This window comes from Podarcis liolepis (assembly GCF_965112155.1).
Source record: "Podarcis liolepis genome assembly, chromosome: 10".
NCBI classification, from domain to species: Eukaryota; Metazoa; Chordata; class Lepidosauria; order Squamata; family Lacertidae; genus Podarcis; species Podarcis liolepis.
Window position 1 is genome coordinate 40,672,489 of NC_139562.1, and position 121,896 is coordinate 40,794,384.

General features: G+C 43.1%; 3 protein-coding genes across 11 annotated transcripts in view; 1 reads left to right on the forward strand and 2 right to left on the reverse strand.

The window, feature by feature from the left end:
• Window positions 1–29,042, reverse strand: part of ACSS3 (acyl-CoA synthetase short chain family member 3) — a 79,781-nt gene extending 50,739 nt beyond the window's left edge. For 6 of the 7 annotated variants that reach the window (XM_083463092.1, XM_083463095.1, XM_083463094.1 and 3 more), the window contains exons 1-9: window positions 28,473–29,042; window positions 23,177–23,321; window positions 15,214–15,402; window positions 9,813–9,947; window positions 9,344–9,484; window positions 7,349–7,429; window positions 6,661–6,756; window positions 4,731–4,882; window positions 1,960–2,063 (exon numbers count right to left, since the gene is read on the reverse strand). In XM_083463092.1, coding sequence (XP_083319218.1) covers window positions 1,960–2,063; window positions 4,731–4,882; window positions 6,661–6,756; window positions 7,349–7,429; window positions 9,344–9,484; window positions 9,813–9,947; window positions 15,214–15,402; window positions 23,177–23,321; window positions 28,473–28,804 — 1,375 coding nt within the window. In that variant the 5' untranslated portion in view covers window positions 28,805–29,042. The remainder of the gene's footprint in view (window positions 1–1,959; window positions 2,064–4,730; window positions 4,883–6,660; window positions 6,757–7,348; window positions 7,430–9,343; window positions 9,485–9,812; window positions 9,948–15,213; window positions 15,403–23,176; window positions 23,322–28,472) is intronic. The other variant, XM_083463097.1, reaches the window with a different exon arrangement.
• A 31,557-nt stretch (window positions 29,043–60,599) lies between these two features.
• Window positions 60,600–97,586, forward strand: LIN7A (lin-7 homolog A, crumbs cell polarity complex component). 3 transcript variants are annotated; one of them, XM_083463116.1, is made up of 8 exons: window positions 60,606–60,725; window positions 71,719–71,837; window positions 86,465–86,536; window positions 90,011–90,220; window positions 91,123–91,329; window positions 92,422–93,557; window positions 93,598–94,706; window positions 95,180–97,586. In XM_083463116.1, exons 1-5 carry the CDS (start codon window positions 60,680–60,682, stop codon window positions 91,327–91,329), a joined length of 654 nt encoding a protein of 217 aa, XP_083319242.1. In that variant the 5' UTR covers window positions 60,606–60,679; the 3' UTR covers window positions 92,422–93,557; window positions 93,598–94,706; window positions 95,180–97,586. The 3 variants fall into 3 exon arrangements, with proteins under 3 accessions (XP_083319244.1, XP_083319242.1, XP_083319243.1); XM_083463118.1 differs by having other exon boundaries at window positions 60,600–60,725; window positions 92,422–94,706; XM_083463117.1 differs by lacking the exon at window positions 71,719–71,837 and having other exon boundaries at window positions 60,661–60,725; window positions 92,422–94,706.
• A 12,415-nt stretch (window positions 97,587–110,001) lies between these two features.
• MYF5 (myogenic factor 5) lies at window positions 110,002–121,333 on the reverse strand. The gene is made up of 3 exons (XM_083463113.1): window positions 120,603–121,333; window positions 114,954–115,029; window positions 110,002–113,878 (listed from the first exon to the last, which is right to left on the reverse strand). The coding sequence occupies exons 1-3, from the start codon at window positions 121,152–121,154 to the stop codon at window positions 113,679–113,681; spliced, it is 828 nt and encodes a 275-aa protein (XP_083319239.1). The 5' UTR covers window positions 121,155–121,333; the 3' UTR covers window positions 110,002–113,678.
• Window positions 121,334–121,896: the final 563 nt, after the last annotated feature.

Below are 121,896 nucleotides of genomic sequence, written 5' to 3' on the forward strand. Positions count from 1 at the left end.
GTGTGCAGACCACTTGGAGAAATGGGTTCTTTTTATTTATTTATTTATTTATTTATTTGCTTCCATCCAATATATCATCACCAGAAGGAGAGGAGGGATCAGGACTAGGAGGCAAAACTGAAAGTTGGAATTGTTTGGCGAGATCCTGGGAAGGCTCTTCTGCCTCAGTAGAGGAAAAGAGATCAAACTGCTGAATTTTCAGGACAGGAGGAAAATGAACTGGGCCCAGCTGCTGCAGGCTGATTGGCACTGAGAAATCCAGAAAGGTGCATTAGCTGAAAAGCAACTCCTGCTGAGCAAAGGGCTGAAGCTGTTTTCTGTTGTGGTGACCCACTTTCAGAATTCTCTCCCCAAGGAAGCATTCCTGGCACCTACTTTTATGTCTTCTTGTCACTGAGTGAATATATTTTTTATTTCCCCAACCTTTAATCATCTGAAGAGGCATTATGAGGAATGTTGACAGTTTTTCCTGTGCGTTCTTTTCCTTTGTGTATTGAAGGATGAGAGACAGAGGAATATACAGAGCCCAGTCAGTGTAGCAGTAACAAGACTTTGAACCAACAGCAGGTGGGAGAGAATTTAAAGCACCAGGAAGCAATGGGAATGTGAGGTCTATCTACTGAGGTAATATATTTGTTAAACATTTTAGGATAATTAATTCGGATCCAGATTTCACCTGCAGGCAGACCAGTTTGGCAAGTGAATGGGAATACCCACCTTTCTATCACCTGGTTTCACCATGAAGTCAGGTGAAGTATCTTCATTTCCTTGTGTGGTTTTTATTTCAAATCAGGTGGGAAAAGAAAGTGGGATTTGCAGCATCAGCTAATTGGTGGCTGCTTCAAATCCTGCTTTCTTTGCCCACAGGGGCAACAGAAGAAATAAAGAAAGCCCTGCAAGCGAAGTTCTAATCAGTTGGTCGGTGATTCCAGCAAGCCCCATTTGGGGCTGCATTCACTTTATTAATAAGTAGAATGATGCATGTCTTTTTTCCAGTAAAAGAATAGTCAAATACCGTATTTTTCGTCCCATAGGACGCTCCGTCCCATAGGACGCACCTAGTTTTTTGGGGGGAAATAAAGGGAAAAAAAACCAGGTCGGGGAAGCCGAACCAGGTCGAGGAACAGTGGGATGGCGGCGCTGCGCCTCCCTGCTGTCCCCCGAGCTTGTGGAGCTGGCCGATGTCTGCCCGGCGCGCGGGGCGCTCTGCTTCAGGTTGCCCCGCGCGCCGGGCGGCAGGCTGCTATCCGCAGCGTGGGGAGCCCTGCGGGGAACTCCTGCAGGGCTCCCCACCTGCGGATGTCTGTCCGGCGCACGGGGCGCTCTGCTTCAGGGCGCCTCTCGTGCCGGGCGGCAGGCTGCTATCCGCAGTCTAGACAGCCCTGCGGGACCTCCCGCAGGGCTGCGTAGGCTGCGGATGCGTTCCCCAAGCGCCGGGCGCTCTGCTTTCAGCGCGCCCGGCGCTCCGGGAAGCAGGCTGCTATCCGCAGCCTAGACAGCCCTGCGGGACCTCCCACAGGGCTGCCTAGGCTGCGGATGTCTTCCTGAAGCCTGGAGAGCAAGAGGGGTCGGTGCGCACTGACCCCTCTCGCTCTCCAAGCTTCAGCGAAAGCCTGCATTCGCCCCATAGGACGCACCCAGATTTCCCCTTCATTTTTGGAGGGGAAAAAGTGCGTCCTATAGGGCGAAAAATACTGTCATTCCCAGTTCCAAAATAAACCAAATAGCTCAGTTTTGTGAGAACAGAAACTAGAAAAATAGTAAGAGGGGCCCCAAATGAAATTAGGAAGAGAATAAGTTAAACCACCGCCATGGGAGTCTATGGCCAAATGAGGAATGAATCCCAACTATTCTCAGCTGCAATAAGAAATTCACAGAAGAGCAAAAAGCTCTACATATCAATTGGCTTGAAAACAAAAACTTTATTCGGAAAGGTGGCTATAAATGCACAGAACTCACCAGTTTGCCACCAGTGATCCAAAACCGGAACCTTGAAGATTTTCTTGCACCATTCTAACGTATCCACATCACAGCGTTCACCAGCTACAAAGAGTGTTCGGAACCTGTTTCAAATAAAGATTATTTTCAGCATGTCTCCGCAATATAAAAAAGATAAGCACGCTAAGGCAAGTGTTGTGTGCGAGCTTTGAAGAATAAGCTATGGGCTTTCCCTGTTGATGAAGCTGATTTAACAGACGGCTGAAGGGAGCTCTGAGGTGACTAGCATGCGCTGCAGTTAGCAGAAATAGCTGCAACACTTCTTAGCTGAGAAAAATCCATGGTAAAGTGGGTTCTCTTCCAGGGGCACGACTGAGACAGGGCATTTTTTCTGCTTGAAGTGAAACAGCAACTTAGCAACCGCCTCCCCAAGAGCACAGAACCAAGACTGGCCAAGTTAATTTGGTGAAGGAAGCAGAAAATCCCCCAAACTCCTCTCTGTGAGAGTAAAAACACAGCAAATAAAAATTTGCTACCCTTTCAGGACACTCAATATCAGCTGCCTGAGTTGACTGCCCTACTCTTCCTAATGGTAGAGTCAGCCCTACCCAGGAAATCATTGCAGTACCAAATTCATTGTAAAAGGAGGATCTCCCCAGTGCAGGCTCTGAGAGGGGTAGAGAAAGAAGCATACAATAGGGAGGTTTCCACAAACTCTTCGTGGTAGAATCCTGGGAGCTAAGCAGTAAATAAATAGGACCATTGACAGATATATGAGAAATGACAATGGCATGCGTCTTACAAATGGCAAAAGACACTTGCAAATTATAAGGAGGGAGACACATAGGAAACCTGTCCATAAAATGGCAGAATAAAACAGAGAATATGTTATGTCAGCAACTGAACAGCTACAGATGAATTATGCAGAGGCGCTCCCATAAATATTTATTTTTTGTTTGTAGAACAATGCATACTAGGTTTAATGTGATAAAAGGCATGTTCAAACCTATGCAAGCCGATCTCTTCTCTCCTTGCTACAGCATTTTGGCCTCTTCAGCACTTTATTTATAAGACAGGGCCACCTCATTGGCACTTTGGAAGCTACACAAAATCCTACCTCCACTCTGGTAAACAGAGATGCTGAGGAATCATTACTATTTAAGCAGTAAACAGTACAGTCATAAATAACATAGCTAGAATTCCCAGAATATCTTCGTCAGATTGTAGTATCTGTAATAAGTAAATTCCACAACAAAGATTCATAACTAAAAACAGCTGGCCTGTGATGCCTTAAACCAGGTGGGGAAACTATGGCCCTCCAGATGTTACTGGACTAAAGATCCCATGATCCCTGACTGTTGACCATGCTGGCTGGGGCTGAGGGGAGCTGGAGTCCAGCATCTGGAGGGCTAGCAACTCCCCACCCTTGCCTTAAAGGGTAACAAAATTTCTGGTATGAGGGCTAGTAGTTTGGGGTAAGTGTAATATTGGTGAATATCTAAATAATGTGTTAACAAGGATTTATTTAGCCGAGGTTTTGTGCATGTACATTCAACACACTTTCACTTTATTGTTTGGAAATTACAGCTGAATCATTTTCCCCCTCAGGCTTTAATTGTCTGAGGACTGCAGGGTTTCTCATCTGAACATTTTTGTAAAAAACAGATGGTGAGTCATCATATGCAGCCCTATCCAGTGTGTGTTTATATGGGGGAGGGGAGATAAAAGGGATTTCATTGTAAAATAATAGGATATTTTAATTTTTAAGAACAAGCCTGAGATATATTCCATTCTGAACCCACCTCTGGGGCTGCCAAACTACCAATTTTGATCATTTGTCACTGCAAAAGCTCAAAAGGTCAAAACAGATTAGGCTCGGATGGCTGGTTACATCTTTCTCTTTCTTATAACAAAAATTTTATGGTATGCCACTGTATTCTGCTCTGGTCAGACCTCACCTGGAGTACTGTGTCCAGTTCTGGGCACCACAGTTCAAGAAGGACACTGACAAACTGGAACGTGTCCAGAGGAGGGCAACCAAAATGGTCAAAGGCCTGGAAACGATGCCTTATGAGGAACGGCTAAGGGAGCTGGGCATGTTTAGCCTGGAGAAGAGGAGGTTAAGGGGTGATATGATAGCCATGTTCAAATATATAAAAGGATGTAATATAGAGGAGGGAGAAAGGTTGTTTTCTGCTGCTCCAGAGAAGCGGACACGGAGCAATGGATCCAAACTACAAGAAAGAAGATTCCACCTAAACATTAGGAAGAACAAGGCGTGTGGTGGAGTCTCCTTCTTTAGAGGTCTTTAAGCAGAGGCTTGACAACCATATGTCAGGAGTGCTCTGATGGTGTTTCCTGCTTGGTGGTCTCTTCCAACTCTATGATTCTATGATTCTATGTATTATTGTATTGGAAAGTCTTTATCTCCAAACTAGAATTTGAAGCCGACTTCATGTCATGATTTCCAGTTCTGCTTTGTCAGCAAACCATGGTCTGTGCAAATCATAGTTCGACCTATTAATATGTCACAGTACATGATGGGTTGCTCAAACTAGTAATGGAGAAAAGGAGGAAGCTGGTGCATTCTGAGGGAGAAAGGAGGGGGAATGAAAGCTTGAAACACTGCAATGATGGTTTGACCATTTGTATGTACCTATGGCCATAGTATATATGCACACACAAAACCTATTTGTTATAGCATCTTTACAGCTGGCTGAACTCGAGATATACACTTGGGGCTTATTTCCGATAGTGAGTAAAAACAAGCTTCTGGCTTAATCTAAACTCACCTTGTCAGGCTGTGCTGTTTCCCCAAGTTAGCCTCAGGGTCCTGTTGACGGATTGCCCTAATTGCAGTTGGTGCAGTAAACAAGGCTACGACTCCATGCTCTGCGAGCACACGGAAAAAAGCTCCAGCGTCTGGCGTTCCCACAGGCTTCCCCTACAAAGAGATTTGGGAGGTGTTTTTAAAGTTGTCATTGGGTAAAAGTGTTCCATGAGTCTTCTGCGATTTGAGTCCTGAATGTAACAGTAGTTATCAACTTGTCAGCAGTGTATTCAAGCAACTGGTAAATTGCCTTTATACAACTAGAAGGAAAGCATCCATTTGCTGCTCCATTAAGGGCTCAGTTCCATCTTATGGTGCGCTCAGAAGTGCACTACGTTCAGATAGGAAATGTGTCTGAGATTTCAATTTCTTGGCTGTGTTAGCACCAATGTTTTCTTATTTATTCACTTACATTTCTGTTCTCCAAGACACTTAAAGGGGTGTATATAGCTGCAACACCATCAACACCATTTTATCCTCACAAGGAGTTGTCTCTGAATTGTTCTGGTATGTGACAAGTAAAACTAATCCTCCCTTGGCTATCTATACACAGTACTTCGAAAACAAAGGAAAGCAACAAGGAATTAATATGGGATTAAACAGCCTGACCCACCGGGTTTTGCTGTCTTACAGGAGTAGATCCTTAACAAGCTGTGACTTCCTACATCTCTGAACTCCGCTAGGAGGCTAACAAACATAATTAGCTAGATGCAACATTCACTTTGCGGTCTGAACATACAGGAAAGCACCTGTTCAGACCACTGGCAGGACTTTGTAGAAAGCTCTGAAAGTTGGGTTGATTCCCCATCCCTCATCCATACACAGTAAAACAGCACATATGGGATGAAGAGCTTCCACACCAAATTTCTTCCAGATATCTAGAAATAAAGAAGCTATTTTGCCTCAATAAGTCTCCTGTTGTAAGGATGGAAGGAAGGATGTGAAACTGGACAGAATGCACACTTGAAAGAACAACTGTTGCAGGCAAGCAGCTTCCTGTTCACTACACTCCTGCATATTGGAGCTTAATGTACTCAATCACCGGGCTGTAGGAGGAAAAAGACAACCAGGGGAAAAGATCACTGAACACCCATCCCAAAGGTTTCATCAACCCTGGCTTAAAGATCAAAAACACGGTACTTCACAAATATGGATGTGAAGTCCAATGTAGCCTCCTTAGATGAAGCCAGGAATGTAAGTTCAAAAACGAGCCAATGCACCGACATTAGACATTTCCTGCACATTGTATGCATGGGTTTTTTTAAAGCAAATAGCAGGAATGAATGCTCCAGCTGAGACTGCAACTCCATAGTGGAGATGGTTGGTGGAGGTGGTTTTAATTCTTTGCCACCTGCTGTGGTCAAAATCCTGATAGCCCACATGCGCCCACTATTGGAAAAAGCTCCTATTCGTGCCAAAGAGTTAAAGCCTCCTACCACTCAAGACTTGATTCCAGGTTGGCTCTCAGTATGTACAGTTTAAACAAACCTCAGTTTCCCAGCTTTGAATGCAACGGGAAACTGTGGTTTTAGTTATAACCAGAAGCAAAGATTTCCATTCTCCTCCTCTATCACACAGAAGAGGAAAGGTCCTCAGGCTCACTGACTGTCATAGTGGGAGGCTATGGCTTTCCACTGCTTCCTGATCCAGGACAGTAGGTGACTTTCCAAGTTCTGCCTCCTTTGGATGGGCAGAGCTTCCCTGGCCATTTAAGAACCAGCTCAGTCCACACACGAGGCTGCAGAAGAACAGTCATGTCAAATCTATGCTAAATTTACATAACAGTAAAACATGCATTGGTGTTCTGTTTTTTGTTTTCCCCCCAGAATTCTCCAAGAGCTTATTTAGCCTATAAAAGTAATTAAATAACAGACATTAGAATAAGCAGTCACCTCGTATAAAACCGTTGTATTCCCGTGCAAGAGAGGTCCGTAACAGATATAAGAATGGCCAACCACCCAGCCTAAATCAGATGCTGCCCACCAAACCTAAAAGAAAGAAAGATTTTATTTTTTAAGTATAAGCACAGTTTTTCATAAGCATGAACTAGGTGAGACTGTCCCTGAGGTTGGTCCAGAAGCTGCAGCAAGTGCAAAATGCTGCAGCATGACTGCTAATTGCATCGGAATATTGCTACCATATGACACCACCCTGGAAAGACTCACACTGCCTATCAGTTAGCTACCAGATGAAGTGGGAGGTGCTGGCACTGGTGTTCAAAGCCCTATACAGCCTGGAACCAGGAGAGCTAAAATATTGTCTCACACTTTATATACCCAGCTGGTCACTGCACTACAGGGAAGGCCTTCTACAGAAACCACGTAGGATTCAGGCCTTTAGTGTGGTGGCACCTACCCTTCTGTAACACACCAGACATGATCTCTGTTATCTTTTTGGCACCTACTAAATGCCTTCCTGTCCCAACAAGCCTTTTAAGTGGAGATTTTAAATTCCAGTCTGAATCTTTCTGCAGTGTGCTTGAAATTGTTTTTAAATATGCTTTTTTAAAATTGTTAAATCACTTTGGTATATTTCACAGGAAACAATTTATAAAATGAAAAATAAATCAATAGAAGTTACCTCTTTAGATTTAAGGCCGTATACAGCTGACATGGTCCAGTTTAACATAACGGCATAGCCACCTGTTGGTCGAACAACACCCTAAGTGAGAAGCAATGTGAAATTAAGATCGTTTGTAAATAAATTATGCCCTGAAACTTCATCCCATAAGGAAAATTACTGTTTCCATAATTTAACTTTCTGAAGCAATTGGCAACCCTCGCCTTAGCTCCTAGGAGCCCTTCAGAATAGCAGAAATAGCCTTTACTTTTAGACTTTATCTCTGCAACGAGGAGGTGTGGACTGCTGTTCTTTTAAAATAAAAGCAACTGCTCTTTGCAATTTGGTTTATATCCTATATATTGTGCTGAAACCAGATAGCTGCACTGCAGTAACCTAAGGCTCCTGGCCCTAACGAACTTACAAAGAACATTACAAGATTTATGTTGAACCTCAGGTAACTGAATAAAAACTAGGAGTTTTCAGTCCAAATACTACAGAGAACATACACGCCCAGATACTGATGTTTTCAGAAGAGTTCTGCTTGAACCCTTCCAGATCTCACAGTCCAGATGTGAGAACAGCAGAGGCTGGAAAATCCACGCATCTGACTTGTCATGGTCTCCACTTGGGATTTCTTAGAGAGAGGAAAACTCACTACCTGCCTTTCCTTAGAACACTGTCCCTAGTTTTCCTGGTTTTGTGTTACGGTACTTGACAGGATATGGCTTTGGAGACTACAGGGAGCACAATTAGCCAGATACATAGCAGAGTGTCTTGCACATCTAAGTTGGCACTGCTTCATTCATGGGATACGGACACATTTATTTTCTCAGTAGGCTAAGGTCTTCCCTCAGAGGTAGGCACAGAGGAAAGAGACCGTTTTGTCTATGGCATCTCTCTCGTAGTCCTCTTCCCAGCAAGGTTTTCCTGGCACTTATGCGCAGGTTTTTCTCTTTTTTCTTTTCAAAGGTGCCAGGCAAAAGCACCCCCCTACTCCCCAAGCTTTTAGTCTCGGATGTATTTTTTCCATCCGCTGTGTTTACTTTCAGAAATGCCTTCCACTGTTTATGGTGTTCCTATTAGTTACAGTAAACCTTAGTGGGGGATTTTGAATCAAAGGGCAGTATAGAAATGGCTTAAATAAAATAAATAAAACTATCTGCCCCCCACCCCCGATCCCTGCATGAGATGGTGAGAAGCCTCGCCAGCCACTTGGGCGAGTCATTTGCAAATACAGCTGCTGATGCTTCTTGTTAACTAAGGCTTAAGGTGGGGGACTCTCCTCAGCCTGAGCGCCACATCTGGGGAGAATCCCAAGGGCCAGACAGGAGGGCCAGGAGGGCTGCACTACACTCCTGGGCCTGACGTTCCTCACACCTAATCTCAGGCCATTCTCCATCTCTCCTCATGGACCATTTGCTAGCAATCCCTTTCCTCATCTAGTCTATTCAAGTTAGCTATATGTTGCTACAAACTTTCCTCTTGCTTCTTGTTTATGTTTGAGAAGCTATCTTTTGATGTTGCTTCTTCCCACTCGCTATTCCATATATTTCATGTGGTTTATTTCATCTGCTTCATCGATTTCATCCAAATGCCATGACGACACAGGAGCTTATTTCTTTGATCTTATCCTGATCCAGCACAACACAGGACCCCCCCAAAAAAAGAAAAAGCTGTGTGGTGTCATCTAGGGAGAATCAAGAGAATCTGAAGATCAGAGACACAGTGGAGCTACCTAGGATCTTCAAGGTGAACTGCTGCAAGGTGCAGCAGCAGGCTGGGAATACTTCGGTTGGGAAGAAAAATCCCAGTGGCTCAAATATTCACTGACAACACCGCTTCAGACGTTAAAAGTGATGTTGGAGTAATGAAATACGATTAAAGTCAGCTCCAACAACACTAATCTTTTATGAGTGCTAAGCTCTGGGAAAACATTTTCAGCCTTTTAATTAAATTCTCCCTCATGTGGAATAGAGCATAATTTGGTCACAGATACTGAAAGGCCGGGCTTACCTTGGGGGTGCCAGTTGTTCCTGATGTATACAGAATATAAAGTGGATGGTCCGAAAGGACAGGGACACAGTCACATGGCTTTGCTTTCGCCATTTCTTCATGCCAGTCCAGGTCACGCCCTGGTTTAAGAGCAACATCTCCCTGCGTGTCAAGAGACAGAGCACTGCAACCATTTAAACTGGATTTAACAACAACAAGAAAGGCTCAGAAATAATTAGCTGTTCCTTGTGGAGCACCAAATATATGCCTGATTTCTCTACCACATGACTTTTAGCAGCTGTACTGAAACTTACAAAATTATAAGCTTTAAACAAGTAAAGCAATAGAGGTTTTGCCACAGAGAAAAATAAATGTTACTTAAGTATCGTAAAAATGAAATGTTCCAATTAAATATTCAGGGAAATTATGAAGTCAGAAAGGGAAGGGAATAGTCCAAGAAAGTGTGTCAAAGTATTTGCTGTAACTCTACCATGTTAGGGCGGCTATAAACCAGAACTTTGTCAGGTTGGTGCTCTATCATCTCCAACGCTTTCTCTAAAAGTGGTATGTATTCGACTTTTCTTCCAGGTTCTATTCCAAAAGTTGCCGTTACAACCAGTTTGGGCTAAAAGAAGAGAGAGAGCTTTATCAGTTAAAATATTATTTTCGAAACGGGCAATATCATCACGGGTCTTTGGGTTGTTTCACAAGTTACTTTGAGATTAGGCTAGGGAATGTGGAGCCCCGCCTGCAATTCCTGTAAATAACCATATTCCAGTCAGATCCCTAAGCTGTTCCTGAGAGCTGGGATCCAATACAAACAACACCTCCCTTAAAGGTAAAGGTAAAGGGACCCCTGACAGTTAAGTCCAGTCGCGAACAACTCTGGGGTTGCGGCACTCATCCTACAACTCCCATGATCCCTAGCTAGCAGGACCAGTGGTCAGGGGTGATGGGAATCGTAGTCTCAAAACATCTGGAGGGTCGAGGTTGAGGAATCCTGCTTTACAGGCCAAGGGAGCCGCTGTTTGTCCGCACCGCAGACAGTTTTTCCGGATCATGTGGCCAGCATGACTAAGCCGCTTCTAGTGCAATGGAACACCAAAACCAGAGCAGCGCAGGGAAACACCATTTACTTTCCCGCCAGAGCAGTACCTATTAATCTACTTGCACTTTTGGGGTGCTTTTGAACTGCTAGGTTGGCAGGAGCTGGGACCGAGCAACAGGAGCTCACCCCATTGTGGGGATTCGAACCAGCAACCTTCTGATCAGCAAGCCCAAGGCTTAGTGGTTTAGACCACAGTGCCACCCATGTCCCTCTCTTACCCAGTCCTAAAACCACAAGCTCACCACTAATACACGGATACACCACACTTCACACTGCTTCTTCTATCTATCTATACTCTGGTTTCTCTTCAGATCGTATAAATCTTTCGCCTATCTATCAAATGTGAAAACCTGATATACCATTTATGTGTAGACATTTCTTTCTTGTTAAGAGAATAAATTATTTTACATGGACACCAGGCGACTTTTAAAATGAAAGTTCAGCATGCATTTCCTTGAAAACATTTCCTTGAACTGGGAAGGAGGAGGGAAGCTTTAAAATATATTTGTTTTATGACCTACGTAAATACATATAAAGAAAATATATTTGTTTTATAACCTATGTAAATACATATAAAAGAAAATATATTTGTTTTATAACCTCTGCCCCACGTAAATATGTTTCTGAAGTGTTCGTGCTATGAAAGATGTACAAATAACCTGTGATGACTAAAGAGGCTGCTAAGAAAAAGAAAGAGAAATAGATGGGAGAAGTTTTGTACTTTCTCTTTCTCTCTCTTTTTAACCACTCATGAAACATTACAAAGAAGGGTCAAGACTGAACCTCACCACCTAGTGGATTTCCTTGAAATAGCGGGTTTGGAACAGGGTGAGGTGAGCTGCCATCTTGGTTCCTCAGTGTCTTCAATCCATTCCCCCCAAGTGGCCAGCTGTCGGCTGCACTTGTGGGGAAAGAGTGCTTGACCTACTTTCTGGAGAAGGGGCAAGTGAGCAAATTCCCATTAGAAACAGAAGGGCATGATGACAAGTGAGGAGCAGTTTGCTTGACCACTGTGTGCCTGACACTTTCCTTTACTGGCAGCAAGCAGAGACTGCACGTCTTTGAAGACTGGAGAATGTGTCATTTTGTCAAATTGGAACACATTCCAAGCCCTCACACATATTTTTTTCCCACAGAAATACAATGAGAAACTGTCTGCCTATTTTTTCCAAAACTTTTCCAATTTGAAAATAAAAAATTATCATGTATTCCCTGTTTATAGAAAAAGGTAATCAACATTATTGGTGGAGCGGTTCCAAGTACTTGCATTTTATTGCCAAAATTTTATTATCCCCATCAACTGGAAAATTTCAAGGATTCTTTTAAACACTATACCTTTTTTATTTTTTTAAAAAAAACCTATTAAAGGGAGGCATTTCTTAACCACAGTCACATAAAACTAAAGACACATGACAGCCTGTTCAGTGTATAGCAACAGATAAAAGAAAAACCTACACTTCAATTCCACATCTTTAATCACTGTTCGCCTTTTAGACTTCCAATAACCTGACAAGACTAACAATGATCTAGGGTGGGCTTTTGTGATATTCCCACAGCTATTTAAAATTCAAGATAAACCACCGGAAAACTGATATGATGCGTGTGCTACTCTGGAGCAGAATGGGAAAATAATTATTTTTATTAGCAAGAGTGAATGTGTGCTCACCTCTTTAAAACGAGCACCGTGACTAAAGAATTTGAACAAATAATTATGAACAAGGAAAGAAAGAGGCAGCAGAAATAGTGTAAATGAAGTCCTGCAACTGACGCTGAGGAGATTTATTCTCCTGCAATGCCTGAAAGGAGGTTCGTTTCCCTTCATTCCTCTACTTACACTGGTATCACTTGCAAACACCATATCAGTAAGAGAAGAGCAAGAATTAGCCAGAGCAAAGTCAGCCATAAGATGGCAAGCGTTGACTGAAAAGCAGTCACTTGTAAGGGAGCTCTTTCTTGTTAATATTGCAATAGCTGAACCACACTGTGAAAGGTAGACAGTATGGGGGAACATCCATTATGGCACCTGAAGATGTTCTAATGCAGCCATGACCATCAGATGTTTTGGACTACGACTCCTACCGTCCCTGGCCATTGGCCAATCTGGTTGGGGCTGATGGGAGTTTTAGTCAACAACATCTGAAAGGCACCATGTTGGCTACCCCTGCTCTTGAGTGGAGCCACATCTAGCATGTCTGATGACTTTCTGAATGTATTAGGTGCAGGGATGCCAACAGGATTTCCTGGGCCCAGTACACTATAGGTAGACCAGGGGCCCTCCCCATTCCCCATCCCGTAAGGTAAAGGACCCCTGGATGGTTAAGTCCAGTCAAAGGTGACTATGGGGTTGCGGCACTCATCTTGCTTTTGGGCCGAGGGAGCTGACGTTTGTCCACAGAAAGCTTTCTGGGTCATGTGGCCAGCATGACTAAACCGCTTCTGGCACAATGGAACACTGTGGTGGAAACCAGAGCACATAGAAATGCCATTTACCTTCCCGCCTATTTATCTACTTGCACTGACTTGCTTTTGAAACTGCTAGGTAGGAGATGGGACAGAGCAACGGGAGCTCACTCCATTGTGGGGATTCGAACCACCAACCTTCTGGTTGGCAAGCCCAAGAGGCTCAGTGGTTTAGACCACAGCGCCACCCACGTCCTTCCCCCATCCCCTATCCCCACGCATCTATTGATGACTGCTGCCTATGTACATATACAGTGGTACCTCGAGTTACAAATGCCTCAGGTTACAAACGCTTCAGGTTACAAACTCTGCTAACCTGGAAGAGTTACCTCACATTGAGAATTTTGCCCCAGGATAAGAATGGAAATCGTGTGCCAGCAGCACAGCTGCAGCAAAAGGCCCCATTAGCGAAAGCACGTCTCTAGTTAAGAACAGTTTCAGGTTAAGAACGGACCTCCAGAACAAATTAAGTTCGTAACTAGAGGTACCACTGTATTAACTTAACCTATCCTATCTCACAGAGCTGTTGCACATATAAAAAGAGGACAGGGTAAATATTACAACCTTGAACTCCTGAGTGAAAAAGCAAGTATATGCCACACTCTGCAAAGTTGCACTATGGAACACATCCCCACAGGCTATAGTGCAATGGCCACCAGCTTGGGTGGCTTTAGAAGAAGGTGAGACAAGTTCATGGATGAGGCAGGCAGTGGCAACTAGACACTCCGGCTATTGTCTGCCCACAGAGCTGCTTCTGAATAGCTTCTGTGTATCTGAAGAAGTGTGCTTGCACACGAAAGCTCATACCAAGAACTAACTTAGTTGGTCTTTAAGGTGCTACTGGAAGGAATTTTTTTGTTCTGAATAGCAGTTGCTGGAAACCTTAGGAGGCGAGACAGCTATTGCATTCAGGTCCTGGGGCCTGACCCAAGAAGGCCCTTCTTTTGGATTACCATTCACAGATTATGTAAATAAAGCCAGAAAAGCAGCTTTCTACAGTGTTTCAGTGTCCTGATGTTTACAGCAAAATACCTAAACAAACAAACAAAATGTCGATCCTAATACTACACCAAAAAAACCCCCAAACCCTCAAATAATGTGCAGTTTCACAGCTTTAGTGTCTGAACGACCAACTCTCACCCTAGCCTACTTCACAGGGCTGGTGTGAAGATAAAAGTACAGAGCCTTGAGCTCCTGGGAATAAAACTGCGAGACAAATATACAACAAGCAACAAGTATATGCAATTTCACAGCTTGCAGGCCATTTTGCCCACCTTGATCAACACAAAAGTACCCTGGTGTTGAAGTACAGTCTTACAGAAATGTTAACATGCTACAGCTGTAAGGTGTTTGTGAATTCACCTTGTATTTTATATTTTTGTTTATGGTTAACGGTGTATTAATAAATAATAGCCCTGTGATGACAAGCCGACCAGCAGTGGGGACATGGAAACTTGGGAGGGGGGAGAATTGCAAGAGCACCATTTTTCCAAGTAGGAAGGAAGCCTTGTTTATTTCAAGGAAATTACTTCTGAGTAAAGCATACCAAAGCCAGCCAATTGTGTTTTACTCTATAAAGGCACCACAGTTGGGAAGTGAATGAAATAATTTGGACACAGCAGAAATTGCTAAACAAACATACCCCAGTTATCTTCCTACGTCCAGCATCAGGCTAGCAGCCAGGAGCCTCTCCTGATTTTTCTGCTGCTCTGGGAGGGCTCTCCCAAGTCCCAGGTGAAACTGCTCAGCATTTCTTGCTCTGATCACTTAGCAACAGAGATTAAGTGTCCTTACTAATGGTGCTGCCTGCTGAGTGCTGAAGCATTAGAGCTGCCCCCATGTTTTGTCTTCCAAGTTTCTTCAGAAATATCCAATTGACTTTATTTCTTTTTTTAATGAAAACTAAGAGGCAGGGGTCCCTGCTGACCTAGGGTCCTAAATCCTGCCACTTCTACCCACCTGTCAGCAGTCCTGATTAGAAATGCCAGCTCCTTAGGAAAAGGTCAGTTCTGAGGCTGAAAACACTGTCATTAGAGCAATTCATATCCTGCTTAATAGCAAAAAAGTCTATAAAAGCTACCAAGCCTCAAAAAACCTCTGACTGGCCTGACTGCAAAAAATGAAAATAAAAATCACAATATCATCATCATCATGAAATAAAAATAAAAATAGTATTTTCATTTACAAGGCTTCCCTTCCACGGTTGACTAGTGAGTAGCACAGCAGTGGGGCAGATGATGTGCAAGGTTACTTGCCAGCTTTCATTTATTACAAGACCCGTTTCACTTCACCTCTCCCATACTTGAGCAAAATTAATTGTTACCTTGGCATGATCAATGCGACTTGAAAGCTCTTTTGAAGCAAATCCGCCGAAAATGAGACTATGTATAGCTCCTATTCTTGCACACGCCAGCATTGTGAACATCGTCTGTGGAATCATTGGCATGTAGATGACAACACGGTCTCCCTTCTTCACACCATGGCTCCTCATGACACCAGCTAGCTTGGAAACCTGAGCAGGCAACAGTTTATGGAGGTTACTCACATAGCACTAGCACCAGATTCCAGGGGGGCTTCAACACAATGGTGCCGATGGAACCCCATTCCCCTATGTGCTTTATCCCCTTAATGTAGCCACACTTTGTTCTTCTTCTGCCATTGCTGTCACAGCAACAGCACCACTTACCAACCTGCAAACTGCGCCAGTGAGTGATGTTTTAGCAGCAGGTAGGCAGCGGTGACACTTTGGAATGAAAGACAAACCAGAGGTGCTGGCTGCCATTTCATTTCCCCAAGATGTAATGCCTCTGGACCCACAGATCCATGGATTCTAGAGATTTGCATTTTGGGTGAATTAAAATGGCAGGTGACCACCACCAATGGAAGCTTGCTTGGTTCCTATTCTAAAGTGGCGCCACTGCCCACCCACAGCTAAACTGGCTGCCCAAGGCTTTGGTGAGGAGAATGAGGGGACTCCTTAGCCACAGAGGCCCTTGGTCAGTGCCTAACTGCTGGCGTAAGGCCTGTATTCACATGATGTGTTCTATGAGAGTGAGAGTATAAGAGCACGAGACTCTTAATCTCAGGGTCATGGGCTGGTATCCCACATTGGGGAAAATATTCCTCCATTTCAGGGACTTCGACTAGATGTTCCACATGATCCCTTCCAACTCTATGACTCTGTGACTGTTCTTTTATTAAAACAACCAGAATGTGGCTATCCCCCTAAAACAATTTATGGAAAAACATTCAAGATCAATAACGTTTCACTCTTAAGAGAAGACAATGCTGCATAAATCTACCACAAGCAATTAGTAAAGCATGCTAATTGAGTGTATACCACTTGAAACGACACGATCAAAAACTGAGGCAAGGTATGGGAGGAAACGAAGATTTGCATCAGTTAACTTGGGATAAACAAGAAATTAAAAGTTGGTATTCCTTTATTCCGTAAAGACAAACCACAACCAAAAGTAAGCTCTAATCAAAATGCTATTTGTAAAAGGTGCTTTAGAAACACACGAATAAATTTCACTCATGAGCTACTCCATTTTATTAGAAATGTGTGCCGTATAACATTTAATTATCATGTTTGGCAAGTTGCACTTTTTAGCAAGTAAGATAAAGCTATATTAAATAAACCCAGATAGGCATGTGCCCCGAATACAAGGTCTGCCTCTCATAATATTTATGAGACTATATCAAATCCTGCCAACGTCACATGAGCCCCTCATTTCAAACTAGTTACTTGGCTCCATGTTTCCCACCCCCAATTTCATACTAGTTCTAGCCAAATAAATCTAATAGGACAATAAGTGCACCCTTTCTGAAATCAAGCCATTTGGGTGTCATGCTAAATCATAGTTTAGCATGATAAGAATGAGCCAAACCAAGAGAGATACAGGGAAAGGCTGTGGCTCAGTGGCAAAGAATCTGCTTTTCATGCAAAAAAATCCTGGGTTCAATCCTCACCATCTCCAGTTAAAGCGGCCCCTTGCCTGAAACCCTGGAGAGCTGCTGCCAGTCAATGTAGACAATACTGAGTTAGGGAGACAGAGGGTCTGACTGTGTAAAGCAGCTTCTCCTCCTCCTAAATATCAAGGTGCAGGAAATTAAATTTCAATTAAACGGTATACATGTGGCAGGTATCAATGCAGCCACTAGGATCACAGTTAATGTGAACCGTGGTTCATAAACCATTTGGTGGAAGCTAAGCAAGCCAAGGGACGCAGGTGGCGCTGTGGGTAAAAGCCTCAACGCCTAGGGTTTGCCGATCGAAAGGTCGGCGGTTCGAATCCCCGCAGCGGGGTGCGCTCCCGTTGCTCGGTCCCAGCGCCTGCCAACCTAGCAGTTCGAAAGCACCTCCGGGTGCAAGTAGATAGATAGGGACCGCTTACTGGCGGGAAGGTAAACGGCGTTTCCGTGTGCTGCACTGGCTCGCCAGATGCAGCTTCGTCACGCTGGCCACGTGACCCGGAAGTGTCTGCGGACAGCGCTGGCCCCCGGCCTCTAGAGTGAGATGAGTGCACAACCCTAGAATCTGTCAAGACTGGCCCATACGGGCAGGGGTACCTTTACCTTTAAGCAAGCCAAAGTAAGTTGTAACAGGCATATGCAAAGAATCGTCCTCAAAGGAAGTAAATTAATTGTGATTATAACCTCCCATCTAGTTGGAAGATTCAAAAAGCAGGTGTTGTTCAGCTAAAGCAGGAAAGCTTTGCAGATCAGGATGCTGAAAGTGAGAGGCAGGGTGCTAATGGAGTTCTGGAAAATGCAAGGGGTAGCACTTTTGCTGTGAAAATCTAGTCTGCAACAACCATTTCTGACTCCAGCCTAATTATGCGTTTTCTTGCTTCCTATGCAGCTTTTTTCCAACTGAGTTGTGATCTGTAAGAAATGCACTCTGGCAAAAAAAAAAAGTGTTGCTGTTGTTGTTGTTTTTAAGACTATAGTGCTTCTTATACAGAATATGATTGTTGTCATTATAGGGGAAGGCCCGTGAGTAAAGGAGATGCAAGAAATTTTGGATGGACAGCAGCCCAATTGGAAGTTGACATATATGCATATCAGTTTTGAAAAGAGCACATGTGGTAACATGGCTATATTTGCAGCTTTCCTGCTTTTTTTGTGCGGCTCAGTGTGCACTGACCCATTATTTTAGCTCCAGTTTGTGTCTCAAAACACTGAGGAGAAGAGTCTCAATAACTGGGGGGGGGGGGGAGTAGAGGTTTCAGGGTGAAAGGCCTGAAGCCCAATCCATAGCTCTGCAGCTTTTGTCACTGGCGTAACAGAAACGCTACATAGAAGAAATGATAGCATTTCTGAAATACTGATTCTGTCAGGCACATGTTTCCTCGGGTATAGCAAACTGGTGATCCAGTGGTGCCTTGTGCTTATGTTACAAGCCATCAGAACAGGCCCATTCAATTACGGGAGGCGGCAATTTTGCACACGTTCAGGAAGAGGGTGGAACAGAATAGGGGGGGGCCTAACAGGATGGGGCGGGTTTAAGTGCACTCCGCTGACAAGCATGGTGAGACTAGTTTGATTAAATTGTATAATTTGACATTGGAACAATTGGCATTAATAATTGTATTCATTGGTTAAAAATGGTATTGTTATAATGAGGCTGCTATTGGAATGATACATATTGGAAAATCAATAGAAATGTATTTTTTTTAAAAAAGAAAAAGTGGTTTCTATAGGCTGAAAATGTGTATTTTATTTATGTTGAAAAGGAGATCAGGAAAAAGAGAGAAGAAATAAAAGGATTTCCTCCCCCAGAAAGGTTTGTTGTTTAAAAAGGGTATTTTAAAACACACTTTTGTCGAGTAATGCTATTTAACGTGATCTCTTGCTCTCTTTTTGTAACAGTTCAGGTAATTTTCAACACACAAAAGAGTTGACGCAATGGCATGCTTTGACAACTAACCTTTAAATCCTTTCTTGGCTGCCAATCCCTAAGGATCATGTAATTACAAAGGAAAAGGCTTCCTCATGTCACCGTACTAACTTAGGAAGTGCTGCAGTCAATTTGCAGCTGTAAGACATCTCTTTCCACAAAACCTAAATTAGTAATAAATAAATAAATAAATACATAAACATTCTATGCAGCTCAGAATGCTGTAGACAGCTGAAGTAAACAAGACAGCTGTTGTTTTAAATGAATAATACCAGCACAATTTCAGAGCTGAGCATAACCTGAAATGAAATTGTATAGACTGACTAGCATATTTTATAAATAATCCACCCCTTTACATTATGCTGGTCAAAGATTTTTCATAACAACGAAGAAGAGAAGACCAAAACAAGCCGTCTAACTTTAATTTACTGGCTGATTTACGATTTCTTCATTTCACTTTCCGTTAGCGAAGTGGCACCTGAGACAGTACTGAACATCTTCATCGTGACAGAGCAATGCTATGGTGGTGGGGGGGGGAGATATTTGTTACAAAGCTGCTGCCTCTCCCTAAACCTTGCTGGATCACTGTAGCAGGGCAAGAGGTGAGGGTGTTTTTTTCTTATGCCTTTACTTTTTTTATGGAAAAAAAGTCAGTGGGAGGGAACTGAGGACAGTGAAACCTTGGTTCTCAAACTTAATCCATTCCGGAAGTCCGTTCCAAAACCAAAGCGTCCCAAAACCAAGGCGTGCTTTCCCATAGAAAGTAATGCAAAATGGATTAATTCAGACTTTTAAAAACAACCCCTAAACAGCAATTTAACATGAATTTTACCATCTAACGAGACCATTGATCCATAAAATGAAAGCAATAAACAATGTACTGCAGTCACACAATCAATCAGTCAGTAGCTGAACTGGGTTCCACACAGTCACAAAAACAAAACAAAAAGAGCCACAAAAATGCAAAATAAATAGCAAAAACAGACAGACCTCAGAGTAACACTCAAAACAGAAGTGTGGCACTCAAAACGGAGCATGTTCGGCTTCTGAGAAAAGTTTGCAAACCGGAACACTTACTTCCGGGTTTGCAGTGTTTGGGTTCCAAGTTGTTTGAGTACCAAGGCATTTGAGAACCAAGGTACCACTGTACTGGATGGCTCCTTTGGGCGAGTGTTGGGAGAATGAGGGAGCACAGAATCCTGTGGATCTTTGAATATCCCTGGAACGTGCCTTGATTCACTCCCAGAATGCCATTCACTCCACAACAGCTGGCAAAACACTACCAGTGGGACATCCATGTCATTGAGCGGTCTTCCTGGGGGTTTTCAGCAGTGCAGGTGTCATCCTGCCAGATGAGCTCCCTCTCTACCAGCAGAACAGCACTTACGCTGCACCCAATGGCCCTTCAGGTAGCCTTTAGCCAGCTTTAAGATTGTACCGCAATTATTGTTTAAAATATTAATATTAATAATTGCAATTAAAACTGAGGCAACAAAATACCCATGAAAACCAGTAGGCTACAAAGAATCAACTCAAATCATCAAAACCCATCACTGAATGCCCTTATTATCAGGTTTTAAGCAACCTTAAAAAGTGACAGGTGAATGGTGGATAAAATGACCATCCCAAAGCACAGGTATCTCCAAAAAGAAGGTACAAAGGAAGGTGCCTTATACCGAATCAGACAATTGGTTCATCTAGCTCAGTATAGATGGCTGGCATTGGCTGTCCAGGGCTTCAGTCTGGGTCATCTCCCACCCTGACTGAATCTGGAACCTTGTGCTCTCAACCCAGATGTTTTGCCACTATGCTAGGGCCCTTCCATTAAGTTCTTGCCCTCACAATATTTTATTTTTGTAAAAACCCAGGACACAGAGCAGTGTGCCCTCTATGGATCTAGGCTTAGGCAGTACCTCTTCTCACTCCCTAATAAGGTATTCCCAACCTCCAGATCATGTAAGGCTGAATTAGCACTGTTGAATACAAATTCATATGCAAATATGAGAGTGACGAAATAGCAAATAGCTATGGAATATAGGTTTCGTTACACTGCCTCAAATCCAGCACTGCACCAAACAGGTTTTTGCTAAGGTTTCGTCTGAGGGTTGTATGCAATGATGGGAGCACAGAGCTTATCTCAAAAGGCCATTCTTCTCCTCTTCCCACTCACCACCACCACCCCCCCCCAAAAAAAAATCTGCTCCAGAGTTCTCCCAACCCTCTGGAATTGAATTTGAAAGCACTTGGAGAGCTGGAGGGGGTAGGAGAGGAAGTTCAACTGTGTCCACAATGTATGAGCAGAACAGCAGATAACTTATTGTAGGGGTTTGCACCAGATGACCCTTGCAATTCTGATTTTATCATAAGCCTATACTTTTTCTATTGATCAACGAACAGGAGCCAGAAAATATTGTTTGAAGAGAGTTTGCACTCCAGTTTTCCGCTGTCTGTGATATGTTTTGTCTGACAAACTAAGCACACTGCCACTGCTCCACCAAGAGGTCACTGCCGCAGGAAAGTACAGAGCTGGTGGGAAATGAAAGCCAACAAGCAGCTCTGAACCGCGATTCACCTTTACATTTGGCTTGATGACAAAACTGAATCGCTCTCAGAGTGCAAGGATTACCTAGAGCAAGTGTGCTGAAGAAAATAAATGATACAATAATGACTCGGACAGATTGCAATACAAGTTGTGCTATCAGAAATGTGCAATTGAACATTTGCCAGAGCCGCAGCTACTTCTATAACTCTTGGCCTCTTTCTTTAAAATAGTTTTTACTTAGTTGCGTAGGACAAAGCGTATACAATTGTATCAATATATCAGAAAGACAAGCCTAGGGCAAATTTAACTGCCTGAGCAGAAGCTGTGCAAGCAAATTTGCTTTGGGAAGCTAAGGCCAGGATCAGTGGCGTAGTGTGGGGGGTGCAGGGGGGGCCGGCCGCACCGGGTGCAACATCTGGGGGTTAGGGTTAAGGGGCGCAAATCCACGTGTTAGGGGGTGCAAATCCACGGGTTAGGGGGCACAAATTACTTGCCTTGCCCCGGGTGCTGACAACCCACGCTACGCCACTGGCCAGGATCCAAACATCTAGTTTAGATGGATCACAGATTCACAGGGTCTGTCTAGTTCAACCCACTGCAATGCATGAGTCACAGTTAAAGGCTCAGGCGTGCTTATTTCCCCACATAGTTTCTCCCCATACCATGTCACAAATCTCTTTTGATTTGACTCTCATGCATTGCATGATGGGAAGGAGCATAAAACCTTCAAGAAAAGAAAACCAAAAGCCTTCTTGGGTGCACACAACTGGTTCTGGGGTTCTCTGCATCCGATTGGAAACATGTCTCAACTGAAGCAAGTTTGTCAAGCGGTTTCATACACGGAGTGGAAATATTTTCATAATATGTTTTTAATTTGCTTGTCATATCCTGGAATCATAGCTGGAAGGGACCATGAGGGTCATCTACAGTATTACAACCCCGTGCAATGCAGGAATCCTGCCCACAGCCAATCCTAGGTGGATCACAGGGTGGTTTACAATATAAAAACACAAAAATACACAACACAGTAACAAACAAATCCAATAAACCTACCCGCCCGCCCAGTTTAAGCAACAGATTGCTTAATTAGCAATGTCCTGGGAAAAGAGGAATATTTTTGCCTAGAACCTAAAGATAGGTAACCAAGGCACCAGGTGAGCCTCCCTGTAATATATGTAAAGTTTACATAAAAAGGGATAAAGCTTTCAAGGACAGACTATTCCATCAAGCCTAGGCATATGCACACACAGAAAGCAGAACCCAGCTTTCTGGTTTGATCTGCATACATATGGCTGTTCTGTATAACATACAAACATCATTTGTCCTATAGAAACCTTTGTGTACAAGCTAGGTTTATGCTTTAGTGACCCGTCAGTGTAAACCAATTACAAAAATCTCTTCTTGTGTGCTTAAACTCGATCAACTTAATTAATGATAATCTCCTACCAGTCCTTTCAATTGTTGACTAATCATATGTCGTACAGTTGGAGTCCATGTACACTCATACATTAAATGGAAAGGCGATATGGTTGTTCTGTTTGCTGAATTAGATGAACCAGGGCAGCAGATGATTAAGAAATAGCAGAAAGACAAGAGGTTTGTTGCTAGAACAAGATTAGTTATCAACATCAGTTGATGTTATCAGTTAACATCTTGGAAGTCTGCTTGTGTTCCACAATCATGTAGTATATAAATTTTATGAAATATATATATATATATGCAGCAAGGTAAATGAACAGAAAAAAGTGTTTCCTGTATTTGCAGTTTTACAACCATGTTATAATAATTTTGTTCAATTTCATTTGGCTGTCTTGCTCGCCAAAAAAAATCCATTAAACACACCTGTTCAAGAAGTTCTTTGTAAGTTATAAACTCTTTAGCATTTGTTACAGGACTGTCATGGATGATAGCAATCTGGTCCCCTTGTCCATTCTTGACATGGCGATCTATAGCATTATAACAAATATTCAGCTCTCCCCCAACAAACCTAGAGAGGAAAGAAGAATGAAAACCGCTGGGTTAAAAAAATAAATCTTGCCAAACGAGAATTAGTACCTTGTTCTTTGCCTCAGGCAGCAAAATACTATGTGCCAACCCTACCACTAACCACCCAACCTCTTGACCTTCCTTCCCAACATTCCTTGCATTACTTTATAGTATATGTATGGCGTTGCAAACTAGCCAGAAACAAAATGTCCTAATACATTTATGGGACCTTAGCAGGTTTCTGACCTGCAGAAATCAGCAAATGAAGCTTTGCATGGCATGGAGATAAGGATTATCGCAATAGCCTATATAGATATGTCTATATCTATTTTAGAACCTGAGCAAAGAAAGCCACAGTATTAATCATAATCTTGTTGTACATGCCATTTTTTGCACAAAACTTCCTTGTTAACTATTATGGTTTCTAGAATATAATGACTCCGCCTAAGAATATATAGATGCTGATTTTACAACATCCAAGTCATTATCTTCTTCTCACACGATTAAAAACATCATTATCCCTGTAGGTATGATGCTATGTGTACATACAGAGCAGTTCTTCTGAATCTCTTTATCTTCCAGAATAAATTATAAGTTTTTCCCATCTCTTAAGGCCAGTATACACAATACCATTGTTGTACACTTAAAAATCACATGCATGTGGATGTATGTAAACCATGGAATGGCAGTTAGCAATTCTTTGATCGAGGCAGCAGTATTTTTTTCAGCCTTGTGAACTCAGCAATTGCAGACAATATTACCTGAATATGTGCATCTATCAACATTCTGAAGAATGGGGAAACTACAGAGATATGTAATATCAACAGCTAAAGTATTGTGTGGATCACCTCTTAATGAAAATATATATTTTTTGTCAGGTCATAATACCAAGCAAAATGACCAGCAGGCTATAAGAACATAGCCATTCCAAACCAAGTCCTTCCAGTAAGGACAAAGTTCCACTGTAGTTTGAATATTAGTTCAAGTTAAACATTGTGCAGTTCTGTCCTTGACCACATTCGGTAAGGTCAAAACATTAGGACAGTTCTTTTTATCAGCTATGGCATGTCCAGAAATGGATGTAAGATGGACTAGAATTCATCTGCACTGGCCAGTTTTCAGGAATCTCATATGCACTGAAATGTGCACCTGAATACTACTAGTGCCTGCAAATTAGCCTCTGCCAATTCCTCACCCCACTCACAGAAGCCCACATGATAGGAATAACCTGCCCAACTGGAGGTATAACATCAGTGCAGGATTCTCCTGCGTCACATCATTCCTAATTTGAGAAGCTATCTCCATACAGTATCCCCAATGCACTAAAGTGGATGGGAAGTACAAATGTCTCTGTACTACCCTTGAAATGGCAGCGGGGGCAATACAAGATGGAGTTACAGTGGTACCTCTGGTTAAGTACTTAATTCATTCCGGAGGTCCGTTCTTAACCTGAAACTGTTCTTAACCTGAAGCACCACTTTAGCTAATGGGGCCTCCTGCTGCTGCCGCGCCTCCGGAGCACAATTTCTGTTCTCAACCTGAAGCAAAGTTCTTAACCTGAAGCACTATTCTGGGTTAGCGGAGTCTGTAACCTGAAGCATATGTAACCTGAAGTGTATGTAACCTGAGGTACCACTGTATATAGAAACTTATCTGCAGTGCTCTGAAGATAATTTTACCATTGCTTGCTGCTGCAGATCCTACAACATTAACTTAAGAACCAGTTTAGGTATTTCTTACCCCGCCCCCTTGCAAATCACAAGATGTGGCTCATGTTGCATGGGGAGTGGTGGGAGATTCTGGACAGACAAGAGGAAGTGCTTCACCCACAGCACACAGTTCAACAATGGAATTTACAATGACTTGGCTATATTTTTGATAATGGTTGCTCATCAGGTGATTAGTAAACACTGGGAAACTGGCCTAGGGTTAACATTATCCAGGTGGTACATAAGGATCTGGCAAACTGCTTTAGCTGAAACGTTAACAGGAAGACTGAAGGATATGAAAGGTTAAAAATATGACTTTGAAACAGTTTGGTTTTATTTCATTTTTATGAGACTTTTATTAAAGTTAATCATAGTATAATAAGATATAGAAAACTAATCTAAATTTTAAAAAATGCAAATAGAATAATAGAATACGGAGTCCTCTCTTAAAGGTGGTTCTTGACCCTTACTATCCACAGAAGGTAGTAGCCCTTCCAGCTTTCACCTGGAATCTTTCCTTCCTCCTCCCAGCCTCTCACCCTGGGAGACCAAAATTTCCCTGCCTCCCATTCCAGCTCTTCCCTCAACTACAGTGATGAACACCAATTTAGATGGGTTTATAATGGCAGTAATGTGCTATCTCCATGATGAGAGGCCGTATGTCTCTTAATATCAGTTGCTATGAAACTGAAGAAGGAGAGGCCTACTGCCCTCATGTTGTTCTTGTAGAGGCAACTAATTGGCTGGCAACTGTGGGAAACAGGATCTTAGTTGAAAGAGGCCTTTTTTGTAATTCAACAGGTTAGTAATAATATATTTCTGGCAGTGGTGTTGGAATACAAATGCTCCTTTTCTGTGCACATCAGACGGTGCTTATAAATATTATACAGCATTGTAATGAGTAACAAACAAATCCCAGGTGCATAATCCAATGGCTGTGCTTGTGACATTTCTAGCACACATTAAAAACAAAACAGAACACCCAAGTCCAACAGAATAATCTTCATGGATCTTTAAAAAAAATCTAAATGTCTGCAAAGTCCAACAGTTCTTTTTTCATAAAAACAATCCAAGAGGCTCACAACACAGCAAAACCAGTAATTATAGATAAAGCCTAAATCTGGCAACAGACAGGAAGGGTTTTGGTTTTTTCCTTAACCTGGTGTGTGTGTTCATGCATGCATGTGTAAAAGAGATGAAGAAATCTATAAGCAAGCGATGCTATGCAGCAAGAACTAGCTAATGTGATCTGCACAGAAACAACAGAATTAGGAAGCATCATTGTTTTAAACAAAAGCAAACACCACGATCCAGAAGGAATTGTCAGCTGGTATAGTAGCGCAACACTTCAGGCCATTTTTTGGCACAAAGAGGACAGATCAGTGTGATTTTTTCATTCTAAGCACTAGCAGGGCTTTTGTTGCACTGCCCACTGTGATCCAAGCCAATTTTGCTTGTGTTCCTTTTACCCACAAGAATTCTTAAGTACACACTCAGTATCATATTGCAGAACTAGCTGGAACATATCCAAGGGAAAGCATATTATTGTTCAGAGGTGCTTTCCTTTCACAAGAGATTAAAGGAAAATAAATACAGAAGAAAAAGGATAATCTTACATAAATCATACGAGATAGTTCTCTGTTTAAGTACCTGATAGTATATATTAGTAGTGGTTTATGGAACGCAGGAAACTGAGTTTATTGTCTACAGTGACTAGCAGTAGTGAGGGTTTCAGACAGGGGACATTCCCAGCTCTACCTGAAGATATTGAGGATTCAACCTGGGATCGATCTACTGCATGAAAAACAGAAGCTCTACCACTACATGGGAATATATATATATATATATATGGGGTTCAAGACAGCCTACGAGCCATGTTCTGTAGTCTCAGATACACATGGGCCAGCCAAAATCTGACAAGTCACTCCTGCTCTTAAATTGTCCAAGCAAAATGGCATATCTTAACCCGGCACCAAAATGAGAAAAAATGATGAACTCAGTCAGTGAAGCATGAGACTCTTAATATCATGGTCATAGGTTTGAGCTCCACGTTGGGCAAAAAATTCCTGAGGTGCAGGGGGGATTGGACTAGATGATTCCTGTGGAATCATCTAGTCCAACTCTACAATTCCGTGATTCTAAGGCGAGGGTATTACACAGCCAGAACACCACTGCAGAAAAGGCTCACTCCGGTGCCACCACATAGCAATTTCCCTGGGTGATGGAAATCTGCTTGAGTGTCATCAAGATACTCACTCCAAATTCTCTGTTGACCCCCACTCAGTGGCCTCATAGAGCTGTTACAGAGCATAGGGGGACAAGATGGAACCCCATAACACAAGCACCACAGGCCCAAGCAGAAATCCTCCCGTGTCACTTCTGAAATTAACCCTATGGGTAGAAGCAGAACCATCACGTCAACATGCTCTCAACTCCCATCCCACTCCCATCCAGGCAGGTACAATGGTTGATGCTGCCAAAAGCTGCTGGGAGATCGAGGAGAATCAAGAGGGTCACACTCCCCCTGTCCCTCTCCCATCCAAGGACATCCATCAGGGTGACCAAAATTGTAACAGGGCCAAAACCGGGCCTAAATCCAGATTGCATGGGTCCTGATAATCAGATTCCTCCAACTGCACCTGGAAATGAACCGGCCCCACCATCTCAATCACCTGGTCCAAAGAGGCATATTATTATTTTTTTTACAAGATATTTATTGAAAGTTTTTTTACGATATAACAAAAAATGAAAAATAAACATACAAAATAAAAAACAATTAAAAACACACATTAATTTTCAATAACATAACTTCCGTACACTTATTTCCTCAGACCTCCTCACACCTCCCCTCCTTGTATTCCAATTCAGTTTGTTTGTTCAGCAAATCCTTACCATTAAACTTTTACCCATCTGTGAATCTTTTTTTTTTTCATATCTCCTAAATCATTACAGCTGGAAACCACTTAGTTTCTATCCAACATCCTTCTAACATTCATTACCAAAGAGGCATATTAACAGCCAGGTGATAGTCATTATAATCTCCTCTGTTCAAAGGGGACTTTTTAAGGAGCGTCTGGGTCAGTGTGGTGGGCACCCCTCTTTCCTGGCGGTAAGCATTTGCTGTCTCTAGGACCCACCCAGCAAATCCCTTCTAGCTAGCACTTAATAGGATGAGCAAGAGTTGGTTGCCCAAAGCCTTGCTAGCTTTATTTCAATGTGCCTTTTGCAGCAGTTTGCTAGGCAAAACTTCAACAGGTGACGCACTTTCTCCCAGAAACGGGAGGTGAAATGATGCACAGAACAGGAGAGTTGGAAGGCGTCTCATGGGTCCTCTAATCCAACCCAGCACCGATGCAGGAAACCCGCGACTACAACACAGCACCGGCTGAGTTTCTGCCTGCCCCTGAGGGGCAGCCCAGCGAGGGTTTGGTCCAGCCACTCACCAGGAGGTGCTATAGGGATCTCTCCTCTGCATGGTTTGAGCCCAGGGCTTGTGCCAGTCGATGCCCTGAGCCGCTTCAGCCCAGTGTTTCTCGGGCTCCTCCACCGACGCCCTGAAAACCGCCTCATAGTCGCCTCCAGGAGCTGCTGGCCGCGAGGACAACGAGCGGCTGAGCGGGAGAAGGAGCCGGGCTGCAGGCGGGCGCCTCGTCCAGCAACTCGGGAAAGCGAGCGGAGGGACGCGCCGGAGTCCCACCTGCGGAGCCCAGAGAAGGCCTCGCGCGCTGCGAGCAACTTGGTGCAGCCAGACTCTCCGGCACTGCTGGGCGCTCATGGTTCCCTGGCCGCCCCGAGGCGAAATTGCAAAAAGAACCCCCAAACTCGAGCGCCCTGACCTACACACTTGTGGAGCCGGGGAATCTTATTAATTCCCTTTTCACAAAGTCAGCAGGAAGAGCTGAGCTGGATTCAGGACCAAAGATTAGGACCTGCTCCTCCTTCCACCCACTTTGGTGTTTACAAACGACCAGTTTGCAAGAGCTCCAGTCCGGGCTTTGGTGTCGGCTCCCAAGCCCGCACTTTGTTTTGTAGCGAGGAGGCCCTCTGGGATTTGCTTAGGTTGCATAATATCGCCCACCGACCTCTGGGGCTCAGGATACTCTGCCAACTTTCCTTCTTTTATTACTGCTCCAAGTTTGCTAAGTGCCTGGAAGTAAATGGACGCGGTTTAGGATAGGGCCCTGCTTCTCCCTCACTTCGTAGATCCAGGAATTCGCCTTTCCTTCTTCAAGATCCTTTTTAAAATCATGGCAATCTGCTCTCAGAGGCAACGGCGTATTTAAAACTCGCCCAGCAATACAACATTTCTTTCCTGATTTGTTTCATTCTCTACAAACGGCAGTTTTCCATTACCTTGAAAACAATTTTCATTCCTGTCCAATTCCAACAAGTGCACTTCATTTTAAAATAATAAGCTATATTAAAACCGTATTCCATCATTAAAAAAAACCCTATTACAATTTATCTCCATTATCAACCTTTATCGAGGGAGAATTAGAGAGGATTAGGTTGATATGGAGACACCACAACAGGGGCATATATTTTATCCAGACAAGGGATGCATTTGACATTTTGAATAAAATTAGATTTGCCAGATAAAGGCATTTCAGACACACCAGTTTCAGAGAGATCTCACCATGGAGGGATTCCATGAACTCACCAAGGACTCTCACTGTGTGTGAGAAGATGTGTGGATCCACTCACAGAGAAGGATGTTACTATTATATTTCCTAATTTAGGAGTGCACCAAGCCAAAGAAGTCATAAAGGACTGGGAGATAAACAGTGCCAGATAAACAGTACCTTTAGAGGCACTAAGCAATGCTGTTATTAATAATAATAACTATATTTATTTATTTATTTATCCATCCATCCATCCCACCCATCTGGCTGGGTTTTCCCAGCCACTCTGGGTGGCTCCCAACAGAATATGAAAAACATGATAAAACATTGAACATTAAAAATGTCCCTAAACAGGGCTGCCTTTAATTCAATGCGGACTAGTACCAACCCTAAAATAAAAATTTGAAATAAAACAGATTTGTTGCAACACATGACAGGATCTGATTTCCTCACATTGTTCCTGTTATGTAGTGTAGTTTCACCCTGGGCCAACAGGGGGATACTGTATATAGTTTTCACTCAGGTCTGTAGATAGTTTTCACTCAGGTCCGCGCCAGTTATTTTAGGCGGGAACTCTGGGCTGTTGTGGTTACAATGTTGACAGCCGGCTGCCTATAAATACAGGCCGGCTGAGCTGTTCGCAGTCAGTTCTATTCCAGCTTACCATAATAAAGAGCTACTTGAAGAAATCGCTGTGCCGGCTGCTATGTCAACCCACGACTTAACACTGGCGACGAAGGTGGGATAGATGGACATCAGAGCACAGCCAGATGCGGCCAGCCTCTGAACTGAGCTGAATCACTGAGCTGAATCACAGAGCGAAATCACTGAGCGAAATCACTGGGCAGAACCAATTCAGAGCTGACTGTTCTGGCTAGAGCACTGTGTTCCATCCATCGCCCTTCACGCCGGCATCGGAATCATGGCTTCACTTGTGCCTCTACCGCCGTTTGCGCCAGCCTCTGAATCATGGGACTCCTACCTCGCTCGGTTCGACTGCTACCTCCAAACCAACGAGCTGACAGCAGTATCAAAGGATCGGAAGCGGGGCCTATTCCTCAGCCTCTGTGGGCCTGAGGTGTTTGAGACGGCCCGAGCGTTGGTTGCGCCTGAAGCAGTCCAGGCAACACCATGGGACACGATCCAAGAGAAGCTCCGCAACCACTACGCACCAAAGCCGTCCAAGATTGCTGCCCGCCATGCGTTCTACCACCGGAACCAGGCAGAGGGGGAGTCAATCAACAACTACACCACCGCCCTGCGACAGGCTGCAATGCACTGTGAGTTCCGAGACTTAGACGATGCCCTGATGGATCGAATCGTCTGCGGGGTCCGGGACATCCATCTGCAACGGCGTCTCCTAGCCAAGCCAGACCTCACGCTACAGAAAGCCATTGAGGAGGCTGTGGCCTCAGAAGCTGCTGAACGCTCCGCCCAGGAGATCCGCAAGTCCAGCAGCCCGCGTCTTGCTAGGGAGCCAGTTCCGGTGCATCATGAAGAGGCCAGCAGTGAGGAGGTATCCTCCAGTGAAGACGATGACGTGCACCAGACAAAGCGGGAGCGCAGGAAGTTCCAACAGAAGTCCAAGGGCCAACCGGAATGTGCTGGCTGCGGAGGCAACCATTCCCGTGCCAAGTGTCGATTCAGAGACGCCATCTGTAGGAAGTGTTCCAGAAGGGGCCACATCGCTAAGGTCTGCCGATCGGCTCCGTCTGACACCCCCCCTTCATCGACTCGCAAGTCCAAGTCTTCACTCCAGTCTGCCAAGGAAAGTTGTTTCGCTCTCACCAACTGCCGCTGCCCGTCTGGAACCACGATTGGCCAAACCGACTCGCCTACGCGACGCAAGCTGAACGTCACGGTGCTCATTGAAGGAGCTCCATGTGACATGGAGATCGACACCGGGTCTGCCCTGTCCATCGTGTCATGGAGCACCATCAAAAGACTGGTACCCAGAGTGTCCAAAAGGCAACTCGACTCTCACCGCGTACACCTGAGAGACTACCAGGGAAACGACATTCCCGTGGTAGGCGTTGGCCGGTTCCGGATCGCCTTCAAGGATTTTTCGGGCCTGCTCCGGTTGGTGGTGGTCGAAGGTCAGCGGCCAAGCCTCCTAGGGCTAGACTGGTTTGATGCCCTCGGCCTGGAAGTCACCGGCATCAACTGCATCTCTAACGCAGAGACTGAGGGTCTGGTCAAAGACTTTGCCGAGGTTTTTGACAGCACCTTGGGCCAATATACAGGTACGCCCATCTCCTTTAGCCTTGATCCACAAGTCGCCCCCATCAAGCTAAAGCCACGCCGGGTTCCCTTTGCTCTCAAGTCTAAGGTGGACGAACAACTGGACAAACTGATCGCCCAAGGAGTTTTGGAGCCGGTTGACCACGCAAAGTGGGAAACCCCCATCGTCACGCCTGTCAAGCCAGATGGGTCGGTGAGAATCTGGGCTGACTACAAGTGCACGATCAACAAGGCACTTCAGCAGCACGCTTATCCGGTTCCTGTTGTCCAACACCTGCTGCATTCCCTGGGTGAGGGTAAGGTCTTCGCTAAGCTGGACCTTGCCCAAGCCTATCAACAACTGCCAGTCGATGATGCCACTGCTGAAGCCCAGACGATCGTCACCCACCGGGGGGCATTCCGTTGCCGCCGGTTGCAGTTCGGGGTGAGTGTGGCTCCTGGCATCTTCCAAAGCCTTATGGAGCGTCTCCTGCAAGGGCTTCCGGGCGTGGTACCATATTTTGATGACGTCTTGGTGTCTGCAGACTCACACCAGCAGCTGTTCGAGCGCCTCCGTGCCGTGCTGACCAGGTTCCAGGAGGCCGGGCTCAAGGTAAAGAGGGAGAAGTGCCAGATCGCCGTTCCACAGGTAGAGTTCCTGGGCTATCTTATCGATGCCTCCGGTCTTCATCCAACCACATCCAAGATCCGCGCTATCCAGCAGGCCCCCACCCCAAAGAACAAAACGGAGTTGCAGGCATTCCTGGGGCTGCTGAACTTTTATAACATGTTCCTGCCCCACAAAGCCACAGTGGCTGAGCCTCTTCACCGACTCCTTAGCACTAAGACGCCTTGGGCCTGGGGTCATCGGGAGACGGCGGCCTTCAACGCGGTCAAGGCTCTCCTTTCTTCAGACAGTGTGCTGGTACAGTACAGTGAATCCAGGCCGCTGGTCCTTGCCTGCGACGCCTCACCTTTTGGCATCGGTGCTGTCCTTAGTCACCGTTTTCCAGATGGAAGAGAAGCACCGCTCGCCTACTTTTCCAGGACACTATCTCCGACGGAACGGAATTACAGCCAGCTCGACAAGGAGGCATTGGCACTTGTGGCTGGAGTGAAGAGGTTCCATGAATACCTCTATGGCAGGACTTTTGACCTCATCACTGACCACAAGCCACTCCTGGGCCTCCTCGCCGGTGATCGTCCAACTCCACCGGTCCTCTCACCACGCATGCTGCGCTGGACTGTTTTCCTGGCTGCCTACCACTACCGGCTCATCCATCGCCCGGGGAAATCGATGGGCCATGCCGACGCCCTCAGCCGTTGCCCTCTTCCAGCATTTGTGGAAGACCCGGCTCCAGCTTCATCGCTCCTTCTGATTGAGGATCTTCCGGCAGCGCCTGTATCGGCTGCCACTGTGGCCTCCGCATCTGCCCAGGATCGCACCATCAGCCGGGTGCTCAACTGGGTGTGGAGGGGGTGGCCACAAGGGCCTTTTGCATCGGAGTTCCAGCCCTTCGCAACCAGACAACATGAACTCTCAGCTCATCGCGGCTGTCTGCTGTGGGGAGACCGCGTCGTGATTCCCCAGGGACTCCGTCAGCGCGTCCTGGAGGCTCTGCACGTTGGCCACCCGGGAATTGTCAAAATGAAGGCGTTGGCTCGGTGTTACGTCTGGTGGCCGAATATGGACGATGCCATCACTGCCTGGGTGTCCGCCTGTCAAGCGTGCCAGGAGTCGAGGCCTGCACCACCGGCAGCTAAGGGACACACCTGGGAGACGCCAAAGACACCCTGGTCGAGGGTGCACATCGATCTGGCTGGCCCCTTTCACGGCCGGACCTTTATGGTAGTGGTGGACGCCTATTCCAAATGGCTGGAGGTCGCCCTGATGCCCTCCACCACTACCGAAGCTGTCATCCGGGTGCTGCGAGGCCTGTTTGCAACGCATGGGTGTCCTGATGTCCTTGTCTCTGACAACGGACCGCAGTTCACGTCAGGCACGTTTGAGCGGTATCTTTTGGGACTGGGCATCCGCCATGCCCTAACGGCACCCTTTCATCCATCCAGCAACGGGCAAGCGGAAAGAATGGTGCGCTCGACAAAAGAGGCACTGGCGCGCCTGGACCGGGGAGACTGGCATGAGCGGGTCGCCGAATACTTGTTCGTGCAACACATCACCCCTCATGCGACCACAGGGAGGAGTCCTGCTGAACTGCTTATGGGCCGCCGCCTCAGGTCACCGCTCGACCGGCTACACCCAGACTTTGCCGTGGCTAAACCCCCAGGCTGTGCCAACGCACCACGGTCATTTGTCCCAGGAAACCAGGTCTTTGCCCGGAACTATGTGGGGGACATCCCTTGGGTGCCAGCCACAGTAGTGGGAGTCACTGGACCTCGCTCGTACCAGGTGGCACTCGAAGACGGACGCTTGTGGCGACGGCACATAGACCAGCTTAGGCGCAGGGTTGGGGACTTGGGCACTACCGAGGTGCCCCCAACTGCGCTTGCGGCTCCAGAAGAGACACGTACAGATGGCGAGGCCCCACCTACACCTCCCTCGCAAACTGCCAGCGTGGAGCCGAACCAAGCCGTTTCAGAACAGACTCAGACCACTCCACTTGCGGAGGCTCCACCCACAGCAGCGGATCCAGGGGAGTTGGTTCCAACGCCACCTAGGGTCGCACCACAGCCTCAGCGAGAACTGTGTGGCCCTCCGGACTTGGCTACCAGTCCCAGGCGGTCTGGCAGAGTTTCCAAGCGCCCAACTTATTTAAAGGACTATGTTGTTGGACAGGTATCACTGTTGGTCTAAGTATGGGAAATGTAACCGATATGCTTTTGTGCCTAATTGAACCATTACGCGTAGTGCTGTATATAAGGAAACCATTACGATTGTAACTAACGCCTTATCTCGGTGGGGAGGGGTGTTATGTAGTGTAGTTTCACCCTGGGCCAACAGGGGGATACTGTATATAGTTTTCACTCAGGTCTGTAGATAGTTTTCACTCAGGTCCGCGCCAGTTATTTTAGGCGGGAACTCTGGGCTGTTGTGGTTACAATGTTGACAGCCGGCTGCCTATAAATACAGGCCGGCTGAGCTGTTCGCAGTCAGTTCTATTCCAGCTTACCATAATAAAGAACTACTTGAAGAAATCGCTGTGCCGGCTGCTATGTCAACCCACGACTTAACAGTTCCCATCTACATCTGTAGAATGCCTTGTGGTTTATGCTGGGATAATTAATAAGAGAACAGAAAAATGGGGGAAGAGTATGGAGTGTAAGGAAGTTTTAACAAAGTTCTGATTGTTCCCATGAAAACTACGTCAATGCTCTTTTTAAATATCAAATGTCAAATTCTTTCCCTCCCCCCCCCCATTTATTTATTTTTTTACTGGTGCCCTAAAGCACATGCTTAGCCTGGCTATTGGGTAATGCAGCAGGGGAGATAAACTTTCACCAATGTGCTGTACCTTTGCAAAGGAGCACTGACCCCAGGGGTAGTCTTTTCGAGACTCACATTTCTCCATGGAGTATTCCAGGAAGGTAGAAGCATTTCATAACAAGTCCCCAACTGTGACAATCGGCAGGAAAACTTTTCGAACAGACAAGGTTGCTATGGGAACACCTAAATAAAAACCTGAAAGAACACTGCTGATATGGGTGCTGCTGCACCTTAACCCTTAATGCCCTGTTGCAGGATCAACTGGTGCGTGGTGCTTAATATGAGTGGCTAATAAGCAAAAGTAATTCACTGTGTGTTGCTACAGTACAACGGTGTACATGTCTACTCAGAAGTTAAGTCTCTTTGTGGATAAGAAGGCTTCCTCGCTGGTAAGTGGGCACAGGGTGGCAGCCTAGGGTTGGCATTTGGGAAACAGGGTTCTTGTGCCATTAGAGCTAGGGGCCAGGCAGAAATTCAACAGGTTATGCCTTTTCTAGTTTGGGAATACAATTATGGGTGAAGTTTCCCCATGACTCTAAAAGGTAAAGGTAAAGGACCCCTGACAGTTAAGTGCAGTCGCAGACGACTCTAGGGCTGCAGCACTCATCTTGCTTTACAGACCAAGGGAGCTGGCGTTTGTCCGCAGACAGTTTTTCTGGGTCATGTGGCCAGCATGACTAAGCTGCTTCTGGCGCAACGGAATACCGAAACCAGAGCAGTGCACAGAAATGCTGTTTACCTTCCCGCCACAGCGGTACCTATTTATCTACTTGCACTTTTGGCATGCTTTCGAGCTGCTAGGTTGGCAGGAGCTGAGACTGAGCAACGGGAGTTCATTCCATCGCGGGGATTCAAACCGCTGAACACTCACAGGTAAGTGGGCACAGGATGGCAGCCTATGGCTGGCCTTTGGGAAACAGGGTTCTTGTTCCCGTAGAGCTAGGGGCCAGGCAGAAATTTAACAGGTTATGCCTTTTCTAGTATGGGAATACAATTATGGGTAAAGTTTCCCCATGATTCTACTCTCTGTTATTTATTTGTTTACAAAAACATTTATATACCGCTATTTATTTTTAAAAAAATCAGAGCAGTTTGCAACAATTATATGTAAAACCGTACAATAAAAAACATATAAAAATGTTAAAACCAGAAATCAGCTAACTATTGTGGAAAGATGTATTCTTCACTGTCCATATAAGCCTGATGGAATACAAAAGCTTTCAGCAGGCATGCAAAAGTTGAAACAGAAGGTGCCTGTTGAATCTCTGTTGGCAGAATATTCCACAATACTGGGCCTAGTCTGTGTTATGCCCTGCCCACCAAATTCTCCCATTGCTGCAAAAAGGTTGGCAATTCCTGGAGTGGACAGTAATGAAGCAAGAAGAAAACTGACCCGATAGTAGTATTGTGTGTTCCAGCCACAGTGAGGTGCGCACTTCAATCTGTGGCCTTTCACTAAAGTAAAACATTCCTAAAAATTAAAGGTATAATTCAATGCAATTTAGTTATGGCACTCGGAGTCTACTGATAAGGGCATGGAGAACGCCGTTTTGACAGCTCTAGTAGCATTTTGCTACAATGCATACCAAAAAGTCCATATCACCAAACTGTCGACAACATACATCAACCAGTGGTTGCTGGTGCCCATTGGGACTGGTGGGGTGGAAGCCAAGTAATTATAGTTTTGTCCCCATTCTCCACTCTGTTGTTTTTGATAAGGACAACGCTGAGGCCAAGGTGGAAGAAGCAGACAACCAGGGCTGTATGTAAGATAGCAGGGTGGGCTTTGAAAGAATCAAGACTGAGCTTGGCAAAGCAGTGCTCCTTTTCCCTAATGAACTGGCCTCCACTGACACCAACCAGAGCCATTTCTACTAAATTCACTCATATCTGAATGTCAGATCTCTCCCACACATAGCTCTCCCTTCTAGCAAATCTTCATCCACTGGACGGCAATAAAAAATCAACGCATAACCAGCGTCCTCTTTAAGTGATCCCCATCTTTCTTTTTCAGGTGATCACAGCATGGTGCTCGGAAGGCTGTAGCTGTCTCAAGTCGTTTGAGTAATAGCAAACTTAAAGGCAGCAAAATGCAAAGCAACAAAACGTATTTCACAAGCCAATTTGTTTGTTTATTGGATTTATACACTGCCTTCCTGACAATGCACTCAAGGCGGTTTATAATTTAAACACAAAAAAACAACAACGCCATTATATAAAACAAAGACTGACAGAGTCTTCTCATTTTATCTAGCTGTTCCCTGACCTGGGCTCCCTTGCTTATGCCTTCCCTCAGGGCATGCAGGTCTTTAGCAGCCCCCAGCAAAGGTGGGAGAGGAACTGCCTCAATTTTGAGGCATTTTTGTTATGTTCTGACTCAAAGATATGCTTGATGATTAGTTATGAATGAAACCCTGAGCATGTATGTTCCATTATTGCTAAATATATTATTGCTAAATGAATAAACTAATCAAAGGAAGTAGTAATTACAATACTACACATAGTAAAGCAAATTAAACTGGAATTTGGGTCTGTTTCCGGAAATCAGTGAAGTACACACAACATTAAAAGCAGCAAAGCACACTGTTATTTATTTTCTACCATATGTTTAAATGTGTCTGCTTATTACTTCTTTTCCAGTAATGTTCAAATTTACAGATGTGATATGTGCGGGTTTTCTTTCCCCTGAATTCTTTAGGAGGAAACTATGTTTCTCTACAATAAAATTGGTATGGGTGTGTAATGAAGAAACATTCCACGAACTCATTTGAACCTGCAAATGAGTTTGTATAATGTGAATTAATACCACTACACATCATTTCCAATGGCAATTAATTGACAGTATGCTTCTGGGATCTTCTTGGACCTCACATCTATCTGAAAAACAGCAATATTTGCTCCAGTTGTAAATGTTTGTAAATGGAAAGAGTCTACAGCCAGGAGAACCATTGATTGGAAGTACAACAGAAAACACTAAGCATGCTCAGTTGTCACACCTGTATCAATAACTCAAAGATGAATTTGAGAATCACTGGATTGGACTGTATGAAGAATGCACACCTGTAAACCTTATCTAGGTCAAAATGACAGGAGGTTTTTTGTTTTTCTAAATTAAGAGCACAAGCCTGCCAAACATTGAACACATTTCAAACAAATTGCACTTCCTTGTTTCAGATCTGTGCTTCAAGCTCAGCAAATTGGCCACGGATGGTCTGGCTCTGAGCAGCTTGGAAGTCTATCCCCACAGTATTAGCACATTGCCAGAGGCAGTATTAGGCTCGTACAACTGGTGCAGCCACACTGGGCCCCATGCTGCAGGGGGCACCAAAACAATGCTGTAGAATGGAGTTCGAGAGGCAGGGGTGCCTATTTTAGTGTCACAAAGGGAGCTGCTAAAATTTGAGAACCCCCAGTCTGCCACTGACATTGCCAATCCTCAGTTTAAACCAATATGTCACTTGTGTGATTCATACAGATGTGATAAATACAAGCTTTCATCCTTCGGTTCTGTTAGATTCTAAATAATATTGAATAATCTTTTTACTAGAGGCTGTTTAATTCCAAATCAATGTACAGGCAGTTTAAAGCATCATATGTCATACATGGTTTGGAAAAGTGGGTGGGAGTAGAAGATGGGTTTGGTGGACAGCCAAAAAAGAAGCATGTAATAAAGCACTGAAGTTATTTCTGGGATTGAGGAGTAGCATCAAGGTAAAGGGGCTGGTCAGTGAATGTCCCAAAAGGGAGACTGGGATAGGCCTGGCCTTGGTTGGGTGGGAACTGTTCAGTCTTCCTTTGCCCTTGGTTGTGCTTCTCTAAGTCGAGGGGTCCTCTGCAGTGGTCATTCCATTATATAATCCCCATACTATGAATCTCACACATGTTTTATGGGCAATACTATATCATGAGCATTGCAGAATGCACTCTTTTGCGTAATTATAACTGGGGGGGGGTACTTTTAAAAAATGCAGTCTAGAAGTTTTTGGTTTGTATTAGATTTTAATCTAGAGATTTTTTTTATTTGTATATTTAAACTATTATTTCTATTGATTATTTCATGTTTTATGGGCAATAAGCAAGTTTTGTAGCATTTGTTGTTTCACTTTTCCAGCAATCCATTTAGTTTAATCAATATAGCTCCACTCCCTTGCCCATCTGCTTCTCCCCCTACCATTCTGTTCAATTCTGGACAGTTTAGAGAGAAATGGGTATTATATGGTGATTCTATTGGTTCATATGGCTCCTGTTTCTTTTAATGTTTCCGTAACTTGCTTCAAACCAATTAAAATTGCAAATGAAAAGCTTGGGTTATTCATGTGATTAAAAAGAAACATGGAAGTTTCATTCCTAGATAGATAGATGATAGATGATAGATAGACAGATAGATAGATAGATAGATAGATGATAGATAGATGACCCTTTGGGAAGAATTTCACACAAATATATCATAACCCTCAACACTTTTCTCATGAGGGAGTTGAGGGGCCGTGCGGCTTAGCCATGTGGCCATTATCAGCATGCCTGGTGTTCCCTCACAATCTAGGGCTTGCCAGTCACAAGGTCGGTGGTTCAAATCCCTGCGACAGGGTGAGCTCTCGTTGCTCGGTCCCTGCTCCTGCCAACCTAGCAGTTCGAAAGCACATCAAAGTGCAAGTAGATAAATAGGTACTGTTCTGGTGGGAAGGTAAACAGTGTTTCCGTGTGCTGGTGTGGTTCGCCAGAAGCGGCTTAGTCATGCTGGCCACATGACCCAGAAGCTGTATGCTGGCTCCCTAGGCCAGTAAAGCGAGATGAGCGCTGCAACCCCAGAGTCATCCGTGACTGGACCTAATGGTCAGGGGTCATTTACTTTTACCTAGGACACATGCACCCTTCATATAGAGGAGCTCTATATATGTACATCAATGTAGGGCCCTTTCTCAATGTCCGAAAACATGGACAATGGAGAGACATGGTTGCCTGCGTGGCAGGGGACAGGCCAGGCTTGTACAGCCTTCCAGCTCTTCATGGATTCTTCACATATGTGAGGAACGTTGTCTTTTCTCTTTCATAGGTTTCTGAATCTGGAAATATGCTGATAGATCACAGAAATTTCAGTCCCTGAAGCAGCAAGGCAGCTTGCAAGCAGAGGAAACAAATGTTATCCAAGTTGGGATAAGGTGACTTGAGGGGCCAATAGGCCCCTGTCAATATAACTGTTGACTTTGGATTAGCTCCGCTTTCTGAGAAACTTGTTGCTCTGTTCAGCTGAACTGCTTGAAGTGCTACTTAGCTACCAGCCTGCCCTGGCAATCCAATTTCTCCTCTTTTCTGAATCTTTGGGGCTAGGCTGCAATAAATACTCAACACGATGAGCAAGTACAGCTTATGCAATAATTAAAGAAACTGTTTTTCAAAGACTGTTTGTTCTTTTTAGTGCTTTTTCATTATCTCTGACTTTGCTATCTCTAATAATGGTTATTTGCATATTTATCCCAGCATTCTGCTTACTCTTTAGATTATTCATGCCTGAGAAAATACTCTGAAGCAGAAAGGGAAAGTTTAATGAGTTTCAAGGGGACATGTCCAGTGTGTGTGTGTGTGTGTGTGTGTGTGTGTGTGTGAAATATAAAAACAAATGTCTGAATAGTTACCACAAAATATTTGCCAAAACTCTGCTTTTCAGCTTATTATATGTTCTCTCCGTAATGTGATTTTAGGATAGAGCAGAGACTATACTATCCTATACTGTAATTTCTGTAAATGCACCCAGATAGACTCTGGAAAATAAAAACATGTTATAACAAAACAAAATAAGACTGAATTCCTAACTGCACCTACCTGGGAGTAAGCCCCACTGAGTTCAATAGGACTTCCTTGTGAGTAGACATGGTGAGGATAACACTATAGGTGATACTTTTGGCAGTGCAAACTTACGCATATTTACTATGAAGGATAATCCATTATATTCAATGAACCTTTCTCTCAGAAATAAAACCCAGTGGCACTTATTTTTGAGTATACATATTGTGTGTTTTAGGATAGGGGGCAGTTTGACAGCATGATGCCTGAGTCCCTTGTGATTCTTGGGCTCTGGATCCAAAAAGTGTTGAAATCTAATTGAGGATTCCATTGTTGAATTAGCCAAGCAAGAGTCCTAAGTACCACCTAAGTGCGGTGGTTAGGAAAACAAAGACAGTGACTTTGTGCCAGAAGACAAATGGGTGGACCTCCCTTCCTCACCCAGTGAGAGGGATCATCGCCAGAGTTGAGTGTATGTGAGCTGGGATAGAGGCAGGCGGCTGGCAGCGGCTGGGGAGTGAGAGCCATGCTTGATTTCTGATTGATTTCCAAGGCCGTGGCTATGGAAGAAGCAAGGGGGTGTTAATGCTGTGAGCCGGTCCATCTTAGGCTTTGCAGAATGAACTATTTGCCATTAACTATTATAACAGAAATTACCAAGTTTGAACATTCTGCATTTGCATTAGGTTACCTTTCAGAGTTTTTGCATGAGGATATGTTTAAAGAATACAACAGGGAAATTCGTGAATGACAAATTTAGAGAACACAATAGACAAATCCATGAATTAATCTCCTGCCCCTGGTTTATAGAATTTTAAAAGAAAAAAGGGGAATAAATCAGTGTCTTTATCTAGTATGGATTTACTGTAATACTAACTAGAGTATTAATGGCACAGAAAAGTTTAAAATGTACCACACATGGCAAAAGAAAGCATCTTTTCAACCACCATGAATTATTGAAGGCTTCCACTTTAAGATGAGAGTCCACCTACACATTCTTAAATATTTGGCTTAATTTATTGCTATTTAATATTCAAGAGCTCAGTGGCACAGCACATACTTTGCATGCAAAATGTTCAAAGTTCAGTTCCTTACAACTCCAGTTACAAGGATCTCATGTAGCAAGGCTAGGAAAGTCCTCTGAGGCTTTGAAGAGCCACTGCTGGGCGCAGTAAACCAAGGAATGTGCTTGGCCTCACAAGATATGGTGTGTTTTTTTGTAGTTGGCAGGCAGGTATCAGCAATATGGCTGCCCCTGTTCTGTCGAACAGCATTCCTGTTGAGATATGGCAAGTGCCCGCACTCCAGAAACAGTTGAAGACAACTTTGTTCTAATGAGCTTTTTCAACAAGATAATTGGGTCTTTACCACGTCAGGATTTCAGTCTTGTTTAAAAGGTATTATTTTGTGTTTTCAACTGTGTTTAATTACAACAACAACAACAACAACAACAACAACAACAACAACAACAACAACAATAATAATAATAATAATAATAATTTTATTATTTCTAGACCACCCATCTGGGTTTCCCCAACCACTCCGGGCGCTCACAACAATATATTAAAAGCACATTAAAACATCAAGCATTAAAAACTTCCCTAAATAGGACTACCTTCAGATATCTTCTAAAAGTCAGATAGTTATTTTATTTCCTTGACATCTGACGGGAGGGCATTCCACAGGAAGAGTGCCACTACCTCTGTAATAATAATAATAATAATATAATAATAATAATAATATTTCAAGAACATATATCCTCTGTCACTTGAAAGAGTGCAATTCCAGAAATCAGTTTCTTTAAAATATATAACTTCTCCTTTTAGTTCTAATGTGACTGCTGTTAAATTAGCGTGATATATATGTGATTACATCCTTAACAAGCCCATGTCCTGCTGCTTACTAATCTCTCTGGTTGTTTGATTCAGTCAACCATGTTTTAGGCATGTTCCCCCACCCTTTGCTTTATGTGACATATTGCCTGATGAATAGTTCTGGAGAACTCAAACACTTGCCACTTGGGTGGTATTTTGGTTGGTCCTAATAAAAGTATTGCCGAAGTGGATTTGGACATTTTTTACTGTGTGTTTTTGTTCTATCAGTTTGTTTTGGGGTTTTTTAGCTGTTCTTATTTTTATCTGCAAGCTGCCTCAACTCCCTGTCAGGAAAGAACGTAGGTATAATTTAACAACAACAATCTGTATATTCTATTCAATCCCTTTATTTATTTCATGAAATCATTTATTAGATCCCAGTTTATTTGCATTTTTAAAACAATAAAATTTGGAGATGCCGTATGCTTCCATAGTTTAGAAAAGTGTACCTGCTATATTGCTGTTCCTGTGTCATTCTTTTCAATAAATACCAAAATCAAATTGCTTGCTGCTTAAAATTCTTCAGTGAATGGCGTAATTATGATTTTAATGCTGTGCTGTATGAAATGTCTGATGGTTTTGTTTTTTTAAGGAGCTGTACTTTCTTTAATTCGAAAGGCATCTTTCAAGATCTGAAAGGATGGCAGCAATTAAAAAGAAAATACTATGGGGACAAGCCTGCAGTGCGTGGAGGAAAAGATTGTTATTTGTTATTTACTTACAAAATTTCTGTGCCGCCCTTCATCCAAGGATCACAGGGTGGTTTGCAATATTAAAAAAAAGACTACATAACAAAAGAAAACAATAACCCCTCCCCCCACAGTTTTAAAGGCCATGGATTGTTTAATTAGCCAAAGGCCTGGGAGAAAAAGAATATTTTTGCCTGGCGCCTAAAGACATGTAACCAAGGTGCCAAGCGAGCCTCCCTCTTTAATATCTGTGAAGCTTTACATAAACTACAGTCACACCATGGATCCCAAATGCCTTGGTACTTGAACGTTTTGGCTCCTGAACATCACAAACCCAGAAGTGAGTGTTCCGGTTTGCGAATGTGCTTTGGAACCCAAACATCCAATGAGGCTTCCGGGGCTTCTGATTGGCTGCAGGAGCTTCCTGGAGCCAATCAGAAGCTGCACTTTGGTTTTCGAATGTTTTGGAAGTTGAACAGACTTCTGGAGCAGATTCTGTTCAACTTCAAAGGTACGACTGTATATGTAAAAAGGGAGCAAGCTTTCAAGGACAGATTATTCCATCAAGCGTAGGTTTATGCTTCATTGACTAGTCAATGTGCTTAAACTTGTGTGCTTAAACTTGTGTGCTTAAACTTCATCAGGTTAATTAATGATGATCTCCTAGCAGCCCTTTCAATTGTTGCCATACAGTTGGTGTCTATGTACACTTGTATATTAAATGGAAAGGCGATATGGTGGTTCTGGTTGCTGAATTAAGTGAACCAGGATAGCAGATGATTAAGAAATAGCAGAAAGAAAAAGAAGTTTGTTGCTAGAACAAGATTAATTATCAACATCAGTGGATGTTATCAGATGTTGAAGCACATATGGAGTAGGAGACACCAAACCACCAGCAGCTGCCGACTGACACTGGTGTAATTACATGTAAATGCAAGCAGGTCTTGAATTCCTTGACTTTTTTGCACCTTGCATAGTCCATTAATGAAACTACCAAACTACTTAATTGCTTCAGGAGCAGATTTGACAGCAGGGATTGGAGGACTTATTTCAGCCTGAACAGTTTCCATGAACAGCGCTCCATTGATTTTTGAGCATACTTTGTTAAAGCAAATTGTAGTTTTAACTGTAGCACTGACACTGGTGGTGGCTGGAGAGGAATCTGTGGCATGCAACACCTTCCACCAGCTACTTGCCATCGTGGACAAACAATCTGGCCGCAGATATGTATGTGCTTTGGCAACCTCTAGATTAGACTGCTCAATGTGCTGTATGAAGGGCTGCCTTTGAAGGCTTCTCAGAATTGGTTCAAAATGTTGTTGCTAGGTTACTAGCTGGGAGCCACTATTTAAATAGCTGTGATGGCTGCCATTCCACTTTTTGGATTCAGATTACCCACTGCTGCCACCTTCCCTGACCCAAGCTATATCTCTGGGCTTTGGGGAGGGGGGAAAGGTAAGGCAGCAATTCACAGATCCTCCTTCTGACAAGAGTTATGCTTGCCTTGAGCCTGCTCATGGGATTCAAAGCACACAGCTCACAACTCTTCTAGATATGAGCACTCTTACGCCTCTCTCCTTTTTATGCTTTTTCATTGCTGAGAGGAGTGCAGCTGAGCTATAGTCACACTCTGGCAGCAGTTGCCAAGGCGGTGCCTTCTACGTAGATATACCGTATTTTTCTGTGTATAAGACGCCCCCCCATGTATAAGACAGCCCCTATTTTGGGGACTCTAAATAGAGCTAATCGCACATTGGCGAAGCCACCAATCGACTGCACACTCGCTGAAAGCAAGCACCAATCGTTCGCCCAATTGCCGCAGCAGCCAATAGCCAGCAGACCTTGCAGCATCCACCAATCATCCGGCTTGTGGCAGCCACCAATCGCCCATCCCACCTCTCCACTATCCATGTATAAGACAACCCCAAATTTTTAGCATAATATTTTAATAAAATGACCTAGTCTTATACTCGGAAAAATACGGTACTTGAGCTGCAAGTCCCATCATCCCTGACTACACACTAGCCAGCAAGCCCACTGACTTATCACTATAATCAACTCTGCATCTGGATTGAGTTTGAAAATATTCACCTCCATCCACTCCACCGCTGGTGGCCGGCATGGATTTTGAGACCTCAGAGCCCCATCTGGAAAAGAAGAAATAAAACTGCGTTTCGTCAGCTTGCTGACAGAGTATAAAAGTGAAAAGCCTTGGCATTCTGAAGTACACCACAGAACAATAATATATTATTATTTTCCTTGTCTATCATTTCAAGCCACATAGGTATACCCAAGAGGCAAGAAGATTAATGCTTTCATCTTCTTATTTAGTAGACTGGACTGGCTCTATTATAATCATGTTAGTAGTAATCATGTTAGTAGGAAGACAGAGTATGGATTCCACGAGCGGCTCCCACTCAATATATGATTATCTCAAAAGCAAGTTAACATTTGAAAGTGACTTGTAGCCTCTTCCCCAAACAAAAATTACTGTACCGCCGCTTCTGAGGTAATGCAGAAAACATTATTCACCTGCGGTTATTTCAAAGCAAAACACAGAGAAAATATAATTTTAGTAAGCTGGCACTGACCCAGAGGTTGAACCAAAACAAGCCGCAAACATTCAGAGACAGAAGCAGAAATCAAAGTATGATTGTAATTAAAATGGGGTTTTTTATGTAGCCTTCATTCGAATGTACTTTATGAATACCATTTTTCTGAACAACTGCAGACCCAATTTAAAGATGGAAAGAAGAAATTGCATCCTTTGAGGTGCTGCAAGCAGAATGAAATGGTTTTGCAAACACCGGTATTAAGACATTTGTGTAAGTCTCAGAAATGAGCCCAGCTGAACAAAAGTAGACATTTAATGCACTTTATTCTTGTTTAATTCATAGAATCATAGAGTTATAGAGCTGGAATGGGCCCCAAGGGTCGCCTAGTCCAAACCCCTGTAATGCAGGAATCACAACCAGATCATGCATGACAGGTGACCATCCACTCTCTGCTTAAAAACCTCCAGGATATAAATATAAATATAAGCAGGATATAAATTGCATCATTAAGACTGCAATCTGATACCTACTTGCCAAAGAGTAAGCCCCACTGAATTCAATGGGCCACACTTCTGATGAAGTGGTGTTGTATAGAATTGTGCTGCAAGGCTGCAATCATATACAGTCATACCTTGGGTTACAGACACTTCAGGTTGCGTTTTTTCAGGTTACGGACCACTAAAACCCGGAAGTACCAGAATGGGTTACTTCTGGGTTTTGGCAATCGTGCATGCGCAGAAGCGCCGAATCGCAACCAGCACATGTGCAGACGCAGGTTGCGAACACTGTGGGTTGTGAATGTGCATTCCACACGGATCACGTTCGCAACCTGATTGTCCACTGTATACACTTACCTGGCAGTGAGTCCCACTACTGCTTATTTCTGAGCAGATATACATAGGATTGCACTGTAAATAATCTGTTGGCTATAGATGAAGAGTGTTTAACGTACAGACACTGTGGCAAAATATGCTAATCTTCTGAAATTATTTGCATATAATGTGATTTGTATAAGCAATTATTATGTCTTCTGGTTTGTTTAATTAAATGAAACTGTTTCCACCATGAAATATCCTCAAACGTCTGCATGTACTGAGATACTACAGCATCTATCATAACTGATTAATCCATCCATTTAAACAGCGAATCTCTATAATCCATTGATAACCCTACTATGCTGGCTGTTAAACTAACTCTTTAGTCTGGAGTTGAGATCCCATGTATAGTTAACAGAATCAATTCGCCTACTAGTAATTTGAATCTTATGGTAGATATGGGTAGCCACTCAGCCTAAAGTACAGTGCCACACTGGAAAGTGATGCCCAGATTTTCCCACTGTGCCTATTTCACAAAACATAAACCAAAGCTTTTATTTTTGATGATCCTCACAGCTTTCTTTTCTGTCTCCAAATTCTAGTAACACAATGAGTCACATTAAGCTTAAATGAACAACTACAATGGAGCCAACTACCCTCTGTGTCTGATTTTAAATGACTGTTTTGTTGGAAATTTAATGAAGCTTATATTTGGGAAACTGAACCTGCGCTCTGAAATGAATGAGAAGACCTTCAGCCTGGAGTTAATGGGGGAAAAGATGATTGCTTCTCCAAGAAACAATGCCGCTGTCAAGATTGCTATTAATGTGTACATACTTTTAAGACTCTCTTCATACATAGAGATTCATATGAAGAGTGTGGGCAGATGTGGAACAGGAAGAAGAATGGGACTTGTTAGTCAGTGTGAACATATTCCTTTCAATTAATCATAGCAACCCTTCAAAGCTCTTAAGGGAAATCATTAGAGTTGCACTTTCATATTCCTTCCTGCAAAAAAAAATTAAAATTAAAAAACCTACACTACAATATGTCTTTAGAAAGTAACCATGTACTGGTTACCAAAAAGTTTTGTCTGATGTGTTCCAAAAGAATAGCTCTTTTGAAATATTTAGCAGGTTATGTTGAAGTTAATTAATCCTGTTTGATGTAGGCCAGGGACTGAAGGCACATGGAGCCACATTCTCACTGAAGCTAAGCAGGTCTGGGTCTGGTCAGTACCTGGATGGATGAGTGACTAGGAACCACATGCATACTTCATTGAGTTCCATGCTACTTAAGCTGACAAATGTGCACAGAGACAAAAGTGATGCCACTGGTGATTTCCAAAGCGCAAGGTTGAAAATGTGGGTCATCCTTAGGTTAGATCAGCACCATGCTCTAGTTACAAAATACTGCTGAAGACTATTGAGTGCTGCTGCTTTATCTAGGATTATTCTCCACTGGAATTATGGAATCTTAGGTAGACAATGCACATTAGCCTTCCCAAGACTAAATCTGTGCTGTACAGAAAAGCAAATGTGTGCAACAAAAAAATCCTTTTGAGTGCCTCCAGACTATCACTACTATGGAGGAGGGATTCTGCATCCCAGAAAATTAGTTTGTACAGTTAAAGTGGATTTGAGCACTCTGTTATCCCGTTGATGCCCCCCGTCAGGCACACCGGATTCTGAACTTTTATTTAAATACTTTTAAATAAGTCTTTAGCCCTCCTAGAAAGAAAATAATGAAGTAAAGTAAGCAATTTCTGTGAAATGAGCCAGCTTGGCTGCTCCTGCCTGCCAGGTTTTTAGCCAATAAGTGAAGTCAGAGCAGTGATTGATAAGTGAGTTGTTTGGATACCAGATGATAGGAATATTTAGAGTCCTAAAGAGCTGCTATTTCCCCCTCCACTTTTCCTGCTTCTGTCCTATTCCCAGTTCTTTGAATCTCCTTAATTTGCCTTTGCAACTTTACTATGGTGGGTTCATCTTAGATCAGGTAGTCCTTAGAAGTTATTTTCTACAAATTCTATTATTAGAAGAAAGTCCCTTTGTGTAAGCCCAGTATTTGGTTTAAGATGGCACTAGAGAAAACTTGGAGTTTGTGTCTATAACAGCTGCATGGCAGGCAGAAATTAAAGTATGAAAATATAGTTATGGACAAAGCTTCACCACAATTGCACTGTCTAATTTTGTGCTATGCCATGCCCCCATGGCAGCCACTTTGTGATTTACATCCATGACAAGTATGACTCCAGCTATTTTTATTTATTACAGATCATTATTGTGAAGCTTAGTTTGTAGTATATCATAGAATCATAGAGTTGGAAGGGACCCTGAGGGTCATCTAGTCCAACCCCCTGCAAGGCAGGAATCTGCAGTTGTCCCATACGGGGATCAAACCTGCAACCTTGGCATTACCAGCACCACGCTCTAACCAAGTGGGTTGATATGCAGGCTGATATTTGTTTTATTATTTATTTGGGGGCAGGGGGTTTTATATGATAGAGTGTACTGCTTAGATGTTCCATATTAAGGAGTGCAGAGATATGTTAAATAAATAAAAGTAAGTAGATCATATTCTGCAATGCAGGGAAGTTACATGGTAGATGAGATAATGAGGAGAAAGTTCCCCATAGGCAGAAAATTTTAAAATCACTGCTCTGCACGATGCCCCAAATATGTCTTCGTCTTTTAAACTGAACATGGGAAATAAAGCCTTGACAGCGAGTTTGGCGCTTCCAAAAAAGGAAAACCTGATGCTTTTCATGTCTATTTATTGTATAAGCTTTCTGTCGCTCTGCTTCTAGTTAGCATGCCATGTATATTTACAGAATAAAAGAGGAGGAGGCTGACTGACAAAACAATTCTATAGAGTCCAGTTAAGTTCAACATATGCCCTGAGTTGAATAAGGCTACCAAACTGGAAGAGGTTTCATAACTGTGTCTCATGATTTGAGCATATTTTTTCTTTTTGCAATGGTATGTCTACTCTGATTAATGCTATATATGTGTGTGTATTTACCAAAGTATAGCTTAAACTTTTTTGGTACATGAGCTCTGTCCTAGCTTATGCCAACCTAGCAGTTCGAAAGCACGCCAGTGCAAGTTGATAAATAGGTACCACTGCAGTGGGAAGGCAAATGGCATTTCCGTGCGTTCTGGCACTCGTCGTGGTGTTCTGTTGTACCAGAAGCAGTTTAGTCATGCTTGTCACATGACCCGGAAAGCTGTCTGTGGACAAATCCCAGCTCCCTCAGCCTAAAGCAAGATGAACACTGCAACTCCATAGTCACCTTTGACTGGTCTTAACCATCCTTTTACTACCAGGAAAATCTCTGCTGGACAGCACAATAAAGATGCAGTGGAGGCAGCAAAGTATACCTTCTTTGCTAGGTAGGCTTGATGATGAGGCCTCACTTGTATTTGATTGCATTCAAGTGGAGTTTTCCTCCACCGGCATTCGAGCTTGCTTCTTCGCCCTAAGCTCTGGAGTATACTAGGGAGCCAAACAGGCTCTACAAAGTGGGAGACGGCACTCAGGAGCAATCATGTCAATGGCCCAAGCCACTTGGGTGTTCCAAAAGTCAGCCAGGGCTTTGACAGGAGCACCAGTATTATCAGCTGGAAAATCCCCCAGAGCTGTCTGAAAACCCATTGGATACATCAGCCTCTGAGGGCAGACTATCCTATTAGGTCTTCCACCTCCACAGAGTAGAAAATATGCTGAAAGCCTAAATCTCAACAGGAAGTGATCTGATCGTGACAAGGGACTGGTGTTAATATCCCCCACTTTCTAGAGTACTAGCAGTGCAACTTTGAGCTTGCAGCAAGAAATTATGCTTACATAATGCAAATATGGAGACATATATGGGGATGGGGGAAAGTATATTCCCAACCTTTCACTTAAAATAGAGGAAATAAACAGAATCATGTCAATAAAAAGAATCTCAACCACTTCCCAGGAGGAAGTAAGGCAGTCAAAAAGAGATAGTGACAAAAAATGGCACCCATACATTTTTTAAATGGAAGGAACTTAAACTGTTTAATCCACAAAGTGTGATAGTTCAGAATATCCATAAAGCTTTCTTTATAACGTACTCAGTTTCTCCTCCTTGAAATGGAGAACTGAAAATGTTTATAGCGTTATATTGACCCTTCTATTCTCCTAACAACGCAGACAATAAACTATAGTTAGGTTAGACTGTATGCAGACCTCAGTTTCCTGTACTGCTGAACAGGAAACAGTGAAAAGGTACAAAGTAATGTTGCCAAAGAGGTACCAACTAGAAGGGTTTTGTGTTGCAGTCACTGCTGTGGACCATGTGCCTGCACGGGGATGCCTTGTGGGTTTTGGGTGCACCAATTTAGGACACCCAACACCTGCCTTAGAAGGTGGGAATTGAAAACCATGAGAAGAGCCAGTTGAACACAATATATGCCAAGCTTCCTGGAAACCTCAAGCAAGGAAATATTGTGCTGTTTGTGAGAAGGAGATACTTTGTGTGCATGTGAATCACTGGCTAACCAGTTAGAACCAAAAGAACTACAGTTCATTAGAAGGCGGCTATGGGGTCATCCACCCTCCCACCATGGATTTGAAGGAACCCAGGGGTTCTCGTGCCTTCAGAACACACCCAGTGAGCTCTTCACTCAGATGAATTTATAACCTTCTCATCCTCAGAGCCTGTCAGCAACTGGGAACTTCTGCACCCTGGGGTCACCCAGCACCCACCCAGGCTCAGCTGCAACTGGCTACACCAGCCATTCTGGTTACCTGCTCCTGAGGAGCCTGGTTCTTCTGAGCCTTGAGGCATGCACTCTATTGGCAGGTAGCTGCCTCTTTCTGCACCTCCTGACACTGGCATTCCCCTCTCTAATTTTGCAGGTGAGACAGCTGCTGCAGGTAAGTCAGCAATCCTATCCACAGGTCCCTTCTAGTCCTCTGCTGCAGATGGGCATATCATAGCTTCTCCTGCTCTGCTGGAGATATCTAATGAGTCAGGAGGCCCCATTGGGCCTTCAAAGTTCAGTGTCTTCATCTCCTCTGATGGAAGCATGGCACCAAGTGGATTCTGGCCCATTCTGAGAAGCTTATGCCTACATACATTCATTAGCCTTCAAGGTGTCATAAGACTCAAATCATTCCTTCAAGCATATGGATCTCACTGGTGTGTTTGCACATGAGTTTACATCAGGGCTGCTAATTCCCCACAGCTTAATAGTCTGATCTGTCTGGCATATGAGAAAGGCCCCTCACAGCCTGCTGATCAACACCTATTGTCCACTTCTGTATGTCAGTCACCCTACTAACTTATGGAATCTTCCATTGTGAAAATGGATATTGAAATGGTATGCTAAATAGTCACTGGAGATAGATTGCTCAAAGCATTGTATACGTATGAATAGGCATCTCTGCTTGTAGGATGGGATATTTGCGGGGGAGGGAATTAGACCTACTGATGACATTTTAAGATGAATAACAAAAAGAATAAGGAGGTGTGAAGAACAATAAGAGATGGGATAATAGGTGTAATTTTGTCCATAGCCAACCAAGCAGATTGTTCTGCCAGTCACTTAAGAAGAGCAGCAATCAGCTTAGATGCTGCCATGATTACAGGCAATGGAAAAGCCATTTATTTGAATGGAGTATTTTAAATACATACATACATACATACATACATACATACATACATACTGTTATCTGTATAATTAAACTTATTCTGTAATTAAGATACACACTGTGGATGCTATGGCTAAAGAGCAGTTTCACTTTAATGTATCATTATCATTCCATTTCTTTTTATTTCTCACTGTAATCTGTCCTGGCTTTATTATAGGGCAATCTATAACCACAGAAAGTAAATGATTGAATGAATAAATAAACACAGGAAGAATAATTTAATGATAAATTTCTATGGATTGATTGATTGCATTGCATTTATATACCACCTCCCCCAAGGGACTTGAAGAAATGTAGATGGCTCTCCCCACCCCATTTTATCCTCACAACAACCTGTGAGGTAACTTAGGCTGAGAGACAGTGATTGGTCCAAGGTCACCCAGTGAGCTTCATGGCTAAGTGCGGATTTGAACTCTGGTCTCTCAGGTCATAGTGCAACACACTAACTATTACACCACACTGGTTCTCTTACACCACACTGCAGTGGGTTATGAAGTTACTATATGACTGGGCCAAAATAAGAAGCAACGAGGAAGAAAATATTTCCAAGTTTTCAAGACCTCCATATTGAGAAGCTGAAGTAAGCTTCCTTGCAAAATGCAATAGTGATGGAGTGGATGAAGCCTTGAACAAGGACAGGGAGCTAGAAACGTCTGGTTGAAACTTAACTTACTGGAGGACAAGATTTGTTGGAAATGTCTTGCTGAAAGTTGCATTACAGATAACTTTCAGTTGTCAGTTAATGAGTAGTGGGTATGGAGTTGAAGGAACAGCTGGAACGCTGCCTGTTAATTGGACTTGTGACAGCACTGTCACAGTGACCGAAGAGACAGGTAAATAGCCTGGCTGTTGAATGACTATTTTTGAAATCTGAACAAGTCTTTTATTGCAGCTTGACACCACTGCCAAACCTGATCTCCAAAAGCGCTTTTCCAATTATCCCTTGACAATGTCAACTAGATGGAAATGGTTGAGCAAAACTTCTGGAGAGAAGGTTGGGAAGACTTGCAGCACAAACCTATGGGCATTAATTGGAAATAATTTCAACTTTGTTCAGCGGGGCTTACTTCTCTCTGCATGTGTCCATAGATGTGTTAAATCTGTAATAATTTGGAATATATTCCTCCTCTGGATTCCTAGGCAATGCACATTAATTTTAACACCACTCTTGAGATATGTAGTTATGGAGTGGACGTACGTCAAAAGCTTTTGAAGCCATTGTTTTATGTGAAGCAGGGGAGCTTTCACAGACTTATTATTATAAGTCTTTATATAATTATATATAATTATATATAATTATATATATAATATAATATATAATATGTATAATATAATATGTATAATAAAATATATGTAATATAATATATAATATTTATATAATTATAAGTATATTATTATTATATTATAAGAAAACTTCTTTAAAAGAATCATACTGCTGGCCTAAATTCATGTTGGACCAGTAGAATCAAAAAAGCTGTTTACTACAAATAAAACTCTCACACAATCTGCTATTTGTAGTTATATATTTCTAATCTGTACTTGGTCCAATCCACAAAGCCACATTCATATATTTAAAAGAAGCCTTTTCTCCAATATAGTCACAAACAATTTTCAGTTTTGAAAATAATGTCACTAAAATAATCTCTCCCATGTTTTAGAACAAAACCTTTAACTGTAATCATCCTTTTTTTTTTTTTTGAGATTCTATATACATTACACTGATCACCAATTAATTCCCTTTAGTAACAGCTGCAAACTGCTCTGCAATGATAGCAAATATATTTATATCACTAGTTTGAGACCAATTGAATCTTAATTCACATGAGTCCCCCAGATGTCACCATAATATCATTTCCATTGGCTTTTTAGACACTCTTTTTAGATTGTTTTGAAACCTTCCGGGGGGGGGGGAGAGAGAAAATTAATGCTTCCTCTTGCCTTTGATGCTTCATAGCATATTCAAGATAGATTCTGTGACAGGAGGAAATCCCATAAACATATGAAGTTACCTTGTACCAAGTCAGACTACTGATTGATCCATCTTACTGGGGTCCAAAGCAACAGAGCATCTGCTTTGCATGCAGACGTTCCTACGTTCTGCCTCCAGCACCTCCAGATGGGGCTGGAAGAGAGATCCCTGTCTGAAACCCTGGAAAGCTGCTGGCAGTCAGAGTAGCCAGTACTGAGCTAGATGGTATGTTCCGATGTTTGCCGTGGCTTGTAACAGGTCTCCAGGGTATCAGGTTCAGGTCTTTCTCAGTCCTTCCTTCAGGCATTTATTTAGGTGGAGGTACAAGGGACTAAACCTGGGAACTGTGTGTGCAAAGTATGTGTAAAGTACTATCACTAATATATAGCTTCTCCCATATGGAGAGGGATTGTATTATTAAACAGGAATTCTAACAAGTGTGAATTCAGAAAGCTATTCAATCTCAGTTTGTAAATTCAACAAATTCTGAATTCTTTAGATATTTCCTTCTGCTAGATGATGCCCAGGCTGATGGCATGTGGGCAAAGGAATATTATTATCATTATCATTATTTATTATTATTATTATTATTATTATTATTATTATTATTATTATTATTATTACACATTGGAAGAACAAACCTTTACAGTACAGGTGAGGGGATTTAATTTTGTTTCACTTAGTTTCTTTAGATGCTATATTGTATCAGCATATTTTATTCAACTTCCTCTGTTACAATATTTATTTAAAAAATCAGTTTGGGAGTTTGACAGTCTTTCCTTTATCAAATTACTTCTCTTGTAGCCTTGAATTCTCTCAACATGAAATTAAGTAGCACTATATGACACTAAGCAACATACTAGCAAGAACTCAAACTGCTGAAATGAAAATTCAACTGTTTGTAGAGGATCTCTTGTGTACTTGTGTATTAAGAGGAAAACTTGAATACAGGAGTTTTCAGGTAAAGTGGGGGAACTTTACAAACTAATGCAATATCAGTGCAGGAGTCAAAGAAATGTTGTTTCCATGGTTGATGGGGGGGGGGGGAATGACTTCTTTATAACACTGTTCTGGAAAACCTGTGGGTGGAAAATTTGGGAAAGCGGCTCACAAGAAAAGATTCCAGATGACTGATATTTCATCTTGAAGCTGCCTTGAGGACTGATGGAACAAGCTTCTCCTGCTCCAGAAGCCAGCACTTGAACCCATGGATTCAAGTTACACAAAAGGAGATTCTAAGTAAACAACAGGAAGAACTTTCTGAAAGTAAGAGCTGTTCAACAGTAGAACAGACTCCCAAGGTAAGTGGTGGACTCTCCTTCCTTGGAGGTTTTCAAGCAGAGAGTGGGTGGCCACCTGTCATGTATGATCTAGTTGAGATTCCTGCATTGCAGGGGGTTGGACTAGGGGACCCTGGGGTCTCTTCCAACTCTACAATTCTATGATTCTATCTCCCTGTGTAAACTTCCAATCTATATTGCATCTTCCTCTACCTGGTTTGGGTAAAATAATAATATTAAAGCCTTGGAGAAAATATTCTCACAATTTAGGACTCCATGTAGTTTTACCCTGAGAGATTATTGAACACACATAAATTTTCACCTCTGTCACTCACAACCTAAATTAAAGTTTCTTCATAATATCTATGCTGATTCTATGCTTCTACTAACACCAGCATAACCTAGCCATGCTCTTATTCTCCTCCAACAGCAAAGAGTGCAAAAAACAGAAAACTACAGGAACACCAACATCGTACCTGACAACTAGGTTGCCATGCACCTATCATGATGATGTGACAACAGGAACATCATAATAATGGCACTGAACCCAATCCATGTATCCTCTCATATGTGCTGCAGAAGCAAATGCAGACATGTAGTTTGACCCTCAGTCCTCAATTTCCTAAATTATTTTGACCTTTAAAAGCAGCAGTAGAGTCAGACATAGTAGGAGCTAGATGCTGGCGTATTTGATTATAACTGACATGATGAGTATCAGTGAGCTCATCTTCCCTGTCACCAGCAGGAAAAATTCAACTATTTACCATTAAGAGTGTCTTTTGAACACTTCTTCCACCCAGAACTGTTTACATCCACTGGGGCAGGGTGGAAGCCTTTGATTGTAAACCCATCAGCAGTACTGCAGTCATTAGAATTTTTATTTTCCAGCATGAAACAGAATGTGGGTCAGCTTGAAGGCAAATATGACAACTTCTACTGTGAACTTCCAGTTAATCAGAGCAGTGCCGTTTTGAGAGCCTTAAGCAGATGGTTTTCACAGAGTGCTATTACAGTAATGGCAACAGAACTGATGTGTGCTCCAGTTCAAAAATAAGCAACATGACAAAGTAACTATAGAAACTGGATCTAAAACTTGATCCTGACTTGTTTTGACTAAATCATAGCTTAAACAAACCACAGTCTCCAAAGTCTGGAGTTGTGGTTTGTTTACAAGTGGAAGCAGATACATTTGAACTTTCCGTCGCCATCAACAACAGTCCTCAATGTGGCTACAATTAAGATTTATTTTTCCCCTGATACAATTAAAGAAGTGTTCTTGTACAGCCCCACTGGTAGGTCCTGTGCACCATATCCATATGCTAAAAGGCCCACTTGGGTGGCTGAAGAATCAGATCATTTTAGCCCAGTTTGTGTTTTTGTTCTGTTGGCAGGTAAGTCACATTTGGCTGGCTGTGCCCCACTGGGCAAACACAGGGTCCCACTTTAGCTTCTGGGGTGCATGCCACTGACAACATTGCACCTTTCAAAGCAGATTTATAGGACTGGACTATAAATAATCTGTAGTCTATGTTTCTAGAGAAAAGAGCTTATTTGGATGTATTTGTCCACATATGGCACAATACAAAAAAAGCATGCTTCCATCCCAATGAGACCCATTAGTTTCCAAGAAATGCAATGTGGCTCCTTTAACGTAGTCTGCATGGTGACCATTTGACTTTAAAGCTGGTAATATATGGAAACTGTACAGATAAATATCTACCTTCTTAGAACAACCTCAGTGTTCATAGCAATTGCATGAGCTGTATTAAGATGGTGACTTTTACAATAATAACTAAACAGCTGTACATGCCCCCAAAAGACGACAATCACTGATGGCAGGTATTAAGAGGTTATTGAAATACCCATTCTCTTCAAAGGGAAGTACTTCTTCACACAACACATGGTTGGAATTTGCTCTCACAAGATATGATGATGGGCATCAGCTTAGACAACTCCATGGAGGTTAAGGCCATCGGTGACTGTTGGGTTCATCCATACTTCTGCTTGTGTTGTGCCTGGAAAGCATAGGTCCAAGTGGTTTCCCCCATGCCCTTGCTCCTTTCCAAGGGAAAACCTGCTATTTAGTGATAGATCAGAACAAATGTCAATCCAAGGAAAACCTAAATTGCTGTTTGCTTTGATTGAGTGCTAAAGAATGGGAAAGCAGTGGGACAAGAGGAAGCACGAATAAACCTTTAGACATGATGTTATGTGATACCTCCAGCATCAGAAGCAATTATAGTGGAAGAGTGCCATTGCCCTGCTTGTGAGCTTCCCAGAGGTATCCGGCAGCCACTTTGAGAAACAAGATGCTGGACTAAACAGGCCTTTGAGCTGACCCAACTGGGCTTTCTAGTGTTCCAATGTATCCCTCACATTGTTCCAAACAGTTATTTTCATACTGGGCCCAAACTGTAGAATGGTATGGAATGTATTAGGCAAATCTGAAGGGGGGAAATGACTTTCCATTACATGTATCCAGTGTTTTGGGCCATCCATGATTCTTCTGCTGAAGTGAATTTTTCCCCAGACAGGATTGTAGTTCTGGAAAAGGAAGCACCTGAGCATTAATTTCTCTTACCAAAAATTCATTGGTTACAAGTGGTGCCCAAGTGAAGCAGTTCTTCTGTTCTGAGGCACCTAGGAGGAAACTTTCCAATTATTTTCTTATAAGGGTCATGGGAATATAATAGGAATTATATATTTAGGCAGCACCAGAGAGTAGCCAGCCTCCAAAAAAGATGTCTCTGGGAGTTTGTGGTCATTACTAATGCAGAATCCTATCAGGAGTAGATCACTCAGTGAGGCCCTTTCTATCTGTGTACCATTAACTCTGACTTCACAGACACACATCAATGTGTGCTTTTTCTGTGTGTAAACATCTGACTCCATATCACTTTGTAAACAGACAAATCTGCAGCTGATGAATTAGGCTCTTGTCTGTGAAGCCTCATGCCACATGTGTTAGTCTTTAAGACATCGTAACAGACAGCAATGGTAGTGCAGCTGTTCTGCTAGAATTTAACACTACATCTGATTCTCACAGTATGTATGTCCACCAAGGGACTGCACAGCTTTCTTTGCTGTGCTATGCATCTGGGCTGTGTACAAATGTATCTACCTATATTCAATGTGTGTGTGTGCAAAAGTGTGTCCGAGATGTGTGTGATTTCTCCACCCACCCACACCTGGTTCTCCATCTCTTTCTTTTCAGCTTATGCCATAATAAAACACCTTAGTGTTTAAGGTGCCACAAGGCTCCCTGTTGGTTTTCCTCAAAGCTGCCAACACATCATGGCTTGTGTGCAGGTATGTATATATAAAGATCTGATCCACTGGGATTTGTTATGCTCATGTAATCACATCGGATGTTTGAGGAGGAGAGAGCTTTCCTCCTAAGTGTGCTTTGTAGATTCACTTGGGTCCTCTTGGGGCTATTTCTGCTCTTTTATAAGCATAACTGGTTATGCTGCTTTGCAGTGTTCATTACCGCTCTCTGCATGTGGCATTTTCCGCAGTCTGCATGATGTAAGTTACTTGATCCGTTGGTTCTGAAGTGTCACAGGTGGATTTGTTGGCAAGGACAACCACCTGGGATTCTTTGATCCACATGGTTTTGCTTCCTTCTGAGTTGTTTCTAGTCGGCATGACATATGGTCTAGTATCCACCTACAGGGAGTATCTAATTTTCCTTCTTCCTTCCTCCACAGCTTGTGTGGCCCACTTTCTTGGTTCATCTCAGGTTATCTGTGCTGTGCCTTGTTTGCTCCTGCATGAGGGACACTGTGGTATCTGACATTATGTGTTATTCAGAAGGGCAGTGGTACAGCTAGGGCTGAGTCTTAGGATAAAATGTAGGCCTCCCCTGCTTGGCATCCTATGTCTGCACCTAGGCTGGCATGAGCATGCCCAGGGTCTTCTGGGACTAGTGACTGCATCCTTTCCAAACTTATTTTTTTTTAAAAAAAAACATTGTATTGTCTGGGGTTGCAGGTGCTCATTTTGTGATTTTTACTTCATCCTTTTCTACAGCAACCCAGCACTTATTCGCAAGTCAGGAGCAAATCTCCACTTTACTATGATTGAAGTGGGTTTAAAGTGAAAAACTGCACATAGACTCTTTCTTTCAAAACGGGGTTGGCAAATTCGTTTGGTTTGTTTGTTACACACTATCCTATCAGGTCCAGAAATGTAGAAACAGTCCTAAAACATGGGATATTTTTTTTTGGAACGGGGGAGGCAGGGGCAGGAGGGAAGAAGTGCTGGTTCTGCTAATCACAACTGGTCACACAGGTCGTCTGAACGGTGCCATCCCTAGGACGAGGGTCCAGAGTCTGAAAGGGGGGCGGCAGAAGCGGGCTGTGCGCGTCCAGGCTCCTTCCAGCTCCCGTGAGTCTTTGCACGTCTCCCCTCAAACTCCGCTCACGCCCTCGCTGTTGCCCAGGGATGCGGCTGGCCTCGGCGTGACCCCTGCCTGCCGCTCTTCCCCTTTTCCCGCCCGCCTGAAAACTGCCCCGTCCGCTCGGCGGCGTCTCCTAGCCTTCCCTGGGCGCGCGCCGCTGCGCCCTCGCGCCACCCTCCCGGCCACGCGCGTCTCCCCTTCGCCCCCTCCTCCTCGCGTAGCCCCACCCTCGCCGCCCCTCCCTCCCGCTCCCAGCCACCCTCTCCCGCCTCACACTGGAGCCGAGCGTCATTTCAGCCTCAGCGGCGCTGCAGACATGGCGACGACGCTGACAGCCGTCCAGCCGCTCACTTTGGACCGAGGTAAGCGCGCCACTGCCGCCGCCGCCTCAGGTCCGCCCCGCCTTGCTCGCTGGGGGGAGGGCTCCGAGGATGCCTTGTCCGTCCGGAGCAATTGGAGCCCCATTGCTGCTGTTGCCACGAAAGGGTCCTGGGAACCGAACCATCCTTGAGAGGCTGCCTCGCTTGTCCGCTGCTGCCTTTTGGCCGAAGGAGCCGAGAGCAGGCGGGCAAGTGCGCCAAGGAGGGAGCCGTGACCTCTCGCTTGAACCCTGCGCCGGAGTCAAGCGTCCGGCTTTTGCCGGGCGGGAAAGGGCAGCCGCGAGCCTGGGAGAAGGGCGCTGGCAGCCGAGCTGCTGGGATCAGCTGTGGCTTCCGATGAGCGCGGAGGGAGACTTGAGGCAGCGAGCGAATGGGGCTCGGGGTGGGAGGATGAAAAAGAGGAAAACTTTGTGTGGGCTTCTGCGCCAGTTTGGGAAGACTGGGGAGCCGGATTGCACCCAGGTCATCAGGATCCCGTTGCCTGGAGATCAGGGACTCGCGGGTGTACCCACCTGCACCAAAATGGCAGTTTCTTAAGAAGAGCCCTGTCGCCAGAAATAAATGCAAAAGACCACAGTCCAGAACAGCAATCGGTGTGGAGGAGATTCGCAACTCCACACGTAAGCATGCATTGGAAATGCATTGGGAGGGGGAAGCTACTCATTTGTCACAGTTTGGCCGCACAAGGATTACTAATGTGGTTTGGAGTAATCAGTCTTCATTGCTGTTTACTTATTTCGCTGCATAGCATGGCCGGGAGCTGATTTCTCCTTGCGGTGTACTGATGTATCCACAGCAGTGGTAGAGGAACTGTGGATTACTTTTCGGTGGCTCTTTTCGCCCATCGTCACGTCCTCCATCAAGCATCTGCTAGAAAAATAAGCTCTCGCAGGGTGAGAAAAGGCTTGCACGTGTACAGAACCAGAATCAAAGCTGATTTGAAAGCTCTTGTGCTTCTGATCCCAGTCTGTATTGCATTGCGCTGCTATGGTGAAGCTTCTGGTGCCAATTGGCTGAGCTGGTGTGATGCCATGGAATAGCTAAACCCGTTCCCAAACTGTCAGAATGTTTGCAGTCTGGTTCCTGTGAGAAAAGAGAAAGCTGGCAGTTTGGCTGAAATTAAACCCTAATAGAGACCTTAGGAAAGAAAGAGCATGCCAAAAGGCAGGGAGGCAGGAATTTGAAACCCTCCTGATGTTGCTGTGCTACAACTCCCTTCAATCCCTGATGATCACTTTAGCTGGGGAAGATAGGAGTTGAATTCCAGTAATACCTGGAGGGCCACAGGTTCCCCATCCCTGTACTGAGAAATAGAAAACTCACTTGGAGAAGACCCCCAAGATACGGAAACTGAGGAGCAGACCCCCCAGTCAAAGAAAGGGCAGGTAGAAGAGACAACCCTGGGGTGGGGGGAAGTATTGGGGACTGGAGACTATTGTGGAGATAGGCCTGCCAGATCTATAGCCTTAGAGAGACTATACCTTTAAGAATTTCATATAAGGGGGAATTTGTTACCTTGGTTTAATTTAGTTAAACTAACCACTTCATTCCTTCCCTGTAGACTTCTAATTTGATACTACTGCTGTTTGTAGTGGGAGCATGGTATATCACTAAAGACAGCTAATTGTTTGGTTGTTAGTCAAACTTCTCCCCCACCTTTCCTTCAAAGAAGAATATTCTTCTTCATTGCACTGAGAATAACCCTGTTAGGGGTAAAGGTAAAGGGGACCCCTGACCATTAGGTCCAGTCCTGGCCGACTCTGGGGTTGTGGCGCTCATCTCGCTTTATTGGCCGAGGGCGCTGGCGTACAGCTTCCGGGTCATGTGGCCAGCATGACTAAGCCGCTTCTGACAAATCAGAGCAGCGCACGGAAACACCGTTTACTTTCCCGCCAGAGCGGTTTCTATTTATCTACTTGCACTTTGAGGTGCTTTTGAACTGCTAGGTTGGCAGGAGCAGGGACCGAGCAATGGGAGCTCACCCCGTCGCGGGGATTCGAACTGCCGACCTTCTGATTGTCAAGTCCTAGGCTCTGTGGTTTAACCCACAGCGCCACCCGCATCCCTGTTAGGTGGGCTAAACTGAGAGATAGTGACTGGCCCAAGCTCACTCACTGAGCTTAATGACTGAGTGGGGATTTAAATATCCATCCAGTCTAATAACCACGATACCACACTTTTCCCATTTAGCATCTGTTACATTATCACTGTCATCCTTGATGCTGCAACTGAGGAATACTGTTGCACTCTTCACTGCTATAATTAAGTTACAAGGCAGAATGACTGAAGTTGCATTTATTTTAAAAACTTAACAAAATAAATGAAGTTTTGTATTGTAAACCTATTGTTACACTGGGGATAAAAAAATGGTTAAATGATAAAATATTTTAAATACTTTAAAAGATTGACATAGTTCCTAATAGGCATTTGGCCTATTGTGCTTACTTGAAATATAGAGGTATTGTGCTTACCTGAAACAGGTAAGAATAATAATTTGCTTTCTTATTTGCTGTTTAACACTACTTATTTGTGCATTCTACTGAATTAAATCAAATAAATTCCATCCACATGGTTTCAGAGTCTTTAAAGCATTTCATTTTTTTTAATCTTGATCTGTATGGATTAAGCTTCCTAAAGAATTTTAAAGTCTTGTACTTGATTTGGGAATGATTAAAGCCAGTGTCTTCATTATAATTGTATGCTCTGTAGAGGATTACAACAGGCTCTTAAAAACAAGACAGAGAGGTTCCTGCTGTACATTCAATGTAAAAAAGATATGTTCAGTCTCCATTTAAAATTTAGACAGTCTTTACTTTGTTGGATTCTGATGAAGAGCAGAGGAATTTATAATATGGTGTCCACAATTACATTGCTTAAAATTGATTTCTGAAATGTGTGGTTTATGGCACACAAATCAAACAAAGGAAAGCTTAGATAAAGTGTTAGATAAAGAAAAGGGAGAGCATTGGTTAGGAGGAAGAATGTGTGTTTTCTTCTTTTTAGAAGCTCAGTGTGTAATCTGCAGCTCCACCTCTGTGGTGACCACATTAAGCAGGATAAATATTTCCTGGCAAAAGGCTGAACAGATGGCAATCCATTAGGAAGCACAGCTTTTCAAAGGAAAGTATCACACAACCATGACCCTTATTTATTTTTAAAGGCTAGCAAACTAAAGTTAGATGTAATTACACTTCTGTCTTTTTTACATGTAGGTTGCAGGTGGAACTTGCATGAGAGTGTATAGAAAAGGTACAGAAATGCCCTTGTGTGGGGTCCCAGATGGCAAGGGAAGTTATACATAAAACAATGAAAATATTGTTTGGAGGTGGGAGGTAGTATCACCAGTTACATAAATCTGAGAACATACTTGAAAATGCTCGCTATTAATAAACTTCAACATGATAGCTGTATAGGTGAGTCAAAATTTAATTAATACTGATGTTTTACTAAAACAGTCTGAGCTTTCCAATGTTTTGAATTTTGCAAATGAAAATGACATTAAATAACATTTAGTAGCAGTGATGATCTGCATGTTTACATAAATGCATAAACAGGCCCTATTGTTGCCATGCTAATACTCACAGTTTTGACATTGCAACATACAGTGCTACTTAGGGTAAATAGTAGTTCCCAGACAAACAGCAAGGAAATAGCAAGAAGCTAGAGGCGTGCTTCTTAGATTTATACTATCCATTCATATGAAGTATAAAAAACAACATTAGCTGCATTAGTAGTAAGGGTGACAACTTTGGCAAGCCTTCACCTCAGAAAAAATGCCTACTAAATGCTGGTGTGGCAGAGCTGGGGAACTTCTGGTCCTCTGGACATTGCTGGACTACAATTCCCATCATTCCTAATGATTGGCCATGCTGGTTGCAACTGATGGGTGTTGGAATCCAACAAGGTATGAGGGAGCAGCCACAGATTCCTCATCGCAATAATAGAGTAAAAAGTGCAGCCACATGTTGGATATGACTGCTTCTGCTACACAGGTGTCCATCCAGTGTCTTTCAAGTACTGGAGTCCTGCAAAAATACCAGATATACCACTGGTCCACGTGGCACAGGATAGAGAGGAGACAGTAAGCAACTGAGAAAAGGTTCTAGCACGAAGGTGCTCTCCTTCCCATTCTTCATGCTTCAGCCCAGTTCTCAACTCTACCACTGTGTGTGCATTTATCCTGCATTCCAGCTGATGTCTGCATAGGGAAATTCACAGGACAGGAGTAAATATATTGCCATTTACTCAACCATGCAACAGAGGAGTTGAAAACAGCTCTACCTCCAGTGCTGCTTGATTCCTGGTTCTATTCCTGCACAGGCATAAATACCAGGGGTGGTGGTTTGGTCAGCAGTTGGAGAAGAATCCCTCATATTTACCAATGTGCTCCCTGTAGGGCTTCCCAGTGTACGGTGGGGTAGTATCTGCATTTGAGGATTGTGGCAACAGGGACCTCCTTTATGCAAAACAGTATACCTAGCTATGTCATCTCTTGAATAAAACTGCTTTGATTTTTCTGATTACCATTGAATGAATGATAGCTGTTTTGCTATCATGGCTTTACACTGGCGGGAGTGGCAGGATTTTGTCTTGAGTTAGGATAAGATCTGGACAAAGGGGGTCACTCTTCTGATCCTGCCCTCAGATCATAATAATTACACTGGCTGAAACACAGTCACTCTGCCATTGTAACCTGTAGCTACTACCAAGTAAGCATGTGCAAGATTGCAGTCTCAATTGCCTGTGCCAGAGTAAATCCCATTGAAATCAATGGGGCGAACTTTGGGGCAGCCAGATAATGCATAGAATTTCTCTCTTAGTTGGAACTCTGTCCTCTGCTAATTTGAGTATAGGAGTGCAGACAGTGTAAAATATTACCAGTCACTAAGATTCCTTTTTCTTGTACTATAGCAAGATAAAATCATGCCTTATTTTTTCATGAACACAAGAGTGACAATTAGATACATATCCTGTACAAAACATCATAAAGCAATTCAAACCTAACAAGCCTTTCCCCCCCACTGCTGTAAATCCCTGAATGCTAATTTAATGGTGGTAGATTACTTGAATCTCAAACACAGGAATTACTACTGCCAGCATATGTCTTCTCTACCTGCAAAACTGTCTTGCAGAACTTCTCTGTTGGGTAGAATACATTTCTGAAATAATGAAAAATTTTAATCACTTTATAGTTTAATCTCACAGGCATTGCCGTTTAGCTTGCATGGAGCTGTGCTGGCAGAACAAGGAACGTGCTGCAGTGCAACTAACCAGGAGATTGAATTGCAGATGTTCCAGGGTTTAAGGGATTTGGGAGGCAAAAGATCATGTGGCACATAGTGGGTAAGGCTGAATGGTGGAGCATAGTAAGGGAGAAACTGAGAATGGAGAGAGGCATAGCAGAGTGAAAGGAGAGAAGTGAAACATATAATTAGCCACTAGCCACTGCCAGTAAATTCATTAAGTGCCAATACACGATGAATTCATTATGAGAGGCAAAATTTAGTATCCTAAAATGTACATATGGGCACTGCTGACTTGAAAACATCCGTCGAGTGTTTGGTAGTTGGCTGAACCTAGTATGAAATATATTGAGACCTTTCAGGAGAACAATTAAGTAGGCCAGTTTTTCAGGCAAATCTGAAGGCAGTTAATGTAGAGAGCAAGGTAATAATCTCAGAACTGCAACACCCAAAAGGACATGAAACAGTTGTTGATATGTGGGGAGCGGGGTGGGGGGGGGGGAGAGGAGGCAAAGAGAAAGGATGACTACCTGAATCTTAACAGCCTCATATGCAGGCTTGCTCCCTAAGGTGATATTATGCTTCCGAGGTTGGAGATAGACTTTTATCAGCAGTTAGATGAGGGTTGTGATGAAGGTACCAAGGGATCCTTCTGTGCCAGGAGAGGCTGTTGAATAGCTTTGCAGTTGTTGTCTGCATTGGTTGCTGAAAGGAGGGAGAGAGGCTAATACAGGTGGAATAGAGGCAGATTGCATATGTTCCTTCAGTAATAATATATGAATCGACTTTTAAGTTACCTAGATGAAACATCCAATATCGCATTATGGATGGCTTGGGATAGCACCCTATATATAGCCTGCTACTTTCAGCAAATTGCAGACCTGATCTTTTCCTTACTTGCATTAAGACATCATTAATGTCCCTTTGATACATAGAACATACAGTTCCTCTTGTTGCCACAGATACACATGCTGCTACGTTGTCCATTAATCTTTCATCAAAGCTGTTAGCTGTAAACAAGGCAAATGGGAGACTGAGGTGGGTTTACTCTAAATCCATCCAGAAATTAATACATGGGAGTATGGCATCAAAATAATGCAAACTTGACGGCAATGATTCATCTTGCTCTCAAATCTGTCCTAAGATATTTGAAAGGCTTTTCACTACAAAGTTCGCAAAGCTCAACCTCATTTTCTTCCTCTGTCTAAATGCAAATAACTTGTGAATGGGCTGGATATGTCGAAACATAGAGATAAAGAATAAAGAGAGAGACCTGAATAGAGTATAAAATGATCCCTGGATATGAACATTCAAAACAGGATAATGACAGAATCCTATAATCGCAACACACAAGCTAGAATATGGTTTTCATACTATAATTCTTAATTTTTCCATTTTATTTCCTATTTCCTCCCTTTTCATTGGTTATTTGCTTGCTTTTAAGCCATGAATATTTTTATTCAAGTACAGACATGAATTTATGGATTTTTTACTCAGTTTAGGCAAGCAGTAATTCTGTAGAAAAAGTATTAAAAAGCTCTGGCCATTTCATTGTATGGAATAAAAGCAAACTATAATGTTGATTGTCTAAGTTTTGTTTATTAGAGCAGTGGCCATGGTGACTCAGACAAGTTGTCTTTGATCCCCTGGGGTGAACTGCAATTGCAGGGCAGGGGCAGAGAATGGAGGCAAGGAATTACTTACTGGCCAATTTCAAATTAAGAGGACAAAACCTGTAGATTTTTAAAGACAAGTTGATCTGTCCTCGTGTGCCTGCTGGGTTTACTTTTTGCAGGAGGGTGTAGTTCTGACTGGGGTGGGGGAGGGGGAGGCCATTAACAGGACTCCAAAGCTTTCAAATGTTGTGCTATGCCCACCCACCCCAGCCCAACAAGGAGCAGATGCCAACCCTCAGCCTTTTTGGTCACAGGCCTTCCCAGAGCAGGGCTCCATATCAAGGACTCTGCACGACAAAGAGGGGAGGGGAAGTGTGAGCCCCCCACCAATCACAACAGCAATAGCAAGCACAGGAGACAGAGTCAACTCAAGGTTTGCCCAGCAAGTACATATGCACAAGAACTTCCAAAAATACTAGGATATGATGTAAGTGGTGACACCAACAGAAGAGGGTTTTATCACATGGTGGTGGATGCTCCCTGGGTGGTGGTTAGACTGGCCTTTTTATACCCTGGGACAGAAGCAAGAGGTGAAGTGACCTGGGGCAGGGTGGGCTCTCTGGCTGCCCAGTGCCAGCTGCAAACTCCAACAGTGACTGAAGCCAGAGCAGGCACCAGTGTTCTTTTTCCAGAGAAGCCGCAGGAGTCTAGCTTCCAGCCTGTGTACAGAGTAGGGGCCAGAGAGGTGCTCTTCAATTGTACTTTGGAATCAAGGGAGACTAGGGGAGAGGGAGCCAGCTGGCTGCTCAGAGCTAGCATATTGTCTCATAGATTCCACTCCTACCAATTACCTCACCCATTTGATCACATTGTGGTCACTGTAGTTCAGCTTTGGCTCAAAGACTTTCAGGTAGTGTACCTTCAGCAAGGTAGATTCTCGAAAATCCCATACTCTGAAAGATACTGCCCTCGTGGCACAAAACAGGTCGAATCCATCACCCACATTTTATTTAATTGCCTATTTTATGCAGGAATATATGATAAGTATTTGACCCCCTTACTGAAGAGGAGATTTATCTCACAGACTCTTCCAGAGTGTCTTATCTGCTGAACGATTGTAGCAATGATATTGTGGAGAATGTGGCAAGATTTTTGAGTGACGCTATGAAATTACGTCACCATAGGTCCTAAGAGCCATCTTTGTACCTCATGATGTCCTGATAGTTTTATCCTGAAGTATCTCCTGCTATGTTTCATTAACTGTGTTGTGTTCTGATCCATGCACTTTTTATGCCAATAAAGGAGAATGATTGCATAATTTCTCATCCCAGCAAAGCCAGAGTCTTATCAGTTTTTAATCTTCATTATATCACACTCTGTAGAACAGCCAGGAATCTCTGTCTTGTTCAATGCAAGTTGATTTCCATACTTGTGGTTTTAATTAGTGCTGTGCTGAACCCTGTTCATCAGCAACTGAAAAGTTTTATTTCAGTGCAAAAGATGTTTCTATTTGCCTGGCTCTTTCTCATGGCACTTTTCTTTAAAAATTGAGCGAATGCAGGGTTGAGTTTACCTTATCATTGCATGGGGATTAAACATTAAAATAAAGATTAAACATTCATCCAGTGCTCTTGAACCTTCTGGGCTGCATGCATATCTTGATCTGGAAGAAAAAAACCGATAGGAGAATTTACTTCACTATGCCTTATTCTGAGATTTAACTGAGGCACAGGAAGTTAAGGAGGCTGACTACCAAGCATCTCAGATTGACACAGTCACTGATTTTATTTTTAAATCTACACTTTTTTTAAAAAAAGTAAAAAGTCTTCATGTAAAAAACAACAGCTGTTGGGTTCATAATAGGTAGCTCTCCCACCTCCCTGTGCTTACAGGGAAGCTCAGCTGAAGGCATCATGGGATTTCCAGGAAAAATGGACACCCGGGAAGGCTGGAGAGATTATTTTTGGAACAAAAGAAAGGGTGTTCAAAGGTAGCCCACGCCCACCTTAGCAGCCAGTAATCACAACAAAACCCCATGAGACTGTACCTCCCCACCCATGAAAATTTCACAAAAATCTTACTCCTATTTCAAAATTTATGGTCACAATTTTTCTCACCAAAAATAGATGGGAAATAGGGGGGGGGGTGACAGGAGAGATTTTTGGCACAGCACTTGTTTTAACACTTCATTACAGCTATTCCCAGGTTTTAGCATAATGTGTGTTCTGGTGTGGATTTGTTGTGTAGCCTGGATGCTATACAAACCTCCTGCCACACCGAAGGCATACATGAATTGGCTCTGTGTCTTCCTGGTAAATACATGTGCTCACTTCTGCTGATAGTAAGACTGGGACAAACCTCTGCCTGACCAGTGGAGAGCAGTTGCCAGTCAGAGCAGAGAGAGCCCTGTTTTAGTTGGATCAGTGGTCTGGCTCAGTTGAAGGCAACTGAGGTGTTCAAATATTTTGCTCCACCTTTTAAAAAAATGTATTATTATTATCACATCTTATCTGAACTGTATAACCCTCAAATCAAGTTACTGTGTGTTTATGTAAGAACTCAAATGTTAGCATTGTATACATTAATATTTGCTAAATTATCCATTGCAGAACTCTGGTTATAGCACAAACATGTTATACATTACTAGAAATAGGAAGGCCGGGGCGGTGAGCCACAGAAAAATATGGGGCAGGGGGAGGGGTCCTCTCACCCATTTTTTCCATTTCCCCCAATTTTTAAATAAATAAATAAGGGGGGAAATGAAGCAAAACTGGGTCCCACCTGTTTTCCCCCTCAAGCCTTCCCATCTCTAGACCAAACAGGAGAAAATGATACTGTCTTTAAAGCTGTAGTTTTCCCTTATCCCATCAGTCAATCAAAATTAATAAATCAGGACCAGACCTTCACATTATACACGCAGCTCACAAAATAGCAAGACAAGGAGGCAGCAAGCATGCCAGCAAGCAACTTTTTATCATGCAAACATGGGGCACCTGCTGATAAACAGCTCTTCGTCCTATTATTGTGGTCATTGCATTTCTGTCCCTCTGGGCAGTGGACAGAAGGTTGATCTGCTTTGGCAGGTCTTGTCACCAGAATGAGTGAGGAACTGGGTCAGAGCCATCATCTCTTCTCTCCATTAGTGTTGCCGAAGTTGAGCCAACTGTGGGCCATGCATTAGGTGATGAGATCCTTGCATTTAGCCTAGTGCTCTGCATTAGGATCAAAGAGGACCATTATTAATGCTAATAGCCTTGAAAGATATCCAAACCAACCTAGGAATAACAAAATGACCAGGTCTGCCAGGTTCAATCATGGGAGTTAGGAGAGACCTTGGAGGTCATTTGATCCACTCTTTCCCAAACCTGGGTCTCCAGCTGTTTTCGAAGCACATTATCCCTCGCTAGCAGGACCAGTGGTCAGGGATGAAGGGAACTGTAGTCCAAAAACAGCTGGAGGCCCAAGTTTGGGAAATCCAGATCTAGTCCAACCCCAGTTCAATGCAAAATGTACAAATGCAGGGTGCAACTACAGCACCCTTAGCAGATGGCCATTGGACCACTGCTGGTTTGAATACCACCAGCAAAGGAGAGCCCACCACCTTCTCAGAGGTAATATGTTCCACTGTTGAACAATCCAATGCATTCAATTATCCTGGTATTCCAGTCCCTACAATTGAATACTCTCCTCTTTTTTACTAAGACTGCCCAAATGAGGGAGAAGTGTATGTCAAGCATGTAGGAGCTTGGTGCATTGTGTCAGCTTGTGCGTTGTGTCGTAAGATTTGCCCAAGTGGGCTTACCTGATTAACTAGATGATTGACTGTAGGAAAAACTTTCAAAACCCCTCGGGCAATATTTGCTCTTTTCCAATGCCTGCATGTATGGCTGCCTAGGATTGCAGCCTAAAGCAATAGTCATATTTTTTTTAAGTCAGTGAAAATGCAGAACTGAACTTGAACAGCCGGGGGTGGGGGAGGGAGGAAATGTGGGGTGGCAAAATCTCACTGTCCAATTTGAAAATTATAGCATATGCTCCTTGGTGTAGCTGGAACAGCAGTAATACAAGTCAAAATGTGACCTTCCCTGACCTTTTGCCTTATTTTTATCTGTTCAGATGTTGCCAGAGCAATTGAACTGCTGGAGAAACTACAAGAAGCTGGAGAAGTACCAGGACACAAGCTGCAGTCACTTAAAAAAGTACTGCAGAGTGAGTTTTGTACAGCTATCAGAGAGGTATGGTAATGAATCGCTGGCCGTATTTATTAATGGGGAGACTCACAATGTGCACGAGCCACTGCACATTATGCTGTATTATGCAAATAAGTGAAAATCGTTCTATTACGTTTCCATAAGAGTCAGCGGCATGTGTCCAGAGACTTACTGCCTTCATAAAAAAATGAACGTTTGTAATAACTCAGGAACCGCGTGAGGTCCAATCAGCTGTGTTGAACAAGAGAGACCGGGGTCTTAAGGCACACAGCAGATTCTTAATAAATATGTTCCATTGGGGTAGTAATTTCTATTGCACATAACATAAGGAGATCTTTGTGAGGTGAGCTAATTTATAAATCTGCTATCTGATTAAAAAAATATTTGTTTGATTTATGGGCACAATGCCATGCATGGCTACCAGGAAGTGATGTACACCACGTTCAGTGGCACTCTCTCACAGGTAGGAGTTTTGATTAATCAATTTAAACCTGCATATTATTTTCCCCTATGGACAAACAATAATTTTTAAAGGAAAAATCCAGTTTTATAAATAGATTAACGGTAAGCACCATCTTAGAAGAGGCAAGTGCCTTCTTTAGTTTTTTTTTTAAGTACTTATTTTTCAAATAATCATTTCTATTATTATTTTTTAATCTTCTGACTAATTATACAGTAGCATCCTTCCATGGACAAATTTTAAATTGGCTAATAAACCTTCAACTTACTTACCGTAACTGATTAATTGCAGCCCTGTAGATTTACCACTTTGTGATCTGTGGCAGGAAGGAAGGCACTATGGACATCTTCACAACATTCCTGTTACTCATTAGAAAACCATTTATGTTTTCCCTTCTTAATTCCATTAACATGTTCATGTCAGTTTTACAGCTGTTTGGAAGGAAGAGAGCAATTGATCTGCTTCATAATTTTTAATTACAATAAAGCCTAGAGCCACCTAAACGTTAGATGGTTGGCTAAAATAGCCTTAAAGTTGCTGTGCCAGGAGTATGTTGCCAAACACTCTTTGGAAATAGCAATTTGTACCTGAAAATTAGCAAGTGCCTCCATTTTCTTCCTTGGTCTCTATGGACTGCCTGCCACTATTCTGATTTATTTATTATCTAAGCAATAGCAGCAGCAGCAACAACACTAGGGTTCCCAGGCAATGACAGTACATAGAATGAAACACTGTTTTTAAATGAAGAAATATTTTGATGGCAAGCAGAAACAGCAAACACAGTGTACAGTAGTTTAATGTGCAATGTTTTTAAATTATTTTAAAGAGAATGTTGCTCTTTTGCAAAAGATTGGTGCTGTCTTTGATTTGCAGTAGCTATCATGATGAAGGCCTTTAATTTGACCAACTAAAAGCTTCTAACTGACGACAGGCTGTATTGTAGCTTTGTCTTTATGTGGTATAGATTTGCCTTTCTGTAATACTACTAGGAATGTCGATTACATTTATATTCATCTGTGAAGAGTGTTTTGAACAGCAGCCAACATGCAGCCCTTTGTAACAGGTGCAAAATTCAGGAAAGCAGAAAATTACTTAGACTGTGATTCACTATCGGTTGAATGAACTAAAAGCTATCTAGCTGGACTTTGACAAGACAGTGAATAGCCCACAAAAGCTCTTATGGGCTATTGTTTAGTGACAGCTGACCTCCACACCCCCATTAATAGCAAGAAAATTAAGTTCAGTTTCACAGTGCAATCCTACATATGTCTACTCAGAAGTAAGTGTAATTGAGTTCAATTATGTTTCCTTCCAGGTAATTAGGTATAAGGCAGCAGCCTAAAGAGAATATAATTATATGTTTAACCAGTTATTGCTGAATTCTGAAGAAATAGATTGATATTTATGCCAAGTACCTAACATGATCCCTCTGGCTAGTCTTGTATGTCTACTGTACCAGAAACAGAGAAAATGAGCTCACAATGAGGAAACAGATGAACCTCTTAAGTGATTGCATAGCTGCACTAAAGTATGCTCAGGTTATCAACTCTTGATTAGTTACGACTGCTGAGTGACTGTTACACCACGAGATCTTGATTTTTCGAAACTCATTCACTCCTACCACAAGAAAATGACAAGGGGTTTGAAATAAGTCTGTGCACACTTTACCGTTTATTCTGGCTCCAGTGCGCTCCTGCCACTGGCTTTTGAATCTGTGTACATGTGATGCTACCCACAATGCAGAGCTCTTCTGTAATTTATGGAGAAAAACTGCTCCTGGGTGCATTTTCTCTTAAAGCAGCTTAAATCCTAAAGGAAATTTTAGGGCACATCCACCTTGGTGTTAAGCTGAGGTATGTACATTTGAGGTAGCCATTGCACATTGTAATGGTTCTAGGGGTTGCTTGTGTGTAAATCAACGCCACTCTTGGCTGGTTGCCTGAATGAACCCTTTCTGTCTGGACAGCCACGCGCCCTTGGCTGTCTCAATCGCTGGCAGAATCTGTTAGTGGGTGTTTTTTGAACTTCTTCCAGCAAAGAAGCTCTTTGACGCTTAGTCTCCTCCTAGCCTCCCTGTGCGGAAGCCTTCTGCGCAGGGAGGGTGTGGGCATCGGAGGACCCGTGCTCTCCCCACTGGTTCCTGGCGAAGAGTCTTGGAGCCACCTCGCCGATTCCCCCATCTGCCCCCCTTCTCCACTGGTGTTACGCTGATTTCCTTCCCCAGAAGATGTGCTGCTTCTCTCCCTCCCGGGACGCTCTCCGAAATCCCTCTGGAGCCCTCCCTCTCCCTCTGGCTCCGATGACAGTTCCCTGACACACATGCATGGATGACAGCTTCAGAAATAGGAACTGGAGGTGAGGGGAGAGTACTGCCGGGGCAGGCAGACCCAACAGATAATGCACATTGGGTGTTGACATCCCCAGTCCCTCTCTGATGTGTACAACAACCTGAAAATACTACTTGAAATGGGGGTGGAGGTGCACAATGACCTTGCTGCATTTTAAACTGTGAAGGTGTACAATAGCCTAAGGCTGGAAAGAAACCACATGTTGAAAGAAAGGATGCTTTCACTTTCTTTAAATGTCTACGCTTACTGAGGCATTGATTGGTGCCTTGGAATAATCTCAGCCATGGTGGAGGAATATTTAGAAGATAGCATCCCCAAATGTACATTACTTGCTTTACAGATATCTGCCCCCACAAACCAGTGTGTTAAGAACACTGATTTTGTTATACAGTCAATATGTCTCATAAAATAGGCTTTGATTTATTTTGTGTTCATGCACACCTCTTCAGATACACTGAAGATTTAGGCTGCAATCCTATGGTCCCTGGGTGGGTGTTTGGGGCACCATAGATTCATTGTGTCTCCCTCCCTGAGACATGATTCCAGAAAGGGAGGTTTGACCTTCTATGACTCCTCCATGAAGCTATGAAAAGATCTGTAGTCGGTGCCTGTCCAACATCACAGAGGGCAAAATGACAGGGGGGGGGCATTAGGCAAAAGTGATGGATGCTTCCATTCCCCTAACACACACACCCCTCAAATGAGGGATAAACCCGTTTTATACACCAACCTATTTGCAACCAGAGGTTCAAAGAGGAAGATGGGGATGTTTGCAAAGTAGCTTTCACGCAGCCCTGAACTGCTTTTTGAACCTCTGGTTCAAAGCAGCCACATGTATGTCATGAAACCAAGTTAAGCCTCAGGCTTGCACACTCCCATCTGGCCAAGAGAAGGAGTTTGCCAGTGTTTACTTTCACTTTCCCGCTAATCTCAGTTTGTTGTGTGTGAACCAGAGATTATAGTCTATAATTAACTGCGTATCAAACACTGGTCATTTTCAAAAGCAAGCCGACTTCAAAACACGGTTGATAGATTATAAACCCTGATTCATACACAATGGCAAGCCAATCAATGTAAAGTGTTGCTGAATACTCACAAAGTCCTCAGCTAAGTGGGAGGACAGGGGACTGAGGAAGGAGCATGCAAGTCTGAAGCTTTTCTCAGACTCATTCCGCCTCATGTATGTAGACCTAAAACGTGGTTTAGGTAAATGAGGCTTATATTTTGCATTTGGAGTTCAGAAGGGATCTGCTTCTCACAAGGGTTTAGGGAGAAGACATGTAACCTATTGCAAAAGATAAATTGGGAAAGCCTCAGCAATAACAGATGTCACCCAAGCATGAAATGTTGTTTTTCCTTTCCTTTTCTTTTGTGTTAATAATATAAATCTTGCTCAGCTAGGCTCGCTAATTTTGTCTAGAAATCTGATTAGATCCTGCACCTGCTAAACCCAAAAATATATCTGGTCTTGTATCACCAATGCATTTTAAGGGTCAGAGGCAGTGGCGTAGCGTGGGGGGTGCAGGGGGGGGCCAGCCGCACCGGGCGCAACATCTGGGGGGGGCGCTCGCACTCTCAGCTCTCTGCCCCTACCTGGCTCACTCACTCTCTCTCACTGCAGTGCTGGCTGTGCGAATCCGATTTGAGCCGCCGGGTCGCTGCCCACTGTGGAGGGGGGGGGGTGCCAGGCGTGCGGTGTGGAGAGAGAGCAAGGGACTATCTGGGGGAGGGACAGTGCAGCGGCCACCCAGCGCAGCGCTGAGCGCGGGAGAGAACCACACCAGACCAGACCAGGCAGCAGCAAGAAGAAGCTGGCAGCGGCGGCAGGTTAGGGGTTAGGGGGCGCAAATTACTTGCCTTGCCCCGGGTTAGGGGGCGCAAATTACTTGCCCCGGGTTAGGGGGCGCAAATTACTTGCCTTGCCCCGGGTGCTGACAACCCACGCTACGCCACTGGTCAGAGGTATATGTCATGCTTAATATCTTGCATGCAACGACATCTTTTTTTATTGAATTAGCTTACAGCTGTGGGAAACTGATTGTTACTGGGATTGCAACATGGAGGGAGGGCAGATTTATTAATTGCCTCCCTAAATCTCCCTCTACAGGACTTTGTAAAAAAACCCAAAAAACAGGTTCCATCTGCGCTATTGGGTACTTTCTCCTCCCCATGGTTTCACAAGACATACTTTGACCCAGCAGACTTAAAAGAAAGAGGCTGAACTTGCTCAGTGGTGGCTGGGAAGTTACCCTTCCTCCCAGGCTGAAAATTAAACTGCATCTCTTAGAGGTGGTCTTGCTTGGGCATTGGGAGCACGGAAGGTGCCTTATTCCAAGTCAGATTATTGGGGCCATCTAGCTCAGCATTGCCTTCACTAGTAGCAGTTGCAGGATTTTGTTTGTGGGTCTCTCCCAGCCCTATCAGCAGATGTCTGGGGGTTGAACCTGAGATGTTCTGCATGCAAAGCAAATGCTCTACCACTGAGCTGTGTATCTTTCCCAAGGAAGGGGAAGTTGAGAGGAGGCAGCCGACATAAACTGGGGGTGTTGCAGACGGGCCATGTCTTCACATCAGCTGGGCAATCATCACAATTGTGACCTGTCTTCCAAAGCAATAGAGAATACCCTTCTCTTGATAGAACCTGAATATTTGTAGGAGACTTGACTGGAAACAGGGATGGGGGTGGCGATAGAAAAATCTATGCTTTCCCCTTTGTGCATCATGGTTTTTGGCAGCTAGAATGCATGGTATAAAAAGCCACACAAGCGGGTATTTCTGCATACATTTAGTATAATGATAACATTTGCTATCGCTCAAGTAGGGCACTAAATGTAATTTTTGCCAAATGACAAACTTAAGTATTTTCTTTCACAACCAGTGGCTCCCTGGCATTGCTGCCACAAAGCCCTGAATAGTATGAATCAGAACTTTTAGGTATGATTGCCTTTTTCATGCGTCAGATTGCTGTCATTAATTACAAGAGTCGGCTAGGCAACCCAAGATTTACTGAAGAAGAGGCTTTGTTAAGCCTATTTACGGCTGCTACATCCTGATGACTTCACTACAGGAGTTCTAAAACGACTGCTAGTGATACACAGTTTTTTGCTGCTTTCAGTGATGCTACAAATGTTAATACCTCAGAATCCAGAGTCACATGAAAGGACTGATGTGTAATTGGAGGTCCCCTACTGACTCTAAGATAAAAATCAGTTGCAGGGGAAGAAAATATTGGACCACCAGCAATGTGCATACTTTCAGCTATGCCCGGTTGCTTAGATGACCCTCAGGAGGGGATGAGACAACTAACGGTAGGGGGGTAGGAATGAGTACAGAAAGCTTGACTAGCAAATGGTAATATATTGATGTGCTGCTCTTGTCAGTCCCTTAAACCCACATTTGGAGATGCTGATTCAGTTCAGTTATTGCCACAATTATTTATAGTTATGTAAGGCATGTTTGTTATGTAAGATTTGTTTATGGACCTTGCCTACCTGTTTCCTTTGCTTGCAGGTTGTTGCAAATTTCTGCTTTGCCATGCAGTACTATAGTTAGTTCTACAAAATCCTAGACTTAAAGCACATAGTGCTATTCATCTTCATCCACTGTTGAGCAAAATTGCAGCTGACGGTGGAGATGGTCTGCAGTGCACTGTCATCCTACGTATTTATATTCCCGCTGTTAGCAAAGTCCACTGGGAGACATCTCTTGAGAGAGAGAGAAAGCCTATTAAAAGTGACTGAGTGTTGCACAGAAGATGAGCAGTGGACATAGGCTGCAATCCTATATATGCTTACCTGAAAGCCAGCCTCACTGAACTCAATATGACTGACTTCTGAGTAGATATGCATAGGATTGCATTGGTAGGCCATGTTCACATGTTGCAATAAGCCATAAACCATGGCTTGCTGTGAGAAAGTATGCTGCCGGGTTGCTCCTGCTTCCAGAGGCAGATTTAGGGCGGCATGACCAGTTCTGCTCCACTGGGCACTGAGCCCAAGGGGCACCACAGGGTGTCACAACTATGATGCTCAGCAGAACGGAAGGTGAGGGGTGCTGAATTTTGGGCTTACACAGAGCACCACTGAAATTTGAAATACCAAAAGTCCACCCCTGCTGCTTCACTCCTCCCATAGCCCAAGCAGCAGCAACAAACCATAAACCTTGATATACCATGTTGTCCAAAGACCACATAACACTGGTCTTGAAAGACCTAGGTTTCCAAGCACAATTCAGAGTGTCGGTGCTGACCTTTAAAGCCCTAAACAGCCTCGGCCCAGTATACCTGAAGGAGCATCTCCACCCCCATCATTCTGCCCAGACACTGAGGTCCACCACCTTCTGGCTGTTCCCTCACTGCGAGAAGTGAAGTTACAGGGAACCAGGCAGAGGGCCTTCTCGGTGGTGGCTCCTGCCCTGTGGAATGCCCTCCCATCAGATGTCAAAGATATAAACAACTATCTGACATTTAGAAGTCATCTGAGGGCAGCCCTGTTTAGGGAAGTTTTTAATGAAGGCGGGGTATAAATAATAAATTATCCAAACCAGTATCTTTGTTCTTCCCTAAAGAAACCATGATCAGAATCAGACGTTTGTTCTTGGGCTGCTGAGGGATTTCTTAGTGAAATGCTCCATTGCATCTCATTCAGCACCCTGTTCCTCCCTCCCTCCACAGCTCACAGTGAAGTCAGAAGGCAAAGTACAGATCTGGTATGGAAGCACACTGAGAAGGATGCAAGTAGGCAGATGTACAAAGCAGAAATCCCTATCAGTATCTTAAATCCTTGTATTTGGAAGCACTTCATCTCTCCTTTGTTCAAATGTGATGCTTTTTCAGGATATTTAATTCCAAATATAAGGTTTAAAATTAACTATAATTAATATTCATTCCCCCCCCCATATGGTAAAATAAGTCTAATTTCATCTTCTTCACACTCTCAAAGAAACATTTCATTAGGTGACCTTTATATTTTTTACATATACTCTTGTGGTATGTTTTGTAATTAAAAATGTCATAGCTCCACAGAGAGCTAAATGAGATTTAGTTCATTGCAGGTTTGGGATTGTTAATGAATCATCATCCCCACTGCATGAGGCAAAGTGACACATAGTTTTCTTGCATGGCATCCAATTGTTCTGACAGCTGGCGTAATGATGCAGATGTTTGTCTCCAAGGGAGGCCTGCTAACACTGTCCTGACAGAAGCACATGACTTTTTTCAGATTAGTAAAAGAGTATCATACCAAAGCTCTAACAGCTTTCGTAACAGACCAATTTTATTTTTATTCAAATCATCACATAAAGCTACTCTATACTCAGTCAGACAATGCAGGCCAGTATTGTCTGTGCTGAATGGTAGCTCTCCAGAGTCTCAGGAGGTATTTTCCATAAGATACTATCAAATCCTTTCTTTATCAGGCAATAATCGGGGGTCTTTTGCATGAAAGGCAGGGACATTGCTAGGCCTTCAAAAGACTTGCGGCACAGACCCAGAACACAGATTTGCACATTTTTATTTCTGTGTGTAATTGCAAATGTAGGTTGACTTTCAGAAAAGAAGCTGCTCTGAAAACAATGTAAAAATATGTGTTCCTTTTAAAGTTTAAAAAGGGGGGACAAAGGACAAGAAATGTTGAGACCGTTATAAAAGACCCATAGCTCCCTGATGTGGAGCACGTGCTACATTTAAAGCACTCAATTAAACATCCATGGCTTCCTCCAAAGAATCATGGGAACTGTAGTTTATTAAGAGTGCTGACCGAAGATCTCCAGCTCCCAGCAGTCCTATCAATTTACAGTTTCCAGGATTCTCCATGACTCTTAAAGTGGTATTAAGTGTTTTAAATGTATGGTGTGGGTGCAATGACCTTCACCGTTAGTTTATTACAGAAATTCATATAGAAATGCTTACATAGAAAGTAGAAAATAACAAGAATACAGGTGAAGCAAATCAGAATAATCATAAAACACAAAACTAAAAAGGCAGTAAGTCTCAGGTAAAACCAGGGTCAGCCCAAGACACCTGAGGTGGAGCCCCAAATGCCTCCCCTCCCCACCAAGGAAGAAGGGGTGAGGGAAGATCTACATCAGGAATAAGGGTGGAAGAATGATCAACATTGGGATCTGCTGCCCCGGTGAATCCCGCCACCCTGGGTAAGACAGCAGGGGTTGACTTTAAAGGGCCTAGGTAAATAATAATAAAAGATGTTTACCTGCTGCCAGATGAATAAGGCAAGTGTCAAGAGGACCTCTCTTGAAAAAGCATTCCTAACTGGAGCACCATCACTGGGAAATCCCTCTCCCAGCAGTTACCCACCTTGCCTCCAACAGCAGAGGTACCCGAAGAAGCATATCCATCTTCCTGTATGGATATGCCCATATATTTCACCATCAGCCCACAATGTAAATAGCAAAGTAAAAGCTGCATTAGGTAATAGGCAGTTTCTTTATGCATTGGTGGAGATTATGTCAATTATACTGAGTCAAACCATTGGTGCGTCTATCACAGTACAGTTAGCATTGACTGTCAGCAGTACTATAATGTTTCAGACAGAGGCCTGATCTGCTGAGTCCTTTTTAGCTGAGGTTGCCATTATCTTCTGTATTCAAAACATGTTCCAAAACTGAGCAGTGGTGCCTCCCTGATTAGCAGAACTTGGGACCTTATTTTTGTTTTTCCTTACGCCTCTTCTCTGTGCTTGTTTTTGCTATTCTCACAAGAGATTTGAATTTCCATTTTATAAAAAGAGTTTGTTGCCACTATGCTTTCTTCTGTCCTGTCAAAGCAGTATTTTTAGTAACTGCAGTAGCGAAGAATAATTTGGCCTGTTAGAATCCTCCTTGTGGGTATCATGTCAATGTTTTCTGTAGATCAGTAAGCCTGTGGCCCTCAAGATTGGCCCCATGACAGTTGGCTCTTGTTCTTTGCAAATGAACTTCATTTTGTCTTTGAAATAATTTTATTTTGCACATTATAATTTATGATAATTGTAGTGGTTAATTAGTTTTCTAAAGCTTCTATAATTAATCAGCTTAATTTTTGATGTGCTTGACAGCCACAATACATATGCATTTCCTTACCTCAGTGCATTCTTGTCTGGCATATCTAGGAGTCAGGTGGTTCTGTTTTCTGCATTTAGCATATAGCGCATGTTGAAAATTGATGTGAGTTCAGTGGGTGTTTTTTATAACCTGAGCAATAATGGTTCAGAAACATGTAGTAGATTTAGAGAGCGATCCTATTACCCCTGGGAGAGCATCTCAGGGGTCATAGGATACATTGGATCTCCCTTTCCAATGCTGAAGAGGGAGAGTCAAGGTTTTATCCTGACTCCCCACCAACATGGGAATGCCTGATATCCCAGCACAAGCTATGTCAGAGCCACGACATCAGTAGGGCCAGAAAGGGGGCATGATGGAACTGTGCAAGGGAAGGACCAGAAAACATATTGGAGCCAAATACAGTGGTACCTCAGGTTACAGACTCTGCTAACCCAGAAATATTACCTCGGGTTAAGAACTTTGCTTCAGGATGAGAACAGAAATTATGCAGAGGCGACGCAGCTGCAGCAGGAGGCCCCACTAGCTAAAGTGGTGCTTCAGGTTAAGAACAGTTTCAGGTTAAGAACGGACCTCTGGAACGAATTAAGTTCTTAACCTGAGGTACCACCTGTAATCCAAAGTCGCCACAGTCCTCTGACATACCCTGAAGATAGGGAAGATTTAGATCAGCTCAGGAGTTGGTCTAAATCTCTCCCATGATGAAAAGGGAAATGTTAAAAAGGGATACATTTAAAGGAAGAAGGATTTCAAGTGTTCTTTTTTATTTTTTTACCTCACATCTACCCTGCTGTTCATCCATCTTTGTTTTTTGCCCTCCTTGGTAGGATTGGAGCTTTAGTGATCCTTGCTTGCTGCCAGAGGCTTTTTATATAGGACTACAGCAATTCTCTACCAGAAGATACAGTACACCAGGGGTCAACAACCTAAGGCCCATGGGCTGGAAGCAGCCAACGGAGGTTGTTTGACCGGCCCACAAGCCACCCCCGAACTGAGCTGCCCACTCACGCACTACGCTAAACCAGAACAGCACGGGGACTCACTTCTGCGGTGCTGGAAATCGCGTCTGTGCATGTGCAGATGCTGGAAATCACGGGCACGCATGTGCAATCCGGTCCACGGAGGGATCACCACAGGACCAATCTAGCCTAGGCAAGATAAACCTTGCGGGCCCCTGCAGTACACAGGTGATGGCTGCTTGTTCTATCAACAGCTATCAGCCATGATAACAAAACTGAATCCCTGAATTCAGAGGCAGTGAATAAAGATGTTAGTACAGACAGCGGGTTATGTCCGTTGCCTTAATGTCCTTCACATAAACTTCCCACAGGCATCCAACTGGCCATGAGTGAAACAGAATTCTGCATTAGATGGATCACTGATGAGATTGAGCAAAGGCAATCTTACACTTTTAAACTGATGCTGTATTAATAGATCAATACATAAGCAATATACTAATTATGAGGCTCCAAAGACTGATCATTTCCACGTTCCCGTTAGCTGCGAGTGGCAGTATGATTTAAAAAAAGCACAAGTGTGTTATTGGCAATATAGTCTTGGCTACCCCTATTTCAAAATTATTGGGATATTTTTGCCAGTTTCTAATAATAGTAATAAACAGCCTGCTAATTGTCAGTCATTTAGATCTATTAATTTGACCCAGATCTCAAAAGCATTGAGCTACACATGCAGTTAATAAGAACACATGTGTTATTAGTGAAATGGGTTAATTGATTAGAATCAAAACAAGTGTTTCAAATGGAGGCCAGAAGCAAATAGGCAGCCAGTGCAACTGGAATATAATTGATTCAAATGCCTGACCCTCTGACAAGCATCATAACAGCTGCATTCTGTATCAGCTGAAGTTTTTGTACTGTCTTTAAAAGCAGCCCCATATAGAGAGTATTATTCATTACAGTAAACTTCTGAACATTCCTTGCCTCAACTGCTTTCAACCATAGACCTAATTGAAAGACTCACCCAGTCTGCCTAACTTCTGTCAAACAGCCAGATTTTTACTCTTTGACCTTTCCAATGTATATTGAAATAAATTATTGTGGTGAGGGGCAAGGCATTCAAGAGTAAATTAAAACATCTGTTTTCAGACCTGCAAGTTGTCAAAATGTAGATTGTGGTTTCTTTAGATTCCCCCACCCCTCTTAACATTCTGTAAACACTCTAGTTATGGTCAGGCAGCTTTGAGGGTTTTTTAGCCTTCTGCATGCCTAGGGAGTCCTTGAAATATGAAGAAACCACTTCTGTATTTTTGGATAACTCAGTTTCATTCCAAAACTAATAGGCACTCAACCACCTGAGTTCAAAATTAGAAGGGATGGTGCTTTTTAAAAAAAAAACAGCAAAAAATATCTAAAGATAAAATGCAAACATTATTAATACACTATGTTGGTCAACCCTGCCTGGACCAAGTCTTTTCTGTACTATAGCTCATTAAATCATTGCTGAAATTCTGCACAAATGAAGGCAGCTTAAGTAATGAGGAGGACTGTGGCCCTTGTTTTTTATTTGCCTTCTCTTTAAAACAGCATTTCTTTCTTGCAATTATATGTAGGATTTGAACCAGAGTCACCCTGGTCAAAACAATTATACTGCTCATTCATTAAATCATACTAAAGTGCTTTTTAGAGGGCTATCAAGGATCCACTTGCATCACCAAAAATTGTGCTCAGAGGGCTAGGACCAAGTAAGCCATACCAGTAGCAGACCTATGGATATCAATTGATATGACTAAATTGCCCATTGGTTTCAATGGGTATACTCTATGTGGACTTAGCTGTGCAACTCGAAATCAGTTTCCTTTTAAGTGGTAGCATTATTATTATTGTTAATTTCCAGTTGACAAACCACACTATCTTGCAGCATCCATTCCTCCTCCTTGTAATAAGAAAAGATAAAGTAGATGGGGTTTTTTGTGGTCTTACAATTATTCCTCACTTCTGGCTTGCAGTTGTGAACTACTTGCAGCATCCAGCTATGCCCCATAAGCCTTCAAAAAACAATGCATGTCCACATAACTATGTTTTGTGCTGTTGGTCCTGGAAAATTGCTTTTGTGTTACACTGTAGCAGATGGAACAATGTGCCAAAGGTGCTATCATCTCCCCCCAAAAAATCCTTTTTCAAAGCTCAAAACCACATACAGATGTCTCCTGAGAACAGTACTGACTGCTATTGCCCCAGTATAAAAAAAAACCACTGCTGGATCCCAGAGCAGAAACAGAAAAATATGTCCCTCCACACTAGTACTGCAAACATAGTACCCACTTTGTGTTTATTGCTATTGAGCAGCACAGCGTAATATCAAGCAGACTCTGAAATTAATTGATGGCCTCTTACATTATTTAAACATTGACATTTTTCACTTGGAGTGAGTATTCAAGTGAAAGCAATTATAACTTGATTATTTATCACACCAATAAGTCATGGTACATTAAATTAGACCTGAGATGATTAAGGATGTCTTGATGATTTAGTATTTGATTAGAGCCACAGGACTACAATTTCAAATTTAATAAATATGCCAGTAGGTATCTTCAGTGCACTAAGCATTTTTTCTACAACTTGTTTGAGTGCAGTTCCGCTGTACAAGAATGTAGAAGTTTGCAAATATTCAAAGAGTCTGATCCTGTGCTCTGTTGGGGATAGAACAGGGACCATGCTTAGGGCTTCAAGCAATGTCATTCGTGATGTGCCAACTCCATGCCTAGATTATGTAGTAAACATTTTTTTAAAAAGAAAATTCTCTTTGCGGTTGTGCCAAGACCAAAGGGGGGGGGGACTTCCGGGTTGGTGCCTCCGGCAATGGCGGATGTCCTCTGACTGGGAGGAAGGACACAGGTGAGGAGGAGACTTAGGGAACTGTGGGAAGGTGGGGACCTTCAGCCCCCACAACTGTCTCATAGGGGCAAGATCTACCAGGACAAGTTGCTGTGCTCACTAGGCATAGCCTCCTGAGTCAACCTTGTTTCCTTGAAGAAAGAATTAATTCATTGATGCCATGTGATTTATTGCTGACCTGCTCCTGGCACATGCTCCTAACAGTTGAATGTAAAAGTGGTTTGTTTGTTTTTTAATTAAAGAGGGCTCTACACTTCATAAGGCAGATGTGTGCACGCCATAAGGCATGCACACTTCATAAGGCTTTGTGCACGCCAGTGCAACGCTCATGTTTTTTTACAAGAAATATATAAAGAGTGAAGGATGAAATGCACCCATTTACATGATTATTGGGACCCAGGCCCACTCAAGTGTTCCATGTATGGCAATCTGAGGAAGTGTTACATATTCCCTGTGTATCAAATATAGATGTCTGAGTGCTTGGAATATGGCAATATGCTTCCAACAGCCTTGAGGGGAGGCATACGGATTATTAAATCAATACAGTGGTACCTCGGGTTACATACGTTTCAGGTTACAGACTCCACTAATCCAGAAATAGTGCTTCAGGTTAAGAACTTTGCTTCAGGATAAGAACAGAAATCGTACTCTGGCGGCGTGGCGGCAGCAGGAGGTTCCATTAGCTAAAGTGGTGCTTCAGGTTAAGAACAGTTTCAGGTTAAGAACGGACCTCCGGAATGAATTAAGTACTTAACCCGAGGTACCACTATAGTACAAAAACGCTGCTGGAGGTAGCATTGTACTATGACATGAGAAGTACAAAAAAAAAAAACCCTGGCCAGGCAAACAAGCACTAAATTGTATTCAGAGCTTTTGACTTGTGGAGAAACACTCGATGATTCGTTTTGCTTCTGTTTGTTTTTTCCGCTTTAGGTATATCAATATATGCATGAAACCATAAACGTTAATGGCTGCCCCGAATTCCGCGCAAGGGCAACAGCAAAGGTAGGGTGCTTGCAGCTTTAAAATATACACTCCTAAGATGCCCCAGTAATTGACTGTGCGCGTGTATGTTTCAGGTATTCGTGTGTAGACTGTAAGAAAATTTAGACATCAGTGGCAGCCCAGAGTCTAGAACCAGTGCTACTTTCCAGGTAACAACTATAATGGCAAATTCAACCTTTGTGCTGCTGCTTCTGTAGCTTAAGAAAAGAGAATGCTTTCCAGAATAAAGAGGCTTGCAGTGTGGGGAGCGGGGAGCCAGCTTCAGGTCAAATCTACTATTTCATTGCATAGAACAATGTACTGGCCATTCGCGCTTCTTTAGCTAAGCTCTCCTGTAACATTTTTTTTTCTTCATAGTATGGCACAAGCCAGCCTTTAGGACAGTAAAGGTTCTCATTTTCAGAGATGCTGAACACATATTTCCTCAACAGAAAAACAGAGCCTTATGACGAAATTTCAGGAAGCATCCTTACAAATCTTTGTATGTGCCCAGCATCAAGAGAAATAATGGCTGTGTTCAGTTGCAACACTAAACCATTGGTTTTAGCAGTACAAGAAACTTCACTTTTCCCAAGCTTCCTTCTTCTCCCATCTGGTGCAACTCCAAGGAGATTGGAAGTTTTTTCTTCCATCTTTGATTTACCAAAGTTTGGCATGCCATCTAAAACGTGAAATGGGGTTCAGATAAGCAAGTTAAGTTAATAAACTATGGTTTGAAGTTAGCTTGTTTCTACCAACCATAGTTAAGATTAACCACAGTTTGTGTGGCTTCAGATTACACAATAACCTGAGGTTAATCAAAGCAGAAGTAAAAGCTTCATAACTGCTCGGGAATTCTGCGTAGGAGGGGAGGGGCATGTGCAAGCCCACTGAGAGGCTAGAATCATCCTTGCAATGCTAAACTGTGGTTTAGCATTTTATCCAATCCATCCCATTGCTTTTGTAACTAAATCTGAAATGTACTTTTGTGTTCACATTGTGCAGGGAATAAACGTTTGCCATAAAATACACGTTTCCTCATGGAATAGATTCTGCCTTATAACACTGATAAAACTTGAATGAATTTTCTCTGCATGAGTGAGGCAGGGGAAAGAAAACTAAGAAAACTGTAGAACTTTTACAAAGCATATGCACACAAACCTAAGAACACTGCTCTTTGCAAATCAAAGCAATTAATGCTAATGTTCTTTCCACAATTCCGGTGAAAGAATCCTGTTGATTTGAAATGGAGGAAAGCCAAAGTTTGATGTAGGGGAGACATTATTTTAAATGTATTATTAAAACCTTTAAAATAATGTGTTTTATATTATTAGAGAGTTAAAAACACACCATTCTGAGCCATGCAGTACTTTTTAACTTTAATAAGCTAAAGGTAGGTCTAAATAAAATTCCTCCATTATGTTATCAGCTTCTGGAACATTGCACATATCCAAGAGTGGTTTGAGCTTGAGCTTTGTAACTACTTATCCAAGAAAGGTGTGTTCTATATGATTTCTGCTGTGGATAGAAAAGTACAGTTAAAGGTGAAAAACTCTCCAGGTTTGCCATTCTCATTTCTTATTCATTTAGAACAGCAGGATTGTAGAGCAATGTTTCAATATCACAATATTTCCTGGTTTTTTCTGGGCTGTCTGCATTGCATTATCTTGTGCATTTATGTTTGACATTTAATGTGTGCATGGTTACAATTTTTGCATGATAACACATGTTGCATATGTAACTAAGGTCTCATACTCATGTTACCTAGTTCCATCCATTAAACATCCCTAATAGAACATTCTCTCATAGGACCTTTAGGAACCGTGGGCATCATTCCATCAGAAGTTAAGCACTTTCTAGCATCATTTATTTCAATAGAAGAGTTATGTATGTGCTTGGGGCCAACATTCTATAGCCACTTGCCTGAAGCTAAGCCTCAATAGGACTTACTTCTGAATATTCAAATATAGGATTCTAGTGTATATCTCTCCTATGGAAATGAATGAAGCCCTTAAAGTGTTTAACTTTAGCTAGCTTCTTTCCTGCATTTTAACATGCCAAAGAAACATACAAAACACTTTGAAAAACAGTTGCTGGTGGGAAAATGTCTGTTTCCGCAATGCAAATTGGTTTATTTTGAGAATTAAGGTATACTTCTAAACGTTGTTGGGGGTTTTTTAAGCAATGCAATCCTGGTTTCCTGCTGCTTTAATTTCAGCAACTGTTTTAATTTCAGGAGTCCTAAATTTATTCGACACAGTTATTTAAACTAAACTCCCCTAATTAAAGTATTTTTTCTTCCACTCCTTACCATTGCCAGAGTCCAGTGGCTCCACTTCGCATGTAAAGACTATGGTATACAGATTCCACTTTGCTGCTGAGGGATGTTGCATGCCTGCCCCTGCTAGCATGAAGCTCAGTGTGTGCATAAAGGTCCTGCAGAGCTTTCAGGTGTTAATCAAACCTGTTAAAACATTTTTAAATGTTACTATGAAAATACATTTTTAATCTATTGAGGGGGGGGGGACTCCCTTTTTTGTAGTCTGGCAAAGCTTACTTTTTATTATCATTATTCACAGCAGAAAGAGTTTGCATTATAAAAATTTAATTTAAATAACAATTTAGAGTGTTGGTGCTGACCTTTAAAGCCCTAAACGGCCTTGGCCCAGTATACCTGAAGGAGTGTCTCCACCCCCATCATTCTGCCCAGGCACTGAGGTCCAGCTCTGAGGGCTTTCTGGTGGTTCCCTCACTGTGAGAAGCAAAGTTACAGGGAACCAGGTAGAGGGCCTTCTCGGTAGTGGCGCCCGCCTTGTGGAACACCCTCGCATCAGATGTCAAGGAAATAAACAACTATCTGACTTTTAGAAGACATCTGAAGGCAGCCCTGTTTAGGGAAGTTTTTAATGACTGGTGTTTTAATATATTTTTAATATTTTGTTGGAAGCCGCCCAGAGTGTCTGGGGAAGCCAAGCTAGATGGGCGGGGTATAAATTATAAATTATTATTATTATTATTATTATTCAGGTTTCATAGGGAGGTCACATTCTAGAGAACATAGAAAACTGCTTATAGATTTAGAAACTCTACCGAAATCACGGCATCCCTCTACCCAGAAAAACTTCTCCAAGTAGTGCACAGAACTGATTTTCATATTTGCTTCATGTGCATAGGTTGCGTTTATGAAAACAGAGATCCCCAAATGTGCAGGAGCTCCATGTGAGCCTCTGAGCACATGTGAAACTCCAAACTTGGGATTCATGCACCCCAGTCCTAATACCAATGATGTTGGCACATAACTGTGCTTGGAGGCCTTGGGCAATTCTGTACTAAATGCTCCACATCAATACTTCGTATTCAGAAGAATTATGGAATATTTGCTTAAAATTAAGGAATTGCAAATACTGGTTCATGCAAATTAATATTTTAAACAAAGTCAGCACCAGTGCTTTTCATTGTACTCGCTATATGCTGAAGAGATGTGTTTTCTTCTAGGCAACAGTTGCTGCCTTTGCAGCTAGTGAAGGCCATTCTCACCCTCGAGTGGTAGAACTGCCAAAGACTGATGAAGGCCTTGGCTTTAATGTAATGGGAGGAAAAGAACAAAATTCTCCTATTTATATTTCTCGCATAATTCCTGGAGGAGTAGCTGAGAGGCATGGAGGACTCAAACGGGGAGACCAGTTACTTTCTGTTAATGGAGTGGTATGTGAACATGTTAATTGTTATTTTTTTATGAACTGTGCTTTTTGAAGGAGCTTCAGCTCCCATGCTGCAAGTAAGAAGTCATAGCTGGAAATACTGTGGGCTGTGTCCAGACATCACCGTCCACGGATGGAAATGCTCCTTCCATCCATGGAAGACTTTTGCCATTTCCCTCTCCCTACACTGCTTCAGAGAGTCACCTAATCCTCAGGAACTGTGGAAGACGGTCCTAGAGGTTGTAGTGGAAGGAAGGAACAGGCAAAAGCTGTCTCCTATTGGTCTGTCAATGGGAGTGTCCCATGAGTTCCACTGAGGGGATGTTCCCACAGGTTGGAGTGAAATCTGGATACAAACCATTATATGTAGCTCTTGAGTCTTGATGGGTCCAGTGTGGAATTGCAAACATTTGTTGTGTTGTTACAAAAAGCTGCTGTTATGATATGCAATATTAGGAATAGTTTGCAAGTCAGTGATAATTAAAAAAAAAACAAAGCAAAACAACATAATGTGACATTTCAGATACAAAAATTGCAAAGTGGAGATTTTGTGTAGCCATATATTGATTTTAGAAGGGTGTTTTGGGGTGCAGTAAATCTGTATGTGCCAGTTATCTGAGAACTCATCCCTGCAGTAGGTGCATCAATACAAGCCAACTGCATATTTAATATAATTCTTGCACCAACTGCAAAAAGCTAAAAGACTTTAGGGCTTTATTAAGCTGCTGGAACTGTGTTTTCTGCCCTGATCCTGGGTTCTGCTTTCTTGCCTTTCACTCTCCCTTGGACACTTTCCAGCAGCCAGCGGGTAAGAAGTTCAGGTATTGCCTTCCAAACCCAAGTCCTTAATAGAAACTCACCTCTTGCAATATGTGGTTTTTCACTATTCTTTCCTTTCGTAATCAGAGCGTGGAAGGAGAGCACCATGAAAAAGCTGTGGAGCTCCTGAAGGCCGCTAAGGACAGTGTCAAGCTAGTGGTGCGCTACACTCCCAAAGTGTTGGATGAGATGGAGGCTCGCTTTGAGAAGCTAAGGACAGCACGGCGCAGACAACAGCAGCAGTTGCTAATTCAGCAGCAGCAGCAGAATGCACAACAAAACCATATGTCGTAGGTGAGAGAATCCGATGGTCTTGCTTTTAGCCTACCGTTAGAAAAGACTTTTGGCATGCCGTGATCCATAGCCTGCTTGTAGTTTCACAAGCCCTGCTTTAACAATTTGGGTTTAGGTGCTAATCCATAATTTGCTTTGACATGCCATACCCTAAAATCCTTGCTCAGTGTTGATTGATAATAGAGCAGCAGGGGATTATTTCATAACTTAGATTTTATGCAGAATTCTCAAATATAGTTGTTAGGCTCAAGTTCAAAATTCAGGAATATGAACTGAATCATATAGAAATACCAGATCAGTCCTAACCCCTGACCTGTGCTGCTGGAGGGAGTTACGAGGCAGTGTCTGGTCGTTGACCTCTGTTGGCTGGCTTACTGCACCCTCTAAAAAGCACAGTGGTTGAGCAGCTATCTCCAGCAGTGTTCCCACCGATGACATCAAGTGTTGGACCCTGATGTGGGGTAGAGCAGGCCAGAGCTGGATCCATAGCTGCTCCATCACCTGCACAAGGAATAGGATTCCTCTGCAGGACACCTGGTCTTAGTACAGTTGTTGTATCTGTTGGCTCCATTGCACAATTGCAGTTGTATGGAAACTCTTTACAATTAAGACCAGTAGTAGGCAGCATGGTGGGCTGGCAACATTCACCTGACCTCTGGGTGGTCACATCCCTGCTGCTGAGACATAGATGGAGAGGGGCAAGGTGGCAAATGCAATGGCAGAACCAATCCAGTTCTCCCACTGGTGCATTTGCACTGTGCCATCCTTGTCCATCCCCTTTTACCTTCAGTAGGCAGAGACGGCATGACCACCTAGAGTTCATGTGAACAGAGCTGCCCCACCATTCTCTACAGATCCAAACACAAAGCAAAAAAGAGCAGACTATACTTATCATTTGGTTGCTGGACCAATTGACTGGCCCTTAGTTGCTAGGGCTACTAATGGCTGCATGATATTAACGCTGGGCAACACCAGTGTAGTGACTCCCTGGTGGCTACGTATATGGTAGATGAAAAAGAGTAATGAAGGAAATAGACAGAAGAGACAGATGTTGGTTAATTCCTCAATATTTCTGTTGTTGTTTAATTATAGATCGTCCTTGAAGAAGAAATTCTAAACCAAGAATCCAACAGTTTAGCAGCAAAGCTGTATTTTGAATTCCAACATGCAGTAAAAGAGCAGCAGCAATGACAATACAACAGCTGCATTCACCAGCAAACTGTGAAAGGCTGCCATAAGAATTGCTTGGCAGGTCAATAACATAGTGAAATCCTTCCAAAAAAGGTTTTTCGGTGTTCTGAAGTCCTAGGATGAAAGGTTTCTTTGACTCCTGTTCCGTGTGGTAAGGCTTTTTAAAAAAGAAAAAGAACACTCTGTAAAATTGAGAGTTTTAGTAGTGAATGAATGAATGAATGAATGTGTCAGTGGTCCAATCCTGCTTGCTTTACAGTAATACTTCAGTGGGAATTTATCAGATGGATGCAAGATGGGGCCACTGCTGAGAGTAACAACTGTCCAGTATTTCTGGCCCTATCTAGCCTAAGCCATGCTTTTAAAAGGATCAGAACTAGTTGATTCAGAATGTAGATGGAAAAGTGCTCTAGACTGCACACTGAAAGCAATGTGCTGACATTTGGGTGCTGACAATTGAATGCCACCCCTTTTGTGTCCACGGTTCCTAAGCCAGTAAGTGATACATGTGAGGAAGATCACCTTTTAAATGTACAAATCTCCCTATCTGAATTGAGGCCTGTGGCCCCAAGACGTTACAAATTCAGGGAGAAATGGCATCAGTTGTAAAATGTTACCACTTACAAAAGCCCTTCTTGCATCTTGCAAAACATCTTCACTTCACAATCTTGTACAGGTGCTTTGATCTGAAATTCAGTTTGTAATCTAGTTCTCTACTTTTTTTCCTTCCTGGGAGTTATTACAATATTTATATTGTGGCTGCAGTGTTGAGTTGATTAATCAATGGATCTAAATCAAAATATTGCTACTTGATGAAAGAGATGCTCCTGATTAATTTTTGTTTTCTATTTGATGGTTAATTATTATTTTTAATGCAAGTGGTTATAAATCCATGGGGGGCACTTTCCTCTTCCACCTCGTAGGAAGTAATGATTCTTCTGAGATCATGCTTGCTCCACCACATGCTTGCATCATCTAAAAACAATGGAGGAATTTTTCTTCTTCAATACTATAGTTTTGAACTCATTTGGAACTATGTAACCTTAACAGTACAATGCTGTATGTGTCTACTAAGAGTAAGCCCCACTGAGTTCTATGCAGCTTACTCCTAGGTAACTTGGAGTAGCAGCTTACTCTACCACGTACCTTGGAATAAGCCCCATTGAATTCAATGGGCTTCTTTCTGAGTAGACATGTGTACTGTTGCACTTCATAGCCTATACAGAATAAATAATAATAATAAACAATTTGGGCAGATTTTTATCAGTGGATTAATCAACTAAACTTTGTTTTAATCAAACAACAGCCCTAATTTATACAGAATTTTATTTGTAAAAGCATTTTTACTCTTGGTGTATTCATAAATTCTGTTCAGCAGGTTTAATTCTGTCTTCTGTAAGTAGTAAGACTAGAGGACCCTTGAACTGTATTTTTAAATATAGATATTGCTAGTATTATAGCTATAATTATTCAGAAATCTATAATGTTTACAGTATATTTATAAGATATATATGATATGATATAATAAATAAATCTATATCTATAGATATATATCCCCAACATATATATATTGTCAGAATGTATGTGTTCCAGAGGTAGGATCTGTACTTATTATATATTACAAATGTTTTAAGATAATGTTAATGAGACAAAAATTTCTTTTGTGGAAAAAATAGATAAAACAGGGTATCCGTATTTTCTCTATTTTTCAGATATATTCTTTATTTTGTTTATGTTTTTGGATTTAATACACCCAAATACTTAGTCAAGAAAGCTGGCATAGCCAAGTGGCTGAGAATCTGAGCTACAAATCTCATGTTTTGCTACAAACTCACTAGGTGGCCTTAGGCAACTCACTCTCCCTTTCAATCTCAGTCGCCCCCCTACTATATGGGGGATAACAATGCTGACTTACCTTACAGGGTTGTTGTAAGCATTACAACTAGATAAGTTAGCGCACATGAAGCACAATGGACACTTGAAAGTGCTATACAAACATTGAGCATTATTATTATCCCATAGTGGGAAGGCAGGCTTCCCCAAAAAGGCACAAAGGATTGCTAAAATAATATTAGGATTTGTTTGACTTCTTCAACATAGGTCTGATCTACACATGCAGTAAAAATGAGGTTGGTTATCCAGGTGAGAACAGTAAGGGGCTTTAACCCTTTGCCTCATCTGCAAGTGTGGTGGAGTCTCCTTCTTTGGAGGTCTTTAAGCAGAGGCTTGACAACCATATGTCAGGAGTGCTCTGGTGGTGTTTCCTGCTTGGCAGGGGGTTGGACTCGATGGCCCTTGTGGTCTCTTCCAACTCTATGATTCTATGATTCTACTTTACTTGCATCCCAGATTACTCTTTTTTCCACTGTAGTGTTCAAGTTTATTTCAAAATAGTCTTTTAAAGTCTTTTGGGCCTTCTTCACGATCTCCTGATCTCTTAACAAGGTGTCATTCATTTTCCATCTGAAGGAACCAGTTGGGATTAGTCTCATCTCCACTTTCATCGCATTATGGTCGGAGCAGGTTTTTGGGCAGATTTCCACTTTTCTAGTCTTAGGTGCCAGTCCTCTAGTTATCCATATTTGGTCGATTCTTGTCCATGACAGATGGGCTTCAGAAAAGAATGTTCCTTCTTTTCCTATGATTCTATGATTCTAAGTCCCAGTTGGAATTAGAACCTAGTGCCTGCTATTTGCATTGGAAGAGAATATTCCGTTGGCACCAAAGAGCCCTGTTGCCCCATGGCAAGGTTCCAATCCACACCTGCCACTTTTACAAAGCCATTCACAAAATTGCTCATTATGTGATTGGTGTGTCTTCTAGGTTGGCCCCTCAGCAGGGTTGGTCCTACTAATGGGCAGAGTGAGGTGGCTGCCTTAGGCAACATATGTCAGGAATGGTGGCAAATTGATGAGGGATAGAGCTATATTGCCATGAGGCCTGCCCTCCCCCCCCCCCCCGCACCGCCCTCTGGTGTGGTGGTGGCCGCTGTCCTGTCACTAGCGCTGAAGTTAATTCATCAACCAATTCAATTGGCTTCTGTCTGTGCTGTAGGGAGAGCTGCCACCTGGTCCTTCACCTCACACAACAAAATGTTTGGGGACATTCCTGGCTTTCAAACAGCTTGTGATATATCATATTTTTGAATGCTCCCCTGCAATTCCCTTCATTTGGGTTTCCAGTACAGCAGACTTTATTATTAACATACTGGATTATTTTTTTTACTTGCAATGAGTCTCTCCCCCCTTTTTTTCTTCTTTGGAGTAGCATTCAAAAATAAGATCTTCTGAGTTATACAGTCCATTCTACCAGCTCAGGATTTAACCACTCCATTCTACTACATGTGCAGCCCAGTCTATTGCTACTGATGGTTAGGAAAGGATATCACATCCTCATGCCTTAGCCATGAAGTCAACCCATCTTGATCTTTTTCAATTAACCCTAACCCCCACATGTCTCATGCAGGGCTCTTTCTCAACCTGGATACAAAATAGTCTTTAACCAGAAACATCAGGGATTTATGGGACCTTACGCATGGAAGCAAGTATTCAACCACTGATTTCAAATGCTGGCATCGTAACAAACCAATCTCAGACCCAAGAATATAAAAAGATGTGCCGACACCTGCTGTCATCAGGATAATTCATAATGTGTGCAATTCATGTGAATTAGTTGCAAGTAATCAAATTAAAACGTCAGTTAAAATTTACATGCAGTTTCAGAACCATTTGAATAATAGTCATGTTGAAAGGTTGCTAAGGATGTTGTTTTCCTTGGGAATAATTTCTAGAAGTCGGTCCTAGAATTTTCATGGCTATGAAAAACATCCTTAAAGAAGAACAGCCGTAGGAATTAGCCAGAGCTTAGATGGGTTTCGATGAACACACATAAACTTTCCTCTTTGTAAGAAGTCAGGTGGTGCTTTGTGCAAAGATTTTTGAAAATAATTTGCGAAAAGTACTTCTAAGGCCAAATTAAAGTTACGGCCATAGCTCTTTGACACAGAACACATGAGATTTAGGATTATGGCTTTTGAAAATATGAGATAAAACATAATTGTGTGGAATTGTGTTTTAGTATTGTTTCAGTGGCGTCTGGAACCAGGACAGTGCAACTACATTAGCCCTGTGCCATCCAACTTTAAACGTGGAATTTTATATTTGGGTTTTAGTTTGTTGTGTTTACCAAATGTGATGTGTGTTATGAAATATCTAGCTTCTTAAAAATGATATTGCTTAAGGGTTTATGTCAGAATTGAGTGTACAGAAGTTTTTTTCACCTTCCACACATTCTGTATTATGTTAATACAAACCTCAGTTATAGCCAACCCTGTAAAATGTTGTTATATATTTAGCATATGTTGTTGTCAAACTCCACCAGAAAAATAAAGATTTTGATAAAATGACAGTGCATAAGGATATATTGCATAAGTAGATTGTCACTCATATTTCAATAGTGAATATCAACACAATTTGGATCTTTTGGTTTAATAAATTATTTACACAGAATGTTTGTTTCCTGTTCCAGTTTACTATTAATGTGACATGCAGAGGCATTTAGACTGTGGCTGCAGAGCCATGTGCTGCATAGGAAAGTTTTTAAACAGTGAATGTAGAAGTAGAATCCACTGATATGCCTCTTTACAAGGAGAGTTATAAGAATCTGCAGTTCATGTTGGTGCAATGTGAACGATGTATTAGATTGCACAGTGCTTGGTCTCATGCATTGAGGAGCATATCTCCCACCTCTGGATGTTCTAAGAGAAGAGTGCCAGGCTCACTGGGTTACCATAGCAACACCAGTAAGGTCAAGGGCATTACTTGCTGGGTCATTCACCCTTCGCAGGAATGTAGAGATGGTTATACTATTCCTGTTTGCTGCCATGGTCTGACTGAGAGATTTGGGTAGGTTTTACACAGCGGCATTAGCTAACATGGTGATAGCGTTAGCCGATCACTCTGTACATTTGTATCTCTACTTCAAAGACCAGAATAACTGTATATAGTAGATAGTAGTGTTTAGCTTTGTCTTGTATCTGGAGACAATAAACACTTTGTTACTTTGAACTATGTGGGAGAGGAGTTATTTCTGTCAGCCAGGGACTCTGGAAGAGGAAGTTCTGCTGGGAGCAGGAAATGTCTGGTGTCTCTACTGGAGTTCCACATTCTCTGCTGATAAATTGCATGGCTGAGGTGTGGTGAATGACCAGCTGACTTCCACAAGTCACCAATAGTTCATCCATTTTTCTAACCACATGCTGGGACTAGGAGGAACAGGGCATCTCAGATCTGCAAGAACCCAAGTAATGGTTCCTTTGGCATCATGGACCCCACTGAGAAGAAAGGAAAGAAGCAAGAGGATGAAAATTGCAGAGACTAGAGCTTTAAAAGATGTGCGTCTTGCAGCTTTTTGATACGGAGCTTTTAAGATTATGTATATGTACTTGCTATGCATCCTCATTCTACTTTTGAGCCCAGATCCCTGCTGCTGGAGTGGCATTTTGTCCCCAAATAGTAGTTGTTGTTTTTAGTTAACATTTTCTCCCTTTCTATGTTCAAATTCTCATGATGACAGAAAGGCATGTTTAGTGACCTTCTCTTTTGTTAACTTTTTCAAAAGAAATCTAAAATGACTGAAGGCACAAGCTGCTATGCATATTGCTATGAATCCCTAGCTTGCATAACTATGTAACACAACATTTGCATTTCATTACAATATTTATGTGCTTCCTTTAAGAGAAAGAGAGAGAATCATGGCAGCTTCCCAAAAAACTCACCAATATTTCAAATATTTCAGCCAGGCTGAAATTGACAGGAAAGGAGCTAGAGCAGAAGGATTCGAAACTGGGGTGTCTAAAAACTACCAGAAAATGCAGTGTTGGTTCTGCTATTGGAATGCACAGTATAGATTGGTATGCACATGAAGTATGATTTCAACTTAGTTCTTCACTGTAAATTTTCAAACCTGTTTTGTTTTGATGGTTCCTGATGGGTTTTATTAAGTAGGTAATCTTAACTATATTTTATCCCTCTACAGACCCACTTATGCAGGATGAGGCAAAGAGAATACGTATGTGGTTGCAAGCATTTTTCAAAGTGCAGGGCTTTTGCAGACCCTCTCACAAGAGAAAGCCATCTCAGCAGAGTTTAAATCCCATCTTAAGCAGTTTAAAAGAAAGCATAGGAATTAGCCGTTAGGCTGATCTCCTTGTTTTGGTACCCCTTTTATCAAAGGAACAGGCTACAGACTGAAAAGTTTAAAATACATAGTTTACTCACAGTCAAGCATTCCTCCTGAGCAACAACAGCAGTAACAACTATTGCAGGTAAAATACTTGCATCTACAGCAAAAACAGCTGCAGGCAAGCAGAGAGATGTCCACTGCCATGGCTAGTTGAAGAGAGAGAGAGAGAGAGAGAGAGAGAGAGAGAGAGAGAGAGAGAGCAGGAAATACTTAATTGCTTCTTTCCTCCCAGGAGAGGAGGGGAAATGACATCACACAAAGCTTTCTCTACCAATTACATTTCTATGGTCTGAGTCTGCCTATCAGCAATACAGTTGTATGGTCTTAACCCCTTCACGTGCTAACTAGCAAGAATATACATTGTTAGATTTGACTGCATATCTCCTATGGTTCCACACAGGGGCCTGGAAATTACAGTTCTCAGATTGCACTGATTCTTTTAAAATACAGGATTCACAACATGGGCCAAAATCTACAGGTCCCATGGGTGCTGGTGGAAGAAACAGTGATAGCTTAAGTTTAAGACTGTAAGGTTCATAATGTAGCCTTGCCCAGCCTTTTTATTATTTATAAAGATGCATTCCTAGTGTAACAATCAGGGAGAAAAGCCAACAAACTGGAAAAACTGCAAATGGAGAAGAAATCTATATTAACCATGCACACCAGTGGCCATAGTTCTAAGATGTACACTATGACACAATAAATGGGAGAAGTCCTGTCATTTTAGGAGCATTGCCACCTTTGTTGCAGTTCAAATACCAAAATTTCAGATATTTCGTTGAAAATCCCATTACACAGACATTTTAACTGAGGATTGCTAAGGTGTAGAAAGTTAGTTAAGTGTGACCCTGATTCTCTTGACATAGTATTAATTTATTCCAAGAAGCACAGTAAAAGGTAAAGGTAAAGGGACCCCTGACCTTTAGGTCCAGTCATGACCAACTCTGGGGTTGCGGCGCTCATCTCGCTTTATTGGCCAAGGGAGCAGGCGTACAGCTTCCGGGTCATGTGGCCAGCATGACTAAGCCGCTTCTGGTGAACCAGAGCAGCACACGGAAACGCCGTTCACCTTCCCACCAGAGTGGTACCTATTTATCTACTTGCACTTTGACATGCTTTTGAACTGCTAGGTTGGCAGGAGCAGGGACTGAGCAACGGGAGCTCACCCCGTCACAGGGATTCGAACCACCGACTTTCTGATCCTAGGCTCTGTGGTTTAACCCACAGCGCCACCTGCGTCCCTTCAAGAAGCACAGTAGGTCACTTTAAAAAGATGTTGCCTTCCATTTGCATCTTATTTTATTCTGAGCCACATAAAACTGACTAGAATACTATTTTTCTGTTTTTATTTTATAACTATGACTATACCCTGGGCAACAGATGGAGCTCAGAAGGCTCTTGATTGTCCCCTGGGATGCAGGATAATTTCTCCCAGCAAACAATCTGCTAAGCTTTTCCTGTGCACCTCTTTCAAGTACAGAGAGTAGCAGCTTTCTCCAAGTTGTTTAAAGAGCTGCATCAGGAGCCCCTGAAATGTTCGCAACCCATATGGTTGCAACCTGACTGCAGTGCTTCAGTTTTGCACATTTCTGCATTTGTGATGCACATAAATTTACCCATAAATAGCTCAGTACAAAATTAAGCCCCAAGTGCAGAGCTGCTTAAATAAAAGCATGGCCTGACATATACAGAGATTATGTTGAGCCTGCCAGGTTTCATTCTGGCTCAGTTGACAACTCAGGAATTAATCCAAAAAGTTTCAGTTTCAAAACGAATCCCCTCTTGAGCAACTTCAAATATTTTGAACCTACATAAGCAGCGAGAAGAGCTGTTTGATCTAAAAAACCTTTTCTACCCGTTAACTTCTGTAATAAGCAAGAGCAGGCTGCCTGAATTCATAAGTCACAACATCTATCTCGGCTGCGCCAGAGGTCCCAGAAGCATAATTTAGCATTTAGATATATTCCTGGTTATGTAACACTTGGTGGATGAAACCAGTAAGGATACTTCCTCAGTGAGTACCATCTTCCATCTGTGCAAAGTAAAACAACATATTAAATCATAAAATATCTCAAAACGTCTGCTGATGGGAAATATATAAAGAACTTCCTCAATACTTTTTTGAAAGGCCTGGGCGTCTTTGGCAGATGAGCCCCAATTAAGAAAGCTCTGCTAGCCTCCAGACTTGGTGAATGGACAGTAAAACAGCAAAAGAAATTTGATATAAGCAAGTGCAAAGTGATCCACATTGGGGCAACAAAATCTTGGTTTCACATATGTGCTAATAGAGTCTGAACTGGCAGTGACTGAATGCGAATGAGAACTTGAGGCCATAGTGCACAATGATGGACCAGTGTCCAGCAGCTGTTCTTGTTTTGTTTTTTAAGACAAATTCCATGCTAGGAATCATTAGGAAAGGGTTTGAAAATGTTTGGTGTGACCATGCTTGGAATACCATGTATGCTTCTGGTTGCCTCACCTCAAAATGAATGTCGTAGAGCTGGGAAAGTTTTAGAACAGGGCAACTGAAATTATCATAGTGCTGGAACAACTCTCTTATAAGGCAATATTACAATATTTGGGGCTTTTGTGAGTAAAAGGGGACGTGATAGAAGCGTATAAAATTATGCATGGGGTGAAGAAAGCTTTTCTCCCTCTCTTAATGCTAGAACTTGAAGCCATCCAGTTAAACTTTTTGGATGGAATTTCTTCAAGAGAGTTAAGACAGGCACATTCAAGAGAGAGAGCACTTTTCCAAGATGGCATGTAATTATCCTTTCTCCATGTCTCATGTTGGAATAGGCTATATTTACACTTTTTCATGTCTGTGTTGAATTTTTAAAGTCTTCCCATTCTGGTGCATTTCCATGAAATAAAAAGTTAAAAGAAAAAGAAAACAATAATACAAATAAAAAAAGCCTTCTGTTGTCCCTGAGGACATTCTGGGGAATTGGATGTGTTGGACCTCCCATTCTGAGGGTGGAGAGAGAGGTCTGACCTCAGAGGACCTCTCTATGCCACTGAGCAGAACTTCAGTGTCAGTAGGAGCTGACATGGAGCATGACAGGGGCCGATCGGGGCATGATAGAGCTGGTTGTGGGGAAGGCATGCTTCTGAAAGATCTATAGTCTACCTATTCCCCTGACATGCCTTTGAAATGATGGAAAACATACACCAGCCCCAGACGTTTACCTACCTGCTTAAAGAAATGTTGGATGTTTTGATTTTAAAATGAAGTGCTTCTGAAATTCTACAGTTATTCTAGGGTTAAAAAAACAGGGAAGATATCCTGAAAAAGCGAAGGCCAAGAATAAAACCCTTCAGCTTGCCATCTTTGATGTGACCTGAATGTGTTCTAACAAGTAAATTCTAAAAAATTGCCTGTCTAAAGAGATGCGATGGCACAGCACATGTAGGAACCTTATTGCGGCGCTGAATAATAGCTAGAAAGGAAGCTGCAATCGCAACCAAGGACTACTGGCAAGCATAAAGGTTACAATTCAGCATGCATTTAAACACTGCATTGAATTGCAAGCACGGCTCCTTTCAGAGTGAGATCAGATGTTAACTGGAAATTACATATATAAATTATGCACGGTGTGAAGAAAGCTAGCAGAGGAATTTTTTTCCCCTCCCTCATAACACCAGGACTTAGGGGCATCTGATGCACAGTCAAAGGATGGACCTCTCTCCCGCAAAAGGCAGTGACAGCTTCCAACCAGGATGGCTTTAAAAGAGGATTAGACCAATCTGTGGCTGAGAGGGCTATTGATGGCTACTAGCCATGATGGTGATGGTTTTCCTCCACGAGGAAGAGGCAGTCTTGCTTCTGAATCCCAGTTGCTGGAGGGGAAAGGGCTCTTGGGCTTGACTCCTGCTTGTGGGTTCCCCACACACATCTGCTTGGCCACTGTTGGGAACAGAATGACAGACCAGATGAATCAGGATGGCCTGATCCAGCAGGTTTTCCTTATGTTGTTATGTTCTGATTATTTCCAGTACAGTGGTACCTCGGGTTACATACGCTTCAGGTTACATACACTTCAGGTTACATACTCTGCTAATCCAGAAATAGTGCTTCAGGTTAAGAACTTCGCTTCAGGATAAGAACAGAAATAGGGCTCCGGTGGTGCGGCGGCAGCAGGAGGCCCCATTAGCTAAAGTGGTGCTTCAGGTTAAGAACAGTTTCAGGTTAAGAACGGACCTCCGGAACGAATAATGTACTTAACCCGAGGTACCACTGTAAATTCTCCAAAGTCCTGCTGGGAAGGGCAAGCTGTATCTTAGAAGAGCAATTTGCAACACACGTTGCAAGAATTAGGATTAAAATGCTGATAGAAATCAGCCACGATTTTGCTCGGGTCTTTGCTGCCCAGTAAAAGCAAAATGGTAACTGTTTGGGAAAAATTAGTATGGTACTTCAATACAGTGGTTCCTCGGGTTACAGACACTTCAGGTTACAGACGCTTCAGGTTACAGACTCCGCTAACCCAGAAATAGTACCTCGGGTTAAGAACTTTGCTTCAGGATAAGAACAGAAAGCACGCGGCGGCGGCGTGGTGGCAGCAGGAGGCCCCATTAGCTAAAGTGCTGCTTCAGGTTAAGAACAGTTTCAGGATAAGAACAGACCTCTGGAACGAATTAAGTTCTTAACCTGAGGTACCACTGTAGTGCAAGGCTCCTCCGACTACCTACAAGGACTTTTTATTTCACGGGAGCAGGGAGCTCTGCACACACATCCTTTATTCTCCTGCTGAATAAAATGGGAAACTGCAGGCACAAGAGAGTTATATGAACATCAGAGCACAAACATGGTGCTGGAATGGAGCAGCTCTGAACACTCGTCTCTCTCCTGAGTTCAATGGGGGCCTGCATTATTACAAATATGTTCAGGATTGCAGACTAGGCCAATATTTGATGCACTAGGTTGTATCCAACCAAGTCAGGATTCACCAGAATTCTTGGACCAGTGGGCACGTTTTGAATTTTGAGAGAGTGCTGTGAGTGTCGGTCACAAAATGGCTGCCACGGGAGTGTGGCCTAACACAAAATGGCCACCATGGGGGACCGTGCCATAATACAACATGGCTGTTGTGGTGGAACATGACATAACACAAAGTTAGGTAAAGGTAAAGGGACCACTGACCGTTAGGTCCAGTCGCGGACAACTCTGGGGTTGCAGCGCTCATCTCGCTTTACTGGCCGAGGGAGCCGGCATTTGTCCGCAGACAGCGTCCGGGTCATGTGGCCAACATGACTAAGCCGCTTCTGGCGAACCAGAGCAGCGCATGGAAACGCCGTTTACCTTCCCGCCGGAGTGGTATCTATTTATCTACTTGCACTTTGACATGCTTTCGAACTGCTAGGTTGTCAGGAGCAGGGACCGAGCAACAGGAGCTCACCCCATCATGGGGATTCGAACTGCCGACCTTCAAAAACAAAGTTAACAAAATAAAAAATTCCTTCCAGTAGCACCTTAAAGACCAACTAAGTTAGTTCTTGGTATGAGCTTTCGTGTGCATGCACACTTCTTCAGATACATACAGATACACACGAAAGCTCATACCAAGAACTAACTTAGTTGGTCTTTAAGGTGCTACTGGAAGGAATTTTTTATTTTGACTATGGCAGACCAACACGGCTACCTATCTGTAAAGTTAACAAAGTTAGAGGGAGTATAATGATTCCTGCTTTTCTCTCCTCTGCCCCTGCCTCAGTCCGGACAACCACATGCTTACACAGTGCAAGCATCTTTTCATCTCCAAAGCACTTGGGTGCTGCCCAAGTTGTTGCTATGCTACCTGCCAGTTGCTATTCCATATTAGGGTTGTGCCAAACAGCTGGCTCTGTTTTGGCAAAAAATTGCAATGGTAATTTACAGCTCTGCCATCAGCATCAACCATTTCTAAGCAACCAATCCATGGACATTAAAAATAAGAGAATCAATAAGAGCAAAATAGGATCTATTGAAATAACAGAAACTCCTAACACATTAAAAATTATGCTTTGGGTGTGGGGGACTTGGGTCATCTCCTGCAAGAGGTACTCTGACAACCAAAAACTACCTTGGGATTTGTCTACATTTGTTTATAGAAGTTTTGGGGTTTTTTAAGGCAGAGCAGGTTTGTAAGGATCAAAACCTGGTTTTCTGAACTTGTTACTAGATTAACATATGATCTATTTTATTCTGTCCATGGCCTACATTTCAGAATTAAGGCTTTCTTTCTTTTTTACAGCGCTATCTATGAACAGGCTAATATGACCTATTTAGACTTTACCTCATAGGTTGACTGAGGTGAGTGGGACAGCCATTCTGATCTCCAGACACTTTCTCTGTTCCCTCCAGTGTTTGTGGTAGAAATTCTATATTTTAATGTTCAAACAATAAAGAATAAAATGTCTTAAGTAAAGGGGTACATGGGTTACAAATGTATATAGGGTTGCCATATTTCAGAAAATAAATTTCCTGATACCAGCAAAGTTGTTGAGCTTTTTTGAGGAAACCTCCCCCCCCCCCAAAAAAATAGTGATTTTTAAGCTTTTGGAGCTATTTCTCCATTGCGTACATCTGGGTTTTCCATGATGTTTTGCCACTTTGGCAAAATTCACCCCGACGCCATTTTTATACCCGAAAACCAGGACATGTCAGGAATTTTCCTGATGTATAGCAAGCCTAGCTATATATAGACTCATTATAGGTAGGAGAAGCCATTCATGCATATTTTCTAGGCATTTTTCTGAACAGAGGGAAAGTTGCATCAAAAAATGTCACAATACAGCAAATCATGGGAGCCACCTACTGTTCAAAGAAAACATAGCACCTCAAAATTAACCACCCGTGGCTATCAGTGTTCAGATGTCTAGAACGTCTAGAAGCCCAAATAAATAAAGGTTATATTTTATTTGTGGCTGTTGAAGTGGCTCTGTGGAATTTCAAAATGGAGAGGGCAGATTTTAAACTAGTTTTCTTTTCATATTAAGAAGTATGAGGTCTTATTTATGACGCATTGCCTTTTTTTCATAATCCCTCAACTCTTTTAACAGAAGCAAGAATTAAATTCTAAAATGAAAGGTGTCATGATGCTCCAGATCTTCTTGAAATCTTGCACCCAGACTGTTATGTACTGAAGTTCTCACCCTGGGCCAGGAGGGGGATACTGTAGATAGTTTTCACTCAGGTCCACGTCAGTTGTTTTAGGCGGGGAAACCCTGGGTTGCTGTTGCTACAATGTTGACAGCCGGCTGCCTATAAAAGCAGGCCGGCTGGGCTGTTTGCTGCTCAGTTCTGTTCCAGCTTACAAAATAAAGAGCTGCTTTGGAGAAATCGCTGTGTCGTCTGCCATGTCTACCCACTATTCAACACAGACCATCTTCCTAGATGGGTGGAAAAGGAAGAGCTGTGCTTACTCAGTGAAGTAAATGTTCTCTGAACATGCCCAACTATACCCTTTTTTAAATAGTTGGATATTTCAGGGCTAAGCCCTGGGACTGAAAAGAGATTCTGAAATAAATGCCTTGAATGGTGTTAACTGCTGAAGCACAGTAAGTGAAACTATATATCTATATTTATATCCATACCCATATTTATTTACATGGGCTTTATACTGTGACTTTAGGACAAGGTTTTTCTGTGACAAGGTGTTTGTGTGAACACGCAACACTTGAGAAAATCAACAGTTACTAAAACATTTGCTCTGGCATGCTGAGTGTTGATTGTTCCAGGTGGGGGATATTTTGCACTTAACACCTCACCACATGAAGGCAGTGTGGTAAAGTTACCACATGAGATTTTTACTGCATCATAAAACAAGAAATTCAGTCCTTAGATCTCAGCTAAACAAACACCTTCTTTCAAACACCATACGGAGCCCCACTTTGGTTCCCCGTGAAATGGCACAAATGACATTGCAGAATGCAGGTCATCCCCCCCCCCCGTGTCACAACCACCGAGTTAAAGTGCATTTCAGTGAATATAAAACTTAACTCATACTACTCGGTTTCAGACCCAAGCCTCTGTGCTGACAGACTGTCAATGCAAACACATTTGATTACGCTTTCATCTGAAGCAAATAGCACTGCCAAATCTTGCTGGTAGATGTCCTCTTCTATAAATTTGGAATTAAATAGCCATGATTAAGATGAAGCAAAACAAGATCTACAATTAACTTCTGTGGGAACTCTTGCTAAGTAAGTTCTAGTGCAGATGTTGCTGCACTGCATCTTTCCTGGCCATTGTTCCACAACATCTGGAGGGCCAGAGGTTCTCTGCTCCTGTGGCACTAATCATAGTTCCACCCTTATGTAGCCAAAACAGCACTAACCATGCACAAAAGGGTGGTGTCCACAATTTTGGAGGATCACTTTGTATGCAGGTGTGCAATAAAATATTAGGGGGGACCCTCAGTGTTGAAGGCCAGCCCCTGCAAACAAAAACAAAAACACACAGCTCAGTGGGAATGAAATGCAGAGAATGCGGACTGACTTCTAGAGGTGGTGCTGGAGGAATGGGGGGAGAATACAAAACTGGAGGGGGAATGGAATGGAATTTCCGGCAAAAGGGCAAAGTCCCAGCCAGCCAAGACGCCAGTCAGCCATGGATGCTCCACAGCAACAGCATTTTCTTACAGTCCCCATTTATTTTATTTCATGAACGTTGTGACTCACCCACCTCTTGCTGCCCTACAGTAGATATATTCTCAGGGAAGGTCATGTCAATGAAACAAAACTGAAACACGTTGTGCCCTCATCTACACTAGATCACAAGGCTTGGTGTGAATACACAATGTGTGACCTTGAGGAAACTGGGCAGGTGCAAGTCTTGCCAGTTTGTGCTCGATGGGAGGTCACATCTGAACTCTGTGTATGCTGTCTTCATACACAGGCAGAATGGGAGTGTGGTTCAATCAATAAAATAGCATTTAAAGTCTGTGCTGAGTCTATAGAGAATGGCTAACCTGTTTGTTTCTGGTACCATTCCGTCCAACATTGCTTTCCTCCAAGCAAGGCTGCATACAAGTTACCCTTTACTCTGACTCCAATGCATTCCCATCAATGGTGTTTGGAGGCGTTTGCAGATGGCGTTAGCCACAATCCATATCTATCCTGCATTTCCCCCCCCCCAAAAAAAATCTTCCCCTCAAACCATCTTTCATCCCATTTGAAGCCACAAGATGCACTTAAGCTGATTTGTGTACAGTTCAGACAGCTGTTGCATCAGTGCAGGAGACACCTTCCTTGAATTGGTGTTTGGAGAGTTACAGGTGCACTCTCTGCTTCCTCTGTGGTGTGTGCAGCAAGTGCAAATGAGACCTGGAAGTCAGTGGGGTGCAATGATCTTGCTGTGTTGTATGTCGCTAATGTGTGAATACCCCGGAGTTAAGCAAGGGAGTGCTAGAAGTTAAAATACCATTACATGCCACCCCTCCAAAAGGTTGGGTTCAAGCACTTACCCAAGGTTCAATTTTCTTGGAATAAAGGTCAGCTGAGATTGCAGTGTCTTTAAGATATATGGTTTTATTTACTCAAATATACAACCTGAGCCTAGGATGGAGAGGCTCGCAGCATGAACATCCCCAAAGAACTCGCTCCTCCATTAGTCACAGTTTTAGGTTCAGCACAGAGCATAGAAGCATAGAATCATAAGATATATCTCTCCACCTGCAACTTCTCATGTTCAGCTTTTCAGCTCACAGACACAACAACTGTCTAGTCCAGCCCTCCCCTCACTCCCTGTCCTTTGGCCTATTGTTCTCCAACGCTTCACTGTAACTGTGGCAACATAGCTCATTATTGCTGATGAGGGCACTGAAGTGGCCAGCTAATTGTTTTACAAATAAACTTGTATGACCAGTTCAACAACCTCTTCTACTAGATTCTAACCCCCCACTGGATATACGATCCCAAGAATTGGAAGGGACTCGGGGCATCATCCAAACTACCCCCCCCCCAAAAAAAATACCACTATTGATCAGAAAGAGGAAGGATTGCTAAACTTGTTGAGTGATATGTCAAGGAGAAATGTGAACTGTGGTTTCCAATACTTGAAATAGGTACAAATGCTACCATATGGGAATAGAAAAGAACAGAAGTACATACCAAATTTGATTTTGAATAGTACACTGAGGGGGAGGTGGTACCCAAGGATATTCTCCAGCTCCCTTATATTTGCACAAACATGAGTGATGTTCTTATTCCAGAACAGATAACCTGACATATGAACAGTTGTGTTAATACTAGAAAAGTGATAATTGGTTTTAAAACCATGATTTATTTATTTTTTTAAAAAATTCCTGTATTCTTTTACACTGGCCATGTTATTTTGAAACGTTAGCATCTACTGCCACGATATTTTCAAGATTATGTGTACTTTGCGAGAGCTACAAACATAGTTGTGACAGCAACAAGCATTAACTCCGATAAAAGGCTGCACAAAATCTCTTTCAGTCTAAGGAAAATCTGTTGCTTGTGTGTTTTCTAAGCTACTTTTATAGAGAAAAGGGGGAAGAAAAGCACAAACATGAAATTTAATTTCATACTCATTTTGAGAAAAAACATGTTCTGTAATGTAATTGTTATTTCTAAGTTCTAAACCAATATGAGTTGCCCGGTATTTTTCCCCTCACACATTTGCAGTGCTTTTCTTTGTTTTAGAATTTGCAAGCGTGCTCTTTGGCAGCTAAATAATATGTCTTGCTGTAAAGTTAATACTACTTATTAAAAACCACCGACATGGTAGTTTCAGATTTCGAACTCCAGACTTTTTTCTTTTACTGTGTGAGAAATTCCTACACTGTGGAATGGGCACGTATCAGGCACTGAGAAAGCCCAGCTGGAGATTTACTCACAGATTTTCTTGTTCTCCATGGTTAGTGTAAATGACTCCATAGGTACGGCATTCTTTTTCCACTCGCTTGCAATATTTAATCATGTTGTATTCATTTTTCATTGAAGAGTCCCTTCTATAGACTTGATTGCCATTTCACAATGATTAAAAGTACCTATTTTTCGGCACCTGCTAAAAACAGTTTTGTTTAGGCAAGCCTGTCTGGACATGTAGAATGCTGACATGTGTTTTAATATAGTTTTTAACTTATTGTTGATTTTAATTATTTTCTGAATGTTTTAAATAGTGTTTTTAACTTTTTCTTTTCTTATAGTTTTACTGTTTTATCCTTTTATGTACACACACACAGAGAGAAAGAGCTTTATTGCAGTCCATAGAACCAAAATACACAGTATAGCAATGGTATATGTATCAACAGTTACTGAGGTGTAAGAGCGGCCTTGCTCGTCAACAAAGGAGTTTTAGCCCATACATGCTGGTTTTAAGTAAGGTTTTATTACAATGCAACAGTATATAACCTTGCAAAATAAACAAATAAAATTATTTCCCCAGGTAGAACCACTACTCGGGTTTTAAAAAGGAGGCAGTATTGCCAGTTTTAGTTTTAGAATTTCTACAGAACATTGCTTGCCAGGTTCAGACCTTGAGATGAGTTCCTTTATTTTTAAGGCTGCAATCCTACACACTTATACTGTGGAGCAGAGCCAACTCACCAATGAAGTGGGGCAATGCACCCAGCTCAGGCAGCAGAAGCAGAAAAGATGACACCACAGCCAGCACTGCTGCCAGAACACTTCCCTCTCGCCCGTGAGAAGCAGGCATTCCAGCACACAGTGTTGCCGCTCATCTTCTGGGGTGGAGAAGATGCGAAGCAACACCTTGACTCTGCAAGTTTGATGAGAGGTGGGGGCATCCTGCTGGTGGCTGAAGTGGAATGGATAGGGCACAGCAGGGCAGGGAGCTGCACATTCCTGTTGCGCCTCAGGTGGCAAAATAGGATAGACCACCCCTTCTTGGGAGTAAGAGCCATTTAACTCAGTGGGACTTTCTTCTTAGGCAGATGGGCATAAGTTTAGGTTGTAAGAACTGTAGGCATTTCATGGGTCAAGACACAGCTGATGAAATTCTGCCTTCTGTGCAAGTCCTAAAGAAGGCTAATGGAATTCTTTCTCCTGTGAATCTTAAAATCAGCTACAAAAGCAGACAGGTGAATCTAAGAGCCCAACTGCACAGCAATTTATTTTCAGCAAATGGATAGATGCCAAAGTAGTGCAACAATTCCCCAGAGTCCTAACAGACATGCTGGAGGTCAGAGCCTTGGGTAGTCCCTGTCAGCTGTGTAGCTGATAGCAGCAGAGGGCTATTGGTCTATTTAGTGCAGTATTGCTGATACTGATTGGCCCACTGACGGGCACTCTAGAGTTTCAGGCAAGGATCTTGCCCAACCCTGCCTGGAGCAAATACTGTACCACTGAGCTACGATGGACCTTCCCTTATGGACCAGCGCAATGCATATTACAGCACAATTTATATTATTGTGTTCTGGGTGTCCACATAAGGTGTGCTCAAGGGAAGTTACAAAACTCACTTCTCTCATTGTGCTTTGATTTGGCACTTAAAGCCCTGTAGATACAGCTCAGATGTGTCCTCCTTCAGATAGAAAAGTTCCCACAATAAAGGCTTTTGGAGTCATGGATAGTTTTACAACATATGCAAAAATCCAACATCCCGGTTCCTTCTGCTGTAGAAAATGCTCTTCAGATTGATATTCAAGCTTGATATACAGCTGTTTCGGGATAGTAAGTCATGAACGGCAGGACTCTCTGTTTGAAAACATTTGCCAGCCGAAAAGAGAGCCATTGACCTTGCTTGCGACTCTTGAAAATGCCAGCTAGCCAGAAAGAGGCGTATATTATATTACGGGCATGTGATTTGTCAGTGTTACACTGCATGCCTTGCAGAAGGTCATTTGCAAGGTCATTGTGGCACAAACTGAAACGGAGGATTCCATACAGCTTCTCTGGTGTGTAGTGGGCCACCATTCATTGGAGCTGATGATACTTTCCATAGTTGCTATGTTTTATTACAGTGGATTTTTGCACTTTGCTTGTGGCGCTGATGATGTAAAATAACCTTCATGGAACACACCAAAAGAACAGCCCATGCACATACACACCAGTTATACTGTGGTCTGTGCTGAATAGTATGGAAAACACCACCAGTATAACCCTAAAGAAGCAAATCCCATTGAGTTCAATTCTACCGACTACTGGGTAGACCTGTGTAGGGTTGTGTTGTAAAGGTGGGTAATTACTGTCGCAGACGGTTTACAAAATCTACAGTTTATAGAGGCAGTAGAAGCATTGAAAAGGATCAGATTGGAACTTCTATGCTGGCCTCACCATATTATCCCCTGCCCACCCCGATGTCCAAGGCAGGGGGGAAATAACAGGGTTACATTACATACAAATTGAGAAGTTTTCCATTGTGATAGTTTGCACGCTACAAACTATCTAGCTTTTAGTACTGGCTGGCTCAGCTGGTCTCTGAAGAATTGCTAACCACCATAAACCTTAATGTGCTTTGCCCTTTGCAGAACTCTTTCCTTTCATAAAACTGCATGATTGAGTTCCATGGAGATCAAAAGTGCTTTTAAATGTTACGCTTGAGCCTTTCTGCTTTTTTTTTTCTTTAAGTACATCATATTGAAGAACTGCTCCATAATCCAAAACTGTACCACTTTTACATACAATGAACTGAAACAGGGATTTCTTCCCTAACCCCCCTAAAAAAAAATAATCCCACAAGGTTTTTTTATTACCATTGAAAGCATGGCTATATAAAAATAAAACCAGAATTGGATTTGCATTCCAGTTTTTCAAGCACCGATTTAGTTTGAAGAAAGCCCACCAAAACATTTAAGTGCTCCTCTCCATTGGAGGGGCCTCTTGAATGGAAATAGTAAAATAGAGCATCAAACACTGTTTTGGGGGTGCTATTTGATTTCTAAAGGCTTCTGTGTAAAATGATACCGCCATGGCAGTAAAGACAGAGGCAGTGCAAAACCCTAGAGGCAGGAACATCAGTGTCCAGTAGCTCCCCTAGTGGCCAAAATATAATGACAATTTGCTCCTTTCAGAGGCAAACGGCCTCACCCTACCTGGTTAAGGCTGTTTACTTGCTATAAAAAGCAGGGGTGTGTGAAAATTGCCTCTCAAAATTCTCCACTTTATTTGTGGGCAGAAAAACGGGAGTGCTGTTTCAGCAAAATTTCTATGAGGGAGGACAAATTATCCAAAATTTTCTTAGGAATAGAGCTGAACATTAGCCATGGAAATATCTTCATTCCTTTTCTCTAAAGTTTCTCTCCATCCTCTCCCCCTGCTGCAAATGAAAGCAGTCGGCAATTCATTGAAAGCCTGGCCACCATTCTAAATCCATCCTCCACACAGACCTGAAGTTGTTCCAGGTCATCGAAGAGGGGGAAATGATGGCTGCCACACACAAAAATGGTAGAACATATTCAACTAAAATGCTGCAAAGTGGCCATCTTTCTCTCATCCCACAAGAAAAGGATAACCTCAGAACCTGTCTCAGAAAAATGTCTTCTAAGAATTTTCAGCTCATCTCAAAACAGCATGTCGGTGTTGTTTTTCTCCTCAGTTGGGAAAAATACACGTATGAAAATATAACTTAAATTCTATCTGTCATTTTGGGCATCTCAAAACATGAGATGTTTTTATGTGTGAGCCAGCTCTGCCTGCATGTCCACTCTTGACAATAACTAGGGTTTTAACGTGGCACAGTTAAAAAACCCAACATAGAATTATATAATATTAAAATATAGATGTCTTGGTTAAATACAATGTCATTCCCCTTGTAGAAAGGGAGACGGGGCAAATATATTCACAAATGTACACATTTTAAAGTGACGTCTCCTCTATATACATATTTTTGGTCCAGTGGAATTCCAAGGGCCTCGGATTTCAATGGAGAGCCTCCTTCTCGTTGCTATTGGGAGTTCTCAGCAATGTCCAAACGTGGCCGGAGCTGGTTTCAAATCTCAGCCAGCTCATAGTACATGATAGATGAGCTTGGGATGAGGGGTCTCTGGAGTGCCTGGCTGTGACTCAGGGCTGGCACCGGGAGAATCCTGCAGCAAAGTGGAGTCCTGCAGAGAGAGGCCCGCCTGGTCCGAGGAAGAGATTCTATCCACTATGCTGGATAAACAATCCAGACTGGAGAGGGCTGTGCTCACTTCAGACGGATAGACTGGGGTGGGGGAAGAAACAAAGGACATTCAATGGAAAGTAAGACATTAGACTTGGCATTAGATGTGCAGACTTAAGGCCTGTAGGATCTCTCTCTCTTTTTAGGTAAAACCAGTGCTTTTTCCCCAGGGGTACTCAATGGTACACGGTACTGGCACGTCTTTTTATTGTTGTTTAAGAGTGTGGCACTTACTGTAACAACTTCACGGTGAGTACCGATGTCTCTTTTTCTAGAAAAAAAGCACTGGGTAAAAATACCACTGAGATCCACTAATCAAAGCTAGATCCAAAATAGAAAATGGTGTTGGGGTAGAGTCAGAGGCAAAATGGCGGTTCAGGGACAGAGCCAGTTACCTCCTGCTTTGAGATGATTTGCCTCTACAAATCTACATCTGAGGCTGCAAACATAACACACATTCACAGGGGATTTCCCCCCTCAAAGAATTCTGGGCACTGTAGTTTATTAAGGGATGCTGGGGACTGTAATTCTGTGAGGTGTAAACTGCATTGGCCAAAATTATTTGAGGGGGGAAATGGGCTTTAGATGGGCTTTAAAAGTATAGTCTGTAGGAAGCTTGAGTTCCTTTATTCGGCATAATCTTCACATGGGGCAAAAGCCTCCTTTGCTGTTGCTATTATTAAACAACTGAGAATCAAACACCCTTGCTGATCTACTGAAAAGCACCCAGAAATCTACCAGAAGATCTCAATCTACCTCCTGCCAACTCCTGATCACTATGCTTTATTGCTTTGTATATTAATTTTTTTTATCCCAGCTTGAGCATTTTTAATGAATAGGCAGTTGGCAGAGAATATTATTATTATTATTTTAAATTTTTTTGGAAGTCACCCAGAGTGGCTGGGGAAGCCCAGCCAGATGGGCGGGGTATAAATAATATATTATTATTATTATTATTATTATTATTATTATTATTATTATTATTATTATTAAATTGAAATGCAAGTAAAGCTGCCCTCTCCAAAGCCTTTTGCTGATCTTCCATCAGAGACAGCACCTCTCTGGTCTTGATTTTATCAGCACTTCCTTGGAGTGGGAAAAGGACGCTGAGCCTTACCATTTTGGAGATCAGAGCAATAGACGTTGTCATGAGCGACGTTTCTTCTGGACCACATCGGGATGTTGCATTCAGCCTGAAAGAGGAGAGAAGAAATGAGTCTCATAGCAATTTCTGCAATGGCTACTACTTCTGCTGCACTGGTGTTGGGCATCCAAGAAGGAGCACCCCAGAATAAGACAGGAAGCTATGGCAATATGGAGGTTAGGTTCCACCTCCACTGACAGGCAGTAGGCCTTTGAATACCAGTTGCTGGAAACTGCAGGTCGGTAGAATGCTGTTGTGCTCAGGATATGCCTGGGGGCTTCCCAAGGGTGTCAGGTTGGCCACTGTGAGAATAGGATGTTGGACTAGATGGGTCACTGGCCTGATCTAGCAGGCTCTTCTTATGTTCAACATGGGAAGCTGCTTTGGTCTATCTAGCTCAGCATTGTGAGTTGCCAGTGACTGAACCTGAGGCGGTTTTCATGCAAAAGCATGCAAAAAGCATGAGAGCCAGTGTGGTGTAGTGGTTAAGAGCAGTAGTCTCGTAATCTGGGGAACCGGGTTCGCGTCCTCGCTCCTCCACATGCAGCTGCTGGGTGACCTTGGGCTAGTCACACTTCTCTGAGGTCTCTCAGCCCCACTCACCTCACAGAGTGTTTGTTGTGGGGGAGGAAGGGAAAGGAGATTGTTAGCCGCTTTGAGACTCCTTCGGGTAGTGATAAAGCAGGATATCAAATCCAAACTCTTCTTCTTCTCTCCTGCTAAGCTACAACCATTCCCATAAGTGAACCCCCTCAATAAAGGTTTTCTTTCACAAAGAAACTTTATGGATGGACTTTACTCATGGTCTGACGGACAGATTTTCTCCCAGGTTAGGGTGGCTAGCAATGACCCTGTGACTGCGGATGTGTGGGTGCTTGGTTTTGTGTTATCTCAAACCAGGTGCCTTGTTTGAAATGGGTTCTGCCTATTTGCTTTGCTGCTGTCCTTTTCCGCCAAAGCAGCTTCCTTCTTCCGTAGTCCAAAAGATTCTGGGTCCTACATGGTAGTGTTTGTAGGATGCTGCCCATGGAAGCTCCTCATGCTTAGCTTCCAAAACAAGAGATTTGGGCCTGTGCGGTTTATGGAGCCACCTGCCTTGAAAGCCCTGCTCCCAACAACCCCTGGTGTATGGTTACTCAGTGGAATGTTTATGTACTCAGAGACTTTCTATACCATGCCACATGTTCAAGGTCTGAGACCTGGCATTAAAAGAAGGAGCCCTGGTGAGCTGTGCTTCACTTTGAAGTCTTGATCTTGCCTACCTTTCAAGAGGAAGTTGGTTGGAAGACCTTCCCAACTACCGGTATGTGATATAGAATACCGGTATGTGATTATAGAATCATATAGTATTGCTGCTGCTGCAGAAAAGCAACGGAGTAGCAGCTTAAAATCTATGCGGTGCAACAAAGAATTGGCTGCATGAGTTTTTGTTCTCCGCAACAACTCTGTAATCACCATTTCATTTCTGAAATGCACTTCATTTCTATCCAACCCCACTTCTCTCCATCCCTGCTCCCCCACCTCCCAGCGAACTACATATGTAAATATATATATCCTTGCCTATTCAGATTACACTTCATGGATCTGATGGACTCCAGCCTACAAAAGTTTACTAATGAACCAAAGGAGGAGGCCTCTCAATAAAACATGCAGAACAGCAAAACCACAAAAAAGAGAAGAAGAGTTTGGATTTGATATCCCACCTTTCACTCCCCTTCAGGAGTCTCAAAGCGGCTAACATTCTCCTTTCCCTTCCTCCCCCACAACAAACACTCTGTGAGGTGAGTGGGGCTGAGAGACTTCAAAGAAGTGTGACTGGCCCAAGGTCACCCAGCAGCTGCATGTGGAGGAACAGGGATGCGAACCCAGTTCACCAGATTAGGAGTCCACTGCTCTTAACCACTACACCACGCTGGCTCACCCATGCGTGATAAGACTCTTTGTTACAATATTACTACAAATAGAAGTAATCACATGGGCAGATCAGCTACTGAGATTGCTTCCAGACAGGAGATTTTTGCTGTGCGTCCACATGCAAGTTTTGGTTTTTGCAGCATCCACACCCCCATAACATCATCGGGCTGCAAGCCCATATTTGGGGGGGGGGGTTATATTTAATCTAGATTTAATTTGACAGCTGGACATCCAAAAAGTTTTTTTAAAAAAAAAATCTGTTAGACATCTGCACTCGATGCTAGAGTGGAAGCTCATTAGTGCCATTTGCGGGGGATGGGATTGTCACATGTGTGGTGGTGACCTTTTCGTGGGTGGCCTCTATCACTCCCTCTGCTACTTCTGTTTGCTGCTTACCCAAGTACAACTAGCCATTTTGTTCTGGGTGCCCAAACAATGCAAGCATACATATTCCCACCAATTGTAGCCTACTGAAAACGTGGCCAGATTTCAACAGCCCAGTTAGAAGGAGCTGTTTTCTCAGGGACTCTGCTGGGTGGGAACACCTTGCAGACTAATACGTGCATTGCAGGGGGTTGGACTAGATGACCCTTGGGACCCTACCAATTCTATAATCCTATGATTCTATTCTATGATAATGTGTTGTGCACTTTTAAAAACACATCATTGCAGAGGTTTTGTGCAACACCTCTATATCTCCTGTGCAAGCCTTAATCCAGTAAATATCAGCTCTTGCACAAGACCTTGATTAAAAAAATTTAAAAATTACGGAAATTTATTTTGTTTAGTGCAAGCTTCCATTTTCTGATTGTGAAACAAAATAATTGGTGCTTTTGCACATTTCCTGGTTTGTTTATTTTTCAAGAAGATGTGCGCACACACACACACAGAGAGAGAGAGAAATAGCTGTGCACATGCCCAGAACAGAAAATGGCACTGGAGAGGAGGGATGGTTGAGAGGAGGGACTATACTTTCTCTCAATACACTCCATCAACTTCCACCCTCTGGTGTGGATGGGAAGCAATGGAATAGCAACGAAAATCCATGACTGGGAGAGGGGGAGAGGACAGGAATGTGTGTAAGCTGATGTTCCAGACAGATGGTGCCAGACAAATAATGTACACAGAAAAATAGGATCTGAGTGGCCCATTTGCGATTTAAGCACTTCCCCACAATCTGGCAGGAGCACCCTGAATTGCCGCAGCTGGTAGTAGTAACGGTAGCATTTCTTATGAATTTGGTTAAATCGGATGGGAGCCTGGCCCTTGCCTGAACAGAGTGTACTTTTCTGCTTTCTGGAGGAGGGAAGAAACCATTGAGAAGGCAGCCAGCCAGCCCAGGCGCAGTTTTAGGAGTTCCCTTTGACTTCCTATATTTCCTCAACGCTGTGCTCCGAGGAAGAAGGGGAACGAAGGCCAAGCAACCTGGGGCATCTCCAATCTGTGTGAGCTGCACTGACCATGGAGAATGGATTGGAGCAAGGGAAAACCGCAGCCAGCCAGCCCTTTCCCAAGCGCATCAAAGCTTGGCACATCCGGAGCCAAATGCCTGGTGAAAAGAATGTGGTTTCAACAACAACAACAGTCCCATAACACAATGTGGGAGGGAGGCCGTTCTTTCCATCAGCAGGGAAGAAAAACTGGGAGAAAACAAGCGTCATCTCAGAGGGAACTGTTGTTTCCACCATTATCTTGTCCATCGTTAAATCTTTTGATCAAATAAACATACAGTGGTACCTCGGGTTACATACGCTTCAGGTTACAGACTCCGCTAACCCAGAAATAGTGCTTCAGGTTAACAACTTTGCTTCAGGATAAGAACAGAAATCGTGCTCCTGCGGCGCAGCAGCAGCGGGAGGCCCCATTAGCTAAAGTGGTGCTTCAGGTTAAGAACAGTTTCAGGTTAAGTACGGAGCTCCGGAACGAAAACTTAACCTGAGGTACCACTGTACAGTGGAAAACTCTGACAGTGCAATACTTGATCAGAAGTAAGTTAGTTCAATAGGGCTAAATCCAAGGTAATTTACACACCGATTTCCCAGGATCTTCCTCCTAAAGAAACGTGCTTAATGGGACCCCAGTCGACGGCTCCTTCAGCAGGCCCAGAGAACTGGATTACGGTAGTCAGAATTTAAGGACTTTTCACTTGCCTGTCGATTTCAAACGGCTTTTCAAGATCTGGGCGTCTGGCTAATTGCTTTCATTAAGAGTGATCTACGACTAACACCACAAATCACAAACATGTTTACAGTACTTCCATAATAGGGAACACGCTGAGTTTAACGGTAGCTTGCTTCCAAGAAAACACGCACCGGGTCACAGCCGGAAGCTCATTACCTCGCTTGGAATTTCCTGGCCACGCGCGTTACAAAGAATCGTGCGTAAGATCGCAGCGCAAAGTGAGCGCAAGTTTTGCCTTTACTCCTTTGCTGACCCTGCCGCGGCGGCAAAACGCGCGACTTTCTCACGCAACCGTGCTGTCCCATGCGAGGCATAGTTAGTAAAACGGACGTGCCTCCTAGCAAAAATTCGGCTTATGCTCCCAAATTATTTGGCCTAAAACTGCAGCCTTCCAGTTATTTAAGTATTTTGCATTATGTCACCTTACTTTGAAGGATATGCTCCTACCTTAGATCGACTTGGTAAAAGTTGCTAGCTTCTGAACAACGCAAGGCTCTTCCTCAGAAGCAAACAATTTGGCCAATGACGCAACAAGTTTATGAAATCGCCCAAAATACATTTTGTTCTGACGTAAGCCAATTCGTTTCAGTGTTCAGCATTAAAATATATCATACGCTCACATTTCTGACTATCTGCAGACACACGCGCGCGCGCAGGGACACGCGAATGGCTCCCGTATTATTGCATTTGACCATCTCCCCCAGCAGAGAGGTCTTTCGAAATGGGAGGACCGGGTTCAAGCGCGTGCTCAGCGAGGAGAATTTGCACTGCAATACTTCACCAACTTACTTGGGAGTATTGAACTCAATACTTTGTTTTCCATCTGTCAGATGAGATGGATAACGACCTACCTCGCAGGATTGTTGTGGATGAGGAAAGCCTTTCCAAAGCACATAGCAAATTCTCTAAAGACGACTAGCAGTCTATCACAATGCCTTGCTCTGGGTGTGCGCGCACGCGCAACTAGCGAGATGCTCCATCCTCGCATCAGCTTAGTGTGCGCGCGTACCTTGCTCACTGAGGTTCAAAAGATTCTTCACTCTTGCCGTTTCCCCTCTGTTAGCCTTTACCTTCCCATAGGCTGGTTTGTGTTTGTTTTTCTAATCTGTCTTTATATATATATATATATAGGGGTGCGCGATCGGTATTTATTGGGATCGCGCATAGGCAAGCCGCCTCGACTGAGGCGTTAAGCGTCAGAAAGCGGGAGCGGAAACCATATCAGGACAAACCTAGACATAAAATGATCGTCCGAGGCAGCGTCTTCCAAGATCGCTATGCCCTTCTGCTCTGCAGGAAGCCCGGGCGCAATGCGTAACCTTGAAGCGCCTTTTGTTTCCAGGCGGCTTAAGGAAGCGCCTGCCTTTCCCCTCGCGGCGCTCCGAAGCTCCCCACGCGCTTCACATCCGCCACGACCCCCGACGTGGCCCCCACGCAGCCGCTTCCTCTGGGAGAGCGCGAAGAGGTCCCCTTTCCCTCCCTGGCCCGGTCCACTAGCCTCGGGTGAGGTCCCTCCAAAGTCCTTACCAGGCCGTCGGAGCAGCTGGAAGTGGGGCTGTTGGGCTCGGAGCAACTTTGTCCGCCGGGCAAGCGGTAGTAGTGGTGCACTTGCTCCCTCAGCAGCTCCTGGAGGCTCTCGATGTAACGGATGGCGTTCCTCAGGATCTCCACCTTGGGCAGCCGCTGGCTGGGGTTGGCCGTGGTGCACCTCTTGAGAGCTTCGAAGGCTTGGTTGACTTTCTTCAGCCTCCGCCTCTCCCGCAGGGTGGCCGCCTTCCTCCGGTCCACCGTGCTCGACTTCTTCTTGCAGGCTTTGCAAGCCCACAGCAGGCAGTGGCCGGCTTGGTGGTGGCCCGTGGGCGCCCGGATGTGCTCCTCGCCGTCGGATCCCCCGGGCAGATCTGCCGGGTGCGCTCCGAAGGAAGAAGACGAGGACGACGACGAGGAGGAAGCTGCCATCCGCTGCGCGAAGTCTTCTTCCACCAGTTCCTCCTCGGGGGAAGGGATGCAGGAAGAGCTGTCGTAGAAGAAGACGGCTGAGGATGGAGAGAACTGGCAGCCGTCCATCAACTCGTCCATCCTTGGAGCTGAGGGCGCGCCAGGCGCCTGGGATCTGGGAGCCGGGCAGGCCAGGCCGGGGCTCTTTATACCCGCAGGACAGGCTAGGCTGCCCACCCAGGGGCTGCCTACTTGCTCAGAGCATCATCGCCACGACCCCTACTTGGGGATGGGATTGGACGGGGGGACGTCTGTGTAGAGCTTCCCCCTCCTCTCTCCCAAGGGGACAACAGTCTCTTTCCCAGCTCCTTTTGGCTGCTGCCTTTTAAAGGCGCGGATCCGGGAGGCTCAATTAGTAACACTCTGGAGATCAGAGCAGAAGGAAGAGAGACAAGCAGGAGCAACCAGGAGGGGGGGGGAGAGAGGCAGGTCGCCTTTCAAAAACGCGACGGCTCAGTTAAGTGTCAGGTCAGTTCCCGCCTTCAGGAAGCCGATGGCTCCATCCTAGGCCTTCTGTTTAGAAGGAAATCCCACAGGGAAAGTCCTCTTTCCAATGAAGGGTGCATAACTAACTCCACTTTCCTGGGAGTTTAGGACTTTCTTCTGAGTAGACGTGGCTAGGAATGCAGCTTTCGAACGGGCTGACCTTTGTTCTTAAGAAGAGAACAAAGCTGGACAATCGTCGAAGATTTCAGGTAGCCGTGCTTGTCCATGGAAGCAGAGGTGCCAAACGGAACACGAAGGACAATTGAAAGAACCAGCTTAAAAGCCATTAGGCAATGCGGCAGGCACATTCGGAAAAGACCTTCCTGCTGTTCCTATG

Bases quoted from the DNA above. Each gene is read 5' to 3' on its own strand.
- LIN7A (XM_083463118.1), top strand. From the start codon at position 60,680: ATGGCGACGACGCTGACAGCCGTCCAGCCGCTCACTTTGGACCGAG. The intron at 60,726-71,718 runs GTAAGCGCGCCA...TTATCTGTTCAG, and splicing joins GCCGCTCACTTTGGACCGAG to ATGTTGCCAGAGCAATTGAA. The intron at 86,537-90,010 runs GTAGGGTGCTTG...GTTTTCTTCTAG, and splicing joins GCGCAAGGGCAACAGCAAAG to GCAACAGTTGCTGCCTTTGC.
- MYF5 (XM_083463113.1), bottom strand. From the start codon at position 121,154: ATGGACGAGTTGATGGACGGCTGCCAGTTCTCTCCATCCTCAGCCGTC. The intron at 115,030-120,602 runs GTAAGGACTTTG...CTCCTCTTTCAG, and splicing joins CCAGCTGCTCCGACGGCCTG to GCTGAATGCAACATCCCGAT. The intron at 113,879-114,953 runs GTAAGGCTCAGC...CCCCCACCCCAG, and splicing joins TTGCTCTGATCTCCAAAATG to TCTATCCGTCTGAAGTGAGC.